Source organism: Urocitellus parryii, chromosome 1 (genome assembly GCF_045843805.1).
Source record: "Urocitellus parryii isolate mUroPar1 chromosome 1, mUroPar1.hap1, whole genome shotgun sequence".
In the NCBI taxonomy this organism is placed as follows: domain Eukaryota; kingdom Metazoa; phylum Chordata; class Mammalia; order Rodentia; family Sciuridae; genus Urocitellus; species Urocitellus parryii.
Genome location: NC_135531.1, coordinates 5,690,196 through 5,833,609, shown reverse-complemented (window position 1 = coordinate 5,833,609; position 143,414 = coordinate 5,690,196). Strand labels below are relative to the sequence as shown.

Genomic DNA, 143,414 nt, shown 5'->3' with positions numbered 1-143,414 from the left:
GATTCCACTCAGTAAGATTTTATTTAAGAGTTTTGCATCTACCTTCATAAGGAAGGTTTTATTTTCTTGTCCTTGAAGTCTATTTTCACCTCAAAACCTTACTACCCTTTAAAAATGAGCTTGGTGGTGATTCTTCTTTTTCTAGTATGAAAATATCTGAGTAAATTTGAAGTTATTTGTTCTTTATTTTTTTTTTTAAACCTGTGTAAGAAACTACCAGGTACCAGATTTTATGCTTTTTCTTTATTTTCCACTGACAAGTTTATGGAAAGGTTGGGATCTATTCTAATTTTCTAAGTTTATTTTCTTTCAGTAAACTTGGGACTTTCTTAGAAAATAGTCCACATCCTGTAATCTTCCAAAGTTAGGAACTATCAGGTTTCACCGTAACTACATTATGTCCTTCACTCATGGATACAGTTTTTCTTTTCTCTCTCCTTTCTCCAGGAGGCTTGCCAAAAGCATGTCTCTTTGTTTCGTCTTTTGGACAGTCACTTTGCTTTACTGTTCATCTTTCTAGCTTCTAACGCAACTAGAAAGAGAACTAATGGAATGGTTTTCATTTCCATTAGTATCTATCTTTTCCTTTTCAGAGCTTTCCATAGATATCTGGTATGTATGACTTCTCTTTCTTTAAAATCAGTCTTTGACGTGAAGCCTACGTTAGTATTTTCAGGTACCCTCCAGCTTTGCAAACCCGAGCGCTCAGCGGCACTCAGGACCCATACAGAGCAGTGCAGCTCACTTGGCAGCTTTGCAGTCTAGAGTCACCGCCCAGTTGAGGCCCCGCCCCCAGGCCCCGCCCCCTCTCCCTTCCTCCAGCCCCAGAGGAAACGGAAGTGGTGGCTGCCCGGGCGGAAGCAGGAAGTGGGGGAGCCGCGCCGCGCACACCGCGGAGCGGGCGGCGGCTGCGGCGGCGCGGTCCGGCCGGGCCGATGGCGGAGAAGTTCGACCACCTGGAGGAGCACCTGGAGAAGTTCGTGGAGAACATTCGGCAGCTCGGCATCATCGTCAGCGACTTCCAGCCCAGCAGCCAGGCCGGGCTCCACCAGAAGCTGTGAGTGGCGGGCGGCGAGGCCGCGGGCCGGCGGGGGCGGGTCCGGCTCTACCCCCGGGCGCCCCCGACCGCGCTGCGCTGGCTCTGCCCCGCGGGGGGCTGCTGGCCTCGGGGCGCGGGGCGGGCGGCGCCGCCGTCGGGCAGGGGCGGGCCCCTGTCCCTCCGGCGGGGCCGTCCGCACGGTTGGTGGACGGTGGTTTCTCGGGCGAGGCTGGTTTTCTCCCCGACCCCCGCGTCGGCGGGTTCTTGTGCAGTGGGAAGCCCCGGAGTGTCCGAGGGTGTTTGACTCCTGAGGGGTCTCAGGGGGCCTGCTCCACGTGGGAGCCTGCAGATGCGGGAAGCGGCCCGCGGCGGGGTGGGTGGTGCCTAGGCCCTCACCTGCGTTAAACTAACGCCCCGTTTTTACCTACCCCCAGGAATTTCATTGTTACCGGCCTACAGGACATAGATAAGTGCAGGCAGCAGCTTCACGACATTACTGTACCTTTAGAAGTTTTTGAGTAAGTATCATTCCTCGTGTTAATGTTGGGTAGGAATCTTGTTGAGTTGTGACACTGAGGACTTCAGCTTGCAGCAGTTGAGTGCATGGGCATTTGCTGGTGAAAGAGCCGACAAAATTACCTGTCCTAGAGCTTGATAGACTAATGGGATTTAGAAATTAAAAAAAAAAAAAGTTGTTGAGAAAAATGCTACACAAAAATAAAAGGTTACTGAATATGTGAAAGGCATTGTAGACTTCCAAGCCCTCTGCTAAAAAGTTTAGGCTAAAGAACAACCACATAACTTAATGTCTTATGTGGGCTACATCATGAATCAGGAGGAAAAAAATTACAGCTAGAAATTGAGTGAAAAATATTGTGATCTGGTTTTCCTAAATGGCCTGTGCTGTGCTGGTTCTGGGAGATGATGATACCTCCTATGTTGGGAAGAAGGTAAAGGTCTCAGTCCAGGTGCTGTGGGAAAGGTATTCACTGGTTGCTGCTGGAGATGAGCACCTGTCACAGGGGTGGCTTGGAGGATGCCTTCAGTACATAAATTGCTTAGGATTTTAATTCAGGTTTTATCACATTGGCTTGTCACAGCTCTAATTTTATCCTCACAAGAACTGATAAGTAACTGTAATAGGTTGTGTAGCTAGTAAAGGTCTCAGTTAAGACTAAATCCCAGGCCTGCGCCTCCACACTAGTATCATTTTCTCTATGCAGTGTAACTTTTCCCTCCCTGTGCTGCTTTGGAATAAGAATTCTTGTACTTTTTGTAGCAAAACTTACATTTGATAACCTTGAACAATAAAGGGAACATTATGGTTGTTTTATATCCAGAAAGGTCGGAGTTAAAAGTTTTAGTTAGAATGTCACTCAGTAGCTGCCTACACAGTCAGGACATAGAGGCTGAGTGTTGTGGCCTCCCTTCCATCCTTTAGCTGCCAACCAGGTGCCACGTGCAGTCTACCTGTCCTCAGCACCACTGAGGCCTATGTCTTCAGGTGGATTGAAGGGCTGGTGCATGGTGCTGCTCTGGACTCCTGGGCAGCGGCTTCCTGCTTGTGAACTCTGCTAACTGAAGCATCCTTCTCAGTGTTGCTCTGGCCCTGAGTGCTTGGGACGGGTATAGTGACAGATGCCAGTGATGACTGGTCTTCTGATGAAAGGAGGGTAGAGGAGACAAGATTACTTAAGGGCAGAGGGCCTGAAGAGATTGATCTGGGGTCTCAGGAAGAGGATGGACAGCCTGTGGCTCTCAGTAGCAGATGGTGGAAGTTGAGGTGCTCACAGTGTAGGAGGAGTTCAGGCCCAAGGAGTGTTCTTTAGGACACACGGGGACGGATCGTAGCAAAAGGTAGAATAACCTTTCCTACACGGAAAGTTGAGATTGTGTGTTGGCAGATGTTTTAGTCAGCTTTTCACTGCTGTGGCCAAGGACTTGACAAGAACAATTTTAGAGGAGGAAAAGTGTATTTGGGGTTCACAATTTTAGAGATCTTAGTTCACAGATGGCAGATTCCATAGCTGTGGGCCCAGGGGGAGGCAAAACATCGGGGTAGAAGGACATGGAGGAAGAAAGTAGCTCAGGACATGATACCAGGAAGCAGAGAGAGACTAAGCTTGGCTCCCTGTAACAAAATATATACCCCAGAGGAATGTCAGGTGACCCACTTCCCCAGCCACACCCTGCCTCCCTAGTCACTGCAGTTAATCCACTCAAGTGGATTGATGCATGGGTTAGGTTAAGGCTCATAATCCAGTTAGTTAATTAATTTGTAAACTCCTTGTGTTGTCTCACATGTGAGCTTTTGGGGGACACCTCATGTTTAACCCAAAATAGCAGAAGTGGGATTCATCTCTTGGGTCTTAGAACAGCCCAGCCTGAGTAGGGCCTTGCTGTTGATGTGATGGCTGTTTATTTAGGACATGTGGAATGATCAGCCTTGTTCTGTGGAATCCTGTCAAGGTTTCCTGTTTTTTTTTTTTTTTTTCCTTGAGAAATGGATGGATATTAACTGTAATTCTAAATGAATTATCCTTCTTTCATTACATCTTTTCAAAAACATCACAGTAAAATGAGGTTTCCAGAACTTGTCATTTCTGTTTTGCCATTTGAGATAAAATTTTTAAAAAGGGCTGTGAGTGGAGCGAAACAGAATCCCTTGGATTCAATCCCAAAGAAAGAAGAAAGAGCCTTTCTTACCTCAGGCTGTTGTGGAATCAAAAAGCTAATAGCATGAAAGTATTTTGAATAATACAAATGCTAAACAGATGTGAAGTGGGAATGGCTTATGCAGCTTTCCTGTGTTTATAAAGAGCATTGCTTGATTTCATAAGCTGTTACAAGAAATAATATGAGATGCTATGGAAATGAGAAAATCTTAATTCACCTGCTTCCTGGACTCAGTTTTGTCTAAGTAGAGCCATAGGAAGACATGCGTAAAATATGTAGTGAACTTTTTTTTTGCCATAGTCCCCAGAAAACTGAGAGTAGGTGTCACCATCTGAATGCTAACTGAGATATTCCATGTTTCCAGATACATAGATCAAGGTCGAAACCCCCAACTCTACACCAAAGAGTGCCTGGAGAGGGCTTTGGCCAAAAATGAGCAAGTTAAAGGCAAGATTGACACAATGAAGGTAAGACTGGCATGAAGAGCAGAAGATGCCAAGGCATACTTTGGAAAGAGATGTGTAGCAAGTCTGGCTGGTAGGCTTGTCCTTTTCCGTACTCGGTAGAACAGCAACTGTTCGTGGCATTACCGTTAAGATGCTGTGATAGGTAGTTAAGTTAAATATCAGTAAGCTGTGTGGCAGCAACAAAATTTAAAAAACCAAATTGTAGTCTGCATTTAAGAAAGAACAGGTTAGTTTGTTCAGTGTGCCAGGTTTGCACTTGGGTGGTAAGGATGCTTTCTGTTGTTTTTCCGTTTGGATCCTAGCTGTTGATACATTTCTTGAGTTTATGATTCTGTGTTTCAGAGGGCTCTTGAATATTTTCTTACCTTTCTCGTGTGATTGTCTCCAGCTCCCAACCTCCAAACCCTTCTTACTGTTCCTTATGTTTCTGTGGAGAACTTAGATTTTATTTGCCTTGATGGCATCTGGAGACCACTGCATCTTGAGCATGAAATATAGCTCAGTTGGTGTTGAAGTCTGCGTTGGGATTGCAGTGGCCTCCTGACCTTAGCCCCCAGTGCCCTGCCTGGTCTGCATGCTGGCCCCCACGCTGCTTTCCCCTGTCCTCTTTCCTCCAGCTGCTTCCTTGGCTGAAACTCTCTGGAGCTCTTTTTGCACAAGGGACTCTCCTGGCCTCGGCTCATTTCATCTTCTGTGAGAGGCTTTTCTCTAAAATTTCTTACCTGATAGTGCTGTCGAGTTTGCATTTTATTTCTCCTGTTTTCCTTCTGCCTGCTGGTTAAACTCCAGGACTGTAGGACATGTATGTTCTCTTTCTGGTGTTGCCCAGTGCCCTCCTGGTGCCAGCCTGGCTCACCTGGTGTCACCTGGTTGTGTCTGATGTGTGTAGGCTGGTGGATCAGAGGGGCTTCTTGTGCCCATGTGGCTCTGGCTGGGTGGAAGGAGTGAGGGGAAGGGCTCTGTCAGGAGACTTGTGTCAGCACCTCTGCCTGGTTGTCAAGCTTCCCAGGGCCTGGTCCAGGCATCCCACAGGTGGGAAATGGCCCTGGAGGCAGATGTTAGTTTGGAGCCCACAGCTTCCTCCTCCTTGTCCTTTTGGGATTGGGGAGCTATTGAACTTTGTGCTTCCTTCCAGATATGGTTCAGCTTTCTATCAGTAGCAAGTTGTGATGGCTCGATGGTGCTATTCCCCTGATCAAGGGTGAATGAGTTTTACCAACTATCAGAAGTCACCTTTGTGAGCACAGTGGCTGGTCCACAGGCTCCGTGCTCCCAGCCCCATTGGGCACTTGTTAAACTCTGCCTCTGGGCCCTGAAGGACATGCTGATGTCAGTGACACACGAGGCCGAATAGTTTACCCCTCCCTTGCAACTCTGCTCATTGTCAGTTCTCAGATCTGTGACAGTCTCAGGTCACAGTTCTGTGGCTTTTACTTCTCCAGTGGAATATGTATTTAAACTTAAAATAAGTTGTATTTTAAAATAGTTTAGCTCTTCATTTCAACACTACGATAAGTATTGTACTTGGATGGTACGGATGCTTTCTGTTGTTTTTCTGTTTGGATCCCAGCTGTTGATATACTTCCTGAGTTTATGATTCTGTGCTTCAGAGGATTCTTAATAAGTATTCTATGTTGAAATGGCAAATGTGTTCATGCCCCTTTTTGGTATAGCTCCTAAGAATAAAGGTCTTGAGATGCTGGCAGATTTAATTGCTTTTAGTTTGGGGTTTAAAAGCAAATGTTACGCTGATAACATAGGCTTAGAAAGCCGTGGGGCTTGCATAGATAATGTATTTTCTGGTGCTCTGAAAGCTTCTCTTGGAGCTGTTTGCACACAGTGAGTTTGATGTGATTCTAGTAAGTAATTGCTTAATTAAATATTATTTTAAATCCCTGTTACCTGTGCTGTCTGCAGAGGTCATTTCCGCCTGTGTGTCTGGCTCCTGCCGAGAGGTGCTTTTTCCTTTCTTTGGGCATGAAATGAGGAGTTGTTTTAAAAGGGACGTTACCTTTTCAGGGAGGTGTAAGTGTGCCTTCAGCATGGCTGCAGACACTCTTGTGGTGGGCTCTCCAGGTATTGTGTTCGTGGAAGGTGAGCAGACGTGCAGGGACCACCCACTTGAATGGAGGAAGCCCTGTTCCCACTCTCCTGGGGACCCAGTTGAATTTGAGGGATCATGGGGGATCGTGTGACCTTTAACTTGGATGATAGGGCAGATTTTTTGACAGTATTTTTCTTCATAGAAATTTAAAAGCCTGCTGATTCAAGAACTTTCTAAAGTGTTTCCAGAAGATATGGCTAAGTACCGAAGCATCCGGGGTGAGGATCACCCGCCTTCCTAAGCCTGCGAAGACCCCAAGTCCTTGACGGACCAGGACCAAGCCAGCAGGAGGCCATGATTGTCCGCACTGACGGTGCCTTCCTGCCAGTGTGGACTGGCCCTGGACCTGTCCCTACCCCTGATGTCCCTGTCGGTAGACCTCGTGGGATTCTGGGGCTGGACGAGAAGTGGAGCGGAGCCCCTCTGTCTCTGTAGCCCTTGACTGGTGGTCCCACATCCTCAGAGTGATTCCTTTCATTCTCTCAGTGGGCAAAGGGCCCAGGGTGAATCCTGGAAATGTTAAGTGTGATCAGTAAATTAAAAGTTCAAAAAATTCTACTTGCGATTTTCCTTTTTATGGACTCTTTTCTGTTTCATTTTATTACGGTATCAAAAAGCTAAAAAAATGATTTTATATTTTACACCTTCAAATGTAAATAGTGTGTAACTGTTTTCATGGATTTCAGTTAGACAAATGCATAGAATAAAGTTGAGTAGTTAGCTCATTTCATGTAGTTATTTTATAGCTTTGTGCAAGGTAGAATGGCATATCTTATAAATCGTCAATTATTACTCCTCTAAACTATTAGTAATATTCATAAAACAATCTGTTATTTAGGCAGAAAAAGCTAATGTGAAATACAAAATTCTGTTTTTTTTATTTTCTACAATCATATCTTGACACTAAAGAGTACAGATTTATTGACACTGTGGGGAATGCCCTGCAGGGCCCTGCAGTGCGGCTTCCAGTGTGCTCAGGGATCACAGGGTTTTGCTGGACTGCAGCTTCTGATTTTGTTGGACTGGGCCTTGAGAACTTCGGCCTTACTGTGGTGCATCTCCAGCTGACCAGACTGGCTTGTTACAAGGGCAGAATTCCATTTCAGACCTGTCAAGTGACAGGCTCTAGGATGGAGCTGAGAATCTGCATGATTGATTTGCCTCCTAGTGATTCTGGGTCTGCTTAGATTGAAGGGTGTTGTAACAGCACAAGCTAGGTAGTTTAAACATGAGAAACTAATTTTCTCAGTTCTGGAGTCTGAAAATCCAAAGTAACCTCAAAGAGGAATAGGCAGATTCTTTTAGTCAGCTTTGTGTTGCTGTGACCAAAAGACCTACCAAGATCAACTTAGAGGAAAAGTTTATTTTGGCTCATGGTTTCAGAGGTTTAGCCAGCTCTAGCTCTGGGCCTGGGGTGACAGTAGAACATCATTTTGGAAGGATGTGGCAGAGGGAAGTTGCAGCCAGGAAGCAGACATCTCCAGGGATAAAATATAAACCCCAAAGGCACACTCCTAGTGACACACTTCCTCCAACAACACCCTGCCTACCTGTGGTTACCGCCCAGTTAATCCATATTGGTGGGTCATTCCACTGATTAGGTCACAGCTCTGATCATTTTGCCCCTGAACGTTCCTGCGTTGTCTTGTAAGTGATGAGCTTTGGGGACACCTCTTATCTAAACCACAACAGGTTATTCTTTTTCTTTTTTTTTTTACATTGTTTGTAATAGGAAGAAAAATCAATGTTAACAGTGACTTAGATAAATGTGGCTCATCATTTGATGGAGTGCTCTGCTTTGATTAGAAGGAATGAGGAAAGTATGCAGATACAGAGAGATCTCCAAGAAACAGCTCAAAACCGTTTGTAAAAACATTGAGTAGGGGTCTGCTCTGCTTGATCTGCACTCTGATGAGAGGTTCTCCAAGGCCTCCTGCCTGCTGGAGGCAGGACCACTGAGGAGCCTCCTCCCCTTGCCACCTAGAGCACTCCATGCACCTTCAGGGTGGTCCTCCCTATTCCTAGGTGCTCATCCATCTCTTTACTCCAGTTAAGTCTTGGACCAAGGTACTGGGTTCACTGCAGGCCACACAAGCCTCCCAAGAGAGCCCTACTCACCCACCACCCAACTCCTGTTTCTCCACAGGACTTCTGCAGGTGCCTCAGACTCCCCCAAAATGGACTGAAGCCACCTCACCTCCTCACGTGCCCAGGAAATGGCAGCACCTTCCGTCCCCTTTCATTGTCTTCGCCTCCCTCTGTCCCCCCCACCTGCCCTTGAAGCAAAGCCAGTCTCCTGGATTAGGTCTACTGACTGTCCTGTGTTGCACCCACTAGTCTTCATCCTCCAGGTGCACCTATGTGTGCCTTCGCCCACCTGGCCTCCTGCCCTACTCATCTGCTCTCCTTCAGCTCACCCCATGTCTAGGCTTTCACTGTCCGGGTCAAGTTAGAGCAGCACACAGCCAAGTGGGAGGAGCAACAGTGGTTTCATCTTCCCTCACTCCTCACTGAAGGTTCACCTCTCCCTACTTCCCGACTTCCTTCACGATACTCATGTTGGTCATGCCCTGGACTCATCTGATTGTGGTTGGCAGAATAGGGGCCCCTGGGGCGTCCACATTCTCACCCCAGGACCTGTGGACAGGTTGCCTTACATGGCCAAAGGCCAGGTGTTGCACATGGGGTTTAGATACGGCTCTTGAGAGGGAGATTTTGTGGGCCATGCAGGTGGGCCTAGAGCAGCCACCAGAGCCATTGCTACCAGAGGGAAGCAAGAGCAGGAAGAGGAGTTTGTGTTGAAGGAGGCAGAGGTGGGAGAGGACGTGGGTGGAAGAAGATGCTGGACTTCAGGGTTTGAAGGAGATCAAGGGGCTGTAAGCTGAGGAAGGTGTACAGGTGGCCTCTAGGAGGTAGAAGGGCAAGGAGAACTCTCCCTGGGGCTGCAGCCACCGGCACCTTGGTTTTAGGACTTGTGACCTCCAGAGCTCCAAGGTGATAACATTCTGGTGCTTGGTGTGTTGCCGTCTGTACAGCAGCACTAAGAAATGAGCACCTGTCCTACGTGAGCAGATGAGGTCAGGAGATGGAGGAGCCAACGTGCTGTGCTCGTTGAACTCTGATGTGATGACATTTACTAGTTACACTTGTCCTTCATCACTGCCCTGCTTAACCTAAGATCATCAAAACACTTAATAGGAACAAAGTCACCTTCCTGCAAAACACTTTGCAGAGAGGAAATATTGACAAATACATTAACAGACTATCCAAAAACCTGATTTTTGTCCTGACTTGTGATAATTTTCATGGCGCTCCCCTCTGGTCACAAAGAAGAGATTGTTCTGAAGAGGAGCCCTGTAAGGGGAGCAGCCAGGAGTTCATGCAGTCCCCAGGATCCTCGCGGCTGCCTGTGTGTTTCCCGGGCTGCTGTGGCAAACCATGAACCTGGGGCCTGACGACAGCACATTTCTGGAGGCCGTACTTGTGACAGGTGTGGCTGGGGCTGTGCTTCCTCTGTGGTCTCCAGGGGAGGTTGCTTCCTTGCTCCTGTGGTCCCGTGGCTCTGGGTGTTCCTGGGCCGTGGCTGTATTGCTCCACTCATCCCTTATAAGCACAATTGTCATTAGACTCGGTATAATCCAGGATGACCTCATCTCTAGATTTCAGCTCCATCACATCTACCAAGACCCTCCTAAATATGGTCACTTTCACAGATTCCAGGTGAACGCCTTCTGAGGGGGCCACCCCAACCCCTGCACTGCCCTCTCAGGCACACCTGACCATGGAGCACCTGGCTCTGCTAGCTGAGGGGTGAGTCCAGTCTTTTGGGGCTGCCCGTCTCTTCTCCTGGACTCACTGGGCTCTGCACTGCCCACTGCAGTGTCTGTGCTGGTCTTCTCAGTAGAGGTGGCTCACGGGTGGGGGACCAAGGACTGGCAAAACCGCTGAGGTACCGTGTGTCCACGCAGGCACAGAAGCAGTGCTGGTCTTCTGGCTTGCGGAAGGAGTACTGTGGGAGACAGACAATCACAGGGCTGAGAGAGCAGGATCCTTGCAGACGGCCCTGACACACACACGCGTCAGTGAGAAGCCTCATCATGGCAGATTTGCTGAGGGTGCGACAGGCTGGGTTGCGCGGGGTAATGAGGAACAGCCGGCTTGGGCAGCTGGCACCCCTGGTCCAGCATGGGAGCCTCTGGTCAGGCACACAGCATTAGCAGTCTCCCTGGCAGAGCTGAGAGATGCTCATTCCTGTCCTGCCAGGGAGATGCTGCCTGTGAAGATTCGAACCTCCTCCTTGAGTACTGAGCCGACCGTGTGGATGCTGGGGCTTTTCTCTGGAGCTGTATGCACAGGCTCTCTGCAAAAGATGCTTGTCATTTATTCAAGAATGGCTTAAAGCACACACAGTGGGTTATTTCCTTTCAGTAAGCGTGTGGCAAACACACAGAGATGGGGTGCATACGTGGCAATTAACTGGAACCTGTGTGAACAGGATGGCGGTCCCAGTCCCAGGGCCATCTTCCGATGCAGTGATTGAGGTGGCTCGGCCCCTGTGCTTCTGAAGCTGCTGCCCGTGTACTGGCAGATGGTCATTCCTCAGGAGAGGTGGCACCTTCCAAGGTCTCTACACACCAGCTCACAGGCAGACTAAATGGCGTGACAATTCAGTCACCAGGTCAGCTCCTAACGCAGGTGTTTGGCAGACTGGACACTATTATTTTGAATGAACATGATAGCAATGCTTCGGTTTCAACAGGCAGAGACGTGGGCTTCCAGGGTGCTGTGTGGCTGGCTGGCTGGTGAGGGCCGGCTTCCAGCAGCCTCTGTGCTCCAGGGCCCTGCTCTGTCCCTTCCCCCCCGGCTTTCCTGTCTGCTGTCCAGACGAGTTGGTTACCTGCTCTGCCACACACCTGGCTACAGCACACACACTCAAGAGCAGGAACTGGGACCTGCAAACACAGTTGCCATGAAGTCAGTTTGGTTTGGGGTCCTCGAGCTGACCCATCTGGGAGACTTCTACTGCCTGGGCTGGGGGTGGGTGCAGCTTGGGACCCAGCTCCTCCACCCTACTCGGGAGCTTTCGAAGGCCAGGCTGCCTGGGCTGCATCTCTGTGGTTGCCCTGAGGATCCAGTGTTTGGCCCCATTGCTTGGCCTGTGAGGCAGATGCTTCCAGAGCACCACCACGGAAGGTAGTGCTGGCCGTGTCCCGAGGAGAGACCTCCTGGTGTCCCCCAGAGCCTCTGTGCAGGGCAGCAGGGCAGGCAGGACTACGTGGGTGTTGCCAGACAGGGAAGGGGCGTTCCCAGGGTCACCTCCCAGCAGGCAAGCGGAGGGCCAGAGTTCGCAGGTCTTTGTCCGGGTGCCTCACATGAGGGGACCTACCACCCACCCTACAGGGAGGGAGGTGTGGGGGCAGGACACAGCAATGGTGAGACCAGAGCAGGTGGCCCGGTGTGGGGGCACTGGGGGTGGCCATGTGTGTGCCTGCTCCAGTGAGCTGGCACTGCCGTCCATTCCAAGTGCTCCGAGCTCTGCTTACCCTGAAGTTGCCTGATCAGCTGTGGCTGTGCTCAGCACTGGTTTGAAGGGACACTGGGCAGGAGTGGACGCATTAGGGTACCTGTTCAGGGGAAGCAGGGACTAGAGTGCAGGAGCCAGAGCTGTCCAGGGCTCCCTGCGGGGCTGGGTTCATCCTGCTGCAGGAGCCATGTGCCCACAGGGCCCCCAGAAGCCCTCAGTCCCCGGCTCCCAGCCCAGGTGCCCATTTCCATCTTGAGGGTAGTCCCTAAGAGAGCCAAGTAACATTGATGTGATGATTAATTTCAACATAGCAGGGCAGCTGAGGAAGGTTTGTGGGTGGGAGCCTGTGTTGTGAACTAGCCTGCCCCCCAGATTCACGTCCTCGAAACCCCAGAATGTGGCTTTATTTGGAAACAGAGCTTTGCAGATATTAGTAGTTAAAGCAGGTCCTGCTGGATTGGGGAAACCCCGAATCCACGTGAGATGGTGCAGAGACCGCAGAGTGTGGCCACAGCAAGGCCCACAGAGGGGCCCCAGGCCCCTGCGGAGCTGGAGACTCAGAGACCCTGCTGCAGCTGTTAGTGTGCCATCTCACTCACACTCAGGCCCAAACCTGGGGCCTCCAGAACCACCAGGGGATAGATTTCTGCTGTTAGAAACCACACACTTTGTGGCGATTTGAAGAAGGTGGCAGGAGATGGCACAGCGGGGCAACCGTAGGAACTACAGTGCCAAGAAGCCTGAGGGTCGCTGCCCGATGTGCCAGCCAGGTCATGAGCTGCCGGGCAGCCCGCTGAGCTTGCTGGGGAGGCCAGCCCTGGCCAGGAGCCGCACACACGGCCACGCAGGTGCTGGGTGTCCTGGGGATTCCCGCTGCTGCTCCCCGTGCACTCAATCCTGGTGTGGGAGCCGCCAGGCCCGCTGGCCTCAGGATGCCTGGTGACATGGGTCTTGTGCCCTCTGTGGAGGGAGCAGCCTGGGACCAGGCAGGGCATGGGGAGGGGCCGGCTTTAGGGAAGGTCCACCTGGCCCAGCAGGGCTCCTCTCAGCTGGGCCCTCTGGATCCAGGGGATGACCACGCAGGGCTGATGAGCAGGCGCAGCGTCGGGAGCTGACTGCAGTGCTGAGATGTGGCAGGTTGTCAGGGTCAATCGATCGTGATTAACCAGCGGTCACTTGGTTCCTGCTCTTCATTTCCCTGGTTCTGGTGGCTAGTCTGTTCCCAGAGCAACCGTCTGACTCTTCTTGCCCGTCACTCTTGCTTCCTGGCCCAGGGTCCAGCTGCCCCCAGGGGAGGACGAGGATGAGGATGTTGAGAAGTCCTGTGGCACCAAACTTCGCTGGTGTGTAAGTCATTTTGTTATTTTCTTCTAAAATTTTCCTGCCCAAACAAATTCTGAGACAGAAAAGAGCCTGCCCACTACTGCAAGGTAAGTAGAGGCCAAGTGCCGTCCACCAGCCCTGGTTGGCTGCCATTTTGATAGCATCAGGATGATGGGACAGGGAGGGAGGCCAGCCTCGCTCGGCTGAGCGCCAGGGAGATGCACTGGTGAGATACTCACTTCCAGCCTTATTCATAGCAGGTCTCCTTCAGAATGAGAAACCAGCGCAGCCGCCTGGGTGGGGCCACCCCGTCCCTGCATCCCCGGGGTTTCTGTGGAGCTCCCGTCCCTTTGTTTTCCTCCCTGTCCCTGCCCTGTCTGCTCTGCATGCTGTCCCTTTGCCGTCTGCTCCGTGACCAGCTCCTTGGTTTTTGTGACCAAGCTACACTCTGCAAAGCCTTTGACTGCCCTGTAATGACGATGGTGCAGGAGCCAAGCAGGGCTGTGGGGACCCTTGGGGACCTGTGCTGCCCGTGCGCTCTGTCGGGAAGTCACCCCACTGGGTGGGTACCAGGAGTTCCCACAAGGGATTCAGAAGCAGTTTTTCCTATTTGACGTTTTGAAGGTTGTCGGGGTGAATCATTCACATCAGGTAACAGCATTAATGCTTTGACATTTAAAAACTCTTTTGTAAAACTTCTCTCTCTTGATAAATATACATTGAAAATAATCACGTGTGTGTGTGAGTGCTTGTGTGTTATCTGTGTGATTTTATTACAATTGTTATTATCTTTTACTGTTCATATGTAGGCTGGATGCAAATTAGGGATTCAGCCAATAGTGAGCTAAAAAATGAGGGTTAAATTTCCTTCTGCACAGCTTTTCCAAGATGTCTTCGCGTAATAACCGTCATTCATCACAGGCATCAACTGTGATGCAATCTTATTCTCCTCTCTGCCATTCTTAGCAGGAGGCTTTGTCTTCGTATCATAGGATAGCTGCTATACATCCATGCATCATATCTGCATTCCAGACAAGAAGAACGTAGATGAGGAGGGGGAAAGGGTGATGGGCAAAACTGTTTCTCCTGTGGAGGCTTTTTGCTGTTTTATTCCAGAAGGGGTGACGCCCTCAAGGACTTTTGCTGGCATCTAATTGATCAGAATACTGTCTCACAGCCACCCCTAATGATGAGGGAGTCAAAACCTCCCAGGTTTGGATTTCACAGCCTTTGGAACAGGGACAGGAAAAAGCACAGACCTGGAAAGAGAGTGCTCAGGCAGCCTGCAGGGCCTGCTCTGGGACATTAGCACAGGGGACAACCTGAGTCCTTCTGTCGGATGATGTCGGTCCTTCCCTGTGGACACTCACTTTGTAGGGACACCGCGAGGCTGACCTTCGATTTCAGGCAAGCCAATTTCAACCTAGATACACCTTGTGAGTTTCCAAGTTGGCTTTATGGGAAGAGAGCTTGGGGCTAGGCACAGAGGTGCGTTGTGACTAGCCCGGCCCCACCACGGCTGGCTCTGTGTGCCAGGTGACAACATCCACACCTGGGAAGGGCAGAGGAGCCTCAGCCACTTCTCCCCCTGCAGCTGCAGCAGGCCCTGCCCGGGGGCATGGTGACCCTTGCCCTTCCTGGCCATCTCCCTTGGCTCCTGCCTGCAGCAGTCTTGCGGGGACACAGATGCCTGCCTGCCCAGCCCAGACGCAGGATCGACCAGCAAGTGAGCAGGGTGTGGCCCTGGTCCAGGCCGGGGACTCCCAGCATGAAGCCAAGTGCCCAGGAGGCAGTGTCCCGGGGGCTCCCTGTGTGGGGGTGGGGTGGGGCGGGGGGAGCTGGCTCCTTGCCTGTGCTGGCTGCAGCAGCAGAGCTGTGTGGCCCTGGAGCTCTTCCCTTCACCCGCTGTCCTCTGGTCCCTTCCTGTCCCCTGGGCTTCCCTGTTTCAAGGCAAGGGGAGGGGGTGGACCGGAGGCCTCAGGTCTGCAGCCTCCCTCCTCAGCCTCCCTCCCACCTTCCCCTTGAGAACACCTCCTTGCCTGTGCCTTCCTCAGTGGCCCCAGGGTTGAGGGACAGGATGGGGACTGGTCCTCCTGCTCTGCCCACCTCATCGACCCTCCAGGGCCCCTTCCTCTTTCCTGGTGGTGAATCAGGTGAAGAGGCTTCCCTCTGGGCAGCCTGTTTGTGCCCTGCAGTTGATTAACTGTGGGGCATGCGCAGGCTGGCACTCCAGCTTCCCACAGGGACGTTTACACAGTTGTCCACTGATTTCATCAAGAGAAGCAGCTGGGGCCCAGTGGCGCAGAGTTACCACCTTGAGGCACGAAGAGAAGAAGCACAGGACAGGCCTCCTGTGTGGAGTGTTGGTCTGACTGCCTGGGCTGGGACCTGAGTAACATCAGTGTTGTCCTCCAGCGTGCACAGGCCCCACTGTGAAGCTAATTGCATTGCAGGAACAAATGGAGGCCCTTATTGTCACTATTATTAACAACCCCTGGTTGGCAGTCCATGGTGTGCAGCAGGGACCTTACTCAGCACAGGGCCCTGCAGCGGCCCACGTATGCAGCAGGGTTGGCAGGGTATTGATTGGGCCTATTTTTTATTGCTACTTTTGTTGAGCTTAAGTAGTCTTTTGTTTGTACAAATGCTGTTGTATATAGCAAGCAAGCAAAGCTCGTGGGCTGAACACCGTGACTTGGTGGTGTTCCCCACGGCGCAAACTCACACGGTGCAGAGGATTCCAGACCCAGGCCCAGACCCCGTCCAAGGTATGTCCTCCAGGAAGACCAGAGGGCCCTCAGCACATGGTTGGGTTCCCGCTTGTAAAGATACGCACCCCAGTCAGCATTTCACTTTTCCTACTTAAAATGTGTTTACATGTCTTTCCTCATCAGCACATAGGGCACAGACAGGCTTGTCACCTGTGCCCTGTCACCAGGCTGGGCTGCAAGGTACTTAGTATCCCTTTGGGGGCCATCTGGGTCTATCCGTTTTGCTGCTGCAAAAACTGCCATGGGAACTCTAGTCATTGTTTGATGTCACCAGCTGAAAAACAAGAGTATCCCTTGGGATTAATTTCTTAAAGTGGAATTACATTATTTTAACTTTGACGATTTTCTTAGTCTGATTTGTGTTGCTATTACAAAACGCCTGAGCCTGGGGCCTTTAAAAAAAAAAACGATTTTCACCTGGCTCATGAAAGTCCCCCAAATCATGATGCCCCTGACTGTGGCACAACATGGCACCTGGAATCACGTGGCAGGAGCGGGGGAGGGGGAGGCTGGAGGGAAGGGCCTGGTTTACTCTGATGGCAACCCACTCTTGCAGAAGCTGCCCACCCCTGTGAGGAAGGCATCAACCCCTCCCTTTGAGGCCTGCGGGGACTTGAGTCCTGGTAGGTCTAGAAGCACAGAGGAGTGTCAGGAGGGTTCTGAGGGGAACCCACAGGGTCCTGGGGACAGCTACCCACGGAGGCCGTGGTGTCATGTCACATGGGGCGGGGGTCCCAGGGGCGAAGGAGGAGATGTGGCGGGGCCAGCTGTTTCCTCCTTTGCTGACAACATCGCCCTGCAGGTGTGTCTGCCTCTTGCTCCTGCCGTGGCACCCCTTCTGCCCTGGCACCCCTTCTGCCCTGGCACCCCTTCTGCCCTGGCACCCCTTCTGCCCAGGGACCCCTTCTGCCCTGGCACCCCTTCTGCCCTGGCACCCCTTCTGCCCTGGCACCCCTCCTTCCCTGGGACCCCTTCTGCCCTGGGACCCCTTCTGCCCTGGGACCCCTTCTGCCCTGGCACCCCTCCTTCCCTGGGACCCCTCCTTCCCTGGCACCCCTCCTTCCCTGGGACCCCTTCTTCCCTGGCACCCCTTCTGCCCTGACACCCCTTCTGCCCTGGGACCCCTTCTGCCCTGGGACCCCTTCTGCCCTGACACCCCTTCTGCCCTGGGACCCCTTCTGCCCTGACACCCCTTCTGCCCTGGGACCCCTTCTGCCCTGGGACCCCTTCTGCCCTGGGACCCCTTCTGCCCTGGCACCCCTTCTGCCCTGGCACCCCTTCTGCCCTGGCACCCCTCCTTCCCTGGGACCCCTTCTGCCCTGACACCCCTTCTGCCCTGGCACCCCTCCTTCCCTGGGACCCCTTCTGCCCTGGGACCCCTTCTGCCCTGACACCCCTTCTGCCCTGACACCCCTTCTGCCCTGGGACCCCTTCTGCCCTGACACCCCTTCTGCCCTGGCACCCCTCCTGCCCTGGCACCCCTTCTGCCCTGGGACCCCTTCTGCCCTGACACCCCTTCTGCCCTGACACCCCTTCTGCCCTGGGACCCCGTCTGCCCTGGGACCCCTTCTGCCCTGGGACCCCTTCTGCCCTGGGACCCCTTCTTCCCTGGGACCCCTTCTGCCCTGGGACCCCTTCTGCCCTGACACCCCTTCTGCCCTGACACCCCTTCTGCCCTGACACCCCTTCTGCCCTGACACCCCTTCTGCCCTGGGACCCCTTCTGCCCTGACACCCCTTCTGCCCTGGGACCCCTTCTGCCCTGACACCCCTTCTGCCCTGGCACCCCTTCTGCCCTGGGACCCCTTCTGCCCTGGGACCCCTCCTTCCCTGGGACCCCTCCTTCCCTGGGACCCCTTCTGCCCTGGGACCCCTTCTGCCCTGGGACCCCTTCTGCCCTGGCACCCCTCCTGCCCTGGGACCCCTTCTGCCCTGACACCCCTTCTGCCCTGGGACCCCGTCTGCCCTGGGACCCCTTCTGCCCTGGGACCCCTTCTGCCCTGGCACCCCTCCTTCCCTGGGACCCCTTCTGCCCTGACACCCCTTCTGCCCTGACACCCCTTCTGCCCTGGGACCCCGTCTGCCCTGGGACCCCTTCTGCCCTGGCACCCCTTCTGCCCTGACACCCCTTCTGCCCTGACACCCCTTCTGCCCTGGGACCCCTTCTGCCCTGGGACCCCTTCTGCCCTGACACCCCTTCTGCCCTGACACCCCTTCTGCCCTGGCACCCCTTCTGCCCTGGGACCCCTTCTGCCCTGGGACCCCTCCTTCCCTGGGACCCCTTCTGCCCTGGGACCCCTTCTGCCCTGGGACCCCTTCTGCCCTGGCACCCCTCCTTCCCTGGGACCCCTCCTTCCCTGGCACCCCTTCTGCCCTGACACCCCTTCTGCCCTGGGACCCCTTCTGCCCTGGGACCCCTTCTGCCCTGGGACCCCTTCTGCCCTGGGACCCCTTCTGCCCTGGGACCCCTTCTGCCCTGGGACCCCTTCTGCCCTGACACCCCTCCTTCCCTGGGACCCCTTCTTCCCTGGCACCCCTTCTGCCCTGACACCCCTTCTGCCCTGGGACCCCTTCTGCCCTGGGACCCCTTCTGCCCTGGGACCCCTTCTGCCCTGGGACCCCTTCTGCCCTGACACCCCTTCTGCCCTGACACCCCTCCTTCCCTGGGACCCCTCCTTCCCTGACACCCCTTCTGCCCTGACACCCCTTCTGCCCTGGGACCCCTTCTGCCCTGACACCCCTTCTGCCCTGGGACCCCTTCTGCCCTGGCACCCCTTCTGCCCTGGCACCCCTTCTGCCCTGGGACCCCTTCTGCCCTGACACCCCTTCTGCCCTGGCACCCCTCCTTCCCTGGGACCCCTTCTGCCCTGGGACCCCTTCTGCCCTGACACCCCTTCTGCCCTGACACCCCTTCTGCCCTGGGACCCCGTCTGCCCTGGGACCCCTTCTGCCCTGGGACCCCTTCTGCCCTGGGACCCCTTCTGCCCTGGGACCCCTTCTGCCCTGACACCCCTTCTGCCCTGACACCCCTTCTGCCCTGGGACCCCTTCTGCCCTGGGACCCCTTCTGCCCTGGGACCCCTTCTGCCCTGGGACCCCTTCTGCCCTGACACCCCTCCTTCCCTGGGACCCCTTCTGCCCTGGGACCCCTTCTGCCCTGGGACCCCTCCTTCCCTGGCACCCCTCCTTCCCTGGGACCCCTTCTTCCCTGGCACCCCTTCTGCCCTGACACCCCTTCTGCCCTGGGACCCCTTCTTCCCTGGGACCCCTTCTGCCCTGACACCCCTTCTGCCCTGGGACCCCTTCTGCCCTGACACCCCTTCTGCCCTGGGACCCCTTCTGCCCTGACACCCCTTCTGCCCTGGCACCCCTTCTGCCCTGGCACCCCTTCTGCCCTGGGACCCCTTCTGCCCTGGGACCCCTTCTGCCCTGGGACCCCTTCTGCCCTGGCACCCCTCCTTCCCTGGGACCCCTTCTGCCCTGGGACCCCTTCTGCCCTGACACCCCTTCTGCCCTGGGACCCCTTCTGCCCTGGGACCCCTTCTGCCCTGGGACCCCTTCTGCCCTGACACCCCTTCTGCCCTGGGACCCCTTCTGCCCTGGGACCCCTTCTGCCCTGGGACCCCTTCTGCCCTGACACCCCTTCTGCCCTGGGACCCCTTCTGCCCTGGGACCCCTTCTGCCCTGGGACCCCTTCTGCCCTGACACCCCTTCTGCCCTGACACCCCTTCTGCCCTGGGACCCCTTCTGCCCTGACACCCCTTCTGCCCTGGGACCCCTTCTGCCCTGACACCCCTTCTGCCCTGACACCCCTTCTGCCCTGGGACCCCTTCTGCCCTGGGACCCCTTCTGCCCTGGGACCCCTTCTGCCCTGACACCCCTTCTGCCCTGGGACCCCTTCTGCCCTGGGACCCCTTCTGCCCTGACACCCCTTCTGCCCTGGGACCCCTCCTTCCCTGGGACCCCTTCTGCCCTGGGACCCCTTCTGCCCTGGGACCCCTTCTGCCCTGGCACCCCTTCTGCCCTGGGACCCCTTCTGCCCTGACACCCCTTCTGCCCTGGCACCCCTTCTGCCCTGGGACCCCTTCTGCCCTGGGACCCCTTCTGCCCTGACACCCCTTCTGCCCTGGGACCCCTTCTGCCCTGGTACCCCTCCTTCCCTGGCACCCCTTCTGCCCTGGGACCCCTTCTGCCCTGACACCCCTTCTGCCCTGGGACCCCTTCTGCCCTGGGACCCCTTCTGCCCTGGCACCCCTTCTGCCCTGGGACCCCTTCTGCCCTGACACCCCTTCTGCCCTGACACCCCTTCTGCCCTGGGACCCCTTCTGCCCTGGGACCCCTTCTGCCCTGGTACCCCTCCTTCCCTGACACCCCTTCTTCCTTGGGACCCCTTCTGCCCTGGGACCCCTTCTTCCCTGACACCCCTCCTTCCCTGGGACCCCTTCTGCCCTGGGACCCCTTCTGCCCTGGGACCCCTTCTGCCCTGGGACCCCTTCTGCCCTGACACCCCTTCTGCCCTGGGACCCCTTCTGCCCTGGGACCCCTTCTGCCCTGGGACCCCTTCTGCCCTGACACCCCTTCTGCCCTGGGACCCCTTCTGCCCTGGCCTCCCGGCCTCCTCCTTGGAGCACTGCCGTGCCCATCAGCGGGTCTGCTGTGCTGGTGGTAGATGGGCAGACTGCATGGACCTGCCTCTCTCTTGAGGAGGTCTGGACTCCAGGCTCCTGGGCCACTGTCCTGCTGGGCTCTCACTCCTGCCCCTGCCTGCTTCTGCGGAAAGCCCTACAGGGAGGGGCTGTCAATGGCCAAGATCCTGCTTCAGCTGACTGAGGCTGGGGAACCCTCCCTTCCCTGCCCTGTCGGGGACTGAAGGCCATCACGTGAAGTCTGGAAAAGACGGCATCTTGCATCTAACAGTGGTAGGCAGATGGTGGCGCTCCAAGGGGGTCTGTGTCCTGGCTCCCAGGACCTGTGACTCTGTCAGGTTAGGTGCAGAGGGGAGTCCAGGGAGCATGTGAAGTTAGTGCTGCTGACCATCCGACCTCAACATAGGGAGATCTTACCTCCCTGGGGTCAATGAAGTCACAGGGTGCTTAGAAGTGGCTGAGGTGGCAGGCTCGAGGCCGAGGGGGCCATGAGCATGGAGCATGTTGGGAGAGGCAGTGCTGCTGGCTCTGAAGAGGGGGAGGGGCTGCGGAACCCACGAGCCTGGAGGAGCTGGGAAAGGCAGGGACGTACCTCTCCCCCGGACCCCCTGGAAGGAACCAGCCCTGTGGCCACTCAGTGAAGCCCAGCTGAGCCTGTGCAGGGCTCCTGGCCTCAGAGCCTGAGATGCGGGACCTGTCTGTTTTAGGCTGTGGAGACTTCGACCACCTGCTACGCAGCACGAGGTTGCCTGGAGGAGGCACCGGACTCGGAGGTCACTGGCCTTCCCCCAGCCAGGGGCACAGGGGCTGTGTGAAGGGAGGAATCTCATTCAGAGGCAGCCCAGAGCTGCACAGAGCTGCAGCTCCATGAGGTCCATCATAGGCCCTTTCCAACTGGGTTCCCATTGCAGTGCCCTCCAGGAGGGTCATGGGGACAAGAAGGCAGGAGGGCAGGGCTGTGGCACTGGGCAACTGTCTCCATGGGCTGGCGCTGGGCTGAGGCAGGACTTCCAGGCAGCAAGGGCAGCCACACAAGATGAGGCCCCAGAGTGGGCACGTGGCCCAGGCCGTGTGGACCGCCTGGCCACGGAGCCCCAGAATGAGAACTGCCCCAGGGTGCAGGTGGGGTGTCACAGAGGAGTGCTGCACTGTGTTAGCCTCCCAGTGGCTGCCACACAACAGGTACCCAGGGGACACATTCTAGCCAAGTCACCCAGGTCCTGCCTGGAGAAGGTACGGTAAGAGCCCCTGCTTTGCAGGACATAGGACACAGTGTGCACCTGTTGGGTGAGCTCCAGGGCCAGGAGCTTAGGGCCCCTGCCTTTGGGTGGCTGTTGTAGTTTAGATGTGAGGTGTCCCCCAGAAGCTCGTGTGTGAGCTGAGTCTGGGGACTTTGTAAGATAAAGCTGTTCTCCTGGCCCATGAAAGTCAAGAGGTGAAATCATTGAGTTATGAGAGCCTTAACCTAGTTACTGCGTTAATCCCCTGAAAGGGAATAACTGGGCAGTTACTGTGGGCAGGTGGGTGTGGCTGGAGAGGTGGGTCGATGGGGCTGTGCCTTTGGGGCACATATTAAGTCCCTTGTGATACCTGGTCTATCATCCTCGTGGATGATTCTGGATGGGAGCCTCTCTGGAGATCCTTAGCGTGATCACTTCCTTTGCCTTTCACAGGATTATTCCTGGAACTAGGGGGTGGACCCACATTCAGCATGTTGTGACAGGAGGGAGGGGAACGGACACACCCTGCCACCCAGATGTAAGGGAATGGACGTGTCCTAACCACCCTCTCAGTGACTTGTCACAAACCACATGCCCAGGCACACAGGCCTTGGGGGAGGGACAGGCCCTCACAATGATCCTCAGTCACCCTGTGACTCTTTCAGTCCCTACTCCCACCCCAAGAGGACCAGAGGTCCCCTCTGGGACCACCTCACTCACTGACTGAGACCTGGGGGAGGTGGCAGGTCCTGGCTCATCTGACACCTGTGCTGGTGGAGCCGGCTCCTGTCTCCTGGGGTCCCACCCCACCTGTCACTCTTGGTGCTGCAGAACGCTTTAGGGCTGTGGCCCCGTGTCTCCACAGGGCAAGTGAAAGGTGCTGTGCTGAGGGCAGGGGCTCAGCCTGAAGAAGAGGCCAGGATGTCCACAGCACCCTCTGTGGCCATCGGCTCTGGCCTCAGGCAGCAGAGGCCTGAAGGCGCCCCTCCCCCCAGGAGCCAAGGTGATTGATGGCCTTTAATGACTCTGCACCACCGGGTGTTTGTGGAGCCTGCCCGTCCCTGCAAAGAACCTCCGTGTTGGCCAGGGGCGACCTCCGTCAGTCTCGTGGAGTGAAGCTCAGGGGGAGCAGCAGCACCAAGAAGGCGGCTCTGGGTCTCTCCCAGGACCTGGCCCTTGCTCCTTTCCTCCTCCCTCCCTCTCTCCACCAGTTGCTGGCATCACTTAGAGTTCCCGTAGATGCTGTGATCAGTACCCAGATTCCAAGGCAAGTCAAAGAATGGTCCCTAACAGTACGACGAGCCATGGAAAATACGGTCAGAATTATTTTGAGAGAAAAAATGAAAGTCAATGAAAATGACACATTATTAACCAGTTCACACTTGTCTTTTTTTAAACCAAAAAAGCAATATTCCTCTTCCCTAGCAGATCAGTTTGACACATGTAATGAGTTTGAGGCTACATAAGCAGCCAATCTACATATAGAACTGTGTAATGTAAAATGTCAATCACTTTTCTACACTTCAACTATCAGGCAAGAATATGCAGGTCGTGGATCACTGGTGACGTCTGTCCAGGTCTGCTTCCCACGTTTTCCCAGTGCTTAAACATACATATTTTCTTCTTCCCATTTCTTCTAATCTTTATACATTAAAAACCAATCAGAATAATATGGTAGCTCAGAACACACACAAGGTGGATCAAGCTGTGAGAAGAGCCGCAGGCCCGCCTGGCCACCTGGGTCTTGGTCTGGCTTTGCACCCGTTACTGTGCAGTGGCACTGCAGCAGCAACACGAGGCCCTGTGGGTCATGTCCTGCTAGGACTCCTTTCAGCCCAGAGTGGGAAGAGGTAGTGTCTGAGCTTCTGAGGCTACTGAGGTGAGACCCGCCCTCCTTGTGTGGGCCCTTGTGACCATGGCCACAGTGTCCTTCCCTGGGGGACAATGCCATGTGGTTGTTCTCAAGACAAGCACTTCTGAAGGTGAAAGCCAGGTGGTGACCACGACCTTGGCCCCTCCTCCCCGCGGCCATGCACCTGGGAGCTCTAGAGCTCACCAGAACCCGTGGGAAACCTCAGGTAGTTTTACGTCCTCAGTGTTCAGGGTAAGCAGTGGCCGCCTCCCTGGGGGATCTTCTGTAGGGACCTCATGTGGGATGGCTCCCACAGCTCGAGGGTGTTTATTAACCACTTGATAAAAAGGTCAGAGAGACTTAGTCACAAAAGAAGCCTCTGCTGCCGCGGAGCTCGCTCAGAGGGGAAGACCAGGCCTCTGTGGAATTATCATGTCAGTCTGCGGGAAAATGGGATTCAGGCTGGCTTACAGCTGAAAAGCACCTTAGAGGTTCTGCAACAAAAGCCCTCAATTTATAGATAAGACCACTGGAGGCAGAGAGATTAAATGAGCTCAGGAGCCGCAGAGCTGGGGCTGGGGTCTCAGACTCCTGGGCCCACCCCGGTCTCCTCCTGGGTCTCTTTTCTGGAAGAGAGAGAGAGAGACTGGCGAGGTCTTGTTTGTTCTTATTATTGTACCTTTGGGGGCTTGTCGTGGAAAGGAGCAAACAGAGTCCCTCGGAGAGGCCCTGGAATCCAGCCCTGGAGCTCAGAGGGGACCACCCAGGGTCCAGTGGGGACAGCAGCTGACACCAGCAGCCCTGGCACCTGGCTGTCCCTGGCTCCCACTGCAGCTGGAGCCCCACGGCCAACGAAGCAGTTCCGCCTGCTCTGGGGCTCTCTGGGAAACTAACACCCTGCTCCTGCCAGCCCAGCCTCCGGCCAGCGTCCACATCCTGTCAGGCACCAAGTCTGTTATGGGGTGAACAGTGTACCCGCAAAAACATACTGGAGGCCCTAATCCTGGCACACAAACGTGGTTTCATTTGGGAAAAGGGTTCATTATGATGTCATCACATTAAGATGAGGTGGTACTGATTTAGGGTCAGGCCTGACCCAGTGTTAGGTGTCCTCAAAAGAAGAGGGGAGACCCAGAGATGGACACAGGGAGGGAGGATGGCGCGAAGCCCCGCAGCGGGACCGCCATGTGCTGGCGGAGGCAGAGGCTGGAGCGAGGCTCCAAGCCAGGGATGCTGGGCTCGCCAGCAGCAGCAGACGCAGAAGGAGGGCCCTGGCACGATCTTCCTGAAGCTGCAGACTTCGCATGTCTGCCCACACCTTGGTTTTGGACTTGAGCCCTCCAGAACTGTGAAAGCAGGGATTTCTGATGTTTCTGCCCATTTCTGGTGGTTTATAATGACAGTACTAGATTCTCACAGTGTCCTTAGAGAATGCTCCCAGGTACACCCCAGCACTTCTGTCCCCACTGTGCAGGTCACAATTCAGTAGCCACCTGCCTGGCCCCGTACCCTGCTCCCAAGCCCATTCCCCACTCCCCACTCTATCTCAGTCTATCCTCCACACTCTTGCGGGGGAGGCCTTGCCAAGGCCCACCTCCAGGCATGTCTTCTCTGCTCCGTACCTTGGGATGGTCGGCCTGGCAGTACTGTCCTGGGCCCCAGCACAGCTGTGTGCATCTGCAAACCTGCCCAGCTCCCAGCCTCCTTGGTCATTTCCCAGGGCTCCATGTCTCTGCTTCTACCCCTTCTTCTGTGCTGCTTCTTTGGGAAGCTGCTTCCCTGTCTTGCTGGCAAGTCTGCCCCAGTTACTGCAGTTTTGCCCTGTGAAGTTTCCCTGCCTCCATCCTGGCCAAGGGACAATCCCCTTGTCCCCACCTAGAATCCCAGGGCCTGGACCTTTGGGACCTCTGCAGGCTTGTTGCCATGCAGTGGTTCACGGGATGCTATGGTTCTCGTGTGTGTTCCCTGAGTGCCAGGTGAGCCACCCTGGGCCGGCTTAAGCCAGGGCCCTGGCGACAGCTCAGATGGCAGGAGCATCGGCTACATTGTGGAGTGCTCTATTTTTGAAGGGTTTCATAAAAATAAATCATCAACCTTTATGTTTAGTTTTTAAAAATAATTAGTTCATACTGGTTATAATTCAATGGAAAAATGTACTGGTGCTCTGGACTTTACACCTGTGCTTTCTTGAGAAGCCATTGCCCGGCAGGATGAAGACCCCAGAAGTGTCCCATCCACTGGCTGGAGAGCACGCATACAAGGTGTTAAGACTAATGCTGAGGAGTTTAGGAATGAAAAGAAATGACTTTAATTTAAATAATAATTTTATTAGAACCAGATCAGTTATGATGAATACTACTAAAGTAGGTTCTGATATTAATACACATTTTAACACTATTATGTTGATAGTGATATAGTTGACGTTCTGGGCAGAATAACCCACCAGGATGTATTTTGAGATGGTTTCTGTAACTTGCAAGGGTATTTGTGCTAGATTTAGCAAAACGAGCAGAATGTATTTTCCCAGACATTGGAGGGTGTTATTTTCAATCTCTTTTCCATATTTTCTGCTATTTATTTTTCCAGAGTACGAACAGAGTTTGCATTGCAAGCTGAGAGCTTAGTTCTGATGGTGTTGGAGCAGCTCACGGGTGCTTCCTTCCTTCCTTCATCTTGTAGGTAGTAACAATCAAGGCAGGTGTGATGGGTGTGCGGCCAGGGTCAAGCAGCGGCATGGTCCTCCCTCTGGGGAATTACTCAGCATGTTTGGGAGGCAAGAGATGCATCTGGGGAAAAGGATGCAACTGCTCATGGGCCACTGTGCATGGATCTCAACCCCACCCTGAGTCGGGCCACTCCAGGCAGTGGTCCCCATGGGGAAAACGAGTCTCTTGCTGGGTGCTGGGAATGTGGGGGACAGCAGTCAGAGCAGGGGATGGCGATAGCATTAGCTGCCGTGGCAAGAGAGAAAGCAGCGGGGAGCAGGCCTGGACAGGGCATCTCACTGGGTGCAGTTTTGGTGTCAGGCTTAGGAAGTTGAACTTGAAATTCATCCTCAGAATACCACGTGCACCCAGGTACCCCAGAAACTTCACCCTGGCCTTGAAGGATGATGAACGAAGGAAGGGGACCTGGACGAGGGGTTTTGTAGTGAACTTCAGTCAACTTGGTCATACAAAATCTGGTGGAAATGGAGGAGGAGGGGACTTTCCTTACTGCACTTTATTTTTATTTAAAAAGTCTTTTTTATCCTTTATATATTTTTAAAGATGTACAAGCCCAAAATATCTTGGTGGCTTTTGGATATGGAGTTGGTGAGGATGAAAAAGAAGGAAGTAGGAAATAATTTTGAGATGATGAGCCTGGGGACAGTGGTGCTGTCCCTGACAGGGGAGTGGACATTGGACGGGAAAGACAGATAGGGTAGCTCTGGATGCTGGTCATGCACTCATCTGCTCTTTGTGAGTTTAGCTGGGGGATAAAGCAGGGGACAAGGTGGTGTGTCAAAGGAGGCTTGGAAAGGCTTTGTGCAGGCATATTGTGGCACAAAATCAGAACGGTCACCTAATTTACCCAACCAAGATTCTGTAAGGCAAAGATATAGGCTATAAAAAGAGACATTTCCCTTTCACAGAGGGAAATTGTAGTTATTGGAAGTCTTAAGTTCAATTTGATTAAAAGTTTCTTATCTAAAGTATCTCTTTCTACTCACCTACCAACTAGTCCATTAATCTACCATTCACTCATCCAACTATCCAGCCATTGACTAATCTATCCATCTATCCACTAACCATCCATCCATAAAATCACCTATCCACCAATCATTTATCCACCACTCATCCATCCAATCATCCATCCAATAATCCATCCACTAATTCATCCATCCACTAATCTATGAATTTGTCACCCATCCATCCACTCACCATCCATTCATTCCCTTTTGTACCTACTGAAAAATGAATAGATACTTTTTGAGGGTTCATACGCATCACCTGTGGTTTCTATGGTCCCTCTACAGAACTGGCAGTATAGTTCCCAAGGTAAAAAGGCAAAAGTTCAGCTTCTGGTGGAGTATTATGTTTGCACATTCAGCCTTTCTCTTTTTATTCATCTCCTGGGGCTGTACATAGATGGTCACTTTAATCCTTCACAAGTATCATTTTGGCTGTACTTGACACATTTTAACATGTGCACAGCACAGAGCAGCTAATAGATCTAAAAGTTGTGATCCCCTTTTGGATTTTCAGATTGCATAGCTAATTTCAAAGAAGCATTAAAATATACGAAGATGCTGGCAGGGATGGGTGGCATCAGGTGACCCCTCTGCCCCTGTGTACCCACTGATTTGCCCTTCTAATGCTGCACTTTCCAAGCATGGAGTTTGGATTTCTCCCAAGGACTGGTCATTCTTGAATTCTGCCCTTGTTTCTGTATTTCACGTAGGATAGACATGCAGGAGATATGGGATACCCTGACCAGAGTCCTCTGTGACTTGGCAAAACTGCTCTGGGTTTTAACATAGACCTATCCTCTTCCTACGTTCTCTCCCTTGTAGCACCCATCTCCCCACAGCTCCATCCTCTAGACTCCAGAGGCCACATCTGGTCCCCTTTGGCAGGCTACTGGCTTTTACTGGAGGCTCCATGAGAGCTGGCACTGGGCAGAGCCTCTGTGTCCCGTTCCTCTGTCCCAGCTGCAGATCTCCTCCCTTCCCTGTGTCCTGAAGGTTACCCTGTATCATGCTTCTAATTGTGTCCTCCAAAGAAAGTTCACTTTTTAAAGATTATCTGTATAATTGCCTTGATTTTCCGGTCGATTCTGCATAGGTAACGATAACCTCATTTCCTCCTTTTGCAAAGTCAGCAGGAAGCAAATGCTTCCTTATACTCCACGTGTGTGGAGCTAGATGGCACGGTGGGGAACTTGAAGGCAAGCACACCTGAAATTCCCCGGACAGTGTCCGGTTCCAGTTGGCTTCGAGTGGGCAAAGAACCCCATCAGTAGCTCTCCGTTCTGGATGTGGCTTGAAGGCCAACTCACTGCTGGATTCTGGGAACCAAGCAGCTTATCTGTGCTCTAGTTTCTCTCTCTGTAACTGAGCTGTGCAGAGCTGGTGCATGTTGCATAATCAGCCTCCTGTTATTTGTCTTATTCTCTAATTCTCTGATCTCCATGTTTTAGCATTCACTTTTTTTTTGAGAATTATAATTATACATACGATTTGCGTTCATTTTGACAGAATTATACATGCAAGGAATTTGATTTCAATCTCCATCCCCTCCCCCTTTCCCATCCCTCCCTCCCCGGCTTTTCTCCCTCCTCTACTCTACTCATCTCCCTTTCCTCTTTTATTTATTGATTTTTGATGGGTACTTTATACATAAGGTAATTTCCTTTGGTACATTTATAAATGTATTTAACATGAGTTTGTTAAATTCATCCCCAAATTTCCCCCTTTCCCGTCCTTCTTTCTTCTCATTCTCCTTCTGCTCCACTGACCTCCCCTATGTCTTTAAGATATACCACCCACCACCTCTTCCTTTATTTTGTTTTAGGTCCACATAAGAGACAAAACATTCGGCCTTTGACTTCTAAGTCTGGTTTATTTCATTTAGCATGATATTCTCTACTTCCATCCATTTACTAGCCAATGGCATAAAATTTCCTTCTTCTTTATGGCTGAGTCAAACCCCATTGTGTACATATACCACATTTTCTTGGTCCATTCATCTATTGATGGACACCTGGACTGATTTTATAACTTGGTACTGTGAATTGTGATGAAGTGGCTATATCGCTTGGCATTCACATTTATTTTACATCATTTTTCCCCTTCCCTTCCTTCTTAGTTCCTAGTTCCTAGCAACTTTGTGTCCTGGAGGAGGATTTAAACTGTGAAAATCCATGGTGTGCTTTTTGGACTCATCTTCCCACCTGCTGGATCCAGAGTGGGGCCTGCAGGGCCCCAGATAAACAAGGAATCCATGGAAACTCCGTGGCCGACGGGCTGTGCTGTGAAGTCCTCCCCGACTCTGTTCCCAAAGCAGTGCTGTCATCAGGCCGTTCCTTCCTGTCCCCTACAGAGCTCCTGCTGTAAGGGTTGTGGGTTTAGCCTCAGCACCACTATATCATGAACAGGGTCTCAGATGATGCTGGTGGTGGCTACCAACACCCACTATGAGCTCTGAGCACCCGGGTCCTCCGTTCCCTAAGATGATAGAAGCCAGGAGGGCCTCACTGTGTCACCCTCCTCCTCCTCGTATGATGGCAGTATGGTGGCAAGCCATTTCTGGCACCTTAGGTAGTATACCTCTTTTGGTTGGCCCATGTCATAGAGAAAGAGTGATGGGAAAGCTGCCTAGACTTTAGTGTTAAGGCCCAAGAGGAAGATTGATTACTGAGTCAATCTTAAGGGGGATTCCTTTCTTAAGCAGCACTCCATGAGATAACCAGTTTGTGAGAGGAACCACGGAGCCTTGCCTGTGAGCTATTTTGAGTGTGACTTGGGTCTTGGGGGTGCTACCAAAAATAGCAATGACTGCTTGTCCCCACCTCAGCCAATATCTCAGTCATTCAGCAGACACTCCAGGATACTCCAAAGCTTGAAATGGGGCAGAAACTTGCAAGATTCAAGGTTCTGTTCAAACTTCTGAGCCCGCCAGTCTCATTGGAGGACTGAGCAGCAGAGCTTGTGAATCAGGCTTTGGAGAGGAAGCAGGGCCAAATTGGGATATTTTGACTCTATAGCAAAATTCAGTGGTTCCTCCTGAAGCTTCTGGTCACCTTTTGGTTCCATTTAAGCCATCACCATTAAGGTCAAACACTAAAGGTGAAGGACAGGAGAGAGCAACAGGGATCTGAGATGGACTTACCTACTGCAGAGGCAGGACGGAGCTGGTCCTGGCTGCCTGGCATTTCCTTTCTGCTGAAGGAGAAATGAGCTGGTGCGGGGAGAGGAGGAATGGGCAGGGAAGCGCTTCCCTTCCAGCTCCTGGCCCAGACACAGGGGGCAGCATCCAGGCCCGCCCAGCACTCCCTGCAGTCAGAGGGGCCCAGGTCAGCATGCCCTGGACACACCCTGGTGTGTTTCCATTGAGACGTATTTCTGAATAACACTCAGCGCATCCTTTCAAGGTGAAAATGGGTTAGATCCCAATGTCAAAGTGTACCTCCATCTGCAGCCATCATTTTGAATGCATCTGTGACTCCCAACATTAAGGGAAAATGTGAATTGAGCTGGGTGCTTCTATGTTTCTGGCTCTGACTTGTTTATTTATGCCAGAGATCCTCAGAAACAGAGAGAAACAAAAGAAAGGCATAAAATATTAACAAAATGTCCATATTAAAATATACCAAGCCACAGTGAGCATGTCTTACATAGTCAAGAGCTTGCCTGGCTTATAAAACCTGAGAGGGGCTGGGACCTCCATCATTCCATGGATTCAAAGCCTAGCTAATGACGTGGTTCTCTTCAAGTCCGATTTCAGAGCATTTTAGTTATGTGGAGACATCTTCAGTGTTTTCTGGGGCGATTTCTTCTACTTCTTCTTGGTAAATGCCTTTGTTGTTTTTTAATTACAGAAAAACTACAAGCTCATCATAAAGAATTTAAGTGGTGTAGAAATGAGTAACAAAACAAAAAAAACACATCTGTAGTCTTACTGTTTATAATTTAACGTTTGTCTATCCAGAAAGAATATAAATATATTCACGCAATAGTATTTATTATATTTAATTTTAATAATATTATACAAAGTATATTATTTTATATCCCTTGCTTTTCCCACTTAACAATGTATATTTAACAACTTTTCATGAATGACAAATTTGGGGGTAGAAGAAATTAAGTTAAAAAAAAGGACTAATTAAACATACATTGTGGTATATCAATTCATTCCACAGTCATTAAAATGCTGATTATAAAGATTATGCAATTACATGGAAAATATGAGTCAGTGAATAAAACATAAAATCATTCATGGATCAGTTAAGGTTTGCAGACACACCCGTCTCTCACCTGGGTGAGGGGGCTTCATCTTGGTAGTCAGCTTCTGCTGTTGGAGAAGTTCCCTGGGTCGCCTGCACCGTGGGCCACCTGTGCAAGTCTCCTTTTGCGGATGATGCAGGTGTGGCCCTAAGGGAGTCCGTCTCACCTTGAGCTCCAAGGGGGTAGCTAGGATAAATGATCGAAGGAAAGCGTTTAACTGTTTTATAATCCCATTTCTATTTTTAAGGTCCTGAAAACCTTTGGGGATACTAGTTTTGTCTCTGAATATGCGTTTTTTTTTTTGAGTAAGTGTGAATTAGACAATTACAGGGAATAAAATGTTTGATAATTACAGATTGAATGTAAAGCTATTAAAATTTACTGGGGATGTTGAATTCCAAATGCAAAGAATTTGGTCCTTCTCCAAATATAGGGAATGTAAAAGTTATATGTTATCCTCCATTAAATAGCTGGGACTCCCGTTTGTTAAATGTGTTCTAAAATGACTCTTTTTTCTCACCTTCCCTTGCCACACTCTAAATCTGTAAAACGCACCACTCTCTGTGTGGTTGCTTAGCTGGGCCTGCAGTCTGCAAGGTGATCTTGGAGCAGCTAGCTTCTGACACGGTGGCCAGTAGTCTGAAATCTCTGTAGCTGGTAGTGACAAGTCTTTATTTCTTGCTCATGGGTCTGAAGGTTGCCTGTAGCCTGCTGGGCTCTGCTGATCTTGGCTGGATGCATCTGGGCCCAGGCTGATAGAGAAGCTATTCCCTGGGCATGCTGTACCCAGGCACGGGCACATGCTCAGGAAGGACAGCAGGCATGACCATGACTTGCACAGCCCCTGCTTGTGTCTGGCCCACTGTCCACACTCTCTGTTTATGTTCATCCTGGTGGAGCAAGTCACATGGCCAGGCCAAAGCCAGGGGGTCAGGATGTGCACTCCTCCCTCAAAGCCACACTCGGGGTGGGACCAAATACGGGGTAAATGATCCAGCTCATCGACTCTGGAGAGCACACCCACACCTGCCTCCCGCTCTCCACCAGCCCTCCCAGAACACGCTGCATTCGCTCTCTCAAGGAAACCTGTTCTTCCACTCTGCTTTCATCTGCTCCCACTGTCCATCCTGCAGGCCGCGGCCAGGGCGACTCACAGATGGCACAACGGGAGGCTAGATGTCATGTAACTCCTTGGGGGCAGCACAGCGGGTCCTCCCTGCCCTCAGGAAAAGACTCAGCTGTGGCTACAGAGGTTGTTGGGATCTGGATTCTGCTTACACTCTGATGTCACCTGGGTCGTCATCCCCCTGCTGTTGTTTCTCATGTCACATGGGTCATCTCTCTGTTGTCTCTGATGCCATCATGGCCATCTCCCTGCTGTCTCTCATGTCACCCCTGCTGTCTCTGAAGTTATTTTCCTGCTATCTTTTGAGGTCATCTGGGTCATCCCCCAGCTGTCTCTGAGGTCATCTGGGGCAGCTCCCTTCCCACACTGTCCATCCACATGAATTCCTTGTGGTTCCTCCTGCACCTCAGCTGGCTCTGGCCATAGGGCCTTTATACCCGATGTTCCCTCTGCTGAGAGACTCCTCCAGGTCTCCCGGGGCTGTGTCCTTATTAACCCTCACCTCCTCAGAGATGTTTTCTTGAGACATTTGTCTCCATGACAGTTTGGCCTGACATTTCCTCTTTTAATTTGTGGATAGCACATCGTCTATTTCCAGTTTTCCCCTAATCTCAGCTGGAGAGTGCTGAGCCCTGGGTGTCCCCAGTTCCTAGAAGATGCCTACGCAGCACAGAGACTGGGAACTGCTGGACAAAGTGGGGCTTCCTCAGGCAGTGCACGGTGCAATGCTTTCTCCTACTGTTAAAGCGCCTCTTGAGAAACACATTATTTTAGGTGAATGTGTAGATGTGGAGTAGGATCTTGGCTTAGTGTTGAAATGCTAGGGAGTTAGAAGCTGGGTCAAGTGATGAAATGAATAGATTCAGAAGGAGGAGAGACGAACACCTCCTATAATGAAGGAGAATAAGCAGAGAGCACGGTGTGAGAGCAGTGGGTGGCCTGGCTGGTATTTTATTTCATGTAAACTCTGACAGTCCTAGGAAGAAGGCAGTATAGGTGTTTCACAAGAGTAGAGTGGAGATCATATCTGATTGATGTTTGGTCCAAGGTAGATACTCAATAAATGCTGACTTTCTATGAAAATGATCCCAAGTTCTGCTGTGTGGTGCCATTAGAAAAATGTGGTGTGTTAAAATCCTAAAACTCTGGAACCAGAAATGATGGATTAAAATACTACCTCTTGTGGAAAAGCCTGAAAACCTCACTTCCTGTCACAGCTCGGCGGCCTGAGCTGTGGGAGCAGCTTCCCACGTCTCCTGCACATCCCATGGCCTTTCCTCTGGGACGTCCCAATGGGGTAGTTCCTCTCCTTTGCCTGTTTGCCCACCTGAAGATCTCTTCTTCATGGTGACCACTTGGAAGATCAACTCTGAATGAGTTTCCACAGCTTCTGTGACTAATGACCTTAAATTGAGCCTCTTGACAACACCATTCCTACCTTACACTTTTGGAGGTGAAGTCCAACACGGGTTTCATTGGCCAAAATCAAGGTGAGGGCAGGGCAGCTGCCCTCTAGGGACAGTCTGTTTCTGGGTCTTCTCCAGATCCGTGAGGCCTCCTGCACTCTGGCTCACAGCTCCTCCCGCCATCGTGAAAGCCAGCAGGCTGTATCTCTCTGTGGTTTTCCTCTGATTTCAAGACCTCTTTTCTGCTTCCCCCTTGCAATTTACGGACCCTCTGATTACCCTGAGGTCCCCAGATAACCCAGAATCCTCTGCCTGTTTCAGGGCACCTGATTAGAGACATGGATTCCACGTTGGACGGCGACCTCACGTGTTCAGAGGCTGTGGAGATTGGGATGAGAGTGATTCTGCTCCCACTCATCTCTGGTTGATGCTGAATCGCAGAAGAAAGACGCTGCGGCCACCCGCACGCGGCTGCCCATCCAGATGCTCTCGCCAAGTAAGGTTGGGTTGAGTTCCTGAGGCAACTGAGCAAAACAACTGTTGGGAAGGGAGCAGAGGGCCTCTGTCGGGCTTGGACACAAGCTCTGGGCCCAGCTATCTGGGCCCTTTCACAGGCTCCATGTCCTCTCTTGGCTGGGACATGCAGAGCAGTCCCTGTGCCCTGTGAGTGTGCATGGGGATGTCTGCAGAGCCTTTGGCTCAGCGCCTCATGGGTGGCCAGTGCCAGGTGGGAGTTTGTTACATAAATGCACATCCAGGTCCCTCGGCAGTGTCCCCAAGTACCTGCCGGGGCTTTAAGGGTTGTTCCACCTGTCTGCCCCCTGGTCTCATGGTCTTGGACACTGATCCTTTGATGGGGCCTCAAGACTTGTTCTGAAAGGTGAGAGAGCACGCAGAGCTGGCCATCTCAGTTCAAGCATTAACTGGTTTGGAAGGCGATGTATGATCCCCAAAGAGTCCCACCCTACTGGGCTCTGTCTGGAAACAGAGAGGGGTACAGCTGGCCGTCAGGTTAGAGGTTACACTCACGTCCTCAGCCTTCAAACACCTGTGGCTTTGGCTGGGAATGCAGGATAGGAGTGTTCGAAGGGAGCGGGAGCCGCAGAGCCTGGAGCAGAGGTGGGCTGTCCTGGGGGTGGTGAGCTGGGTTTGGGTTGGGTGGGCCTTGGGGGTTCCAGACTACCAACCTTAGGGAGGAGGGTGAGGGGAGTTCCTTGTCAGTCTTAAACAATCTGGAGAAAGGACGAGTGGGTGTGACCCTTCTCTACCACTGTCAGAGGAAAGGAGACCACGCCCTGGATCTGTTTACCCAGTGCTGCTGACCTGCTGGCCGCCTGGCGTGATTGCAGTGCAGGACTCTGCCTCCCTGTGGGAGACACGTGTGTCCACGTGCTCTTGGTTATAAATGAGACAATGGTCCTTTGACTGTTTTCAGCCAAAGTGGATATTTGGTGACCAGCTGGACTCTGAGGTGGGCCGGCAGGCCACCACAGGGACCCCATCAGAGGCCCCCTGAAGACCTGGACCGGGGATCCCCTGAGCTTGGGCTCCTCGCTGGAGGCAAGGCTGGTTCTGGACCCAAAGACCTCATGAGGCTCTGGGGCCTCTGACGGGGCCTGCTTCTCTGTGACTCCTGCCCCCGTGTGCACCGCCACATCTGGCCCGCTGCTGAGACCGCCCATCCAGGCTGCCATCCAACCTGGGCTGCCTCGGCCTCCATTCTCACTCCTATACTGGGGCTTCCTGCCGATGGAGTGAGGGTGCTCACAGACGCCAGGGACCCAACACACACGTGTGGTGCGTTGACCTGTTGTCCTGTGGACAGGACCCAGCCAGGGTCCTCCCTAACAGACCCGGCCTCCTGTTGTGCTGGAGAGGGTGTGGGGAAGGTGGAGCTTGCTGAGCAGGGCACAGGAAGAGCTCGGGGCCTGTTGCTCATACCCTGTTTAAATTTCAGAAAAACAGGAAAAGTAAAAGCGTGAGACATTTCTTATTCAATTTCAAAGCCCTTTCTTAAAAGTGACTTTTGATAACTGTCATTAAAAGAAAATAGGCACAGTATGAAAAACCCTGAAATTTCATAATATAAAAGATGGTTTAATTCCCTCTGCTTTGCCACTGGTTAAAAACCCAAGAGGCTCATTTTCTGCTCAGAGTGGGTGTGATCAGAGAACTGGAATCCTTGACGTCTCCACGGTCCTCATGCTGAACAGATACAGTGTCTCCAGGTAGTGGCGTCAACGACAGACACAAAGAATTGCTTTGCAAGTCCAAAAATCGTAGTTGAAAAACATCCCTGCAGTGGGAAGGATTTTTACAGTCTTAGTTCATGGGTGCTATTTCCTGTGCTTGGCCTTTGGCTGTACCCCTCTCCCCGTCCTGCTCTGCAGACCACACATCACCATGCAGCTCTGTTGGTGCGAACAGCAGCTGCGGCCCCTTGGCAGCCCCGGGAGCTGAGCTGTCTTTGGTCTCTGGTTCCCTCGTCCTACTTGCATGCCCTCTCCTCCCACTCCCGCAGCAGCCCCTCGAAGGGAGATCAACCCGATGGTGTGGAGGGAGCAGGCTGTGGGAAGCCCGTGGGCACCTAGCACTGGAGTGGCATCCCCAAGTCCACTCAGATACCTGGGTTTCCTGTCATCAGGGTCCTTTGTCATGTTTATATTCATCTGTGCATTTTAAAGCAGGCTGCTGCAGAGCTCTAGGCAGCGACAGAGCTGGAAAGTCCTGGAAGAGCAGAGAGACGGTGAGAAGGCAGCCTCCCTGTCCCAGGACATCAGGGAGCTGCTGGCTCTGAGCCTGTGAGCAGCTCCAACTGGGTTCCAGGCAGCCTCTACCCATTTCAGAGCCCCTATTAAGGCGCACTCTGAAGGTCGTGAGTGAGCCACGGCAAGGCTCGGAGGAACGGCACTGCGGTTCCCAGGGGCACACAGCAGGTGAGGAGGGCACGTCCACACAGAGCAGCTCCAGAGGATAGTGACAACCATTCTGATGGAACTTCAGCAGAAGGGAAAATCCAGCCTCCACCTGGGAAGCGTGCCGTCCCGGGGAAGTGGCGGGTCATTGCTCTGCAGGTTGGGTTGACTTCTAGCCTTGCTAGGGAGGCAGGTCAGTTCATCGACAGGGACATAGGTTCAAAGCACAGAGGTCAGAGTGTGTGTGTGAGTATTTGCATGTGCATGTGTGTACCTCTGTGTGTATGCATACATGTGTGCCCTGGCGAGGGTGCACGTGTGTGGGAGTGGCTACCTGGGAGACAAAAGCAAAAGTCAGCAGGGGAGCTGGAGTGGACGGTAAAGGCTGAGGGTGGATGGGCTCAAGCCAGGGCAACTGGGGGCCTGTGGGGAAGAGGTTGGTGGCCAGAAGAGGAGCTCTGCGATGAGTGAAAGGTGGGCAGGAGAACAGAATGACTGGGGCCAAGAGCGGAGCTAACACTCAGGTGGAAGGATACGAGACCTGAGAGCAGGGCTGATATGATGCGGTGCAGGGTGAGGTCTGCGACCTGGGGCCTCTCTTTAGGGAATGGCTTGGTGGCCACCCATCCATCAGTTAATACACATGCGTTGGCTTGTGACTATGTGCCCTGCATCAAGATGTTGGAGGTAGGGAACATTTCAGTCACCTCTGTGGTGACCAGGCATTGTACATACAAATATCTTGGACAACAGGGCTTCCAAAGGGGCTCACAAAGGCATGCATGTGGGTGCCAAGCTAAGCTGTGCACTAGTGCAGGCTGGGGAGCCAGGCCTGGGGCCAGGAAGCAGGAAGGAGCAAACTCCCAGATGCTCTCTTGTCTCTGGGTGAGGGGGACACTGCAGCTGCCTCACCCCTTGTAGCCGCAGAGTCCCAGCATGGCTTAGAGACTGTCTTTGCTTCTCCCACTCCAGGCTCCCCGGGGCCCTATGGTTGCTGTATCTGAAGGCTTCAAGGAGACAAGATCCATGTGTGTGCATGTTCATATGAGTGCACAGACACATACCTAAGCTTCAGAAACACTTCACATATTGATTGGATGATTGAGTAAATAAAATGCCTGTGTTTGGAGTTAGTAAGCAGGTTCCTGGGAGGATGGGAGCCGGGGGGATGAGGACGCCTCCCTTCTAGGGGAATGCTATATGAACAGCTGATGCACACAGCCAAAGCTCAGCTGGTGGAAGTGTCCTTGGGCTCTCTCCAGCACAGATCGCATGGCCATTCTGTGGCCCTGTGACAGCCACATCTATTTGTCTCTAGATGATAACATTGCAAGGTGACAGGTTCATGAAAGTTGCATAATTCTGATAAACAGCCATTGCAGGTTTACTTCAGTGCCTTGGAGCTCGGGAGGTCTGGGACTTGCAGTCACTCTCAGAGTGAGGTCTTCCGGCCCCGTCACAGCTTACCTAATTCCAGCTCATTTTAAAAAGTGTTAAGAAGGCTGAGCTATGTGTAAGAGTGCTGAGAAAACAGAGAGAAACTGTTAATAAAACATCAGAGTAGAGATCAAGATCAAATAGACCAGAAGGCTGAAAGGAAACTCTCTAGTGCCAGGGGAGGACAGAGTTGAGGAGAGGAAGGAGGGAGGGCCAAGTGCCCGGGGAGCTAAGGTGCCGCAGGCTGCTCATGATCCATCATCTGCAGAAGCTGGGAAGAGCACATCACAGGAGGGCCAACCACAAGTCTTTTTCTGCCTTATTTTTCAAAAGAAAAAAATTTATTTTCTGTAGATTTGGTGTTCTCTCAGTGACCACCAACAAGCTACCTGGACAGACTTTTGAGAGAATTTGTATCTGCTTCTGCAGCATAGCCCTGGGTTGCTGTTGTGAAGATTGAGCCTGTTCTGATCAAGTGTTGTATTTACAGTGTTGTAACTGCAATGGGTGGGTTTAACTATGCTCAAGATGACTTCTAAAGAACAAAGCAATTTGAAAACAAACAATGTACAGATAAATAACTAGTATTAACAGCTGTGCAGAGTTTGAAAACATGCTTCCAAAATTCTTTGACCATCTTTCCAAAGAGACGTCATCTATGGGGCTGGGGCTATAGCTCAGTGGTAAAGCACGTGCCTTGTATGTGTGAGGCACTGGGCTCGATCCTCAGCACCACATAAAAATAAATAAAGATATTATGTGTCCATCTACAATATCTATCTATCTATCTATCTATCGATCAATCTATCTATCAATCATCTAAGTCCTTTCCCTTTGAATTGGAGCTCTGTACTGTTTGGCCCATGGAACACAGTGGAGAGGACTGTCCACTTCCTCAGCCTAGCCTTCAAGAGACTGGTGGCCTTCAAGACTCCTGTTCTTGGGACTCTTAGTCTGGGAGCCCAGGACTCACTCTGGGAAGAATTTCAAGGCACCCTTTGGAGAGGCCACAAAGAGAGGACCCAATTGTCAGTACCAAATTACTACTAGTTCTGCAACTGTGTTGTCTTGGACGTAGACCCAGTTAAGCCCTCCCAACTGGCATCCTGTGGAGCCAGGCCCAGCCTCCCTGCTGAGCCCTGCCCAAGCTGCAAAATAGTGAACCAAACAAACAAGTGTTGCTCTTTTAAGTTCCTTGGCTTTGGAGTGATGTGTTATGCAGCAGCAGATAAATGGACCAGAGGTCTGAATAAGTATTGTGATACAGAACTACACAGGCCATGGTCACTTTCAGATGTTGTGTATCAAAGGAGACATGGCCTAAGTGGTCAGAGATAGGTTAAGGCTACAGCTCAGGTTCCTTATCTATAAAAGAACAATTTCTACCTGATTCCTAGGTGCCAGGTGGTCATGGGGGGCTTGGTACAGAGGCTCCTCCCTTAACCCCATCTTTCAAGAGATCAGTAGATCCCTTGTTGCTTTCAGAAGTGACTAAAATACACAAGAACTTGGTGAGACTCTTTGTTTTGGGTGGCAGAAACCTGGGGTGGGAGAGAAACAACCTTTCATAGGGTTTTGATCTAAAACAGTAGTTTGCACAGATCACCTTTCAACAAAAGGAACAAAAATGAGAGACATTTAACTAAAGTGACCTGGAGGCAGAATTTTAAAAAGTGCTTTTCAAAGCCGGGTGAGTCCATGAGCAGGTGGGTCCCGCGGGGAGGACTGGCCTCCCGCACTTGTCGTCTGGAGAGGGCTTGAGAGGAGATCCACTGCCTGACAATGCCGTGGGGAGCCCTCATCCCTGTGCCGCTTGCCAAGGGCTCCTGTGTGGTGACACTGAGTGTCTGAACCCAGGTGGCCTGGGCCTGTCGGGTCATGACACAAACCCAACACCTGTGACCTCAGTGTCAACAACAGCCTGGCGCCTGCAGCTTTGCAAGTGGAATGGGTCTGGCCAGGTGTCGGCTGCCTGATGGTGACAAATCCCCTGTCCCTCTCTGGGCAAGCTGGGCACTCTACTCCCCGTCAGCAGACAGGAGAGGAGGACAAGCTGAGCTGTCCATCCTCGCTCTTTGTCTTCCTCAGCTCGTGGCAAGGCCACCAGTATGGTCCTGGCTTTGCATTACGGCAGAATTACATCCTGGAGGCAGGTGGCTTCCTGCCATGCGCTGTCACAACTCAGATGCTTAGATATTTGCTAAACAGTCTGTTCACCATGTTGGAGCTTTTGGAGCACAGAGCACTGCTGCAAGCTTCTCTTTTGTGGGAGGGACTCGGGTGTCAGTGCTGGTTTTACTTCCCTTGTCCTGCTGACAGGCACCTGCTCTCCGTGAATTGCTGTATGGGGTGGGCAGGGACGCTGAGGAACAAGGCGTGAGGGGTTTGTTGGATTCGTAAAGCCAGTAGGTTGAGCTGAATTCAACATCCCCAAGGAGCAACCTCAAGAATCCAGTGCTAGATTGCAAATGGCAGTCACCAGGTGGAAAGGTCCACCTTCTGGTGGACAAAATTGCTTGGAAACCCCGAGCAGAATGGATTTCTCGCTGCCCAGCTTCCCAGAGCCTTTACAGTCCAGCATGAACCTCCAGAAAGCATGACATGTTCACATGGTCCTAAACTTCCACGTTGGGTTTCTGGGAGTGACTGGGAAGGATGGGCCTGGAACAGTAACAGGTGGAATGCTCTCTCTCTGGGATCAGAGATGTTATGGAAATTTAAGATAAGGTCAAGTTTATTCCCAGCTTCTCTGACTTCTCTGTGACTCCCCTAGCTGCTCTCAGGGGGCTCCTGCTCTCTCCCTTCCCTCTCATCCAGGTGTGGGTGTGGCTTCCCCCTTCTTAGGAGTTTCCACCATGGGAGACCCCAACCCAATGATCTGGTCCTTTCTTCTGCCCCTCCGGTCTTGTGTCTCACTGCCTTAGGGTGTGGCCACACCAAGAGTTACTCTCTCAGACCGTGTGGACACCCATTGCGACTGTCAATTGTGGCTTTGTTTTTTATGTTGATTCCTATCTTTCTCATGTCCCCACTCATGTACCTACTGAATATCTGTAGCCCGTAGACTCACTCTTTTCTCATTTGTGAATCTGAGGGTTTAGGAATTTATAAATCTGATATTTAGAATAAATGCTGGTAAATATTTTCTGCAAGGGTTGATAGAGCAAACATTTGGGAGTTTGCCAGTCACATGGCCTCTTCTGCTATTGCATCCTAAAGCAGACAAAGGCCACTGGCAAGTGGGTGGGGTGTGGTCATTTGTCCACTGGTCTAGAGTTGGCCAACCCTGACCTAGCTGGTCTAGCATGTGTTCTGGGTTCCCTCTGGCCACTTGAATATTTACCAAATTATTGTCTTCCCCAGCCAATTCTACATACAGAATTTGATTTATACTTTATTTCACCCAAAGAATGGGATCTGCCCATGAACCTGAACTCCAGTGCAGTGGGCTCTGATTCCTGGCTGGCCATGAAGGACCAGGGAGTGGACACGGGTGGGATGAGGGTCTTGACACCGTTACTCTAACATTTAGGGTAGTCCACTTGGTAGCCAGGGAGTGAGGGGTGAGTACCCTGACCTTGGGGATCACCAAGCAATAGCTTTAGGTTACTTTATTCTGGAGTTTACGGTGGGATTTGGTGGGCTCTAAAGCATGTTCCAGGGTCTAACTTTTAAGTTCCTTCTGATGCAGATTCAGGGACGTGTCAGTCTCTTTCCTTCTCTAGCTGCACCATCCCTCCCAGGCTGCTGTTGGTGTCCAGCGCTGGCCTGCCTTATCTAATTCCCTCTGCACAGCTCAAGCAGGAACAGATGCCAGTTGGGAACATGCACTGAGTCTGGGAATATGACACTGAGCCATTGAACGCTGTGATGGGTTCCAGAGCCTCATACAGTCACACACAGCGGCTAAAGCTTTTGTTCTGTCTGGCTGTTTATTGGCTTTGGACTGAGTTGCTACAGAATTCCTTCCTGCACTGGGGAATGGTCCTAGTCCCATGCTCCCTGCCGCCTTCCAGGTCCCCAGTGAATGTTTCATGTGAGGACGGGCAGGGCTGCGCCGGGCACAGAGTTCTCTCTTGGCCTCTCCTGCTGACCCTGAAGATTGGCTTGTCACTCTGCAACTGCTCTTTTGGCACATCTGCCTCCCAACCTGTGAGCATCAACAGATCAGATCCCAAGGACAGTGGTGTCCAGAGTGGTGTCAAGAGCTACGGAGGTCTGCGTTTTCAGCCCATTTACAAGCTCACAGCTATCCTTCACACTTCCAGGATCTGGTAGAAGGCCAATACTCACGGCTCGGAGACAAAGGCATGGGTTAAGCACCACACGGCCACTCTCCTTGTCCCTGAGTCCAGTGAGCATGGAGAGAGGGCCCTGGGGGTGTTACAGCTGAGGGAACTTGTGCTTGGAGACCTGCTCTTTTAATAATGGCTCTGCAGGGAGACATCTGTAGGAGGGTTTCTCAATCTAGGCACCATGGACTTTTGGTTCAGATAATTCTCTGTTCTACGAGCCTTTTCTGTGCATGGTAAAATGTGTGACAGCATCCCTCACCTCTACCCATCAGATGCTCTTTCACCCAAATATGAACTTCTGCTCTATGGTAGGTACAAACATGCATTCACTACTTAAATATTCTCAGGAAGAAAGGCATTCCAAGGGCAGATGAGTTTCATGGCCCACGGATGGAACTAGACATAGAGATCCTTAGCATCTGGTTTTATGGCCACAGAGGTGGATTGTAAGACACCTTTGTGGGCTAGACGCCAATCCCCAAACTTAAGGCATTTCTTTACCACTATAGATAAAGGGAAGTAGTTCAGAAAACTTGTAAAGTTTTCCACGTGATCAAGGCCTTCTTACTAGTACTCTACTAAGCTATTAGGGGCCAATAAAGCTTGCATTTACACAGAGATGCTCTCAATGATGGCGTGCCAAATGTTGAGACTCTGCAGCACCTGGATGTTGCCACCACAAGATGTTTCTAGAGTATAAGAATGAATCTGAGCTCTGTTAAAAATGTGATCGTTATTGTAGGTTTCAGTGATAGGTTTAAAGCTCTGTGATTGCTTCTGTGATCACACTCCTGTGCATATCATTAATGCAGGGCACTTGCCCTCTGCTGTGGATAATAAGGCACATTCATGAACAGTGTGAACCATGGCTGACTGTGGTCAAGGATGAAGGTAGTTTGGTGGCCCTAACGCTAAAGATGATGCTGTCAGTATTGCATTTTGTTTTTTTTAAGAGAGAGCGAAAGAAATAGAGCAGTAGAGAAAGAAATTTTTTTTTTAATATTTATTATTTAGTTTTTGGCGGACACAACATCTTTGTTGGTATGTGGTGCTGAGGATCGAACCCGGGCCGCACGCATGCCAGGCGAGCGCGCTACCGCTTGAGCCACATCCCCAGCCCAGTATTGCATTTTTTGATAATAAATGTAAATTTCCACTGTGACTGATTGAAAGAATTTTAACATATACAAAGATGAGATTTTTACTCCAAGCCATACCTGTAATACATGGTTTTGAAAGTCTGTGTCAGATATTAACAATAAATCCAAGTGACATGCTTTGTCCACATTCCTGGCATTTTATGCTGACAGGGCATGATGGCACCCACGCATCACGTGACTGTGAAACCTTCACGTGCCAAGGGTCCAGAATAACCCTGAGAAAGGCTTTTGGCTAAATTCCTTCTACATGCCAATAGGAGTCAACCAGCAGATTTGGAAACACTGAGGCTTCTTCTGAGTTTACTGAGGGCTAATTCAGGTTCTCCTGGAAGTCTCCTCTCTACATCGTGGGCATGTGGGCATTATGGTCCAGCTCCCACTGCAGATGGAGCATCAGGGCACACGCTGCATCCTTCCATCTTGAGTGGCTCAATGGCTCTTCCAGACTCCCATTGATTAATTCAGCTTCATCTGTAGTATTATAAGTTTTTACTATTATTATTAATCCTTCAGTGTATACTGTTGCTATTTGAATAATTAATTTTCCCTTAAAATCTGATACCTAAAATTAAGCATGTATAGACTCTGGCTTAACTCACCCACACCCATTAAACAAACTGCACCACTAATGTTCATTTACACGAACATCCATCTCCCTAAATCTATTCTTACAGTGCCAACTCATTTGTGTCATGCTTACTGTGAAATTAAAAATTTGGTTCTGATCTCCCCAAAGCAGACCCTGGAGCAAGGTTTAAGTAGTGTAGGAGGAAGATGGTCCCAGGCAAACAGTGAGTAGCTGGGATGTGGTTCAGGGAGGGAGAAACATCACTAAGAGTGAGCTTGCCCCTGAGAGGGACTGGGCGTCAGCCTGCTAGACATGAGCAGCCGTGATTCAGGATGGTCTCTGAGGAAGACGGGGTGCTGGGGTATGTACACATGGACCACCGCCTCCTCCAGGCTGACCTGGGGGCACTGATAGCCTCTTTTCGGGTTGAGTTTGCATGTAGCTCAGCAGCTTTCTGCAACTTCCAGAGGCCAGCAGCCTTGACAGGAGCACACGGAGCTGTCCACCGCTGCAGTGCTGAAGCTGCGTGGGCCTCCAGGGCGAGTGGTTATCTAGCTCAAGGCTCTGCTTCTCGAGTGCAGTGAGACTCCGGGCTATTTTTAAGGTCATAGGCATAGTTTTTAATGGAATGGAAAGCCTTGTGAGGACTTTTGTCTGTTCTGTCTATGGATGTACCTCTAGTGTCTGATGGGAGAAAAGATAACAGAATTTGTTAAGTGACTTTACATAAAACCAGGTGTATGAACTCATTCTCTTACAAGGTAAATAACAAGGGTTTTAAATAGGTTTTCAACAAGAAGCTTCCTTTAATAGTCTCCTCCAAGACTTTGTCACCTGGCTTCCTTTCTCCCACAAAGGAGAATGGATAGGAACAGTGGGTAGGAACAGATTCTTCTGCCCACCTGAAGACAGTCACTCTAAGCCATCCCCACTAGCAGCACCAGTGCCAAGTTCTGCAAGGACAGTCTTTGACCACAGTTGGCAATCTTGGGCCCTGAGGCAGTGAGGTGCAGGGTGTCCCCAGAAAGACATAACAAAGGCGAAGGAAAGTCACTGCCTTCGTGCATTTTAATGACAGAGGCTTGGATGCTCGCCTTGCCATTTAATTTTTACAACATGGTCTTGTGATGAACTGCATCTGTAAAGTTTAATCAGAATATGAACCAGAGTGGCTCTGCCTTGTTTTTAATCTTCACTGCTCCTTCTCCCTGGGGTTGTAGATGGAAATTACTCAGTGCTCTGGCCAGTGGCACAGAAACACATCCTTCTCCAAGCAAAGACTGTGGGAGCTGAGAGGAGTTTATTAAATTAGTATGTGGGATGTGATTTCATCCAAGCAATAAAAGCTGCAGCTGCTTTTAAAGAAATGAAGTTGTATCGTAAACGATTTCTCTGTCATCTGTGAGAATAATGTCAGGCAGAGGTTCAATCTTCCATTCTGCCAGTGCAGGGTTCTGTTCCAAGATGCACGGCTCCTGGAGGACCCCCCTCCTGAAGGAGACTCAGCCGTGAGACAAATGAGCATCCCTGGCTTTCAGGCTGCCCGTGCTGGCTCCTCACTAGCAGAGGTTGGGAGTCATGGATTTCATTACTGCAGTGCATTAAGGGCCAGGGGAAAAAAATCCAATTTGCTAGTGCCTTCGTGACTCTGTGTTTTAATCAAATGGATAAAAAAGAATCATTAACGGATGCTCAGACGGATTAAAATTCCAGAAAGGAGAAGAAGAAATGAGGTTGTGATGTGCAAGGGAGGGTCACTTGCTTGCTGGCTGTCCTGAGCCTGCAGGACACAATGTTGACGGTTACCCAGCTGTTTACTGAGAAGCACGTGCAGATGCAGGTGAGGAGGAGCGGGTGGCCACATCACCATCCCAGTATGAGGAGGTGCCCTTCCTGGCATGGCCCATCAAGGGAATTATGTAAATATCTTGTTTCCTTTTCCCCGAAACCTTGAACCTTGGAATAAAAATTCTAGGAACTTTAACGTGTGGCCTCAGTGGGGGTTGTCTGTCTGTACAGCGTTACTGAGGCGGGGAAGGGAGGAGGAAATGCATTCGGGGCTCTCTGATGTTATGAACTGCTCTTCAGAGTTAGAGTCCTGCTGCTCTTCTGGTTATTCCCATCCCCATCGCTACTCTGACCACTGCCACCGCTGCCTGGAGTTTCCGATTCCACGGACATTGTCACATGGCTGTGTGCCTGACAGGCAGAGACAAGGGGGCACTGGTCAGTGGAAACACTCTTCAGGGCATAGCTCCCTGCTTGATGTACAGGTAGTGGGTCCTGGATGCAGTCTAGGGACCCCGTGGCCTATGGTCTTACCCCACAGGAATAAGAGATCCTGGTCATTGAACATCCATGTAGAGGGGACATGAAGCTGGTGGAAGCCGCCATCAATTCTGTTTCCCCCACCCTATGAGCAGTGGGTGCTCCTCTGTACACACTTCCTGATGCCCCCATTCCCCATCCTCCAAGAGGTGCTGCAGGGTGAACACACTCTGGGCTCTGCAGCAGTGTTGACAGGGTGGTCTGACCAGGAGGGCAGTGCCCCAGGCACCTGTGCAGATTGGAATCTAAGGACTGATCCATGAAGACTGAGGAAGCACAGTCCTTAGGGGTTCAGCAGGAAGTTCAGGACACAAAGACTTGGAGCAGGTTGTGGAAGGAGTGGGCAATTAACATGTAAAATAGAACCAAAGATACACAAGAGCTGCAGAAAAACAGACCCTGTGGCCAACGTGAGTGGGGAAACTAGAACCAAGACCTGACAGCTGCGGTGGCCCACACACTTTCTGCAGTCCAACAGAGAAATGGGGTTTGGAGCTCTCGGAGCCTCAGGTGGCTGTGGAAAGTGGTATACAGATGGTGATTACATTTCCAGTTCCTGGGGGCAGGAAAATGATCCATTCCGCTCTGGGGTGTGCCTTAGGTAAAAAGCAGAAAGACCTTTTTTTTTTTTTTTTTTTTTTTTTTTGCTGATTTGCTGGCTTGCCATATCAATGTTCTTACTCCTAAACCTTCCTTTCTTTCTACAAATTTTCTTTCTTCTTGGCTAGGAATTCTTAGTTTATACCTGATCCAGGGACTCCCTGATTGTAGGGCATGGCTGCCCACTTCCTGGTCTTGGACGGCTCCTGGAGATCAGCCAGGAGGCGGTGCTGTGGGTGGTGTCGGAGGAGGCGGACCACCTCCAGGATAGGTCCAGGACTCTTCCACCCTAGTGGACAGCTCGTGCCTTCCCTTACAGACTATGGGATGGGTGTACACGTGAACTCACTCCACCCTTCTGACCTTTATTCTGATTGGCTCCTGTGCAGTATATAAGCTGTGTGTACTTCCTCAATAAAGGAGATCCTGCTTTGACTGTTCTCCCTGGCACGTCTGATTGTCCTCCCGGCGAGGGAGGGCTGGGTGTGGATGGCCAGTCGAGCTTTACCTTTCTTGGCTCATCCTGGTAGGGGCGTGCTTTCCCTGCTTCTCCCACCGGTCAGGAGGAGATGGTGGGGGGGGGGCTAAAAACCCCGACACCTGATGGTCACTACTCTCAGGTAAAGGGACACTTCTTTTTAGAGCCCCCAAGTTCTCTCTTGTCTTTAAGACAGTCCTTGTATTTTGGGATTCAATTCAAACAACCTAAAACCATTATTTTGGTAATTCAAAAAATTCTATTAGTATTTAAACTCTTATTTCTAAATGTGCATAGAATCACCAAGGGGATAATGACTGTAAAATCCTCCTCTACGGCAGTGACCAAGATGAGAGAGGAATGGGCAGAGTGCTGAGCCCAGTGCTGCTCCTCTGTGAATCAGGAGCCACCGGGACAAGGGCGCATGTGGACCACAGCTGAGTTAGATTGTGACAAGGAGGAAGGAGAGGGACAAGATCAAGCTGGGAGGAGAAGTCCTTCCAGCCAGGAGGTAGTGTCTGTTTTCCTGAGCTCCATGCACACTGCCTCCAAGAAGGAATGGCCTCCACTCCCATGCTCAGCACAGACCCTGAACAGAGAAGCCCCCCACAACATTTCACGCTCTGCCAGCCTAGGTGAACTACCCACCATGTGTGCATCTTGTATTTACCCCCTCAAGAACACCCTGGAGCTTTCCATGCCAGCACACAGGACATCTTCCCATCCTTTAGGAAGCTGTATAATATTCCATTGGGCTGAGGTACCAAAACTCATTTCATATTTATGTGTTTTTGTTGTTTCCAGCTTGTGGTTTACTATAAATAATAGTAAAATTGTCTGTTCTTTTCTGAACCTCAAAAAATGTCTCCAAGAATTCTTGTAGGTAGAATACTTAGGTCAAAGGTGCATTTCTAATATCTGAAGGTCTTGCTAAGTCATACAAGGGTCTTCAAAGTCTGGCATGTCAGGGGTCATGCAAGCTTACCCTTCCACCTGTTTGCCCACTTCCCCATACTGAATGATGCAGGTGTGTTCTACCAAAAGGGACAGCATAGCTCTTCCCCTCACTGGTTTACTTTCTGGTTTCTACACCAAGATCAAATATGAGGCTGTCCGAGTCACCCTGATGCAGCGAAGTCTTGTCCTGTGACTTCTAAGAATGCAAGAATCTATTGTGTGATTGTTTCCACCTCTCTTATTAGACACCATGGATTTGGCCCTTTGATGAACCCCATTCCCACAGAGACAAACACGGGTTTTGTTCCACCGTTTGGAAGTCTCCTATTTCTTTGAACACTTTGTCCAGAATGGTGTCTCAAGAGTCTTGGGCCTTCTGGGGCTGCTGTGGTGAGTGCATGCTTTTCTGGGCCAAAGGAGTTGAGTGAAGGTCTAGCACCTTCCATTCTATGTTATCTTCTTTTCCAAAGCCTGAGAGAGGAGCATTGGTTGACATCTCAAGGAGAAATCACCTGCTTTCATCCCTGCAGCCACACAGAGGCATAGCTACCTGGCCTGGCCTTTCCCTTGGCCAGGTTTAAATCTGCCAAGAGGCCTCTGAGGATGAGAGAGGGGACTTGTTAGCTCTCCAAGTGGCCCTCCAAGAGCAGAGGTGGCTCACATTAGTCAAGTAGCAGTGCTGATGGATACACCAGAAGGCATTGACTCTAGGACCTTTCCCGAATCTGGTCTGGTTTTCAGTGAAAGCTCAGGTACAGCAGGCACAGGGCCTGGGGTTCTGAGGTTGGTGTCTTCAGCTCACATCTGCCCACTGGTCATTCTGGGTGGGAGACTGTATATTTGTACTTCCCTTAGAGAGCCTGGAACCAGAAGGTGGCTAATCAGGATGGTTAATGGCACCAGATTTGGCATCTGTTTTACAACAGGGATCCCCTGGACACCAGGGTGGGCCCCACAACCCACGAAGGTCCTTCCACCTGTGGGTGTGGCAGCTCCTCCCGGCTGCTCCTCCCTCCGTCTCGTCCCACCTCCCTCTGACTGGCCCACCAGCACTGGCTGTGCTCCTTCTCCAGATAATCCAACATCTGCAGAGCCAGGCTCCAGCTGGCCCTGGACCTTCTGTTCTTCAAGTTGATTCCAAACTCTCTGTTCTATTCTGATGTCACAGACCTCATGTGTCACCTTCAAGGGGCCTCTGTGTCTACATTCCTGGCGGAACCTTTGAGCTGAAGTGGTGTCCAGTCAGTGTGCACAACCCTGGGGGGTCAGAGTGGGGCCTCGGTGTGCACACCATGCCACGAGTCCTGGAAGATGTGGTGTCTGTGCTTGCGCACACTGACGGATTTCCTTTCCCATGATGGCACCACTGTCCCTGGTCTTCCCTCGTAAAGCTGTTTGAACATTATTGTGAGTGTGGACTTCCTGTAGGTGCCCAGGGGCTGGCGAGCTGGGGCCCTGCAGCTGGAGAGCCAGGTGGTTCCGCCTGGAGACAGCCATGGGCCTGGGGGCGCAGCTCAGGTGTCTCTCACTGGTCCTGCTGTGACGGGCAAGTGAGATTCGGGGAAGGTCCTAGAGTTGGGTCAGGATCAGCTTGGAGAGAGCCACCTGAACGTCGAGCCTTCTCAGGGAAGCTCAGGCACTTCCCTCCATGGTTAAAGAGCCATTTTAACTTTCTTGTGATATTCTGCCACTCAGTAGATTAGGGGACTTGATTTTCAAGGGATCCATTTCTACCCCCACTGGACACCTCCATCAAGCTACTTTCACTTTCAATTAAAGCAAGAAGTGGTTCACACCTACTTCTTCTTCCAAGTGTCCCCTTGCAAAACCACCGCCCCATGCAGAAGTGAGATCAACACCACCAGGGGCGTGTCCAGGGCGTGGCCCCAGCTGACATCATCCATCCTCATTATTGACCTACAGAGGTGCCCGAGGGGTTTCAGACTCACTGTGTTTGCCATATGTGAAAGAGGTCAGGCACTTCACTTCCCCAGGAGTGTGTGAGCAAGGCCAGGCTCGGTATTGCCTCTGGTGAGCTTTAGATTTTAGTGTTTCTCTCTGAATAAATTTGCAGTAGCCCTATAAATGCTTTAATAAGCTCTTCTTGTAAAATAGTGTTTTTCTCCCAACTGAGCAAAAATCAAATTCCCCTTTACCCCTTTCCCTCTTACCCCATGCACCTCACTCCCAGAATCTACATGTGGAGGAGGAGAGCGGGTGAGGGAGCAGCTGGGTTTGGGGGCTCACATTCTTAGCCCGCCGTCTTGCTTCTGAAGTCTCAATAGAAACTGTGTCTTAATAATAATTGTTTTTGACATATATCTGAAGTTATGAGAAGACATATTTGGTTTTATTTTCATTTCTATAGTGGTGATTCATGAAATATTTAAGAAGATCTATAAGATGACTTATTTGAACATGGTAATCATAGGAATAACCCCCTTTTTATTCTTTTACTTTTGCTGCCTACACATTAGTAGATCACTGTAACTACCCGTAGTTTTCAAAGCTTCCTGTGTATCCAGTCATTTTCATTAGACAGCAAATGATATTTAGTTTGTTGCAATTAACTTATTTGGCCCAAGAATCCATATCGTGGCTCAGTGGTACCTAAATATTTAATCACTCGGATGCTCCCTGCAAGGGAAGCCTTCAGATGCCTCTGTGACGGATCTGTTTGCTGTTGTGTCCCTACACTGATGGTTCTAGAAGGATTTTGGAGTTATCAGCAATGTTCATGATGAAAGGCACGTTTTTTCCTCCCTGAATCAGACACCCTGGAATGAATGTACAAGTTGCATATTTAAACATAAAAACAGAACATAGAATGCTTCCCTGTGCCACCTGCCTGTGCCCTGCCCCTTGCTTCCTAATCTGGGTGCCGAGCAGTTCAGAGACTCCTCTCAGGCCAGTGGTCTTGAAGTGCTCTTCTGATGGGGGTCACGCCCAGGGCTGCCATACCTGCCAATTCGCAGTGTCCCTTTCCAATGCTTGGCCTTGCCCCTGGGCTCCCAGGCTGCTGGCTTCTCTCATGCTGTGGGGAGGTACTTACACCCGGGGGCCACCCCACACTCACAGGGGTCCCTCCAGGCCTTCTACATACTTGTGAATTCTACAGGGAGCCTCCATCAAATGGCTGCTTTGTGATACCCTCTTCCTTTCCTGATACACATGTGTGTGTAAAGTAATACTGGGTGTTGGAAGTTATTCACCTGGGACCTTGTGCAGAGTGGCTCTATGCTGTGGACTGAATCCATGTTTTGAAGGCCTAACTCCCCATGTAAGTATATTCAAAGACAGAGCTTTGAAGGTAATTAAGGTTAAATGAGGTCAAGAAGGTTGGGTCCTGATCTGCTGGGCTTGGTGGCTTTATAAGAAGAGGAAGAGAGAAAAATCTTTCTCTCTTCCTCTTCTTGCACATACCAAAGAAAAGCTGCCTGGACGCCCAGAAGAGACCCTCACCAGCTCCCAACCATGCTGCACCCTTGTATTGGACTTCTAGTCTCCAGGCCTGGGAGAAAACTAACTTCTGAAGTTCAAGCCACACAATCCATGATGTTTGTTATGGTGGCCAGAGCTGTCTAATGCACCATTCAAATTAAAATCACATATCACTCATTCAATAGGAAGCACTGTATGCACTGGGGAGAAGTCATTTATTCACATAATTAGATTTAGGAAGCAACAAAAAATGTGGCAATACAGTTTCTGAATTCTCTATTCTTCTTTGCTACAGATTAGTTTGACCTTTAGACATCAAGGCTCACAGACTGCTCAAAATCACATGGTCCATGATGAAACTGCGAAAATAATTCAAAAGATTTGTTTTTCTAACCTTGGCTCTTTTCATCTGATTACATTGTAACTAATATTTGCTGCAATCCCTGTGGACAAAAATTGTTCATAAACTACAAAGAAATTGCATGGAAGAAATCATCTTGTTAAATGGGCCATGTTTTCCCCTAAGCAAAAGGACCTGCAAAACACTTTGTTGTGTGTGTGTGTGTGTGTGTGTGTGTGTGTGTGTGAGAGAGAGAGAGAGAGAGAGAGAGAGAGAGAGAGAGAGAGAGAGAGAAGGGTTCAGGGGAGGCTGCGAATAGTGAAGAGACATGGTCATCAGTGTGAAATCCACTTCAGCAGAGGGTTTATTTTAATAAGGTGCATGATGGTGTGACACTCTTCCTTCCACTTGAGACCTTTTCTCAGGATGTATCAATTTTTTAAAAAAGTACTATCAACAAAGACCTGCACACATGAGTCTTGGAATCAACCCACCTAAGGCAGAAAGCTTTGGAATTGTTGGAGGTTCATAATTGGCATGTGTCACTCTCTGAAAAATTCGCTATCCTGGGGTGCGCACCCCATTCTCTCCATGAGCTAGAAATGGGTGCTTAAGTCATCTTTTTGGGTGATGGTGAGTAAGGCAGATGCAACGTACTCTGGAATTTTTGAGGAAAGACAGCGATCCTGCAACTGTAACACCAGCCAGGAGCAGGCAGCCTGTGGGGGCTCCCCCCAGAAGGCATCCAGCAGCAGGGGTGCCACAGACACACACTGTGCTCCTCCCTGGGGCTGACGACTGTGGGCTCTAGGAGGAGTGGTGGTTCGTGGGAATCACCCCAACCTCCTCCCTTCAATACTCCCCACTCCTCTAATGCTCTCATCGGCCTTGATCAATGCCACCATCTGTCATAGGTGCCCTGTGGGCACTGAGTAACTGAAAGAAGACAGATCCTTTTTAGAATATTTTATTTTTGCCTATTGGGACTCCATAGGAGCTGGGAAAATTGTCATCTCTGTTTCGCTCAAAAAAGAAACTTTTGAATCAAGAAAGAGACGACCCCTTCCACGGCTGGAAGCCCAAGTCATGCTTGAATAGCAACAGGAGACTCGGCTTGCTCTGGAGCCTCGCTCTTGACCATGAGATGTTTGCTCTGGGCATCTCGGCATTGCAGTTCTCTAATGCACTGACCACTCAGGGTGCAGCCAGGCATTTCTGCATGGACACAGTCGCCCAGGTTCCATCTCATGTTTGGCACCAAGTGATCAGAAAAAATATCACTGCCTAGATACCACATAACATTGGGGGTTTATTGGTCTGTTTGGGCTGCTACAGTAAAATATCTATAGTGGTTTATAAAGGGCAGAGATGTATTTTCACAGTTCTTGAGGCTGGAAGTCCAAGATCAGAGCTTCGGAAGATTTATTGTCGGGTGAAGGCCCACTTCCTAGTGGACGATCATCTTCTTGCTCCAACCTCATGTGGCAGAGGGGTGAGGGGTTTCCCTGGGGCCCCATTTATAAAGGCATTAATGCTACTGATGAAGGCTCTGTCCTCATGGCCCTCCCAAAGTCCTACTCTCTAATATCATGGTCTGGAGGGTTAGAGGCGTCCAGCTTGTGAATTTGGTGGGAGTGGGAGATGCAGACATTCAGACCCATACCACAGTAAGGGGTGAAGTGGAGTTAAAATATCCTTAGACAAAAGAGAATGTGGATTGTCCATTTGATAGAAAAGGAAATAGAGGAGTCTTGGAGGAAAATAGGTAATAGAACCAGCTTTAATAGATACACACACATGGCCTCAGTGGAGTCCAGGAAAGAGGAACAATTCCATCTGGGGCTCGGGCTCCAAAGTCTGACTCCCTCCCTCAGGTCCAAGTCCTGGGTGCTGTGTGCCGGGGTGTTTGAAGGTACTCTGGGGCAGAAGGTACTCTGGGGCTGAATGGCTGCTTGCCTGTGGGTGAAGGGCTCTGGGAGAGATGTGCTTTCCTGTGTGTGTGTGTTCCGTACCTGGTTCTCCTGTGAGCCAGCTTTCCTGCAGCCCGACCACCCCCAGTACTTCCCCCGGGGCATGGTGATTCCTTCTGGCCCTTTTGATCTCATCAGGAGGGGGTGGATTCTGGCACAGTCTGCGCTTGTGAGCTTGCCAGGGGATGGGGAGGCCCCGGGTCCTTGGGAGCATCTGCTCCCCTCCTCCAGGACCATGGAGTTGAGAACTGCTCGCAAATCCTGAAACCAACTGTACACAGCTCTGTGAACTTTCTGGCAAATACAGAGTAACCAAAATGGGTTTTGAATTTATGTAGGACTTTCCTTTCTTCCAAAATTATTTCTTGCAGGAAGAAAATGATTTCGTAACCATCTTGGGAGAAAGAACAGATGGAAGTGGCTTGATTAAGCCTTTCCACGGGAGTGGAGGATTTACAGCGATATGGAAATGGCTTTATTCTTTCTATGAATACGGGAATTTAGAACAATCATCTTACAGCGATGCTGTCACCACGGCAGACGCCGATGGAGATGTGTGGCCTGGCTGGTGACCCCAGGGGAAGCCAGGGAAGAGCAGTGCTTGGGGCGTTTCCCAGGAGGACAGCTCCTGGGTCACAGGGTGGAGTCTCCATGCTCCCAACAAAACACCCATCTAGAAACTCACAAGTGCCGTCCCGGCCTTTCCCCTAAGTGCCCCTCGTGTTTCTACATGTGGCTCACAACCGTCGGGGAAAGAAGGCCAGAGAATTCCAGAGGGTCGAACCTGAGTGTTTCCCATCTGTCCAAGGTGGGTGCTCCATTTAAGAAAGAAGCAGCCCGGGTTGATAAAGACCTGGCAAATCCGTAATGACCACTCCATCACAAGGATGGCACTAAGCCATTTTTATGCCATTTATCAATATAATCCCTGAATGGACATTGAGATGGCTTCAGTTTTGACCAGCCAAATGCCCTCTCTGGTTTCAATATTTTACAATGAACTATCTACACGCCTCCCTATTCCTCCTCCTCCTCCTCCTCCTCCTCCTCCTGTCTTTAACTATAAAGCAGGTCAATTAAACAAAAATTGCATGTGGAGGGACTGGGCAGCAGGAGGGAGAGGGTGGTAATGAACTGACTACCAGAGGAGACGCACACCTGCTGGAATCCGGATGTGAGACCTAACCCTGAGAACATGGTTCACCCCCCCTCGCTACAGCGCTAGGTGGCAAATCCTCCCAGAAGAAACCACGAGGAGGCAGCCAGCCGAGGGGAACCCAGCACCCACCTTGGTCAGGGTTGAGGGTGCCGTGGCAGCTGGACTTCCTGAGAAGGGATCTGCCCTGACCACCCTGAGCCTGTGGAGGAGCAGGCTCCACCTGCGGTGTGTACCCTGCTTTGTCACTCACGGCAGCCCGCAGACTTCCAGGCAAACCTTCAAATCCAAAATGCCCTTCCCCGGAGGCGGCAAAGCAGGTGTCCTGGGGGCGGAGGGTCTGCCTCTACTCCACGGTCAGCACAGCTCGGCGGCTTGTTGTGTCTTGACCGAAATGAACACTGGCCCTTTTACTTAGGGGGATATACCTGGGCTCCAGCTGCCACCAACATAGAAGGGCCCTCGACTCAGGAGGGAGGGACACTGGGTCCTGGAGCTCCTTTCAGAGCTAGTGCAGCGGGGTCAGCAGTTTCTCCGGGGACTTCTAGAGCCTCCTTGAATGGAAGGAAGAGCGGGGACCAACCTGTCGTATTCTCAGGGGTCCTGGGCTGGGAACAGGACCCTTTGCCCATGTGCCCTGGAGGACAGGGACTCAGGTCCACCTGCGAGGTGCACAGTGGAGGAGTGTCACTGCCTCAGAAGCCTCCCGCCCAGCCTATCCCCTTCTGCAGCTCAACACCTGGTTTCTGTGCATTTATTCACACGTTTCTTAGTCATGGGTACTTAGTTGTAAGCCCGGTGCTGAAAGTGACATTGACAAGGATCCATTCACCCTGGCTCAGCCTTGTCCAGTCTCTGAGGCCAAGGTGGCCCCATGTGCAGCAGAGAGAAGGGAACTCTGTGCTCCCGAGGCCACCTTGCCTCGGCCTTGCTGCTGGCCGGTCTCTGCCATTCCTGCATTCAGTGGCTGGGATGGTCCAGGCTGTGAACAGGCCCCTGCTCATCTGGCTGTTTCCATCCCAGGTCCTTGTGTCCCTTGTCCCAAGCTTTGGTCTCGCCTCCATGGCTTGTGTTCTGGCACAGAGGATGCCACATAATGCCAGGACTTTTTCAGTCACCAAAGTGTCATCAAAGCTGTGGTGGCTATGCAAGACCAGGAGTGGAGCTGATTGTGGGGATGCCAAGTTCAAGGTCAACGAGGAGCAGGAGGAAGAGGGCTGTGAGGCCAGGGGTGGGTTCACTCCCAGAGGGAGGAGACTGGATACTGGGGAGGGCCTGGGTGCAGAGGGGCCAGTTCTTGGTCACATCTGTTCCCGTGGGAGGGGTGGCGAGGATGAGCTGAGGGTGAAGGAAGGGGTGGGTGTGGCTTCCGGCCATTATAAGCAGGACTTTTCTTTGTCTTCAGCGCTCACCCAGTTAGTCTGTGCTCACCATTTTGCCTCCTTTTGAAAGCTCACCCTGCCCTGGCTGAGTGTGGCCGGGAGTTGGCTCGCCTCTGCAGGAGCCTCCGCCTCAGGGCTGCTGCGACTTCTCTACATCAGGCTCCTCCGGGCCGTAACTCCTTGTCTGATGGTGTCTGACTCAGGCTCCTCTTTTTCTCTACCGGGGGCGGGCACTTCCTGGAGGACATTTCTAAAAGCTCTTTGACTTCCTGGGGGACACTTTATCCCTGTGCACATCATAGATTTGCTGAGCTCTCCTCTGCTGATCTGATCCAGGTGTAAACAGAAATGATCTCTGTTCAAATCCAGCCAAAGGGAGGAACAGCAGTACAGGTGCGCGTGCTCCACCCACTGCCTCCTTCAGCCTTTCCTCGTCTTGCTCAGACAGCCGCAGGGGCTGGAGCCCCACTGCCCCACCAGGCCCCAGACACCTTTGCACCAGGACTTGTGTGCCATGGTCCTGGGCACATGGACTTGCTGGAGACCTGCAGGGCCTGGGTTCCCTCCGCCAGGCCAGTCTGCTCCGCCTGAGCTGCCGTCGTCAGCCACATAGTTGGGGTCACTCTACTCACGACCCCTTTTCCACTCTTATTCATCTTATCTTTCATGGCTTTAAGAGAGAAGAGGAAGGCTGAGATTTCTGAAAGTCAGAAGTCAGCTGAGGAGAATGGGAAGATGACCCCTGATTATGTGAGTGTGCCAGGACTATTGTGACCAAGGGCCACAAACTGGGCGCCTTAAGCACCAGTAATATTCTCCCACAATTCTGTAGACCAGAAGCCGGAAAACAGGGTGTCAGGAGGGTGGTGCCCGTGTGTTATGGCTTAGATCAGGTGTCTCCCTGAAGCTCAGGGGTGAGACAGTGCGAGAAGGTGTGGAGGCGAGATCACTGGGTTACGAGAGGTTTAACCTGATCAGTGGATTAACCCCCTGATAGGGATTTGCTGAGAGCCACAGCCGAGTCTGTATGGCCCCTGGCATTTTGCCAATAGTATTGATTGACAGGCAAGGCGTTAATATCCGCCTCTGCCGCTACTTTTGAGTTCTAGCGCTAATTTTGAGTTCTCGCGCTATTTTTAGTTCTCACGGGGATTCCCCGGGAGTTCCCATTGGTTGGCGAAGTGCAGGAGGAGTTTTTTCCCGGGGAGATATTTCCGGCTGGGGGTTGCTGGAGGAGCCTCGTGGCTTTTCGGGAGGATTCCCCAGGAGCGTGTGTGAGGTTTTTTCTTGCAGTAGAAAAAATAAAATTTGTTCCTGCTTTAGTGGCTCGTGATTTGTGCCCAGCCAGACTACGGCATTTGGCGGCCCGTACGGGGAACGTCTGAAGCTTCAGGGTAAGTGAAATTGCTTACCCCTAAGGGAAGGCAAGAGAATGGGTGACCATTTTAAAAAACAATATGTTCTTGCTTTGATTTGTTTTGGTTTTGTTTCAAGCTGCCTATCCCTAGAATTTTCTCAGGCAGACTGGGAAAAATGGTTGGCTCAAGGTTTGAAGTTGTTTGCCCCTGAGGAAGAGATAGAAATAGACCACAAATGCACATGTCCAGAAAATAGGAAAATTGATACAACGATTTTTTGTTCCATTTTTGTTTCATTCTGTTTCGGTCTTGTTTTGTGTTATCTTTTTGGGTTGCGTTATCTTTGTAACAGATTAGAAATTAGTAAAAAACAAACTGAAAGAGTGTTAAATAAATTGTTAGAGGTTCAAACCATGGAGAAAGACAATTTAGATCAAGCAAAAGAGAAGGTCTCTCAAGCTAGTCAGACAGAGGAAGAAAATTTAAAGGAAGAAAGCTTAGAGGAGAAACAGCTATCAGGGGGGAAGCAACAACAGGAGGCTGCTACTAACACCGATCTATCGCCAGAGGGCGTAATTCAGCCAACAGCTCCACCTATGGAGATAGCTGAGTGGCCCTCAACCCCCTCAACCCCCGTAGTTGATAGATGGGATCCTGAGACAGGACCTCAAAGATTAGCATGCCCTGTACTTGAGCAGGCAGGAGGGCAGCGAATTCACCGTGAGTTAGAGTTCAAAACAGTGAAGCAATTAAAGGAGGCTGTAACAACCTATGGTCCTCATGCACCCTTCACTGTAAGCATGGTCGAATCCATTACTAACTTGGACATGACTCCAGCAGATTGGGCTAGCATGTGTAGATCTGTGCTAAATGGAGGACAATATTTGTTATGGAAGGTTGCCAATGAGGAATTTTGCAGGGAGACAGCTAGACGAAATGCAGCAGCCGGTTACCCTCAAAGAAGTCTAGAGATGTTGCTAGGAAAAGGACCTTATGAGGGTCAGCGGCAACAAATTCAATATGATCCTGCTGTATATGCACAGATTGCTGCAGACGCAGTTAGGGCATGGAAGACTTTACAAGGACATGGAGATTTACAAGGTCAGCTATCTAAGGTAATACAGAGACCTAATGAACCTTACGCTGACTTTGTAGATAGGCTTATTCAAACAGCCTCCAAAATTTTTGGTGACACAGAACAAGCAATGCCATTTATAAAACAACTGGCTTATGACCAAGCAAATCGTTGCTGCAGAGAGGTCATTAGACCATGGAGACATGAAGATTTAAACACATATATTAAATTATGTAGAGACATTAATGAACAAGGACAAGTCTTGGCAGCAGTACAACAGGCTTTAGATGCCAGGCCAAAAACATGCTACAATTGTGAACAAACAGGACATTTTAAAAGGAGTTGCCCCATAGGAGGAAGGTTTAACAAAGTTAGGTATCAAAGGAATAGAACACCAGATATTTGCCCACGATGCCGTAGAGGGAGACACTGGGCTAATGAATGCCGTTCTCAAACCACCATAGAGGGTACTCCATTATCAAAAAATGGACAAGGACCAGGTGGTTACCCACGATATCGTGGAGAAAGGCATCAGGCTCCATTGCCAAAAAACGGACAGGGGGGCCCAATGCTCCGGGGCCCACGACCACAAATGTACGGGGCACTGGAGGAACCCAGAAAAACCACGGAGGAACCCAGCAACCCCATCAGGGTAGTACCCAGGACACATTATCCATCAGATCTCTCATCAGACGAACCAGAGGGAGCGCAGGGTTGGACATCTGCGCCTCCGCCAGAGCAGTACTAACTCCAGAGATGGGAGTTCAAATCATTCCCACAGGAGTAAAAGGACCTCTTCCCCAAGGAACAGTAGGCTTATTGTTAGGACGCAGTTCTTCTACGCTAAAAGGACTTATGATAAGTCCCGGGGTAATTGATCCCGATTATGAAGGTGAAATAAAAATTATAGCTAGTTCTCCAAAGGGTATATCAGTAATTTCACCAGGAGATAGAATAGCACAGTTATTAATAATATCCAGCCTACATGATAAATTTTCCAGTACTACTATGGAAAGAGGTTCCAGGGGTTTAGGCTCCACAGGTGTAGATTGGGCTATGCTGTCTTTGAATTTAGATTCTCGCCCAATGCTAAAACTAAATATTCAAGGACATGAATTTAATGGGCTACTGGATACAGGTGCAGACCTTAGCATCATATCTCGTCAAGAATGGCCAAAACATTGGCCATTACAACAAGCCACTCAAACGCTTCGAGGCCTAGGAGTGGCAACTAATCCCCATAGAAGTGCAATGGTCTTAGATTGGAAGGATCCTGAAGGATGTGAAGGAACTATACAGCCATATGTATTGGATCATCTTCCCGTAAATTTATGGGGACGAGATGTCTTAGATCAATTAGGTTTGACATTAACAAATAATATCAATCAAAATGCACCCACTATTATGGCTAGACAAGGTTTTAGGAAAGGAAAAAGATTAGAAAAACAAGAACAAGGTATAGCAGCACCAATACAAATAGATCAAAGAATAAATAGACATGGACTGGGTTTTCAGAAGGGGTCACTGAGGCAATAAAAATCACTTGGAAATCAGATAGACCAGTATGGGTTTCTCAGTGGCCCCTGACTAAAGAAAAGATACAAGCAGCCCATGACCTGGTCAAACAACAATTAGCGGAGGGACATATACAACCTTCTGTATCTCCCTATAATACTCCCATTTTTGTCATTAAAAAGAAATCTGGTAAATGGAGATTATTACAAGATTTAAGAGCCATTAATAATGAGATGGTTATTATGGGACCTGCTCAATCAGGGATTCCTCAATTGTCTGCTTTACCAAAAACCTGGTATGTTTTAGCTATAGATATTAAAGATTGTTTCTTTTCAATTCCAATTCATCCTGAGGATAGTCCACATTTTGCATTTACTATCCCTGCACTGAATCATGAAGGTCCTGATCAGAGATATGAATGGAAAGTGCTCCCTCAAGGGATGGCTAACAGCCCAACTATGTGTCAAATTTATGTTAATAAAGCAATCCAGCCACTTAGAAATCAAAATCCTGAACTACAAATATTTCACTATATGGATGATGTATTGTTAGCACACAAAGATAAAAACACATTGTTGGAATGTTATGCCACACTTACAAATTTGTTAAAAAATTATAATCTAGAGATAGCAATAGATAAAGTACAATTAAATTTTCCAATTAATTATTTAGGAGTTCTATTATCCTCAACCATGGTCCATCCACCTAAAATTCAAATACGAGTAGATCAACTCAAATCGCTTAATGACTTTCAAAAGTTGTTGGGAGATATAAATTGGATAAGGCCTTATCTAGGCATACCAACAGGAGAGTTGGGACCTTTATTTGATATCCTAAAAGGTCCATCAGATCCAAATTCACCCCGCATATTAACTCCTGAAGCAAGAAAGGCATTAAAAATTATTGAAACATATATGGAAAATATGCATTTGGACAGAATTGATATAAGTTTGCCTTTATTATTCATTGTAATACCAACAAAAAATATTCCTACAGGAGTATTTTGGCAAGAAGGTCCATTATTGTGGATACATTTATCTTACTCTCCTAACACTATTCTTACTAGGTATCCTGAGGCTGTAGGACAATTAATACTGAAAGGAATAAAAGCAGCAAAGGGAGTGTTTGGAATTTCTCCCAATAAAATTATTACTCCATATACTATGGAGCAAATTGATGAGTTAGCTAATGAGTTAAATACATGGGCAATAATCATGTGTAAATCAAATGTTTCATTTGATAATCATTTACCATCTAATCCTTTGTTGTCTTTTTGGTCTAAGCATCCTGTAGTTTTTCCTAAAATGACAAGAAAAACACCTATCGTGAATGCTCCAAATATATTCACTGATGGGTCTAATAATGGTACAGCAGCAGTAGTTACCCCTGATCAAACTTTTACATTTTTAGTTCCCAAACAATCAGCTCAAAAGGTAGAGCTCAATGCAGTTTTACAAGCTTTTGTGATGTTTAAAGATTCTGTATTTAATTTATTTTCTGATAGTCAGTATATAGTTAATGCTATAATATCCCTTGAAGATGCTGGTAGGATTTCCCCTTCCTCTACTGTTTTCTCTTTGTTTTCCACTATACAAAGTCTAATCTGGGATAGAAAAGATCCATTCTTTATAGGACATATCAGGGCACATACAGGATTGCCTGGAGCCCTTAGTTTGGGCAATGATTTAGCAGATAAAACTACACATGATATACATATTTTTTCTACTGTAGAAGAAGCTACAAATTTTCATAAAAGGTTTCATGTTAATGCTAATACTTTACAAAAGCGTTTTAAAATAACTAAGGAACAAGCCAGGCATATAATAAAACAATGCCAAAATTGTGTGACCTTTTTACCACAAGTTAATCTTGGAGTCAATCCTAGAGGACTGATACCTAACCATATTTGGCAGATGGACGTCACACACTTGCCAGAATTTGGAAAATTAAAATATTTACATGTTACAGTTGATACTTCTTCCGGATTTTTGATGGGCTCCCTTCATGCCGGAGAAAAAACTAAAGATGTTATAGCTCATTGCTTACAAAATTTTGCCACTGTGGGTGTTCCTAAACAGTTAAAAACTGATAATGGTCCTGGTTACACTTCTAACTCTTTTAAACAATTTTGCTCATCTTTTGGTATTACTCATATAACAGGAATCCCATACAATCCACAGGGACAAGGCATAGTTGAAAGAGCTCATCAAACTATTAAAACGTACTTATTAAAGCAAAAAGAGGGAATTGGAAAGGGGTATATATCCCCCAAAGATAAACTTAAAATAACCCTTTTTACTCTAAACTTTCTAAATTTGGATTCATCAGGACTTAGTGCTGCGGAAAGACATATGTATCCGAAAAATGTACATAAGCCTAAGGTACTTTGGAAAGATATTCTAACAGGACAATGGAAAGGTCCCGACCCAGTTATTGTCTGGAGTCGGGGTTCCATTTGTGTGTTCCCACAGGGAGAACAGCAGCCGATTTGGATTCCAGAGAGGTTAACCAAAACAATTTCTACAGAAAAAGAAGATGATTTGACTGAAATCCATAACAGCTGATATCCAGAGCTCCAGCTTGGCTATTCTTACATCTGCGACAGTGATTAACCACGGTGCCTTTTTTCAATATCTATTTTATTATTGCATTTTTCCCACATCATAAAGTTCTATTTTATTTTTTGAGCTCATACAAACCTAGGTTAATGTTTTTCTGATCAGTTTTGTTTTTTGACTGTGTTTTATTTTTTGACTGTGGAGTTTTTAAACATTGCAATGGAGATTTCACCTAGGTAAAGCTACAAGGCCTTTATTATTGTCTTATATGTTGTATGTTATGTGCGCACACTTCTGTTTTGTGTTGTATGTCTGTATGTGTGTATGTCCATATATCTTATATGAGGAGCGCTCATGAATAAATGGATCCGAATTTTTTTTTTATTCACGTGATTTTAATGGTTTAATTTAGATTGGGTAAACAGCTGTTGAAAATTGTTTTAATATGTGAACAAATAAGGGGGTTAACAGATCTGTTTGTTTGCTTTCACCTTTCCTTCTCATTATATTTAATAATTCTGTTCAGGATAATGTAAATTGTTCAAAAAATTGTTTTCTTAATGCCTGTTGGAATGTTACATAATTTTTTTCCTAGCATCATTGCCAGAATTCCTATCTTCATCCCAGTGCCGGTGAAGACAAAGATAAAACCAAACTACAGCTTCTTCGGTAGCTATCAACAAACTGTATAAACTGATGCATCAGTGAATAATAACTCAACAAGTAATGCTCAATCAAGGAGTAGATTTACTTTGGGAGGAAATGGACATATTGACAGATTCCTCTACTTTGAACTGCTTGCACAACTTGCCTGGACTATGTATCACTTGTATGCATTGTGAACTATCTGTTGGTGCAGCGAATTGTGGTAATGCTGGCATCTTTGCTGATGGTGTCACCGGTGGTACAATTTTTCAAAGGAGCCATCAATTGGCTTAGTGTCGTGGCATTTATTATATCCTCCTCCCTTCAGCTAGTGATGGTCTAAAATTTGGGGGCCAACAGAGGTGAGGCAAAGAACCTCACCCCCCCATTGGCACCAAGGACAAGTTTGGGGGCCAACAGAGGTGAGGCAAAGAACCTCACCCCCCCCACTGGTGCAAAGGCCTATCCACAAGTATGGCTGTATGCTGGACCGGTAGTCAGTGACGGGTATGATCCGATTGCAGTGGTACCAACCTAAGACAGGAGGCTGACGCCTAGAGGTCAGTTCATCCGATGACGGGTAAGGACCATATGTTGAATTGGACTACCTAACAGGCACGGTCCCTAAGCCACATTACTTGTTGTTTATTTAAACAGAAGGGGGGAGATGCTGAGAGCCACAGCCGAGTCTGTATGGCCCCTGGCATTTTGCCAATAGTATTGATTGACAGGCAAGGTGTTAATATCCGCCTCTGCCGCTACTTTTGAGTTCTAGCGCTAATTTTGAGTTCTCGCGCTATTTTTAGTTCTCACGGGGATTCCCCGGGAGTTCCCATTGGTTGGCGAAGTGCAGGAGGAGTTTTTTCCCGGGGAGATATTTCCGGCTGGGGGTTGCTGGAGGAGCCTCGTGGCTTTTCGGGAGGATTCCCCAGGAGCGTGTGTGAGGTTTTTTCTTGCAGTAGAAAAAATAAAATTTGTTCCTGCTTTAGTGGCTCGTGATTTGTGCCCAGCCAGACTACGGCAGGGATTAACTGGGGAGTTCCTGAGCGCAGGCAGGTGTGGCTGGAAGGGGGGGGCACTGGGGACGTTTGTATTAGGGGGTTTGTATTTTGTCCTGGTTCAGCAGAGCTCTGCTTCCTGGTGCCATAATCCCCACTGCTGCTTTCCTCTGCTACACACTCCACCATGATGCTCCACCTCACTTGGGCCCAGAGCCATGGAGCTGGCCATCTGTGGACTGGGACCTGAAGCTGTGAGCACCTAATAAACTTTTCCTCCTCTACAGTTGGTCTTGTAGAACTTCTGGTCACCACAGTGGAAAAGCTGACTACAACACCCTCCACAGGGAGAAGGCTTTTCCTCCAGCTTCCCAGGGTGGGGGGCGACCCTTGGAGCCTCTCAGCCTGCAGCTGTACCATTGCACCTCCTGAAGCAGGTGTCTTGGGGTACACACCAAGAGGCCTTCAGAGAGGCCTTCAGGTACAGAGCGCACATGTGGTCAGGTGCTCCTCCATGGACACCAGGCAGGGTACAAGATGTCTCCTCCAGAGCTCCTCTCTTCTACGGCACCATGATGTTGCTATGTAATTCCCCTGAGCCAGGTGTCACTCTTGTGGGAATGGGTGGGGTGGAGAGAGGTGGCTGGAGCCAGCTAACGGAGGAACTCTGAAGGGACTATAAATCCAACTGAATCCCTGGTGGAGGTTGAACCATCCACATTTGAGTTTCAGGTTTGAGATCACAAATGTCACACTTGCTATGCTACAGATGGACACCACCACCTTTTGGGCAGAGCTCCAGGGAGTCAGAAAGCCTCCCAGCGGGACCCGTAGGAGGAGAGTGCTCCATTTAAGGTGTGTTTGCATCCAGTGAATCCATGGCAGCCTCGTGGGCAGATGGAGAGGACTAGCTTCTCCTGCCTTCACCAGCTCTCAGGGTGGCCCGGAGCCGAGTGACTTTAAGGAACTTCCCTGCACAAGCTGTTGGAGCCTGGGTCCGGGTCAGGGTGGGAGGGAGGATGGCTTTGGCAGCAGGGAGTGGTGTCTGGGAGCAGGCCAGGGAGCAGCATCACGGGCCTGGTCAGAGGCCCAGCTTCCTGGCCTAGCTAACCATGGGCCAGATCCTGTTTCTTTTTCTCATCTTTATTAGGTTTAATTGATAAGTAGGAATTTCATATATTTAAAGTTACAACTTGGTGCTTTGATGTGCATATAAGTTGTAAAATGGCTGCTGTCGTCAAGCTTTCTTGGTGATGTGTGTGTGTGTCTGTCTGTAAGACCTGCCTGCTCACCCTTTCCAAGCAACTGTTACATCGTGACAACGTGGAGAACCTGAGGACTTGTGCTGAGAGGAGAGAGCCCGCAGGACCTGCCCCAGGACTGCAGTGAGTTGTGACTCTGAAGCAGCCCTGCCCTTCCTGAGAGCAGGCGTTGGCCTGCCATCCATCAGGCATTGCCTTTCCCAGGGCTGTCCACCTGCTTGCCCCCAACGCTGTGGATGATGGTCCCAGGACTGGGACATTCCAGTGTATCCACAGAGGGCTGTCTGCTGGATAAGCTGGGCTTCTGTTTTGGGGGTGCTCTGGACCCCCTGCTCTTCCCAGTTGACCTTGTTCTGCCCAGCCCCTCAGGGCCTGGGTCCTGGCGTGCAGGGTCCACCTGGTGTGGGCACACTGGCCTTTCCCCATCCTCCCTGGCCCTTTGCAGCCGAATGCTGCTCCTGTGAATAGTCCTGGCATAGAGCCTAGAGAAAAAGTCACCTAGTTAGAACACAAGTCACAACTCAGAAGGTTGCTTAGTGAGCAGAAAATCAGCAAAGAGAGTGGGGTAGTCTTGAGGGACGCTTCCAATGTGCTGTGGTAGCAGGAATCGCTGTCCTTTTCGACTCTGGGGCTATTTCCAGAAAAAGACCTGGGAGGGAGGGGACATCTAAAATTGGGGCATCCATCCTCCCAGACAGCGCTGGAGGAGCAGGAGCATGCACATCCCTCTTGCTCTTAAAAAATCTTCCCGTCACCCGCCCGAGGCCTGGGCTCCCCCAGCACTGCGTGCTCCTGCCTTCCGTCTGCTTCTCGACATTCATCAGCCGCATTTCCATCGCTTGCTTCCTGATGAGGTGTGAGGCGGTGCCTTAATCTCATCAGATTGTATTTACACATCTTATCCTCAAAAGGGTTGCTTTGGGAAGACTTTTGCTGATGAGTGATTCTAACCCCAATGGCAAGTCCCAATTTGCTGGATGGACCCAGCTTATCTGCTCCCCTGGGGCTCAGAGGCCCTCCCTCTTCCCTGCCTCTTGGCCTGTGGGTCCACCAGCTTCTTTGGGCTCCCAAGGCAAGTCTGACTTCCTGGGATCTGGTCTCTGCATCTCCTGGACAGGAGAGACCTGCTGACCTTGACCCCCAATAGCTCCTAACTCACGCCCTTCCTATTGCTCGGGATCATCACTTTACCCACCATTAGGGTTTCATGTCATCAATGTGCATATTAGTTTTCTAGAGCTAGCCCATAAACTAGATGAATTACAACAGCACAGGTTTACAGCCTCACAGTTCTGGAGGCGGGAAGTCAAGGTCAGGGTGTGCATGGGGCCACACTCCCTCACCAGGTCCTAGAGACGGGTCTGTTCCGTGCCTCTCTCCCAGTTTCTGGTGGCCTCAGTTCCTCGGTTTGTGGACGCTGACTCTGTTCCCCCCAGCTCGGATGGCTGTCTTCTTCCTGCATTTCCAAACTGTCTTTCTTCTGTGTGTGTCTGTGCCCCAACCCTTCTTTTAATTAGTGCATATTAATTATACAGAAGAGTGGATTTTACTGTGGCATATTCATATCTGAATGTAAAATAATTGGATCAATTTCGCTCCCCAACGCCCCCTCCCCTCCCCTCCCCTCCCCTCCCCTCCCTCTCCCTTGGTCCTCCTCCAATGGCCCCCTCTGCTTTCATATCATGCCTTCCCTTCCCCTCTAGCATCCACCTATGAAAGAAAATAGATGATGCTTGACTTTTTGAGTCTGGTTTACTTTGCTTAGTGTGATGTTCTCCAGTTCCATCCATTTTCCTGCACATGACATAATTTCATTCATTTGTATGAATGAATAACTCCACATTTTCTTTATCCATTCATCTGCTGATGGCCACCTGGGCTAATCCCATACTTGGATATTTTGAATTGGGCTGCTATAAACATGGGGATGCCTGGATCTCTATCCAGCTGTGCCACTCCTCGATGTTCGTCCCAAAGAATTAAACTTAGCAAACTTTAGAGATAAAAATACCTTCCTTTTAAGGACACTGGCCACTAGATTGGGGTCTAAACCCCAAGGCCATTGGCCTTATTTTAGCCTATGATCCCTATTAGGACCCTATTTCTAAATAAGCTTACATTGTGGGGACTAGAACTCTGAAGTGTCTTTTGGGGTGACACCATTCAATCCATAGCCATGTGCCACCCAGTGGCAGGTCCAAAGCACCTTGTAAGGCTTTGAGTTTGTTTTCAGTGCATCTTCGGGGCCTGGCATGTGCTTCTGCCCAAAGGGATACCCTCATACGTTTCTGAGACCTGCACTGTTAGGTGATGGCTTCACTGCAGCATCGTCAAGTGTACCCTCGTAGCCTAGGTGGGAGAGGTCGGTCCTCCCCGGTGCCTGGTGACGCAATCAGAGGTGCAGCATCCACGAGTGGACCAGGCTGCTGCTGGTGTGGTACAGCGCGCTCACTTAACCATTGATGTTTCACGAGTGCACTCCCTGATAACAATAAAAGGCACGGCAACAGATCTGGCTGCACAGTCACTTATCATTACCAAGTAGCAGGGACTGTCCTCTTATCTGACCAGCACTGCAGTAGTTTATTCACACCAACATTGCCACGAGCACAGAAGCAGTGTTGCATGGAAACATCTCCGTGGCCACAGCATAGCTAGGCAATAGGACTAGTGCTATAAGGATCAGTGCTACGTGATCATATGGGTCCACCATTGTACATGCCGCCCATCATTGACTGAGATGTTATTACACGGGGCAGGACTGTACTTGGCTATCTGCTTAATGATTGAGGGAAAGATGATTATCTGAGACCCCAGAGGCTCTCACAGGCAGCACAGGGAGCCTTTACCCAAGAATCAGGCGAGCGTCTAGTCTGTAGTGTCTTTCCAGGTCCCATGCTTCAGAATCTGCCTGTGCAAACACCCAGTGAATTTGCTCTTCTCTTGCCTCCTCAGATTAATAAGCAGTAGAAAGAGGAGGCACAATGGGAAGACTGTGGTCTTGCTAATCAAAGGGCAGCATTGCCAGACACAGAAAATAAAAATGTAGGATGCCTGGATGGATTTGAATTTACGTGAGACATAATTATACTAGAAAACATTCCTTGTTTATCTGAAATTCAAATGTGACTGGCATCCCGCCTGCTGTGCTGTTGTCTGGCTGGCGCACTGCTGGGGTTGGAGCCTAGTAGGTCGGATAGATGATGGAAGGTTCCAGGCAAATCTCCCTAGAGCCTAAGGTGTGAGAGGTAGGGACAGAGAAGCAGGGCATATGCTGTGGCCATTTTGGCTTCCTTCTGCTCTTTCTTCTTGGATACAAGTAGCTCCAGGGTTCCTCTCTATTGGCCAACTCTCCTGTTCCTCCACAGGGTTTCCTCCTTTTCTGCCTCTTCTTTGCTTTCTCTAAAGCATTAGTCTGCCTCACACAGTAAGGTCCTGAAACAGCACTTACTGACTTGACAGTTGTAGTGTTTTGGATTCATTGCAATGACTTTCTGCAGGCAACTGGCCTCACAGCAGGGGCCCAGGATTTACCCTGTGACTTCCAAGGTCACTGTCTCCTATGAAATGACTTCTCATTTTAGTGTGAATAACTGCAGACTGCAGACTTGGGGCTGATCCGGGTTTGAGTCTCCTCTCTGTCTCACGTTTCCTAGGCGACTAGACTGCTGTTCTTATCTACAACATGGTGATAGTTACAAGCCAGTTGCTACAATGTGAGAATTAAATTCAATAACTCAAATAAGGTGTCATGGATCTAGATCTCAGAGATGTTAGCCTCTTCTGCATCCTGATCGCAATCATCTATGAAGATCATCACCATCAGCATCTCCATTATCAAAGTTTCCAAGATTGCACCACCATTGTCTCCATCCTGTGTCCATTATGTTTCACTAACATCGTCACCACCGTCCCTGTCATCTCCATGATCTCCACCACCAACACCACCCTTATCATCATGATTTTCATATTCATCATCACCACCACATCTCTGTTACCACCATCATCTCCATGAGCCGCATCACCACCATTACCATCAGGAGCATCCCCATCCCTATGATGATCAGCAACACAGTCAAAATCATGACCACTATCACCACGATCATGATTTTACTTGCATACTTGCTAGGATAATTTTGCCTGCTTAAAACCCAGATTGAGTTTAAACCCATGATTTAACCTGGATTGATTTGACCCATGTGAGACTGCAGTGCTTTTTCCAAATTGATGATAGATTCTCTAATAGTGCTCACCTCCAGGGCTGCCTTGGGGCCAGGAGGATCCTACTTCCACGACTTAGTCCCTTGTGGATGAAGTGTGGTTTTCTTACTGGTCAGCATGTGCGACGCTCCAGCTGCCTGGCACTCCCTAAGTATTTCAGTATGCAGGAGACCTCAGGGAAACTTGAAGAACTTGGGAGAGTTAGATTGCAGCGATGCCAACTAATTTTAGAGGGTTCTTCTCGGTAGCCTCTCTCAACTTTTTTTGTGGTCTCCAGTTTCTAGTCTCCTTTGTTCCTCTCCCTTTCTTGTCCTCAGCCTGGATTCCTGCGCAGTCCTCCTGCCTCTTTTGATGATTTGTGTCCTTAAAGTTTTGCTTTTCCTCCAAGGGTTCTGCTTTCCCTCAAAGCATTTTCCTAAACACTTTCCTTCCTAAAACGGTCTGGGGCAAGCTGTTCAAATGAAGCCACGTTCTCTCAAGTTCGCTTGGTTGGAAAGCTGTGGGAGCGAGCAGCCTGCCTTCTTGTCAAGAACACTTTCCCTTTTGGCCTGAAATAATTCTATTTAACTTTTGCTTTCAACATGTGGCACTGAACCCTCTTTCATCTCAGAAAGGCAGCCGCCTGTTTCAAAAAAAGAGACTCTGCTAGCATCCTTTCTTAAATGTTTTGTTTGATTACCAACACTGCATCATCACTAATTTCTAATTATTGTCATGCATTTTTCTTGGCACTTAATGAATAAAAAGAAATGGCAGAAAAAAAAACATCACTTTTTAAAAGCCTTCTCAAGTTGCAGTTGGGAAAATCAAAAGATTCGAATGTGTGCTGACTGAAGCCAGACCCAAGTCAGCCTGGAGGGTGGACTTCCCTGCTCGGCAGCTGGAAGGGCTGCCTAGAGCTTCCTAGACCTCATCCTGGGGCTCATGTGTCTGCGTTATTGAGGGAGCAGTGAGGATTAAGGAGGTGGCACTTTGCCCTGTCAATCTGTGTGGGTGATCGCTGCTCCCCTGTGCATGCACTCGTCCTGCCAGGGGATGCGCTCGAGGCTCAAGCATTAGAGTCAGCTCATTACAGCTCACAACCATCCGCCCCTGGCAGAAATGGGTGTAGGAAAAAACCCCCACAATTATGACTATGAAGGAATGTATTTGGGTGCGTGGAGGTTTTCAGACGTCATTATTACCCTAACACTTTGACATTGATGTATTGGATTCTAACACGTCTTTTGGGTTAAAGCCAGAGGACTCCAGAAAAGTCATGAATAAATTTGTTTAATTAGGGAAGTGGGTAACTCCCAACTCTGCACCACGGACACAGTCGAAGTGGAGCTCCGCTCGGTGATGTGCATCGTGGTTGTGCCCTTTAGTCAGTGTGGAGCACAGCTGGCGTGAGCTCAAGCCCAGCGCTGCTCAGGGGTGATGCTGGACAGCAGAGGCCAGGCAAAGGCGTGGTGAGTGCACTGCCTGCCGAGCCAGGTTCCTCCTCTAAACTCTGTCCCCGCAATCCCCCACGGGCTTCAGACCTCCTGCTCTGATTCATGGAATGTGGGATGCAGTGAGCTCTTGGAAGCTGCCTTTGGGGAGTGGTGTGCCAGGGGGTGTCCTTGATGCTGTGTTTAAATGGTAGGGGTCGGCTGGGGGGAGCCCGGGAGAGGAGGGCTGGGTCTTTGGAGCCCTCTCTTCTCCGCCTGTCCTTGAAATGTCAGGTGTGGTTGGTTGTGTGGCAGTTGCCCCAGGATTCATGGCCAACCAGGACTTCCTAGTGTAATTTTATTTGGAATAAAGGTGTTTGTTAAGGTGACCATCCACAGGTTCATAGGCACACATGAGTGTCTGGCAGGACTCATCCTGGTTCCCTCCACAGCTCATGTCCTGTACATCAGGGGACATGGGGCTAGGACCCTGGAGCCAGGTCTTCCGTGTCCCTCTGAGGACCTGGTGGTGGCATGCCCTCAGGGTGCAGTTCTCTACTCTCCCTGGCCTCCCCCAGCAGTGTTCTCGCACTTCCCATCCAGCCAGCCTCCCACTGCAGGAGGAAAGCGTCAGGACTGGGGGAAAGGAGGGCTATAGCTTGAGAACCTTTCTCCTTCCTATTTTTTTACAACCACTGAGCATCATGGAGAAGGAGTTGGGTCCTCACCCTATATCCTTGATGATGTGGAGTCCCACCCCTGATGGGAAGCATGGAGTGAACTCTGCTGGTGGTGGGAACAAGTGCACACTTAGAGGGACAATTCTTGCACACTGTGCTCCATGGATCCAGGGGAGAAGCTGTCTCTGAAGGGTGAGAAATCCCTCTGGCTCCTGGCTTCTCTCCTCCCTCTTCATCACTCATCCTTCCTCTTGGGTTTTGTACCAGCACACGGCTGTCCACTCAGTGGCCAGTGTCTGCCTCTCCAGCCCCCAGTGGAGAGCACACGCCTGCCTCTCCCCAAAGCAGTATTGGCAGAACAACAGGCCTAACTGCTTGCTCATTTACACCTGGGACAGATAAAATGACTGCAAGCTGACTGAATTCCAGAATACTCTGTGTATCTGCTAATTAGATCCAGTGCTCTGTGATCTTCTAAGCAGACTGCAATAGCGATATATCCATGTCCACATGTCAGAAGACCTGCAGCAAGTGGGAGCTTCTCAAGGTGAGAAGCCCAGGGTCCTGGCATCAGATGATGAGGCATGGTAGGTAGGGTGGGGTGGATGGTGCTTTCCTTCTCTACAGCTTTCTGACCTAGGACCTTCACCAAGGAAGTGCATGGAGCACAGGGGTGGAGTGCCCAGAACAGCAGGTCCCACACAGGATGCCCTAGGCACCAAGTGTAGCTCTGGAAGGGCTCGGAGCCCCACGTGGGTCTGGCTCAAGGAAAACTGGAGTCTGAGCTGGTCCCTCTCCATGCCTCTTTCCCAGGATATCCCCCCTTCCTTCCCATTCCCATGAAGTGCCTGTGTCCTTAAAGCTCTCCCATCTGAGCTGCCCCCGCTCCTCTTGGTGTCTTCAGGATAACTTGGTGGTGGTAAGCACATTCTGCAAGACAGGTATGTGGTGAGGGTTGTTGGTTTGAGTTCATTATCAAGGTCTTGCTTGAACAGTGACTTATGTATTTCAGCTAAAATAACCTGCTCATCTTCAGGGAGAGTTGGGTGCCCTCTTCCATGTGCCTGGCTTTCTATCTTCCTCAGTACCCCATGAAATGGAGCGATTGTCTTCCCTACTTCTCTTTGTTGGCAGCCAGTGTGGGGGGGGGGAGGATGTGGCCAGACACAGCCTGGTTTTGAACCAGCTCTGCAGAGCTGGTCCAGGGTAGTCATCTCCACCTCGCATGAAGCATTTCCTTAATCCACAGAGCCTTTCAAACATTACATTCTCTTGTTGATGAAATTACAAATGCCTATTGCTAAAAACCTGGAAAACATGTCAGGGTTCACATAAGAATAAAACCCAACTATTTTCCCTTACAAAGGTAAAATCCTCATCATATCTAGATATACCTGATTTCCTCCTAAATGTTCGTACCACTCCAAAGCACATGTGAGGTTGTTTCATATTAACTTCACTCTTTATCCAGTTTTGCACCGAATTCATTAGGAGCACTTTGTTATACTCCTCAGTACTACTTGTCAGTACTATGGCTGAGTGATCTTCTGTTGTGAAGGACACATTGTCACGCTTCCTGCTGGGGCTTTTCATTTAAGTCTTTCCACTTTCTCTCTTGGAAGCAACCCCATTGCAAGCATCTATCTTTATACATGGAGAAATGATTGGCCTGTGGGTTTTCCCCCACTGTGTTCTCAGATCCTAGCATTTCCAGAAGACAGCGCTGCCCCTGGTCATTGTGCCACTGTGCTTCTAAGGGGACCCTTTTGTCAAAACAAAAAGTCAAGAGACATTAGATCTAAGTTAAGGAAAGAAACTCTACTCAGCAGAAGGCTTGGTGGATGGAGGGCCTTTGTTTCTCTAAGACTTCTTCTCTGTCATATCTGGGGATCCCAGTGCCTTGTTTCCTATCCCTCTGGAATTGTCCAGAGAACTGGGCCAGTAAGACCAGCTGGTTCAATGGACAGATACCCTGAATGCTCCAGAGGCTCATCCTTCCTGACAAGTTGATTCTAGTGTTAGAAAGGCCCAGATGTCCTCCAGCCTCTGTTTGCAAATACATACACAATTACACGGAAATGTCTCTGTCTATAGGAAGGTAAGTGTACACCTGTCCACAGGTAATGAAAGCTTAGAGGATCACCCCCCACATTATGCTATAGCCTTCTTGTAGGTTTTCTAAGTAACCCTCATTTTTAGGGAGCCAACTAGAGCCAGTGTTCTGGGATACACCTCCTTTGCCTGACCAGAGTGATAACGTGAGGAAGTTTTTGGAATTATACTGTAAGGAGTAAGCTGATTGGGTGTTTCTGTAGTGGGTGTCCTTTGTTATCTTGTTCCCCAAGATCAGTTTTGTAACTTACTGTGGTTGTTACAACAGCTACATGTTAGTTTGGATGCGAGGTGTCTTCCAAAATATCATGTGTGAGACAATGTGAGAAGGGTTAAAGGAGAAATGGTTGGATAATGAAAGCCTTCACACAATCATTGAGTGAATGCCCTGAGGGGGATTAACTGAGTTATAACTGAAGGCAGGTAGGGTGTGCCTGGAAAAGGTGAGCACCGAGGGTGTCTGGGGGTATCTACTTTGTATCTGGTAAGTGGAGTGTCTCTCTTTGCTTCCTGTGAGCTGTATCCTTTCACAGCACTTTTCCACCATGATGTTTAGCCTGTCCTTGAGGCCTGAGGGATGGAGCTGGCTGTCTATGAACTTGAGACTCCTGAACCATGAGCCCCAAATAAACTTTCCTCCTTAAAATTGTTCTTGTCTGGCCTTTGAGTCACAGCAGTGGAGAAGCTGAATAAAACACTACACAATGCTGTGAAACTAACCGGACAGCATGAGGATACTATCTCCACCTGCCTTGGTACCAAAAAAAGAACCAGCAATTGATCAATATAATTGAACACTTTCTACCCAAAGAATTGCATCAGGGACTTTGCATAAGTACACTTTTGCATTGGGTTTCCAGTAGCAATAACTATAAAAATAGTCATAATAATGATAATTTAAAAATATAAAGATTTAGAGAATAGCAAAACTCTTCTCACAAGTGACATGTTTTTTTTTCCAAAGAAAACTATTGGGATTAATAATAAGTATATCTAAGAATAAATAACACAACATGTGTAATACTTTATAGAGAACACTGTTAATGAGAGAAATGTAAAACTTGATAAATGGATGGGCATACCATATTCATGGATACAAAGACTTTGATTTTGTAGGGGATGTCAGCTCTTCCAAATGAATCAGTAGTTGAATACAATCTCTACCATCCTTATCAAAATCTGACAGTGTATGTAATTGTGTATTTAACTCGGCAAGCTGATTCTAAATTTTATATGGAAGTGCAATGTCAAGACAATTCTGAAAACAAGGAAGATGATGTAAACATCTTTCATTTTAAAATGCCCAGCTTAATATAAGCTGTGAGGGGGGGTCCTGAGGTGCTGGAAATCTCTTGATTGAGTTTATGGGTACACTGGTGTTTAATATGCAATATTTTAATAAATTTTGTGTTTTTGTTTTGTGTACTCTTTGGGTATGGTGTATCACCAAAAGGATTTTTAAAGAGATGATATAAGATACAAAGAATGGCCATGTTCTTTGAAAGCCCCAAGTCATGCTGGTTCTAAACATTCGATCTGTTTTGTAATTTAAGTGAGTCATGACTTGAAGAAACTAAAAGCACTAATATGAACAATTTCTCCATTTTTGTTGAGACAAGGCATGTGTCTATTAAGATACTGTTTTCTTGGACTTTTGGGTCTTCACTAGAAATGGGTAAGATGGACCCACCACTTCTACCCTCTACTTCTTCTTGCTTCTTCCGCTGGGCATTTTCTTTCTCCTTCTCCTCGACCTCCTTCCTCCTTCTCTTCCTTTGCTATGGTCTTAATGTTAATGTACCCCTCACCCCCACCTGAGCCATTTATATGTTTAAACTGTAGCCCAAGGTGATGTTACTAGGAGGTGGTGCCTTCAGGAGGTGAGTAGGTCAAAGAGTGGGGCCTCCCTGATTAGGACTGGTGCCCTAGTAACAAAGACACCAGAGAGTTACCTTCTACTTGTTACCTTGTTGCTTCTACTGTGTGAGAGCACAGCAAGAAGATGGTGTCGATGAGGACACCAGATACTGAGTGTCCTGGAACCTGGCTTGCCCTCACCCTGGACACTAGTGAGTATGACAGCTGCATGTGGATCTGGGAGGTGATGAGCAAGCTCCTGGGAGACCCCTGGCCAGAGCATCACCTTCCCTAAGGTTTGAATGTCACCATCAAGGTCACACTTGTGTAGATGCAAGTATGTAACCAGGGAGCACTAACACACGTGTGTGCCAGTGCCTCCCTGAGGCCACCTCTTCACCTGAGCTTCTCTTGCGGGGTGCATGTCCATTCTTGTCAACAAAGCATCATGCCTACTTCATTTTTGATCCAATGAGATCATGGAGATTGTTTTTTGTTGCGACCCCTTGCCCGCAAGGAAGATGCAACTCAGGAATCTTCTTTCAGCAGTTTATTCAGGCCTTTGTTTTGACATGTCTTTTAGCTTGTTTCTCTCTACTACTACTACTACTACTACTACTGCCACTACTACTACTATTACTACTACTACTACTACTGCCACTACTACTACTACTACGTGCCCCAGCCTTAATAAAGCAGATAAAGCCCCAATGCACAACTGCCACGTGGATCTTTCTCATAGGGTGTTTTACAGCTACGTGCCAACTCTCCCAAAATAAGGAGTTGTTTATCACAGGCCACGGCGCTTATCAGCGCCATCTTGTAATGGCGACCACGGTCCGCTGACACGGCTCACCACAGTTTTTAATTAAACTTATTTACATTGAGTTCCTCAGAGGCAAACAACAACCCTCCGACTCCAGTGGTGAATCAGCATGGATAGTACTTCAGCTCACAAAATTTCAAGTTAGCAGAAAACTTAATATAAATAACTGAATTTATTTTCTCTCTTTCCCTGACAGAAGGCATCCTGGCCACTTCTTCTAGGATGCTGGTGTGCAAATTTTAAATTTTCAAATTTCGGAAGTGTTCTTAACAATACAAAACAGAAAGAACAGCTTCTTTAGGATAATATTAATGAGCAGTAGTGTAAGAAACCCAAGATTACATGAATATCTACTTAGTTAAAAGGGGTGTTCTATAAATATAGTGGGGTATTTTATTAAAATTAGAGCTTTCTTTTAATTTTATTGTACTTTTAGTCTTTGAACTGCATTTACAGTATTTTATTGATGGTGACATGCTATAACAATGACTTTCTCTTCTAAAATAACCCATTGTATGTGCTGACCTTTAAACAGGGGGAACATTATTCAGATAATAAGCCCTTTCTTCATATATTTTGAGCCTGTACCTTTGTAATGAAATGTAAAGTACTTAATCTCCTAAGCTGCACAGTCTTTCTGTAATATCCATGGGAAATTCATCAGTATAAAGTGAATTCCAAGGAGACTTTGAAAATGTTCTCCAAGTGCAGTAAAAAAAAAAAAGATATTAAGAAATCAAGAAAGATATTGAGAATTACAAGAAAAATTAATAACACATAGTCTATAAAGTTTCAAGTGCAGTTATTTATATTAAGTTTTCTGCTAACTTGAAATTTTGTGAGCTGAAGTACTGTACAGGCTGATTCACCATGGAATCGGAGGGTGGTTGTTTACCTCTGAGCTTGCTCAGCAGAAATGCAGGGCATCCAGCTTGTGACATTCCACAGGATCTGGATTCATTTCTTCTCTTTCCTGACAGAGGGCATCCTGGCCACCTCTTCTAGGATGCTGGTCTGCAAATTTCAACTTCACCCATCTCACATATTGAGTTAGATGCTAAACAATCTTTCTGAGTTTCCTGAGTATAGTAGGACAGTGGGAATTATTAGCTCATTAATTTGAATGTGGGTCATGGTATGCATTTGGAATCATCAAAAAGTTTGGTCTATTAGAGAACAGACTGTTCATAATAGTTTGGTTTAGATCAATCATTTTCTTGATGTGGGGTGTTTTGCTCCACTGGGAATATGAGAAAGAATTTGTGTTTTAAGTTCACCATGATCACATGATAATACAAGAAATTCAAAATTTAGATGGTTGAGCCCAACAAACAAAACAAAACAAAACAAGTTTTGAGAACAGGGAGATTTGGAAGATGCAGTGAACCCGAAGCCACTGAGGCTTCCTGTGGGTATTTCAGCACCAAGGCCAGTTCCATGACCCTGCCACTGGGCTTCCCGCCCAGAGCAGTGGAAAGGGGAGCCTGAAGGGTGCTAAGAGTGAATGTGGGTTTTTGTTCAGGGCTCTCAGAGGGAAAGACTGATTCTGATGGGCTCTCAGGAAGGGCAGAGTTCACCATGTTGCAAGGAACACACACACACACACACACACACACACACCTGTTATTCTTTGCAGGATTTCTGTCACAGGTGGAGGGGAAGTACAAGGTACCTGCATGAGAAAAAGAGGACCTCGGCTTCTAAGTTTGCTTCTGAACATTTCCCAGAGAGCCTGATACACAGTGTGGACAATGTCTGCTTGATGAGGATTAAATACGCTGTCTGGAGTTTACCTTTCTCCTTCTCCTAGCATCTTCTTCTTGGAGTGTCACACACATACGGAAAAGTAACCAAGCATAACCCTGACATTTAACAGGTGACACCACAAACCAGATCAGTAAACATCCATGCAACAGTCACTGAATTCAGTGAGAGACCCTCTCAGGTCTCCAGACCCCACCTCGTGCCCCCTCCTGGCTCTGCCCCTCCCCCCCCCCTTAAAGGCCACCAGCAGTGACTCTCGTGGAGTCCTCCTCCTGGCTTCCCTTGAGAGCTGTACCTGGTAGGTCCCACTCCTAAACTCAGGAGCTGGTTTTGTAAATGGAGCCAGTCAATGCTCCTCTTCAGTCTGGCTGCTCTCATGTCCGTATGTGCATGAGTTCTCTTCTGCTGCTGCAGGACGTCACTGTTCTCCCCTGGTCATGGCTGTCGGTATTCTGCATGAATGTGTGACACTTTTTCTGTCTGTCCTATTGTGAGTGGACAGGGCTTTGGGTCTGGTGGTGATGCCTCCCTGAGCATCACCATTACATGGTGTGTGGGGCCCCTTGCTGCGTGGGACCAGGGTTGTGTAGGGTATATGTGGGCAGTACAGGCACTTGCACTAGACCAGGCACAAGGGCCCTGTGCTGGGCCCCACTCTGGAGGTCTATGCACAGAACATCACTGACACACACCTGGGTGCTTTTCCACTCAGCACCCGAGCCTTTGGTACCAGGGCAGCCAGGCCCTTAACCCTGAACCTCTTTACCCATGGCTGACTCACTAAGCCTCAAGATCACGTTTCCCACACCTCTTCCTCACATTCTCCAGGCCAAGGGGACAGCCTTGAAAGCTGGAGAAGTCGAGAGTAGTACCTGGGCTGCTGTCAGAGGCGGCAACAGCCAAGTGTGGAGACTGTGATGGGGAGGGCCCGGGGGGGTCTGCAGACCACCAGGCCTTGACGGGGCATGGCAACAGCTCTTCTCTTGAGCCAGAGGATTTCAACCAGAAGAGTGAAAGTGGATTGAATTGCAGTAAAAAAATTTACATGATTATAACTCTATTTGCATAACTTTGATTTAATTTTTCTTTTCTTTTTTGGCACTGGGGATGGAACCCAGGGTTTGCACATGCTAGGCAAGTGCTCTGTCATGGGCAGGGTCTTGCAGCGTTGCCCAAGCTGGCCTTGAATATGTGATCCTTCTGTCTCAGTCTCCTGTGTAGCTGGGATCACAGTCATGTGCCACCACTCCCATAGTGTTTTTTAGATTATTAATTACAATTTACATTTGATCTCTAATTTTAAAAAAGTAGATTAGATATCTTAGAATGATTTTTTGATAAAATACATAAGAAATACTTTAAATCTTCAACTATTCATATTATTTTAATTTGTATATTATGTACTTATATATTTAATATATTTAATTTATATTTTTGGTATATATGTATTGAATTTTTTTCATTTCAAAAAGCACTTGACTTTATATTTTAGTCTGACATATTATGTAACATGAACTAGAGGTAACTTTAACCATAGAGAATAAGTATGCCAAAACTTATTTTTTGTAGAAACAGAAAATATGGAAGCAGAGTTCACAAATGGAAAGGTAAGGAGCACAGAGGAAAATCCTCAAAGAGATTTCTGATTAAATTTAAAAATATTTGGAAACCAAAAAACTGAGCAGACTTCTGCTGAGGGTGACTCACATGAAATGTGCAAATGTAATATTATAATTTTTGATTATTCAGCCTCACGTATTGAAAAATATAATGAAAATAAAAAGGAGGATTATTCAGAAAATATGACATTTGAATAATCAGATAAAATCTCTTCAGGCTTATTATTAAAGGAAGGTAGAGTTTTTGTCAGGCAGAGAGAATGGACAAGGGTGATTCTTGTCCATGACTAGAAGCCACAAAATATCTCCAGTGCACTGTTTCACCAGGAGGAAAATGGTACTCATGAAATTGGCAAATTGGGCAAGAAAGAGGGAGCCTCATCCCATCAGCTGATGGAGTGTGTTTCTTGCAATATGATTGGATTCAAACCAGTGGTCCTGATTTCCCTTTGAAACTGTGGCAGAAAATTTACTGTTTTACATCAAGAAATTTCAAGTGGAGAAAGAAAATGTAGAAGCCAAATTTTATGTTTTGAATTCAAAGAAAAAGTATTTTGTAACTCATTTTTTCATATTTTGTAACAGCTTTAGCTAAGATGGTATGTCTTGTAACTACTAGGACGTAACACATCACTAGGACATAAAAATCCCATATGTGTAATTTCTACCCTGGGAAAACGTCTGAATAACTCACCCAATGGAGAGCAGTCAAGGAAGGCAAATGGGCGCAGAAGCTAGTCGATGTGACTTACGTGACGTTTCATCAGCTTTACGGGGATGTGAAGCAGGATGAGATAACCCTGGTAGAGTGCACACAGCAGGGATTATTTCACAATCAGATGTTGGGATGGCAGAAACTGGGATGTGGTTGGAAACCTGCAAGTGAACATTGCCAAGGGTAGAAAATGAAAACGAGATTCATGCCTGGATCACAACAATCAGGTGGGAGGAGAAAGCTTACGTCAACACTGAACAAAGTAAACACTGTTCATTTCAACCAGACTGTACCAAGGACGTTGTGTTGATTAATTAGCATTTATTATGTGTATTCCTAAGTGCCAGAAAAAAAAATTAAAAAAAGAAAACCAGGATATCAAAGTTGGTGACAATGTCACTGGTTTTGTGTCTGTTGAGAAATGAATATGTTTTGACCTCAGGAAAATATGGTTGAACAACTTTCAGTTTTAAGTATCCATCTTAAGTGTTCTCAGAGCAACAGCAACAACAAAAACAGTAGCTACGTGATAGATGCGTTCATTAACTTGGTAATAACTATGGTAATAACTTCACAAAGTGTATGCATATGTAAACATCAAGTTGCATACCTTCATATACACGAGTTTTTTTTGTCAGCTCTATTACAATGTAACTGGGGAAAGCAGTTGAGGGCATGTGATAGTAGAGAGGGAGGGTAGTACCCAGCAGGAACTCTGGCTGAAATGCCCTTGCTCTGGGAGCACAGCTCGCGCCGCAGCGATGACTCTTCTGAGGCAATGCACTGTTAATACGTGCTATTGTCTGCATCTTCCCAAACATGGAACCTCTGATCAAATTCGAGTTTACTAATTCTTGAGCACATAAGTGGGAGTGTCAAATGCATGCTCTTAGAGAAATTCGATTTATTTAGACAAGATACAATGCTTACTAGAAGGGCTCAGTAAATCAACGGTTGACCCCCAGTAAATAGTCCATTTGGTCTTCAGCAGACAAACGAGACTAAGGCTGAGTCCGTGGCATCCACAGCTCCTGGGTATGAACTGCTGCTTGCCAATGATGATGTCGGACAGCTCACAAGAAGCCAAATCTAAATCTAGATATTTTTTGTTAAGGGATTAGCATAGTCTGGAAGAATTTTTGGAGAACAGCAGGTTTTTCTCATGTGAAGTGTGGTGAAAATGACATTCCAGTAAAATGTAAGAACCAGGAAATGAGTGTGCTCGCAAGATTGTGACGAAGATGGCGCTGAGAGCCGTCTTTGAATCGAGATACGGACTCCACGGAGAGCGGTTTGAACAGAACAGTGTCCTGCTAGTTTGGATTTTCTTTACAATGTTCCAGAGTTGATCAGTTTAAAAGAAGAATCTGTAGTTAAGAATTGAGTAAATAAAGCAAATGAAAAATTAAGACATTCATCAACTGTATGCCATTTATTGTATAGCTTATTTTTCTAAATATAGTTTTAATTGTGAAATAGATCTATAGGAAAGCTGGCAGGTAGCAGAGAGTTCCTGTATTCCTCACACTCAGGCATGAGAAGAGCAGTTATTCCTCTTTGAAGCTCTTGCTTTAAAAATGTTCACTCCAGTTTCTCATCTCCCTCGCGTTCCTTCTTCCTGGAGAGGGAAATCAAACCTTCTCCCAAGGCCAAGCTGCTGGCAGTCAGGTCCCCACTTTGTCTGAGACTTTATTTGTCCTTGCTTCTTGATGGATGGTTGCAATGCACATGAAATCCTAGGTTTTCCCAGGGCTCAAATCATATTGTTACATTGTATATATGGATGGATATGTAACCATAAATAAAATTACTACGTATAATTATCATGCACCAATAAAAGTCTAAAATATATAATATTTGTATTTTCTCCATTTTCTAAAATAGTCCTGACACTATAAATTTTTTATTTCTTCAAAATAATGTTTGTAACTATTTAAAAAACATTCTAGTTTTTTTCCCCTTTCAGCATTTGAAATACTTCACTCTTCACTCACTTATTTGCTTGTTTTCTGATGAAAAACACTGTGATTTCCCCCCTTGTTTTCTATAGATTAGATTCACCCTGATCTCTTTCATGGAGTTTTCTCTTTGTCATACCCTACCTCCTTCATTTTGATTACAATATGCCTCTGTGTGTGTGTGTGTGTGTGTGTATGTGTGTCTCAGTGTCTGTGTGTATGTGTCTCTGTGTGTATGTCTGTGTGCTGCGTGTATTTCTGTCTGTGTATGTATGTGTGTGTGTCTGTGTGTGTATGTATGTTTCTGTGTGTGTGTATGTATGTGTGTGTGTCTGTGTCTGCATGTATTTATGTGTGTCTATGTGCATGTGTGTATCTGTGTGTATGTGTATGTTTGTGCCTGTGTGTGTGTCTGTGTGTCTGTGTGTGTATGTATGTTTCTGTGTGTGTGTATGTATGTGTGTGTGTCTGTGTGTCTGCATGTATTTATGTGTGTCTATGTGCATGTGTGTGTCTGTGTGTATGTGTATGTGTGTGCCTGTGTGTGTCTGTGTGTCTGTGTGTGTATGTATGTTTCTGTGTGTGTGTGTGTGTCAATCTGTGTGTCTGTGTGTATGTCTGTCTCTGTGTGTGTGCGAGTGTGCATGTGAGTGTGTGCCTGGTCTTCCTTGGACTTCCTGGGTGTGTGGTTGTGCTGACATTGATTCTAGAAAGATCCCCGTCATTGCTTCTTCCAGTATCTCTTCTACTGATTTTCTTTCTCCCCGTCTCTGGTTCCAATTGCACCTGTTCTAGGCCCCGTGGTTCTTGGGGTCTGGGAGGTTGCTGTGGACGCACCGTCCGGCTCTCAGTCCTTCCCCGGCTGCGTCTGTCTACCCCTGAGCCCACCAGGGCTCTTGGCACCCTGCTGGGCCTTCCAGCTTTCCCTGCACTTCTTCCTTAGAACCCCGCCCTCTGCTTCGTCACCCCATCTGCTCCAGCCTGCTGCCTACTTTCCCCACTGGATCCCTTAACATACAAATCAGAGTTATTTTAAATTCAATAGCTGCTAATTTCAACATCTGTGTCATGTCAGTCTGGTTTTGATGCTTATTTTGCTCTCAGACTGTGTTTTTTCTTGCCTCTTTGTGGGCATTTTTTTTCAGCTGGGTGATGGAAACGGAGGCCTTGTTGTCATTGGAGACCCTTCGTGTGAGGATCTACGTTGATCCCAGGGTTGGGCTGGTTTTAACACTCGCTGAGGTTCTAGTTGCAGAGGCGGAGACTGCAAAGTGCTCTCGTGGGCTTTGGTTTTTAATCTCCCAAGTTGTCTCTGAGTTTCCCTGAGAGCTCTCCTTAGGTAGAGTCTGTGTCTTGTGGCAACTTTCCTGAGTCTACTGAGTTCTGGAACCATCTGGTGTGAATAGGGAGAGCGAGGGGAGTGGTCAGTAAGGTCTGGCTGTGGGCTGGCCTCGCTCAGGTTTCTCCCCTCCTGTTCTCTCCTTGCTCCCTCCCTGCTCCCTGGCCAGGTTTCCTGGAAGCCTGGACCCTGTCCACAGTTCCCCTTAGTGATCAGGGGTGGCCAGGGGCTGGCGTGGGGTCCACCTGGGATGCACTCTGTCCAGCTGCTGGTGTTTTTCACTGGAGGCTGGGCATTTGGAGATCTGTGCTTCTTCTCCATGATACCTCTTCCCTCGGCCCTTCCCCAGCCACAGGGATCTGCTCCAGATCCTCCCCAGGAGAACCTGCTGTAGGTCCTAGACGTGAAGCCCAGGAATGGCTGGGCTCCCTACCCCTCCACCCCTCCAGCGGCTTCCAGAAGTTTCTCCGTCTCTTGCTAGGCCACACTTGGCCTCCAGCACCTCAAGCCCTGTGCTTGTCAGAGCTGAAGCAGGAAGACTGCCGGTTCGCAGCGGATCTAAGGTACCCAGGTTCCCTCTTCCTTTTTCGTTTCTTTCTCACTTCTCCCTCCCCCCTCTTTCTCCACTTGAAGTTAACTGAGATTCTAATTGATTCATTTTTACTGATTTACTTGATTTGACAAAATTAAGGCCCATTAAAATGATTTTTTTTCAAACATTTTCTGCCACCTCATGTGTTCCTTTTCTTCAGGGGACATAATTGGTGTAGCCTGTAAATCCATCTTGCTTCTTCTGAAGCCTGGACCACCTCTGTGTCTGTCAACTTCTTCCCCCTTGTTGGCCACTCCCCATTTTCCCTTCTCCCCCACCTCCAGTGATTGCTCATTTTGTGCTGGTGTGTGGCCTGATACAGGCTCTGCATTTTGACACTTCCCCTGAGGGATGCTGTATCTGTTCTGGAAGGCTGGCTGGCTGGGCCTGTTGAGGCTTGGTGTAGGTTTCACCAGGGATGGTGGCTTATTTAGATTTTTGCTTCATCTGAGGGTGAATCTGTTAGGGCTGGGATGTAGGACATGGTCCCACTGTGTGGCTCTGCGGAGACTCGATGGACAGGTGTGTGGCCAGCTTGGGTCAGACTTGCCCTGTGTCCCCCGGCACTAGGCAGCCAGCCTGGAAAGGTTTCTGCTGGGCTTCTCAGAGTCAGACAGACTCGACTCATCTAGCAGGGAAGCCCCGAGGCGATCCAGCATTCGCCTCTCAGTTTCTGGTGCTTCCAGACTCATGTGTCTTGCTCCAGTATGATGGCCACTGTCCATTAGCACTGTCCACTTGTGTCTGCCACGGCCAGAACTATCTTCAGAAAAAGCCTGGCTATGTGTTTAGTGTGCAGTCACTCACCGGCTTCCCTTCTTTCAAGGGCTGTGTCCCTCCAGTCTCTTTCTTTTTCATGTTCTTCTCCAAACAAGTGGTTTTGTTGTTGTTGTTTGTTTGTTTGTTCGTACCTCTTGTCAGCTGGAGGGCTGATCCAGTACAAACTTCCCTAACCTTTGAGTCAAGATGTATCTTCCTGGGTGGGGTTTGGCTCAGCAGTAGAGCGCTCACCTAGCACGTGCAAGGCCCTGGGTTCAATCCTCAGCAGCACATAAAAATAAATAAATAAAAACAAAGATACACACACACACACATATCTTCTTTTTTTTAATTATAACTATAAACTCATCTTAATTGCACACATTCATGGGTCTCACTCACATCCCTGCATGTATGGTTTGACAATATCCACACTTTCTACTACCCTGTTTTTCTCGGCTCCCTGCCCAGCCCCCAGTTCCATCCACTACCCTGTCCCTAGTAGTCATTAAGGTAAACTTTCCCTTCTTTCTTTTTTTTTTTTAAGTTTCCACATATGAAAGAAAACATATCATGTTTATGTTTCTATTTCTGGTATCTTAACATAATGACCTCTAATTCCATCAGTTTTCCTACAAATGATATGATTTTATTCTTCTTTATAGTCGATTAATTATCTAGTAGGCACAGATACTGCATTTTCTGTATCTACTCGTCTGCTGATGGACATCTGGGCTGATTCCATAGCTTGGCTATTGTGAAAGATGCCACAGTGATGCAGGTCCTCGTTTGTATGCTGACTTCACTTGCTTTGTGTGCCCACCTAGGAATGATATGAGTGAATCCAAGAATTCATCTGACTTTGGATTTGGGGGACTTGTGAATCTGTAGAAAATGTTCTTCATCAATGTAATGAAATTCTCAGCCATTATCTTTTCAAATGTTGTTGTTATCCTCTATTTTCCTACTTTTTCCCCAAACGCATCTGTGACAGTCATGCGGACTGTGTTCTAGTTTCCTATATTTTTATGTTATTTTTTCCATTCCTTGGTCCCTCCATCTTCCTTGAAGATATATACTTTATATTTTTTTAAGCTATTTTGCAATATCTCGATTTTCTCTTTAGTTGTGCCTAATCTGTTGATAAAACAACCCTTTGCATTTACTAAGTTGTTATATTTTTCAGTACTAGATAATCTTATTTTTAATAAAAAAATTATACACACACACACACACACACACACACACACACACACCCCTTTTGTAGCCTTTTGGAGTTCAGTTCAAGAAATACACTTTACCAGGAAACTTCCTGTATAGCCTCTTGCAAGCTCTGGATGCTCATTTCTATCTCCTCAGCTTTGAGAATTCATCAAATTTTCCAATAGCCCACAGCTTACACTCCAGACTTGGCACATGATCCTAGAGGAAAAGTAACCCCAAATGTGGTTCGTTCCACATTCCCCACATTGGAGCTGGGCCAGTCTTCTTCACTATTCTGTTAGCTCTTTTTTCACTTTTATGTTTGTACACTTGTTCAGAGAACGTGGTTTTCCATGACCTACTCCGTCACTGTTGGAGACAGGAATCTCTTGCTGTTCTTATTTTGGTGATCTGGTCCTGGGTCTTCTCCGTTGTCTTGCATCCTGTTTTGTCGCCAAAGTGCTGGTCCTGCTCAGTCCACTGCTGGCTCATCGTGGGGATTTCCTCTTTGTGTGTGTTTTCATGTTTGATCATGAGCTCATTTCTTCCTCAAAGTTGATAAAATAATGGTCAACTGCATTCAAGTCAACAAAAGTACATAACACAAATTAAGGTGAAATATGACAGTTTGATTTTTCAACTTATTTCAGTTTTATGGTTGTATAAAAGCAATAAACATAAAAATTTCACATTTATTTTTACTAATGTTTGCACACTTTTAAGAATCATTATATGACAAATTATATCAACACTAGGAGGCCATGAAAATGTTTAAATTTAAAGCAGTTCATGTAGCAACAAGCTCGTCCAAAAGGCCTGTGCCCTAAGAGCCTAGACCATAGCTCAGGGTGTTTTCCATGGCACAGAATGTTTTCTGCTGTGTTTTAAGCTGTGAGCTGTATTTCTGTGTCTCTGAGCAAACCCAAGTTGAACAGCACTTAGAAAAGAATCCAGCTCCTAGCAAATGAGACAAAGGTGCTAAAACAATGGTTGAACCTAAGTCTTAATCCTAAGAAATCCCTAATCCTAAAACGAACTCACTTACAGTTGTCATGGGAGAGCTATGTTTCTGGCAGTTGCCTCATTCAAAATGTTATATAGAAGCTCAACGTTGTGCTTAACCTCTGGGCGAGTTTAGGAGGGCCAAGATGACTGCTGGTATCCACCACTTCCGAGCACCTCTTTGGCATTGGTCTATCTCCTGCTGGGGACCTTGGCATCTGACTGGAGGAGGTAGTGGCAGAGAGCCTACTGCTGGGGACATGTAGGACACTAAAGTGGTGACAGTATGTGGCGAATCTCATGGCAGAGGCCAGACTCTGCAAGACCGAGAACAGGATAGCCTCAGTTCTCTTCCTTTCTCTTCTGAGGTCACCTCACATGTAAGGTTTTCTGCTGAGAAAGGTGTGGCTGCAAAGTTGTCCTCCGGGAGCCTCTGACTCTTCTCCTCCCCTCCATTCTCTCTGGCCCTGTTCCAACACATGCAGCACAAACCTTTGGTATGTTCTGAGGCCAGTTACTTTTCAATATGAAGAGGCAGAAAGGATGACCGGTGGCCAGCAATGGAGGAAGGGCACGTTGACCCCATTTGGCTGCTCTTTGCTGGCGGGAGGCGGGATGGAACGAGGTGTGACGTGGCTCATCTTCCTTGCTACCGTTTGTTTACCCCCCTATGAGTCCTCTAGGTCCCTCTGCCCCTGGGACTGCAGCCCCTCTGTGTCCTCTCCCGACACTGTCTACCTTTCACTGTTCTGCAAAGGAACACAGGAGCCTTTCTTCACCACATTTCCAGGGTAGAAAAGTCACAGCTGACTCTTCACCAGTACAATGCAGATGAAAAACGGGGTTCTGCGGAAGAGGTGCTTCTGAGGGGGAGCTGCAGGACTCAGCCTCTAGGGGGTGCAGTGGGATGGGAGGGCTAAGGACCAAAGAAAGGACTTCAGCTTTTAGTTAGATGACTGATGGGTTAACCATTGGCTGAATGTGCCCTGAACATGTCTGAAGACCTGATAGGTATTTCCACAAAGGTAGGGAGTTCAAGGAAGCATCACTGCAAGCTCATCTCTGTTTCTGAGGTTGGGGGTTCAGGACAGCAGGGACAGGAGCCCCAAGACAGGTCCCTGAACACCTTCTGGGGGCAGGTGGATGTCACGTGTTCTTCATCCTCTCCTGGGTGGAGATCCAGAGGGATGGGCAGCACAGGTGTCCTGGCCTCCTGGTACTCCTGAGCAGGGAGATGCCAGCTGAGTCAGTGAGGGCTGCTTTCAGCTCTCCTGCCAGAACCTTGTGAACACGAGCTCAGCAAGACCCTCGCTTTCAAAAACAGTTGGCTCCTCTCCTGAGAAGTGAGTGCCACTCTTTTTTTTTCTTTCTCTTTTTATTTTATTTTTCATTAACAGGAAAACAGTTAGCATCTGAATCTAGCTCCAGAAATTCCATTATTCTTTTGGTATCTCCCCCCATTTATGGTCAGTATTGAACATGGATGTGGGAAAATCAATCCTGAGGCGGAGGAGCCATTACGTAAGAGCCACACGAATAGAACATTAATTGCTGCGAGTCAAGAGCAGGCTTTGAAATCCCAGCCCTGTTGCTGCCCATGCCTGGACTCTCTTTTGGAATTGTCAGAAATCAATATGAAAAAAGCGTATGCCGGGAGCAACTTAAAAAAAAGAAAGAAAAAACCTGTGATCACTGACCTAGAAGCAGCACTCACAGTCTTTCCTCCTGGTGGTCTGGGAGAGCTGCTGATGTCCAGGGGGAGGAAAGAGCCCGGTGAGGTGGGCAGCAGCGGCCTCCGGGCTGCAGTCATTTGGGTTCATGAGAGCATCGAGGAGCAGGTCGACAAAACTTTGACAAATGAAGTTTACCCTTTGATAAAAGGATGCAGTTTTATTACTTTTTATTTCCTAAGCCAGGATTGACCCAGGGTTGTTCTACCACTGAGCCACATCTCAGGTCCTTTTTAAGAGTGCCTTTAAATGAGTGCCACTCTTTTTTCTTTCTCTTTTTATTTTATTTTTCATTAACAGGAAAACAGTTAACATTTGAATCTAGCTCCAGAAATCCCATTATTCTTTCATTTTTCCTCCCAACTCGGTCGCACAGAGTTGCTGAAGCAGACCTGGAATTTGTGATCCTCCTGCCTCAACCTCTGGAATAGTTGGGATCACAGGTGTGTGCCACTGTGCTGGCTAGGTTTACTACTTTCAAATACATGTCCTCACTCAAGCTGGCTATGGAAAGAGCGACTCTGAGGGGGCTTTGATTTAATGAGGAAACTCTAGGCTCTATTCCCAGCCCAGCCACCTTGTTCATGCTCATGCTTCCACATGTATGTGAGCCAATTCTGCTTCTTGAGGGGGTCTTTTGGTGCTGACTGTACAGCTCAGATGCTGGCTTTCCACTGAGCCTAAGGAAGTGACCTTCTGTAACATGGTCTATAGATGGGTCTCACAAATTCAAAGAATAAAATCCACAGACAAAAGGGTGGGAGCCAAGTAACAGTATTTATTAGAGTAATTGAAAGAATGCTGAGCTCCCTAAGGAGAGGGGTTCCAAGAGAGGGTTGCTGATGGGTGTCTGTTGGCTACGAGTTTTTATGGGCTTGATGTGTCCTTATAGTTAATTGGGGGATTGACATAAAAATATAGGATTTAGAAAGGGGTCAATCAACTCTCTCTATTTTGTCTTCTTCAGCAAATCTAGAGAAAGTGACTCATAAATTCATAAATCATTAAGCCTGAATCAGCACAAGGACTGGTTCTCACAAGAAAAAGTGCTTTTTTAGGGAGTATTTTGTGGCTGGTCATCGCTAGGGGATGTTAAGGAACTGTCCTTGTGGCTGGGACTTGGGTCAGAAGCTTGACCCTTCTTGTTTTCTCCTTTTCTTCTCCAAGACCCTCTTCCTGGCTGCCTTGCAGGGTCCACCTTTCTGCCTCACTTGCTGGCTGGCCCTTTGCAGGTGACTGCGGGCAGGTCCCAGGCTGGGAGTGGCTGTGAGAACAGTGGGGCCACCTCCCAGGCTGCCCTGGCTGGTCTGCCTGAAGGCTCCTACTTAACCAGATCCTGACTAAGGGGACAGTTACCCTGCTCCAGGAGGGCCCTCCTTCCCAACTGACCCATGCAGTCAGTGCTGATAGAGGACCGGAAGACAGACTCCATTCTTGCCTCAAGGCCCCTGGAGTCTAGGGGGGGGGGTGTGACTTCTACAAAAGCAGGTCGGTGCACTAGGGGCCAGGGAGGGGCCAGCACAGCTTTCTCAGGCCTGGGGAGCATGGGGCGGGTGAGGTCGATTCTGCTGTGGTGGAGGTGGGGTTCAGGAAATCTGTGCAGCAGCCACTGTGACAGAAGAACAGAGAAGCCAGGTGGCCGGCTCATGATAGTTAAACCCACCATAGGCATTCACATTTGATCCCAGTACCATGGCGAGTTCCCTTTTGATTTATTTATTTACTTTTTATTTTGAAATGATTTTTGATGTCCACAACTCTTGTGAAGGTAGCACAGGGAGTCCCACCATGTCCTTCATCCAATCTCAACCTCTCATATCACCAAGGTATAGTCCTCAAAATTCATAAATCAAGCTGGTGTGATGCTGGTGACTAACCTGTAGTCTTTGTGATGACTTTACCAGCTTTTCCAACATGGTTCTTTTGGGGGCCAGGATTCAGTTCAGGGTCTCAAAGGCTTTTCACCCTCTCGTCTCCTCCAGCCTCAGACAGCTCCTCCGTGTTCCCTAAATCTTCTGTGACCCTGGCATGTTTGAAGACGACCGGCCATTGGGTAAAACCTACTCAGCTCAGGTTGGGTGATGGTTCCTTGTGATCGGAGAGAGGTCGTGGGCTTTCAGGAAGGGAACCACAGGGGGTGTGCCCTTCCTAGCACCACAGTGGGGTTCCTGACACCCACCAGCCTCCACGGATGATTTTAATCTGGATCATATGGCAATGTTTCCTGTGGGGCATCTAGTGAAGCTGGGTTCTCTGTTTGAATTTCAGAGAGAGATGCTTCGCTCCTCCTTAATTCTTGGCACGTTGATTTGAGCGTTCGCTGGTGGACACTGGCCCCAGGTTTTACTAGGGTGTTCCAATGGTGACTTTCTGACTCCCTCATTCCTTCTATATTTGATGATTGGAATTTTTCCATGAGGAGGACTTAACACTTGTTTATTAATTCGGTCGTTTATGTTAGTATTCTATTCATTCATGGGTATTTATCTGATTTGGGGGTTCCATGTCCTTTCAACAGGCCATCTATCCACCCACCTACCCACCCGTCCACCCATCCATCCATCTTTATTTATTTCCTTATTTTATGGACCACAGAATGCCCCAGGATCGTTTTTATTTAGTCCCTAACTAAAGTTATGATCTGTTTTTAGCCGAGGAGGGTGTGATAAAAGCTGTTTGGAAAGACCACCTTGTGGAGGACGTGGGCGTGTGGAGGGCAAGTGCTGACATGGCCACTCCGGAACCAGCTGTGGCCGAGTGATGGGGACAAGGGCACAGCAGATGGTGTACAGGAGGTAGGAGGCTGGCTTCTCTGCTGCTCGGGAGAAAGGTGGGGTAGGACGCCACCCCCGGCTTTCCTGAGGACAGCCAGCAGCTGCACCGATCCTGGGACTGGGAAAGAGGCTGCTCTGCGAGGATTCCAGCGGGAATCTATCCACGGGGCCTCAGGCTCCTCTTCTCCTTCCTTCCCAGGGTTTCTTTCTGCCTCGGGTGCTGGGTTCTCTGGCTCCTCCTTCCTTATCAGCACTTCACTGAATTGCTTTGCTTTTGAAAGCAGGGCCCCATCGCTTGAGAGGTGTGGGGTGACCTTCCTTCTTGCTGGGCCAGGCACTGTTATCAGAGCTGAGAGACAGAGATCAGGTTAAGGTGACTGCTCCCAGGAAGTGAGTGTCATAGACAAGTGAACAAATAAATAATCCAGCTCATTCTAAAGAGTGGGATAAGACAGGGTCATGGGATAAAAAGGAGCTGAGTGTGGACCAGGGGTTAAGAGGTAATTCTTGGGGTTTCCATTAAAAAGGACCTTGGATCAAGATCTGCATGAAAGAATTAGCCATGTGCAGATCCAAAAAGCCATGTATCTTAGCTTGTTTTGTGCTGCTATAACAAAATACCTGAGACTAACTACTTCATAAGGAAAAGAGACTTAACTGGCCTACAGGTCTGGTGGCTGAAAGGTCCTAAAAGCACAGCCTGGTGTGCATCACCACGAGGCTGAAGAACAAATAGTGAATTTGAGCAGACAGCGAATCACCTTCCCCTTGGCCTTAACTCCTAGAGTCTGTCCTGCCTTAACACCACAGCAAGGACCAAGCTGCCTGCTTGTGAACCTTTAGGGACAGACCATACCCAAACTGCAGCAGCAGGCAAAGATACCAGATTGATCTAGATGGTTTCACGTGATCCTGCCCCACCCAAATGCAAATGCAGCTTCCTCTCTGCATGTCCCCAGATGCAGCTTCTGCGGTGAGGTGTCCCTCCCCAGATGCAGGTTCCGAACGACATCACTTCTGTCCTATGATGCACTCATGGAGATGCTGCTTCCTTGGCAGCCTCTGCACCTCTTCCCTGTGGAGAGGAACCAGGCTGAGCTGAGGCACGGCTGTGTGAGAGACGGGAGTGTCTTCAGCTCTGTATTCGCCTGATATTTGTGTGGCTGGGCCTGGGTCTCCACTCTGACCTGGCCCAGCGTCATACAAGGTCAAAGAGAAGGAACAGATGACGGCATTGCTGACTTATGAACTTGCCGCAGCTTCCCTGCCCAGTTCAGGGCCATCTTCAGTATCAACATCTCTGCTGTGCGGAGGGTTTTCCTTTGCTTTTCTGTCTCCTCCCACGCCCTCCTCCACCCCCAGGGACCAGCTCTCTTGGTTCTGCTGCCTTCTGCCTGGCTCCTGGGTTTGGCCAGGGGCACAGGAAGAGAGCCTCTGGGTTTCTACTGTGAGGCCCCCACATCTTGGCTGATTTCTGTCCCGAGAGCTACAGTTGCAGTCTATCCAGCAACTCTCCCTGGGTTCTGGAAATTATGCCTTCTTTTCCTTTGGGTCTGGGTTCCTGGTCCCCTGGTGCTGCTGCTGTCTCTGTAGTGCCACGTGCTCCTTTGACGGTTTCTCTTAACTCTGACCACACCTCCATAAACAGTGCTTCCCAAGGTGGACTTATTGCTCATGCCGTTCCTCCCTGGAACCCCAGCTGTGATATATGAGAAGCCAAATAATTATGTAGCAATAACAGCAACAGAAATAAAAAAAATCCAGCCAAAGGACGTCAGTGGTCTTGAGGAGAATCTCACATGAACTTTGTTTTGGTTTTCTACTTCTGCACAGCAGAACCCATCCACCTAGAGTTTAAAACTGCAGGACTGGTTAGCTCGCAGTGCTGGAGACCCAAGGCCAGGCACGTGCTGTTGGGCTCCCTGGGGACCCCAGGGGACTGGAACGGAGATGTTTCCTGGAGGCTTTTCCCAGGTCATCAGGCTGATGACGGACCTCTGTCCTTTGCAGTAGCTCTTTCCATTCTCTGTGGCCACCAGACGTAGCTGGTTCCAGCACCAGAAGAGCCCTCCTTGTGCCCTGTGGCTCCCTGCATCCTCACAGCCAGAGTGGGGGACTTCTTTCCAGCAGACCCCTCTGACCTTCTTCCAGAAACATCCATATCCTGTTGAAGCTCATCTGATCAGCTGCGGCCCCTGAGGATGATCTCCTTTCTCAAGTCAGCGGTGTGCCGTGATGTGGCTCATCACTTGAGCCTGTCCCCACCAAGCAGGCCATGCGAGCCCTCACTGGGTCATCTTGGAGTTCCACCCACTGCAGCCCTGAGTCCTGCTAGAAGGTCATTTGTGCTCTTAGCTCCTGACTGTCTCCCTCGGGCAGCTATGGACAAACCACACAACTTTGTTCTCACTTATGTGTGCTGCTGGGATCTTTCCCAGAAACTTACTGCTCTCCCAGGAGGTATCCGGAACCAAGTGGAAAGTATTTATTTTCCTTGCTACTGGGGGAGATACCACATGGCAGGGTCTTGGGCCAGGGTACTGAGCATCTCCACTGATAGGGAGGGTCCTGAGCAGGGATCTCTTCTGCCCACAGGTTCTCAGAATACAGCACTAAACCACAGCCCTGCTTCTGTTGTTCAGCACACCACAGCTGCATCCAGGAGACTTCTCCAGCCTGTTTGGGGCAATAACTTTTGCCCAGCTTTGGATGAGGTGTCCATTTTTAGAGTATGAGTGGGCTTTGGGAACCTTGAAGGTAAAAACAGAAACAAAAGCAAAACACATAATAAATGCCCCTAAATGACACCAGCCACAGAGCCTGGGGACTGAGGCTATTAAAGACTAATGATTCCAGAACAGTTTCTCCATAGCTACCTGAGGGAGACTGACGCTCATCCTGGAGGATGGACACTGTGCCTGGACAGTGTCACTGGACACCCTTGAGCTGCAGTAGCTGCTCCAAGTCCAAGGCCCTGATGAGTCTAATAGATTCTCTGTCTCAAGTCTGCCCCCCTCTCCACTGCCACTTCCCAACTCAGTGACAACAGCTGTTTCTTGACCCCACTCTGTGAGTGGCACAACCTAAGGACCATGGGTTTATGGCTTGTCTTTATGGTCGGGTTTCCCCCAGCCTCCGCTCACTGCTGCCATTCTCCATTCTGACCATCTCGAGCAGTCACGCCATGTAGTGATCAAAACCCCTCAGTACTTCTCTGGTGCCTGGCTCACTTCAAAGCCCTCAGAGGCGGGACCCACCCTCTCTGATGTGGTTCCAAACCACCTGTCAGGTCCTGTCTCAGCCTTCAGACCCCTGCTGGAAAAATCAGCTTCTCTTTTTTTCTTACTCTGCTTAATCCAGGTCTTTCTCTTAGAATTCATGCCTCGTCTCTGCCTGTGGATCGAGAACTCATCCTGTAGACACTTTGCTAAATGCTTGGTCATCCGCTAAGCTAAGAATTGGAAGCAGGGTTCTGAAGAGATGCTTGCCCCTCGCCGTTCACAGCAGCATCAGTCACAAGAGCTAAAATGTGGAGGCAACTCAAGGGACCTTCGGGGGATGAGCAGACAGAAAAACTTGGCCATGTACCTGCAACGAGGTGCTGTTCAGACTTAAAAAGGGAGGGGATTCTGACACACGCTTCAACTTGGATGGATCTTGAGGACATGAAACCAAGTGATATAAGCTTTTTGTTACAGAGAGACAAAACCCTGCCTGATTCCACTTACATGAGGCACTTGTGACAGAAAGAATCATAGTCAGAAAGATGATGGTGGCCAGGGCCTGGGAGAGGAGGATGGAGTCACTGATGAGCACCGAGTGTTCGCTCCACAAGATGAAAAGAGTTGTGGAGATGGAGGTGGTGGCAGCTGTGTACTGCTAGGGATGTATTTGATGCCATTGAACTTCTGTAGCTAAGATGGTAAATTTTATGTATATTTTACAACAATTTTAAAAATCTCAGAGAAAGAAAAACTGTTTCCTAGAAGATGCACTTTCCCCCGTGGTGAAAGGGCTCCTTCCTCTGCTCTGTCCCTGTGGGCAGCTTCCTCCGGAAGGGCTCAGGGGCCGGAGGTGTGCCTGACTGAAAGAGCCCTGGGTGAGCTGGTTTTGTGGATTGCCATGGCCTCTGTGGGTTGAGAGCTGAGAGCATCTGAAAGGTTCTTTCCTTTTCTGGGGACTTTGAAAATAGCGCATGAGGTACGTGTAGACCCAACAGGTCGATGTATTCAGAGGCCAGTGCTGCCTGGCTTTGTGGGTCACAGCCACGCTCTGCGTTCCCAGGAGCACAGGGCTTCCCCGCCCTCCTGAGCGCCTCTGATATTTGCCAATTCCTGGTTCCTGAGGTGATTGAGCATGAGGCCCTTGATAACTAGCCGAAGGAAGTTGTGTGGTACACAGTGTGTAGGGTTAGGGTCGGTGCGCTGTGCCCCATTTCTCCATCCTCAAAGCTGACTGGTGCAGAAGACCTTTCTCAGATGCATCTTTAATGACATAAAGTTCATTGAATATCATGGGTGTTTTTCGCCTGTTTCTTCCAAGGGTGGCTCCGGCTTTACCAGTAGATAGTGATACAAACCCTCTCTGGGTCACAGGCCCTGCATATACCTGCTCCACATGTTCTCCTAGAATGCATGATTCTCTAACCTTGGCTCTTTGCGATAGAGATGGGAGAAACCATTTGCTGGTGTCATTCTCAACTGAGCAGCACAGCTGTGGATTCCAGGGCCTCTTTATGTTGGGATATTTAACATGTGAGAGATTGGCTTTTCTCTTATGTGGTTGGCTAATATCATGGGAATTAAAGATTTAATTTTTTCCATATCTCTATTTTATGAAGATTAAAAAAGAAATCCATCCCAACAACCTGCCTGAACCGTCCCCTTAGGACATCTGTTAGGGGGTGTGTTGGAAGCCCAGGAGAGCCTGTTCCAGTCTCGGTGGCCCTTGTCCATTTTCAGGCTATAAGTGCGGAGAAGGGACTCTCACCTGGCACTGTTCTTGGGATCCTGGAGCTGTGTGCAAACTGGGTTTCTTCCAGAAAGTCTCTGTACTGTGCTCTGTGCCAGGCAGAAAGCAGCCTCTGAGCCCTTTACAGAGGTTGAGCGGCAACAAGTTGGGGGCTGCAAGGGATTTGCCTGGCTTTTATTCAGGGTGACCCCAGTGTTCTGAGGTCCCAGTCAGAGCATGTGCCCCACATCTGCCGCTCCCTGGAGGGCTGAGTTCTCAGAAGCAGGCCTGGAGGTAATGCTCAGTGGGGGGGCTTTGGGACCAACAGCTGTGAAGGGAGGGGGCAACGGGATGGGGCAGAGGGAGAATCAGGCTCCATGCAGGCCTGGTGAGAGCTCTGTTCAGCTCCAAGAGGGCTCTGGAACTGAATGACCCAGCAGAGTTGTCTGGGATTAGCTGGTCCTTCACATCCCATCCTTGACCAAAACTGGGGGAGAGCTTCCCTGGGCAGGGTACAGGTCTGCTTGCTGAGCTCCTGTAGCTGGAGCTATCCCTGAGAGGGTGGTGGAAGGCTATCTGAAGAAGCCATGGTATCTAAGCCACTAGGTTCACCATGGTTCTGTCCAAAGACCCACCACACCATTCACTGGGTTTTTCCACCAGTCTCAGAAAGAAAGCGCAGTAGTCAGCTTAGACAACACTACACTGCTGTAACAAAGAATCCCTCATCTCTGTGGCTTATTTGAGGGTTATTTCTTACCCACACTCAATATCAAAGGAAGGCCACCTATAGTTCTGGCCTATGGACTCTTTACTCTGGATCACAGATGACATCAGTCCTTGGACTTTACTGGGCTCTAGGCAGAGAGAAAGAGGTCACAGGGCCGCAGAATGTCTTTGAAAGCTTCTGTTTGAAGGTCCCATGTCCCTTCCACCATGTGCCCCACATCTGCCGCTCCCTGGAGGTCAAGGCAAGTCATACATAGGATCAGGTCTGCCTTTGTGGGGTAAGGAGGACTGTCCTCTCACAGACTGGCACAGATTGGGCACAGAAGTGACTACTTCTAGGATACCTGTGACCTATAGCACATGGAGAGCGGGGGCCGTGCTCCAGAGCTCCCGGTGCAGGAGTGTGTGGGTGCTGGGCCCTTGCAGCTGAACAGGACTTCACAGAAAGTGCACACTCCCAAAGGGGCTATGAAAACTGACGGTGGCGCCAGGACACTGTTTGCTTTAAATTCTCTGGTTTTTTTTTTTTTTGGTGGTGCCAGGGATTGAACTCAGGGCCTTGCTCATGCAAGGCCATCACTTTACCAACTGAGCTATATCCCCAGCCCTTCAGTTCTCTTTTTCCCCAGAACGTGGGAGGGCTGATCACAGCTGATCACAGCTGCCCAGGAAGCAGAGCCAAGTTCCACCCAGGGCCGGCTCCCTGGCGGTGCCTGGCCAAGGCGGTCTCTGATTCTCCTCCCCGCTCTCCCCTCGCAGGAGGCCTTTGTTCCTTTCTTCCTTCTTTTTCAAACCTGCCTTCAGAGAGAGCACTTGGCAGGCGGTGGTTCTCGGCCACGTGGGCTAGCAAGAAGCCCTGTTCTCCTGTGATCCGCTGTTCACAGAAACCCAAGCCCGGGCTCCGCGGGAGGTGCTTGTCCTTGCTGCAGGGCCACGCTGGCCTCTCACCCTTCCCTGTCTCCCCAGAATTGCTGGTTGGACCAGGTGCATTGACTGATCCCACAACCTCTAACAGGTGTGCGGAGCTGCTGTAAAACCACAGAAGTTCTCCCACAGTCATGGAGCCTTGGAAGTCCAGAACCGAGGTGCCCCAGGGAGAACACTCCCTGGCCTCTCGGCTTCAGGAGGGTGCTGGCAACCCTTGGCTTCTAGACCCAGCACCCAGTCTCTGCCTCTGGGTGTCTTGTCCCTCCTCATAAGGACCTAGGCACACTGGATTGGGGTCACCCACTGACCTTACCTTAACGGGGTAGCCTCACAGAGATCCTATTTCTGAGTAATGTCACATTCCCAGGTCTGGGCATATTCGTGGGACACAGTCTAACCCAGCAGAGGGTCACAGCTGCCAGTTTGATAATCAAAGCCCGTTAAGGTAAAAATGCCGATTCCTCAAAGTTCTGCCGCCACTCCTGTAGACCACTGTGCTTTAAAACAGGCTCGGCAGCCAGACTGAAGGCTCGGAACCCCAGTTCAGCCTCAGCAGGCTCCGTGTTCCCACTCGTGCCCTGATGAGGGGTGCAGAGGATGCTCCTCAGGAGCCTGGACTTGCTGCCCAGTTGGCCCCACCTGCCCAAGATGATGACCTTGGCGGGCTGCCCCTTCTCGAGTCTCTGGTTTCGGGTTTCCAGAAGGTGACTACAGATATTTAGGGGTAGAGTGGTCTTGGAGTCCTTTTGTTTATTATCATTTTTTTAATTTGTACTTTGGGCACCAGGGATGGAACCCAGGGCACTTAACCACTGAGCCACATCCCCCACCTTTTTCTGTATTTTGAGACAGAGCCTCACTAAGTTGCGAAAGCTGGCTTTGAACTTGCCGTTCTCTGGCCTCAGCCTCCTGAGCGGCTGGGATTATAGGCGTGTGCCACTGCACCCAGCTTGGAGTCCTTTTAAATCCTAGACATCACCAGTCAGAAGCCCCAAAGCTCACATTTAGTCTTGGAAGCTGTGTCCTTGAGACTCCTCTCTGGGAGCAGAAGCCTCCAGTCTCCCAGGGATCCACATGGGCAATTTACTTTATTCAGTACATTTATTCAGACTTTATTCCTTCTGCTTCGTGCGTCAATCACACTCAAAGAGACTAAGGTAAAACCAGAAAGTTGTTCATATTCCAAATGAAACTTATCGGTAAGATTCCAAGGAGGTCACAGGACTCCGGGGTGTTGGCACACGGCACTGACACTGTATATAAACACAGTTTGAGACAACCATTACCTCCGCCAGTTCTCCAGGATCTGGAGCTGTCAACTCCCTGTTGCTTCCCTCAGAATGAGTGACATTTACAACCTCTGAGTGCCGGGAGGAAGGAGGAGCTGTGCCTGCGTCCCAGGGCGATGCCAGTCAGAAGCCTTATGCTCCCCTCCCCGGAACTGTCTTATTCCGACTTAACCTTCCATTTTGACTGAAACATCTCTAAAATTAACTCCAGATTGACAACTTTCTTGTAGTTTCCATGCAGAGGTGAAAATTTTAGCTGCTTGTTAGAATTCCCCCATGTGTTATAATGACGTTAGACTCATCCTTGTTCCCATCAGATTGACACCTTCACCTCTTTTTGACAGATTTGGAAAACAAAACACACATGTCCGTGGCCATTTAAATGCATCCACAGGGCACAGTGTGAATGGCTAGAGTGGCAACGTCCCTCCGAAGTCATTTCATTTGAGATTATTTTAACAAATGCAAAAAGGAAGAACCCAAGAGTTTCAACAGTCGTCTGTGTGTATATTCTGTCAATTTCACAAAGCATCTTATACGGGACAGGTTGCCTCCCAGGGCTGAAGAGGACTTCTGTGTTCTGCATGATGGAGATGGTAGAGATAATAAATAGGATGTGAGCGAGTGCAGGTGTCAAGCTCCCCTGGCATCAGAGTGGCCTAACAATAGCTTGGCTTCCTCATTCTACCAGGGGTTGGCTTCTTTCTATTCAGGAAACAGAATCTCCTGATTGTGGAGTTGAGAAATGGGCTAGCCTGCCACACCATGGCTGATGGGTCCCTATACTGTTTTGTAGCTGCTTGGGTGGTGAGAACACCAGTCTCCGAAATAGCCTGAAGCTGGAGAGGCTACAGCCAGAAGTGACATTTCATGGGATGGAGATCAAGCTTGAATTCTACCTTTTTGGATGAAAACTGGCCATTGTCTTTTGTATGTTATTGCATGACAATTTTCAGAAATAATACAATAATGACTCTCAGAAATAGGCAATAATCATGCTTCAAAGACCTTATTTAACTCTTTAATGAGGGGGCTGGAATGATGTTGTTTGAAGCAACAATGTTGTTGGTTGGTTCAAAGGAAAATTAAAGGAAGAAAACACACACACACACAAGTTCATCAAGAATATAGACACATATCTACAAATACACACAAAATTGGTCACTGTCACTGAGTGTAATCAAGTGTGTCTCCACAGGGCATGATTTGCTCTTCTTTGGAGTGTTAGTTGGCTTTGTGATTCTGTAACCAAAATACCCGACAAGAACAACTTAGAGGAGGAAAACTTTGTTTTGGCTCATGGTTTCCAAGGTTCGGTCCATGGTGGGCTGAGTCCATCGAGCTGGGCCCAAGGTGAGCAGGACATCATGGCTGAAGGGGCTGGGGGAAGAGTGCTTCTCTGTTGATGGCAGTCAGAAGGAAGAGAGAGAGAAGGAAGGGGCTGCAGGGGAGAGACACCCCTTAGGACACACCCCCAGGGACCCACCTCCTCCCCCACACCCCACTGTCTACAGTCACCACCCTGTAGTCCTTTCCCACGAGGAGGGACTGATTAGGTCAGAGCTCTCACAGTCCAATCATTTCACCTCTGAACCCTCCTGCACCAACACAGGACACCTCATATCCAAACCGTAAGGTGGACAATACCCATTCGCATTACCGTTTGCATCCACCACTCACACAGTGGAACAGCAGCTCACAGACGGCAGAGATCTCCTAGAAGGATCCCCTGGAATAGAATTAATTTTGCTTATTTCAAAGTCTTTCACACTTTTTCCTGACTCTGTATTTTGAATGCTACCCTTGGAATCAGCTTTGATATCTCATATGAAGTTTGTCAATAAAGTGAAAATGTTGACATATTTCTACATTTAATTCATATGTTGTTGAGTGAGATCAGCAGCAAAATAAGTCTGTCTTACATAATTATTTTCATTGGCTAAAATCATGGTTTTGTTACTTCTTCAAACTGATGTGTTCAGAATTAATTAAAATGCACACCTGGGCTGTGAGATCGGGTTTAGGCCTTCCTTCTCCACCCTCCCCGAGAGCCTCTGGTGGGAGGCCTTGGGTGGGGCTGGGAGCTCAGCGCTTCCTCTTGTGGCTCCAACAACCTTTTTCTTTTTCTGGGTTTTGGCCTTTTCATCGGTAGAAGAGTCGTCTTTCGTAACTCATGATATTTTTCAGCACACAGTTCAGGGACTCTCTTGAACATCTGCATGGGCAATCGAGAAGTCGAAGCAGAGTCTGTCCAGGGCCGTCAGAAACCCCCCAGGCTGGTGCAGGGACTAGTCCCTTCAATGGCTCTGTCGGCTGGATCCCCTTTTATTCCACAAGTTCTCCCCTTTGCTTTTACATATAATTTTGAGAAGTCATAAACTTGTTTATCTGGAAACCCCTCCTTGAAAATTCTGGGAATAAAAGAATTCCCTGTGAACACTGGGGAGATGTGAAACGCCCAGGAGCTCAGAATTGGGACAAGAAGCACCTCCACTGTGTCACCCACACCTGCCTGGTCATTCTTCAGGTGAGCTTCCTAATTGGCAGAGCCCCGTCTTCTCAGCACATGCTGTTTCCCAGGGCCTCTGCAAGGTGCTTCAAAGAGCTGCTATTCCAGCCCCCACAGAAATCAGGTGTTCCTCCTTATGGCAGAGGAGATGCACGTGCTGAGCTTTAGCAGACTTGCAGGACTGGGGGCAAGAGCCCAGCTGAGCACTGGTGGTTCTCGCAGACGTCATGCCATCTCTGTCCACCTGCTGCATGTTGGCACCCTTCTCAAACCCTGGGGGGTAAAACTGAGGAAAATGTTGAAGTCCAAGGTTAATTGAGACTCGAGCACTTGGGGAGAGGCACGCCCCTCCCCCCTCCCGTCTCTGCCTGCACCCTGCTCTCCAGCCTGCGTAGGGAAGAACAGCCGAGGCGCTCAAGGGCCCTTGGCTCAGTGAGCAGATGGGCCCTGGCTGATAGCCGGAGGTCAAATAATCTAACTTACGAAAGCTCAAATCTCTAACAATTTTAACCCCTCTGTTAGGGTTTGGATCTAGAATTTCCCCCAGGGGCTCACTGTTGAAGGCTTGGTCTCCAATGCATCAGTGTTCAGAGGTGGGGCTTTGGGGACAGATTGGTCAGGAGGACTGTGACCTCTTCAGTGGACTGACCACTGGTTCCCAGCTGCTGGCACTGGGGAGGGGGTGGAAGCTGTGGGGGGCTGTTAGAGGAGGTGGGCGGGGGGCAGGCCCTGGAAGGTTTCTCATCTCTCCAGCCCCTCCCGCCCCCTCTGCTTCCCGACTGCCATGAACTGACAGGTGTCCTCCGCCATGATGCTCTCTCCCACCCCAGGTTCAGAGCAATGGAGTCTGCTGACCATGGACTGCAGTTGTGAGCCAAAATGAATCTTCCCCCTCTAAGTTTATTCCCCCCCCTTTGGTATTTCATTGTCCCAGCAATAAAAATCTGACTAGCACACCTTCTAATGAAAACCTGTACACAGGAGGTTGAGGTCTGTCCTAGTATATCTTCCATGTCTTTGTCAGGTTTCTCAGAGTCACCGCGGCTCTGAGAAGCTCTGTCTTTCCCTCCTCCCTGACCTTCAGGCTGGCCGCGATATGGCCATCACCCACATTCTCATGTCCACAGTGGAGGGGATTGGAACAGGATCCCAAACATGTTTTCCACCAAGGTTGAGCAGCAGGCTTCTTAGAGAGGAGGACCTTATCACCAAGGTCCCCACCTGCTGGCCACTCTCATTTCCCAAGATGACATCTCCCTAAATCTTCTATTATCATTTATGAAATGATGAAATTAAATTTTAAAAATGTTTTAGACTATTGGCTTTTAAAAAAAACAAATCAAAATGCAAACAGGTTGTTAAAGGCAGACACATAATATATGACTGCTTGGTTTTAAATTTGACACCCTTTTTGCTGTGTGACCTTGGGCAAGACCTTTAACATCTCTGAGTCTCCATTTTTCTCATCTGGAAATGGCAATAATGAAAGCTTTGAGCTCGTGGGCTTGTGATGAAAAATAAAAAAGGAAACATCAGCATGCAGCAAATGCTCAGTGAATGTTTTTGGTGGTCGCTGTCCTTAAGGTAGATAAGGAGAGCAAGCTCTGTTCTCGCATAGTGCTAGGCGAAGGGTGGGGTACTGCGGCCTGCAGTTCGGACATTCTCAGGGCTGTGGCTCCTTTGCACAGTGTGCAACTGGGAAGCTGCCTAATGCAAAGTCAGAGCCGCCCCAGTGGGCTTGGCCAGGGGCCGTCTGTGGGCACTGGCCAAGCCCACTGGGGATCTCCCGGGGAGCCGTGGAGTTCCTGCTCTCCATCCACAGGACACCACGGGGAGGACTCTGAGCCGATGCAGCACTCCTGCTCCTTCCTCCATTCCCCAGCCACTGGAAACCTCATGCAGAGGACTCTCAGGGCCGACAGCGGAGAGTAGTGTGACTGTGTCACCAAGGCCAGTGATGGCAGCTCTGAACAAGTTTAATGTCCCTGGAGCACAAGCTGATAAAGACTCGGGCCGTCTCTCCTGGTGCCCACACTTCCCACTGCTGACTGGGGGAATTGGGAGCAGCCGGCATGACCGCATCAGTGAGGCCGAGATTCTGCTCAATGACGTGTAGAATTCGGTATTTCCACCTGGCATGATCTGTTTTTTTTTTTCTTTTGGTACTGGGATTGAACCCAGGGTGCTGACCCCTGAGCCCCAGCCCCAGCACTTTTCATTTCTTATTTGAAACAGGGTCTCACTGAGTTGCTTAGGGCCCCACTACGTTGCTGCGGCTGGCCTTGAACTTGGCATCCTCCTGAGTTGCTGGGATCACAAGCATCTGCCACCAGGCCAGGCTGATGTTTTTTCACTGACTGCTAATCACTCATGAATAAAGATGTTGCTGTAAAGAAAGAGTACCTTACAGACAGTAAACTGATCATATAAAATACTTTGCCCTAAAGCAGGGTTCAGCCGTATCAGGGAATAATTCATATATTCCTTGTAGAACACTGCTTAATTTTCATTAAAATTTGTTTTTTCCAAGAAGCCATCTAGTCATTGAAAAATTACTGTCTGGCTCCTACTCTGCCTTGGTCTCCTGCTGGGGCTGGGCACACGACTGTGCTTCCTTGGGTCTTCTGGGAAGCAGGTTGGGGGGAGGATGTGACGTGAGCACTGTCAGGGCAGTGCTGTGGGGGAGGAGGGGAGCATGAGGAGGCAGGCATGCCTGGGCCTGATGCCATGAACCAGGTGGGAGGAAGGACCCCATGGGGACCCCACCTCATAGTGAGGAAGGTCTTGCCGGCCTGGCACAGTGTATTCAAGGGAGAGCTGCTCTCTGCAGGAGTCCTGGCCTGGCAGGACTGTGCGGGCGCCAGCACCCACCTTGTTCTCAGGCCTGGATGCTTGGCATGGCCAGGTGGGAGAGCACAGGGCTGGATCCAGAGGGCCAGCAGCTGCTCTTGTTGGTCAGGGCCATTCCCTGCAGTAGGAGGTAGAGTGGGTTTCTGTGGCCACAGAGATCTATGCCAAGGCTCAGTGCTGGCTTTCAGGAAACCCACAGCCAGGTGGGGGCGCTGGGCCAGGGCTGCTCTGTGGGTGGGGGAAACTTGTGCAGGCACGGCTCTGGGAACTGACACTAGGTGTGTACTGAGACTTGCTTGTACAAGGGCACACAACTCTCATTGCCAGGATCAAGTTCATTCAGCATGTAATAGTGGAGGGCAAGTGGTGTCCCCATCCTGAAGGCGTACAGTGGAGAGATGAGTGGTGAGCAAGCCAGACCTGGGCCACCTCACCGTTCCTCTCCACTCCAGGTCCTCACATCTGTCCACTTGTGCCTCATCCACTGGCCAGGAACCCCAGGAAGACAAAGTCCCTGATTTGGTTTCTCTGTGTCCCTTATGTGCAGAGCCCTGTGAGCACCAACAGGCACTTGGCTGCACTGCGCTTGCTGCAGGTGAGCAGGGCTCAGAGTCATGATCCTGTTATCATTATTGCCAATACCCTCGGTTGCCAGTTCTCTTTCCATGCTATCTGTCCTGGCACATCCTTTGGAGAAGAGAACTGCTCCCTCACAGCCCAGTGTGGGTGTTGAATGATGGCTGGTGCTCGCCCTCCTGTCCAGCCTTAGGGGGCCAAGGGGGGAAGGGAGCCGCACCTGAGATACATCCTCGGAACCTTCGAGGTGCCTCCTTGTGTTTTCAGTTTGTGTCCTTTGGATGTTTTTCATTATGAAATTATTTAAAACCCAGGACAAAGTAGAGAACAAGATGAGAACACTGTGAACTGTAAAGCTGCCAAGTCTGCCGCATTCCTTCAAGGGCATCTCTGATGCAAGCTCACGTGCCACTCCGGGGCGTGTGGATATTTTCACATCATACATGTGTCTCCATAAACAATGAATAATCTTGTTTTGCATGTTCTTAAACTCAAAACACTTCCTGTCATTCCATTTGCATCTGTACTGGGGTCCCCAACCCACGTCAGGTCCAGTGGTTCCCGAGGAGGACGCAGGAGACAGAGCAGGTAGTACCCCTTGTGCGCATGATTTATTGCCGGGAAGGGAGACAGCAGAATCAGCAAGGGGGACACAAGGGACACCAGGCATGAGCTCCGGGGGCTCTCGCGGTGGAGTCACACAGGACATGCTTAATTTCTCCCAGCAGTGTGTTGTGTCAACACGTGTGAAGTGCTGCTGGCCAAGGAGGCTCATTAGGGACTCAGTGCCGAGGGTTTATGTTGGAGACTGGCCATTGGCTGATGTGTACCAAAATGTCAGCCTCCTGGAAGGAAAGCAGGAGCTGAGGTGGGCCATATTGTCTGCACAGGTTGGACACGTGACTGGCATCTGCCTGGGCATGTGGGACCCTCCCAGAATCTACATCCCAGATGCTGGCCAAGGGCCCCTTGCAAGCAGCCTTCCTGAGTAGTGCTTCTGGCCCTGCCATGACTCTTGCCTGCACAGTATCCATATTGCAAGCTGCTTTAGAGAAAGCTCAACAGTGTGACTTCAAGATTTGTGTATCTGGTGCATTTAGATCTGGCTCATATTTATTTTGTATGTATCCTGACAATAAACATTAAGTTGTTTCCATTTTTTTCTATTACAAGTGATAGTGCACTGAGCATGCTTCTTGATACCTTTAAGGACAAGTACTGGTCTGTGATGTGGGCACATCTTCCTCACTGCTAGGCACAACCAGCATGCTTTCTGAGTTGCACCTACTGTATAACCCACCAGAAGTGGGTGTTCACTTCTTCACCTCCTCAACATTGCCTGACCCTGTCAGATTTTCATTTTAATTGATCTGAATAGAATGAGGTCTTTCTCTTAATTTCCCCCTTGTTTGGATATGCATGCCCCTGGGAAAACAGCTCCCTGAAGGCAGGCTGTGGGGCTCCCTGACGCATCTGTGCAGCTCAGGGCAGACAGGACAGGGAGGACAGGCTGCTGCTCAGCAGTACCCCCTTTGGCAAGGGTGGTCCGTGGGTAACTCTGAAATAACACCACAGGAAGCGGATTTCATGAGATATTGCATTTATCCACCATCAAATACTGCCAGATCCTGGGTACAAAATAATCAGGGTTCTTTCCTGTGATTCATAGACTACTCAGAAATCCTTGGCTTTTTATAACTCCAGTAAAAATTCCGAATCTCTAAGCAATAATTCTTAGCATTACTTTTTCTTGGCTGCAGAACCTCAGGAGTGGGGCCAGGCATAAACACAGGTGCTTTGCAGATCTAAGTCAGCCTTCCTAATGGAGCGAGGGCCTCCTCTGAATGTCCTGCAGAGGGTGGATGGTGCTGACCTTTCACATGTCATGTGGCTGTGACTGAGCTGAATGTCCCTTGGGGAGACTCAGTCCAGGAGACCATGGCCTGTGACCTAAGGCAGTCCCCTATCCAGTGGGGCCAAAGCAAACTGAGTCAGCAATCCCCAAACTTTCCTGTGGGGACCTGCCCATCAGTGTGGAAGACGTGGGGTTTGCAGTAGCTCTGCCAACTCAGAGGAGCTTCATCCAAAAGGAGGAATTTGTTATGAAGATATGGGGGTGTGCTGTGAGCTGAATTGCATGTCCCCCAAATTCAAAAGGCGAAGTCTTAACCTCCAGAATGAGACTATATTTGGAGACAAGGTTTTAAAAGAGATCTTGCTGGACACCTTGGCAGTTACAGAAACTCAGGAGGCTGAGGCAGAAGGATCACAGATTTGAGGTCAGTCTCAGAAACTTAACAGGGGACTAAGAAACTTAGGGAGACCCAGTCTCAAGAGAAAAGAGCTGAAAATGTAGCTCAGTGGTTAAGTGATCCTGTATTCAATCCCCAGTGCCAAGAAAATAAAATATAAAATAAAATAAATAAATAAAAAGAGGTCTTAAGGTAAAAGGACGAGGCTTCCCTTGGATTTATGAGTGTCGTCACGCATGCGCAGGGAGATCAGGTGAGAAGCGCCCTCTCCCAGCAAGGAGAGGCCTCAGGAGGTAGTGCTGTCACTGACCTCTTGGTCCTGGACCCTCAGCTCTAGCAGGGTGTTAAGTCCCCAGGCATAACACTGTCGCGGCAGCTGGAGCTGCGAATACCACGTCCCCGAGAGAGGAGAGGGGAGCACACTGGCCTCAGGAAGGACTCGACGGCACCCACCTGCGGAGAGGCCCAGGTCTCCAGGGCCTCAGCGTCTCTCGCATCCCCTCTCAGTCCACGGGTAGACAGCACGTCTGCTGGAAGCGCCATCTCTCCTGGGGGGGACTTCGGCCACCCGGAGGGTGAGCGGAGACTCAGTCTTCAAACTCTGTGGCGGGCTTCCGTGGGCTTGGTGGGGCTGGGGGCTGCTCTGGGAAGCCCGTGGTGGGGGACGAGAAGGCCATGCGGGGGTGACCAGCTGTGGTCTGCCCCCTCTGAAATCCAGCCACCAATGAGGAGAGGGGACTTGGGGAGCGATCAGGTCCCCAGGAGGGGCGGGCCCAGGGCCCAGGGCACCTGGGAAAGCGGTCAGGGAGACAAGGGTGGCCGGGATGGACAGGGAAGGCTGGAGCACTCAAAGGCTGTCCCAGGTGCCATCCTAGTCCTCTGAGGATACAGGAAGGTGCTGAGCATGACAGGGACAGCTAAGCTCCAGGTCCTGGTTTGGTCCTTGGACCCACGCTTCTCAATCAAGTGGAGAGCTGGTTAAAAATCCACCTTATGGTCACACGCAAGACCTTGTGGGGGCGGGGAGCAAGGAAGCTGCATGTTAAGAAGCTCTCTAGGTGGTTCTGGGACGCACCGTTGTCTTTGATTCAGGTCTGTGTGAGGCCTCGGGTGCTGCTGCCAAAGACTTCCCCAGGTGGGCTCTGGTGGGCTTTTCACCTCTCTGCAGGTGGGGTGCACCCCACTTGCTCCATGAGGCAGGATTAGGTTAGGACTGTGTGCTATAACAAGCAGCTTCAGAAAGTAGCCTCCAGAGAGGGGGGCAGAAGCACAGGGAGGAACAGGACAGCTCCAGAGGCTAGTGGAGGCACTCAAGGCTAAGTCGGCCTGCAAGCCACCATCAGAGATGAGGAGACCACATGCAGGTGGATGGCATGCCACCCTGCTGTGCCTGCTGGGTCTTCCTGCAGAGACAGGTCTCTGTGCAACAGCTGTTTAGGGCACAGAGAGGGTGTTTATGCAGCACAGTGCATTACCTGAGGGCAGAGGAGATGCAAGGGCCACAGCGGGCTGTGACTGTGCAGCTGGGGCGGGGGGTGGGCAACACAGGCACTGAGTAGGGGTACATTTGGAGACTATTTGTGATTGGAGGGAAGTGTGCAGGGATGAGGAGGCCAGCATGTGACATGTGGAGCCTGAGATTGTGCTGAGACGTCTGGGTGAGGCCATCAGGGTTGGGAGCTCCGTGGGAAGTTCTGCATCTGAAACACAGGGCGGTGGGGTGCCGGTGGCAGATGTGAGTGGCCCACATCGAGCCTTCTTAGCTTGATTGTCACCATATTAACATCTACAGGCTCCATAGGCCCCGGGATTTCTGTAAACGAGGGCCTAAGGGGGACAGTGACAGGGCCTGTTGGTTTCTTAAGGATCTCCCTGACAGCTGCACAGTGAACGGATCAGAGTTGGAGCCAGTGCCTGTGCCAGTGGGGAGACTGGGCACGGCATCAAGTTGATGGTCCAGTGGGAGATGTTTGTTCAGACTATTGGCTTTGCACTGTTTTGCAGGTGGAGTTAACAGCAGTTGTTGAATGGCTAGGTAAGAGAAACGCAGGACTCAAGAATAATTCTCAGATGTTTGAACAACAGGGCTACAGTGGTGTGATGTTCAGAGCTGGATCCTGGATACAGGGCAGGTTCCTTAGGAAAGGCTGTCGCAGTTGAGATGCGCATCAGACATCCGAGCAGATGTGCCAAGGAGAGGGTCAGCTCTGGGTGCCATAGCTGAGGACCAGGGTAGAGTCCTTGGACAGCCCAGGACCAGGGGAGGGACATGGGAGGAAATGGCATTCGCTGTCTGTATCCACCTTCCATTTTGAACCATCTCCAGGCAGGAGAGGAGGAGGTGGGTCTCAAAATGCGTCTCCCTCTGTCTCTTCTGTCCTGGCTCCATGCACACAGGATTATCCAGATAAATTAAGGTTGAAATGGACACCAATGGGCACTCTAGTGCTTCTCCTGCTCCTGCCAGCCCTCCCTCCTTCCCACTCCCACTCCATCCTGCTTCCCAGGCTGTGCTGGGAGGGGACTGAGCTGCCTCATCCTCAGCATCAGCACAGTGAGGACTGATCACCTGCTGCAGGAGCTCCGGCCTCAGCATTCCATTTTAGTGACCACTGCATAAGGGGCTGTTTGATCCTTGGAAGAGTCTAGGCCTGGTGGACACTCTGCCCAAGCACCCTTCTTTCCGTGCCTTTACTAGTCTGCCCAGAAGCTGCCACAGCTAACTGCTTATGCAAAGTGCCCTTTGCCGTTATGTCAACCCATGTTCTCTCCTCTGGATCCCAGCTTGCTGGCTCTGCTGTTCACAGTGGCCCATTGGATTTGCCCAGTGATCCCTGGATTTTACCCACAGGACTAATGTGCAGGAGGGAGGCTCTTGGGAAGATTCACAGAGGCAGTGAGTGTTTCCTGTTTTGTCTCCTCTGTTTTCCCGTCTTGATACACAGGCTCTGCTCTGATCTTTCTGGATCAAGGGGTTTTCTGTGCTGTGCTTGTGAGACTGTGCCACAGTGATGGCAGGAACAGGCAGCATTTCCTATGACCCCCTTCCCTCAGAGGGGAGCCAGGATTAACGGGTCGGGTTTCTGGATGCCCCACGAACCCACAGGGTGGCGGGCTATGCTGACCCCTACCTGGGGGAGCCAAACTGGGCTTGTGCTATGTGATACAATCACATACTAGGTGGCTAATGTTTACTCCCAGCACACAGTAGACAAGGTCCAGTTTAGTAACCCTGCCAGGTGGGGTGCTCCCAGATCCAATGCCACCCTTTGAAAAGACAGAATAGCAGGACTGGAGATGGAGACGGTCAGCCTGCGAGAGCTTCCTTGTGTGGTCCTACCTGTGCCCCTGTGCTCAGGTGGGTGGAGATGCCTGGACAGACCTGGAGCTTGGGGGCTATCAACTGGGCACCTGATGCTGAGGCTGGGGGTCTCTGACCACTCTCTCCATTGGTGGGTTTTCTGTGCAGGCTTCTGGGGGCTTAAGGTCACTGCAAAAGAGGAGAGTAGGCCACTTCCTCCTCTGCGGTCCACGTGCAGGGGCCAGTGCAGCTCCCAGGCTAACTCTGTGAAGTCTAAGATGGAATCTTCCCAGTTCTGAACTCAATAGTTCTTGGGACGATTTCTTACCACTTATTGGGAGAATCCATGTAGAATTTCAGCCCATTTCATGTGGCTATCTCCTCTTCCTTCTCCCTCTGCTCTTTATCCTTCTCTGGCTCCTCCTTCTCCTCCTCCTTGTGTAGAATCATTTGTCCCTTGTCTCGGATCCTCAATCTGTGCCCAGAATCTTTGGAATAAGATCTCGTGGTAGCATTCTTTCTAAAGGCTGGGTGAGGTCAATCAGGTCAAATTGGGTTTGATTTTTTGCTTTATTTTGGGGGACTTTGTTCCTATTGATCTGAGACAAACGGTGCTATCTTTAATTTGCAAATTCCCAACTTCAACCTTGTTCTCCTGGATAATACTTCTCTCTAGAAGAATTTCACTAAAGGTCTTAAGGTAATGTTAGCAGAAGTCATTTTGGAAATCAGTTTTATTTTCATTGCTATAAATCTTGGTTTCAATCCACACAAGAGCTTCCTGAAAATCTTTTATGTCTGTTTTAAATTTGATTTGATAAGATTTGGCCTGTTTTTCAAAGACCTCAGAATGACAAGGCAAGAACTTGGTGGATGGCTTTGGCATTGAGTCCCTTCGAGCCCCAACGGGGTTATTCTTACTTTATGTTCATTTACTTTCAGATGAATTTTATGGCAGAGGAAACTGAGTGCTGATTTCTCTGGGAAGCACACGGGAGTCCAGGTCTTAATATCTTCTTTCACTTTGCCAAGAAAACTTCAGGAAGTTGCAGCTTCGTGAATATATATAGCCAGGATCTCGGAATTCATTTGTGGAGCAGTCTAAATTCAATCCATTAGACCAGATCCTAAAGTTCCTGTGTAAGCAAAAGCCTCCCTTAGGTCTAAATTAATTGATAAACAGTTGCATCTTTATGCTTCAAGTTGTTTTAGAAGGTGCAAGGTTCGGTTCTCATTTCCAAGGCGGTCAGTAATGAATGGCTAATTTTAACAGAGATTTATGTTAATTTTGAAATGCTTGCCCATTCATCTCTTAGTTATGAGTAAAAGTAGTTGCTAATAAAGCAGCCAGATATGAGCCAAGTCCTACGGCCACTCAAAAAATGGAAACTGAGCTGCTAGAGGCCACAGGGAGCAATCAGTCCAGTGGCTGGAAGATGGACTGCTCTGATAGAGGGCCCTGCGGTCCAGAGCAGCCAGGGCCTGCTCGCCCAGGATGCCCCTGGCCATGTGTGTTGGGAGCATCCTGGAGCCTCTGCTAGGGAGGTCCCTTTGCTTGCTGTGCTAAGGGACGGGATCCTGCCAGCTCGGGGGCACTCAGTGCACGCGGAATGCCCGGCAGCATGTCAGAAGGCTGCTCTCCTGCATTGTGGTGAGGTGCCTTGAGGAGCTGAGAGCCAGGAGGGTCAGGAGGAAGGGCCTGGCTGCCCACAGGGGCCTGGAGCATCTGAAGGGGAAGGGCCGCGAGGAGACAGGGCTCTGGTCTGTGGGGAGTTGGCTACTCCACGGGCAGTGAAGCTGGACCCAGGGCATGGCCAGGGGTCTGCACTGTCCCCCACACTGGACTACACAGGGGGAGATCAGAACCAGGGCAAGCCAAGGGCATGGCCAGCAGACACAGCAAGGCCAGGGAAGTGTGGGCACCTAGCACCAGGCAGTCTGACAGGAGACCCCTGGGGAGGGTGGAGCCCTTCTCTCCACCCAGGGCCATCATGCCCCTCCAGGTCAGTGAGAGGAAACTTCTTTTCAGAGCTACTGTGTGCCGAAGGCTCTGAGGTCAGGTTTGCAACCATGAGCCCCAGTGGACACACCAAGGCGTCCTGAGGACTAGTGTGCTCGGGCGTCCTTCTCAGCACTGTCTTGATGACCGTGTTCAGTTTCCTCAGTGACTTCATTGCCGCGGTTTAGAGGCAGTGAAGCAGAGGCAGAGATCAGGTAGCTTTCCCAAGGTCTCAAGGCTAGAGCAGAGCTGGGGTGAGGGTCGTGGCCCCAGAACCATGGCGTTGAGTCACGTGAATCTTTCAGAAAGAACTTCAGGCATTGGAAGAGGAACAGATGGGTGAGATTGTCCTTGTAGATCTAAATCCCACCAGATTCTACCGGTGGTTCTGGTGACTTTGGGTATGGGCTACAGGGAGAGTCCAGCGTCCCAGGCTGAGCTGGTCAGGAGCTCGCTGCCTTGGGCCTTTGGGACCCCAGATGGTGACAGGGAAGGTTTGTTTCCCTGAAGATATCAGCTTCCTTTCTAAGAGTGGAGTCCTGGGTCACATTCTGATCGCTCCTTGGTAGCATTCTTTCTTCTGGGGACTTCACTTTCTCTTAGCTTTCAGAGATTTCTAAAGGGCCAGAGCTCTGCTTCTGGTGGGAATCCAAGCCCTCCTGGGTTTTCATGAGTCTGTCTACTTGGAGCTGGATATATATAGGGGGCTCAGCTGGAGGCCCCACTGGAGCTGCCCGCGGAGCACCACAATACCACTGGGCACAAGGGCTCTTGGAGCTGCATTCTGACGGCAGGTTCTTGAAGCTATTTGGCTGCTAGGGATGCGCAGAGCCAGTCGGCCTCCAGGGCCCCCAGTTAGGAAGAAAACCATTAAAGCTCAAGGAAGTGCTAACTCCTTCTTAGCAGTGGGGAGCTTCCAGCCCTGTTGAGACCCCGTGGTGCCTGCCACACTCTGAGACACTGAGAACTGGCCTTAAAGACCCTGCATAAGCTTTTGAAAGCAATTTCAATTATAAATGACATCAGATCTAGCTCAAGACCTGAGGAAAGTAGGCGACTTTTAATCAATTTCTCTGGTTCACTGGCAGAAAGTAGATTGGGTCCATTTAATAAGATGGCCCAGCCAAGGAGCCAGGATGGCCCCACGGGCACGGCGCCCTGGAAATGCAGCGCAGACTCTGGGAACATCCAGCACCTGCCTGGGTGGCTGGGTGTTCCGGGGGCATCTGGGTGGAGTAGTTTGTGCTTCTGATGGACGTTTCTTGTTTTTGTGGTGACCCCAAGCACAGAACCTTTCAATTAGCCCCACATCTAGCCTGCTTTGTGTGGGTGACTGTTGGTTTCTTTGCCTTCCGCTGCCTCCATTGCCATAGCAACGCTCTCCTAACAATGGATAGATGGGGCAGCTGGGAGAGAGGCGCAGAGGAGCCAACCCCGTGCAGCTCCCAGCTGGAGAGTAAACACTGGTGTCCAGACAGCGAGGTTACAGCGGCGCTGCGGACGGGTTTCTTACTCGCAGTTCTCATGGCACAGAGCTGGGGGTGGCAAAGGGAGGCTTGTTTACCTGAGGCTTGGAACACAGAAGCAGAAGTGCCAAACTGTCTTAGAGAGCACCCGGGGTCTCTCCGCAGCCATCACACTGGGACCACATGCAACCCACCCTTTCCATGGAGGTGGAGGAGCAGAGCAGGCTTCTCTAACAGGTTCCCTGGGCCCCGCCCAGCCTCTGCTCAGCAATGCTCAGACCAGGGGCGGAGAGCTAACTGGAGATCCAGACAGTACACCATTAACTGCTGAGTGACAGCAACACCTCTGGTCCCCTGGACTCATTTATACCCCTCATGGGAACGTTTCAAGATGAACAGGTCCGAGGGCAGATGCTGTGTTTCTGAGAAGGGCTCTTTCCTTGAAAGCACTGTTGACATCCCAACATCTGTCCATCAGACAGATCTGGAAGGAAGAAATGGGCACTGGCCACAGCAAAGACAAGTAAAACCTTGAATGTGACTTTGAATGCTTTGTCCTTGGCACCTGACCACAGATGCCTGAGCCCAGAGGGTAGGGTTTAGAAGCCTGAGAGACACTTGCTAAGGACTAGCTGTTTGTGGCACTCCTCTGCCTCTGTTTCTTTCTTTGTCAGCAGCCTGGTTGAGCCTGAGAATGCCCCTCATCAGGGTGCCACAGTCCAGCTGCTGGTCTGCATGGAGCTGACTCTCCTGTTGTGGTCTCCCAGGTTGTGGATTCCCATTGGCCCCTCAGGTGCTGGATGACCCTACTGCTGATGTGAGTTTTCAGTGCTAGCCTGGGGTGTGCACAGCGGTGATGAAAGAGGCTCCTTTCCACTGTGTGATTTAGTCCCCAAGGGAACCCTGAGTTGCCCATTGCATCATGGATGTTCACAGGAAAGTGGGGGATGCTTGGGGAGAGCTGGAAGACTCACCAAGTTAGGACTCACAAGAGCATTTCATTAAGTGTTAAATAACCATTGTAATTGCATTGCCTGCAGCTTACTTGATTATTTAATCAGCACCATCATTCAGCGGTCAGGAGGAATCGCAGAGGTTCGTGCTGGCAATGATGGGCTTCCATTCTTCTTCCTCTCTGCTGGAGGCCCTGTTCCCATGGGTGCTTCAGATCCTCTAAATCCAGATGAATGTGCAGGGTGTTTGCAGGGAACCTACGGGGATAACAGGCACATGGACGGTCTTGGTGACACAATCCCAGTGTCGCCTGACAACATGTGGACAGGAGTACCTACAACTACGGGGGCTGCAGTTGAAGCCCAGTGGTCAAGACTACGTGAGGTCAAAACCCAAAGCTGTTACTTTAAAATTCCCAAAGGGCCAATAGTGATGGAATGGAAAACTGTTCTTCCAGAGACACTGTCAAGAGAGTGAGGAAAAAAAGCTCCAGATGGGGAGAACATACCTGAAAAATACACATTTGCTAAAGAACTGTTATCCAAATACATGGAGAATTCTAGAATCTCAACAATAAGAAAGGAAAGAATTGGGCAAAACATGAGCAAAAGACCTGAACAGATCCCTTATCAAGAAAGGTGCACAGAAAGCAAATAGTCGAAAAGATGTTCAGCAGCATATGCCACTAGGGAATTGCAAACTAAAGCAACAATGTGGTACCACTGCATACTGGATAAAATGGCCAAAACCTGAAATGCAGACACCACCACGTGCTGGTGACAATGTGGCACAACAGGAACTCCCGTTCACTGCTGCTGGGAGTGCAAATGGCACAGCCACCTGGGAAGACAGTCTGGCAGTTTCTTGCAAAACTAAACATACTCTTACCATACAATCAGGCAATGTCGTGCTTTGGTCTTTACCCAAATGAGCTGAAAACTCGAGTCCACACAAAAGTCTGCCCAGGGTCGACAACAGCAGCTTTATTCATTCACAATGCTGCTTGGTGGCAAGTGAGTGGTCCTGAGTAGCTGAGTGGATCCAGAGGCTGCGGTCCATATGACAATGGGATATTGTTCAGTGCTAAAAACAAAGGAACTATCAAGATGGGAAGAGACAGAAAGGAAACTTAAATGCATCTTACTGGGTGAAAGAAGCCAATCTGAAAAGGTCATATGATATATGATTCCAGCTCCTTGCATTCTAGAAGGGACAAAATCATAGAGACCATAAAAGATTCATGGTTGCTAGGGGTTGCAGAGGAGGATGAATAGAGGATCTTCAGGGCAATGAAATGCAATATGATAGTCTCTTGGCAGATAGGTGGCAGTTTACATTTGCCCAGACCCACACACAGTGCACCACCCAGAGCAAACCCTAATGTGGTCTTGGACTTTGGACAGTGATGATGTGTGGTGGGGTTGATCGATGCTCTGGCACAAGGTGTTGATAGTGGGTGAGGCTGTGCATGTGTAGACCTGGTGGGGGGCAGGTGGAAGCTTTCTGGAATGTATGCACATTTTTTCTGAGAACCTAAAGCTGCTCTAAAAATAAAGTTTATTAACTAAAAAAATACTAAGGACAAATGACACATCACTGAGTAAAATTACGTTGGGCATCTCAAGCTTCCTGGGGAATCGTCACCTTCAGACACCTGGAGCTGCACCTGGGTGGCTTCTTGCAGAGCCAACCAAGGTTTGAATGATTGCCTCAGATGGGCTTGTGTGTGGGTGAGCCCTGAGCTGGGCGGTCTGCATTGTTCATTTTGTTTTGTGAGGCTGCTGGAGAAATTAGGATGCAGGGAGATCTGGGGCTGGATCACCACAGGTTCTTGTTGGTCAGCAGAATTTTGGAAAAAAGATTTAAAAACTCCAAGCTTCAGGGAGGGAGTACACCCAACATGTCATCTCTGTGGATTGCTCTCTGGGGGGTAGTGGATGGCTCTTCCTGTGATTGACATGAGCGGCTGAAGTTAAATCAAGACACTTAGAAAAATGCTTAGGAAGGCTTTTCTGTGCGAGATGGCAATCACATTCAATCTATAGCATTCTCAATTAACCTAATAACAGCTATAATTTATTGAGTGCCTCCTAACCACCAGGGACATTTAAAATTTATAACAACCCTGTGATAAAGTATTGTTCTCTTTCTCTTACAAATGAGCAAGGTAAGGCTCAGAGAGGTTGAGTGACCTCCCAAGGTCCCTCGTATGGCCAGTGTAAACAGGGGGGCCTTGAGCTCACTCACCCTGGGCTGGAATGCTTCCCACTGGCTTTCTGTGGTGTCCTCACCCTGTGCTGACTCAGCACTGGGAAATTCCTGCTTGTCACTCTGAGTCCTTTAAGCCAACTGGCAGACTTCAGTGACTGTTGTCAAAAATAAAATCAGATCAAGTAAAAAAAAAAAATTGAACGTTTGTCATGCTCACAAGTAATAGTTGAGGACGCTTCAGGGTTCCCAACAGTTTCCATGGGGCTGGTCTGCATGAAGAAAATCCCAACCCAGGGACCCTCCTGCCAAAGCTCTGCTTCTAACTCCTGGATGCAGAGAACCCAGTTCCTCCACAGCACCTCTGACTGCCAGGAAGCTCTTCCTTTACGGCCAGGAGACTCGTCTGCCGCTGGCTTCCTCTGGATAATGGTTCAGAGTAATCACCTAGATTCCTGACCAGGGGGTTCAAGAGCAGCCCTTGGCAGCTTCTGTTCATTTCCCTGTGCTGCCGTGAGAAGACTCCATCCCAATTTAGGCTTGAATTAAGAATTCAATTCTGGTGAACATGACAGGAGTAGGCACTTAGTTCACCTAGAGTCCTGACAACGTGGAGAAGAGGGCAGGGTGGTGTCTATATCTACAGTGGGGAACACCCCAGTCTGGCAAAGCCAAGCTCAAGGTCACTGTTAAACCAGGGACAGGAGGTACCTTGACCTGGTCTCCCCGGCCCTCTATCCACTTGGTCCAGCTCTAAGTTGCATACCAGTTTCACTTCTTATTGTGTCCTTTGTCCTCCCATCAGGGAATCTCATGAATTTCACATCCACAGGAGTGAGCATACTACCCCTTTAACTCACAAGGGCCTCAGTGGGAAAGATACAAACACTCTGTGCTCAATCTCACATTTTAAAACAGCTAAGTCAAGTGATATTACCATTATAATAGCAAAGTACAGAAATGTGAAGTGTTTATTAACTGGGGAATCCAAAAGACTATTATACCCCCATTTTATCTCTCTCTATCCACTTCATCTCAACTCTGAGAAGCATGAAATGACGTCTCTAAAGGGCATCCGTTTTTGTATACACCAGATTTTGTTTCTCAAAATACGGTCTGGAAGATAGGGAAGAAAATTCCTTCTGTTTTAGAGCAATGGTTAACAGAGTTTGACTTGGTCTGGGAATTTCTTTGTAGGCACAAAGATACACTTAAAGGTTCAATTCACTCATTTTTTTGGACTGGTGGCCATCTGGCATTTGAATACCACTTCTTACTCGAATATAGGGAAAAAACAAAAGCAAAAATGAACCTTTCTTTGACCAGAAAAATACACAGCTGACTCACTTTTCACCCCTAATTCTAGTTCAATGAGCTCCTGATATTTCTATCACCCGACTTCTTGCTGTTTTTGCTGGCACTATAAGATGAATAATGCTGCTGTCTTTGTGCTATTGATGCTTCATGTCTTATTAGGTCTGAATTCCAGAATAGATGGCAGATTGGTGCCGATTTTCATAAATGCAAGTCATGAGAGTGCTGGAAGGATCTAAGCAGGTGCAGAATTTGTGGTATTGCTTAAATGCAATTTAATTTCAAGATTCAAAGACTGTTATTTTCTGAAAAGTTCGGGAGAAGATAAGATGTTTGCTGCAGTGGGAACTGCAGAATGCATAAATCATCAGGGGAAGGACACAGGCAGGGTCATTGGGAACACACAGGAATCTGTGTTTCAGCATTGATAGTTGCCTCATGGAAATGAGGGGCAATTCTGATTCTGCCATCCCTGTAAGAAAGGCTGACATGTTTTTGGCATCTTCATTTCAACGGTGTGTGCTTTGTTCCACAGGACATTTTTTTTACACTGTGTTTGTTAATCTATCATAATAAGAATCTATAATGCAAAGGGAGCCTTGGGTTTTGTAGCTGGGTCCCGGGCACGGTGCAATTGAGAACACATTTTCCTGGCACCAGCACAAGTTATGATTTCCATAATGGGTGGCATTTCCCTGTAAAGCCTTCCTATTTATTGAAAGTAAATGTTAAGTTGTTAGCAGTGTGTTTTTCTGCATTTATAAATTATTATTTTATGGCAAGAAATGAAATATGGATTGTGGTTATAAAACCTTTATACTAAATATCAATTCCCAACGGCTTGCTGCAGCAAAGTGTGGATGGATGAGTGGTAACGGTCTGGACCAGCCTTCCCCAAGCCCAGAAATCCCATCGGCGGCTGTGGCCCTGGGAGGCTGCAAGCCCAGGACGTGGACTCCAAACCAGACAGTGGTGGTGTCCTATGAACATGCAGATGAGCCTGCGTGACAGTTGGCAGAGGGTGAGTGCTGGGGGGCATTTCTGTGTATACAAACCTGCCATCCATGTTTCGTTGGACTCTGCAGTCTCTGTGGTGCCCTCGTGATGACCCTGGCCTCTCTGTACATGTGTTGCATCTGTTGCTCTGAACCCTGAATCTAAATCCAAGCCACCTACGTGTGCACTGGTGAATGTGGCGGGGAGTTCTGGTGAGCCACATGTTGAGCCAGGAAGAAGGAGGGTAGCAAGATAGCTAGCCTGGGCCACAAGCCCCCCCAAAAGTGATGCTGGAGATGGTCTGGTTAAGCTCTTCCACGCATGTGACTTATACAGGACCCCAGAGTTGCAGGCAGCTGTAGGTTGGTTTCCTGTGGCTGTCACGACAGGGTAGCACACACTTGGAGGCTTTGTGTAACAGAAACTTCCTGTCTCTTAGTGCTGGGGGCCAGACCAGAAATCAAGGCATGGACAGAGGGCACTGAGGGTCTTGTGCTCCAACCACCACTGGAGCTAGAAGAGGTGAGGAAAGAGCCTTCACCAGAGGCTTTAGAAGGAGTGGCTGATAAATTATTTTTCCTGGATTTGATTTTTTTCCTTTCTCTATTTCTATAGAGCTTCATAGAGACTTCCTATAGAAGTTGAACTGCTGGTTTGGACTGAACACAATATTTGATTTTGGTTATAAACTTCTTATTTTGGAAATAAGCTAGGTGGACAGTTTCATAAGTTGAGGAAAGAAAAACAATTCTTTGTGCTCAAGGGCATTTATCTACACATTCTTTTCCCAGTGCTCGCTGCGGGTTCTGCAGATTGCCTGATTTTTTTTTTTTTAACATTTAAGCTGCTGACACCTTTAGATGGTGCTCTGAGCTGTTACTCAGCTATTCATTTATGGGTTTAGTTTTCAAATGTCTGCTTTGCGCCACGTGTTGTGCCTGGAGGGAGGAGAGTGTTGCTGTAGCCCATGGACACGTGTGTGTGTGTGTGTGTGTGTGTGTGTGTGTGTGTGTACATGAGCCTTCTTTAAGCAAGACATTTTTTAAATTTCTATCAGCTTGGTTGCATATGATTTGGAGTATGCTCGAGAGTCCTAATGGGCAAATGATTGCATAGAATTTTCAAAGACATTTAGAGATTGATTTACTGAAGCCAGAACTGAGCTCCACGAGGGCTTTTATTATTGACGTGTGAAATGGCCAGAGCAAGAGCCCGGGCTTCTCAGAGGCCTCTTTATGTGGGTGCCCCAGAGTAGGATAGGGTTTTCTGCTTCACAGATGAGAAGGAGGTGGAGACAAGATGGGTATTTGATCTCTAAGCAATGCTGTTTCACGTATTTCTTACACAGCACTCCAATTTAAAAAAAAATCATAATGATATTTAGTGAAAACTTGTAAACTAAAAAACAAAAGGAACAGCATTGTCAACAGACCTTTAATCAACAGAAGAGACATAAGATTAAAAGTGCCTTTATAAAAACAATCCTTCATGAATGCAAGTTGTCCGTGGCCTAGGACCTACCCACAACACAACTGTCACTCAGGGGGACCTACAATATCATAGTTGTGTGGCCCGACAAAACACTTCAGGCCATCTCCATGTGGCCATATAATTGCTCTGTCACTACTTTTTTTTTGCATTACAATGATGAAATCCTAATGTTTCTCTCATCTTTGAGAAGTCTGAAAAGCAAAATTGTTCTTGCTGGTGCTCTCTCTGGTGGGAACATTTGGCTCTGATTTAATAGTGCCTACACCAGAGGGAAGGTTGGGGGACCGCGGCAGAGCTGGGGGTGGCTAGTGGGAGGGGCTAGGCACTGGTGAATGGAGGAGGACAGTGTGCCTCAGAGGTGCTGCTCCCCTGGGCCTGCTCCCCAGCGGTAGCCACTCCATTGTTGGACACAGGAAACAGACACGGGGCTTTCCTGGATCTCTAATGGTTCCATGCTGATGTGACATGGAAGCTCCTGAGAGCCACAGTCACAGGATACACCTCAGACAGAGGAAGGGGATGTCCTCCTGGCCACTAGTGGGCACTAGTGATCATTTACAGGTGAGGTCAAGTGAAGCCTTGGTCTGATTTGGGATTCCTGGAGTCTGAGTGGCCTAGAGGTGGGGAAACTCAATGATGACTGTGAGGAAAAGCTTTGAGTCAGAGGTAGACAGACTTAGAAGATGTTTTAAAATCATTCTTAATCTCTAGTTTGTGGACTGAGATGATACCTGTTGCATTGAACCATGATCTCTTCTAGCCTAACAGTGAAGACTGTGAAAGCTTCAAACCCACAAAGAAATTGAAGGACAACATCTAAGTCAGGAGAATCTGTAGGCCCCATTACTACCTGAATGGTATATGCTAAATAAAATTTGTGGGAAGCTCTTGTTTTGGGCTGTTCTCCTGCATTAGGCCCCAATAGATCTAATCAAAATGGAGCTACTTGTGCTAACTAGTCAAACTGAGACTTAAAAACATAAAACAACAACAACAAAAAGAATCAGGAGACTCATAAAAACAAATTGGAAAGGCTCAGTTATCCTGAGCGAGGACTTTAAGAACATCCCCTCTGCTTTGACAATTATAAGGAAAGTCACCTGAAATTACCTGATGTTAACCAATCTGCATTTTTTGTGCTACATTTCTTTGTTTCTGCTCAAGCTCCTTTTCAGAAGCCAACTGTTCTGTCTGTCATGTCCAACAGAGCATCTCCCTGTTGTTACATGGGAAGCTGCCCAATTCATGAATTGCTAATGAAAGCCAGTTACATGTTTAAAACTCAATTTGTAGAAATTGTGTTTTTTGACATATGGAAGCACACATACATTGGGAACCCTATTACAGGCAAGTCGAGAATTCTCTACTTTGAGCAGATGATCTAATTTACTATGAAATGAGCTGTGTGTGTGTGTGTGTCTGTGTGTTCTTATTTACACATATATTTCCTCCATGGATTTGGATACCTGGCATGTTAAGAAGAGCCACTTGCTGATGTGATTTTACAGTTACTCTTGTAGGTTCTGGAGCATGAGCACATGTGGCCACTATTAAAAATACACATGAGGATATCCTCATGGGAAGATCCTGTTTTGTTTATGTTGGCCCTTTATCAGTGGGGCCTCTCTGGGTCTAAGAGTCCTCATTTGGAAACTGTAGTTAAAATGGACCAAACTCTTTGGATTACTGGGGGTTCCAGATTAGTAGACCACAGTGCTCAGAAGGTCGTCTTCGCACGACGCGTTTCTAATACGATGATGACAGCGACCAGGATGTTGAATGTGAGGAGACAGTTCTCCCTCCACACTAGCCAGGACTCAGGTCCTTCCCTTCCAAGACGGACAGACTACGTTTCCTAGCTCTTGAATCTCAGGCTGGTTCTCACCAGTGGGTGTGAGTCAAAGTGATATGTGCAGCGTGCAGCTCAGTGCCACTGAGTGTGAGTGTGCCCTCTCCCCTCCCTTCCCCACTCACCAGGCGGAGCCAGGGGAGGAGGAGGCCCTAGACCTTGGTGGACGTCTCAGTGTCTTCAGTGGTTGTATGACATTTCAGAGCCTCTCTTTCATCTTGGTCGAGTAGTGGTCTGGATCCTAGGAATTCCTCCTTGTCCTAAGTTTATTTCATATAGCCTCAGCGTGCGTTTTTAGGCTGGACAGAAGTTGTTTGAAACCCCTTGGTAACCGGCCACCTTTGGCCCAGTTAAAACTCCCCTCCCTGTGAGGTTGGTTTTGATGTAGCCTGCCTGTTCCACTCCCGCTGATCCAAACCCAACACCCCTGGCCCACAGGGCCACTAAAACCCAGTGGTCAGTGCTAAAGCCATAATCCCCCTTTCATGTGTGTTTTCTTTAAGATAACCATCTCCCAGCCATGAGGGCTTAACAGAGCCGGCACCAGAGCCTGACAAAGGCGCCATTTCCCAGGCCTCTCCTCCGTCTCTCTCTCTTCTGTGAATGTACACATTCTCCCCACACAGGTTGAGCTCCCTGCTGCCTCTGGACTTCTTATTAATTCACTGTCCCCATCTCTAATCTCCCGGGGACCTGTGAGTAATAAACGTCTTGTTTCGTGCACTGTGGTCTCATTTCCTCACCGTGCATCAAGGACAGGCCCACCTGAGCCTCATGTGCCCATCAGGGTTCTCCAGACAGTGGCTATCTTGACTTCTGGCTACCCTGGACAGAGCAAACCAAACTAGAAAGAAACCTTAACAATGCAAACCACAGTGGTTTTTTTTTTCCTTCTAAAATGCTAAATGTATAAGCATAAAGTTATTCACAATACTCCTTTGTTATCTTCTGAATGGCTGCCATCTCTGTCATTCCTAAGGCTATTGGTTCTTTTTGTAAAGATAAAAGTGAAGTCACAATCCTGCTTAAAATAATGTGCAAGGTTTCCCCTGCCTACAGGATCAAACTCCAACCCCGTGACAGGCCATCTGGGGTGCTCCCCAGTTCTACCCCACTTTTCTTGCTAACCTCATTTTCTACCTCGCTGCCCCCAATTTTGCGAGCATTCTGGAAATGCTTGGACTTCAGAGGCTCCTGCGTGTTATCCCCTCTGGCTTTCACACACTGCTTTCTCTGTGGGTCGCTTACCACTCCCCTTCGCCCTTCTTTGATTTAGTTCCTTAAGAATTCATCTTGATGTTCCTTGAAGAAATGCCGAAGCAGAGAGGAAGTTGAGACATGATTGGGAGTATCTTAGTTCTTTCCCCAAACACGTCTTGTGAGACACAAATGACCCTGTCTTCCTCCTCCAGGGAGGTAGAGGGGCGCAGCATCAACCTCTAAGGCTGCAGCTGCTTGTGCTGAGATCTGTTAAATGCTTTTCTATAGTTGAATGGATCTCTCTGGCCCAGGCCATATTGCCAGATAAGGAGCTGGGGATGGCATGCTCCTCACAGAGCATGTCTTGGCAGCCTCAACCTGCCCTGCTTCCTCACTCTCTGCCCTAAAAGGTCTTCCCAGTCAGGACATAAGGTGAGGACCTTAGTCATTTTTACCTGTGGTTTTCTTACTGTGGTTTCAGTTATCTGCTATCAGCTGCAGTCTAACAATCTTAAAGGAGAAATTCCAGAAGTAAGCAGTTTTAAATTGTGTGCGGAGTGATGAAATTGCATGCTATCCTGCTCCTCCCCACCTTGCCCTTTTGTCTAGTGTCTCCACACTGTATATGCTACCCACCTGTTAGTCACCCAGCAGTCCTCTCAGCTACCAGATGGGCTATAATATCATCACTACGCTGTGTTCAAGTAACCCTTACAGAGTAGTCTAACAACATGTCACAATGCCTAAGTCAGTCACCGCTCATCAGGTAGGAGTTGTATCATTCCTCATCATCACAAGAAGAAGAAGGTGACTGGAGTACAGTAAGATATTTTGAGAAGGGGGGGCAATATTCCCATAACTTTTATTGAAGTATATTATTACAAATCTTCTATTTTATTATCATCTCTTTCTGCTACTCTGTTACTGTACCAAATTTAGACATTAAACTTTATCACTAGTTGAACGTACAGGAAAAGTAATACATAGGGTTCAGTACTATTTATGATTTCGGGCATCAGTTGGGAGTCCTGGAATGTAACCCCCAGATAAGGGGGATACTGTATTCCCCTGGTTTCCTGTCCAGGGGTTCTTTGGGCTGGCCTCCCCAAGGTGACCAGTTCATAAGAGTCTCCTTGTGCTGCGCAGTACTTCTCCTGTGGTTCTCCTCTCAGGGAACCTGACAGCCTGTAGCAGCTCTCCCCCTGCCAGCCCAGGGTCATTGAGCCTGCCTTCTAGGGGGTCCTCTGTGCCTTGGTACATGGTCTTCAGCAACAAATTTCCCTGCAAATGCCCCATTTCTAATGCACGATCTCATGTGGTACGTGACGGAGCAAGTCAGTGGTACACTGGGAACTCAGTTCCATGCCTGGGGTGTCTGGGACATGGGTTCTTGGCTGCTCTCAGCTGCTCCATGTGCTTCCTGGTGTCTACTCACAGACCTGTCCCTTGCTCACTACCTATGTGGGCTGCCAAGTCCTTCCATGGTCTGGAATTCCTTCTGGCTGTAGAGGTCAAATTCAGGAAAGCAAACTAGACTGTCCAAAATTCATATTTTTCCATGATGTGACTTTAAGGCTGAAATCATAAATGCTTAGCTGAAACCTAAATCAGAGAGTCAGTTTTGCTGGTGATTTCTGGGGAACTAGTACAAAACTTACTGTGTCACTCAGATGCAGAATTTTCAGCTGCAAAATGTCTAATGGGGAAGGAGGCTTGGCACTGTGATGTCTCTGAAAATACAAGACACATACAAGAAAGAATAGCCATTGCATGGATGGTTATGGGAAATGATTCCGGATGCCTGGTAAGAACCATGGGGTCGGGCCCGACCACCTCAGCCTCGGCAGCTCTTTGAAGCCACTAATGTTCCTTACTCAGTCACCCTCTGGTCTTGTTCTTGTTTCCCACCCCATCAGGTGTGTCCACAGCTCGGCCTCACCTCCTCTGAACGACAGCTGTGGGAGTCAGGAGAAAAACCCAGAGCTGAGAGAGGTGAACTGACTGATTTGGGGGCCCAGAACGAGTGAGTGGCCGAGCCATTTCCACATCTAGCTTTTCTACTGAGGATATTTTTCAGCCAGAAACAGATTATTAGCTCTAGGAGAAATCCAAGGAAACCCATTTAAGGCAGATTGTAATGACATTGTTCTGTCAAGGGACAAATGATACCTTCCTGAAACGTGGAGACAGTGAACAACGGACGGACCCGTAGCTCATGTGAATCCATCAGCAGCCCTCTTCTGGGAGCAGGCCTCGAGGGTCTCAGAGGCCCCTGTACCATGAGGAAGGGAGGCGGTCGGGTGATGGAGCACGCCCGTCTCCTGGCTGTGTGACGCGGGGGGGCATGAGTCACGCCTCCAGAAACTCATGATGCGTGTGCCTGGCGTGTGAGTGTGCGCTGCTCATCCAAGGAAGCGGGAGGCTTGTTTTGCTTTGTACTTTAAGAGCAATTATGTAGGACAAACACTTTCCAGAGAAACACTCAGTTGTTCCCGAGGAAAATTATAGATACTTATAGGCAGTGCATTTCCATAGTTTTAGCGGTCTATTGCTCTCCTCTGTCAGCAGTGTGTTCCTCTCATCCATTAGTCCTTTTAGCAGATCTCTCTATCTGAGCGCCCCCTGTCAGCCCCTGGACTTAAGCACCTATTTCATCTTTGCTGTAATGTGGCTTGTTCTAAGCTGTAACTGCTCATGTTGGTTCTTGCAATTATCCCTTCTCTCTTTTGCATTAATATCTCCCTCTGTCCTGGCTCATTCCCAGCAACTAAAACTGCTCTGCTGTAGCTCATCTCAAAGTGAGGGAAAAGAGAGAGAAAACAGGAACCTTGCCAGGTTCCGCATGTCTTGTAACTGGACTTTCCTTGGCTTCCCATCATGCAGAAGCCCCCGCTGTCCTGCATCAGCCCTCTCGGCCGGCCCTTGCGTCTCTCTTTCTCCCAGCCCGTGGCTCTCTCCATCTGGTCCCACTCCTCTCACCACCTCCTTCCCTCACAGAGGCCATAGTAGGCTGCTGTCTTCCCCACCGGCTCCCACCCCCTCTGCTCCCTGAACTCTGCCCATGTGCCTGGTCGCTTTCCACCTCCATTTATGTATCTGACTGGTGCTTCGGTCCAGTATTCCTGGAAGGTCACCCATGACCTCCACTCCAAACAGCACCTCCTTCCACCCTCCCTATTCAGTAGACGGCTTGTCCATGGATGGCCAAAGCCTGTGACCACAAATCCTGGGTGCCCTTGGTTTTACTCTCACACCTTGCCTCCAATCCCTTGGCCAGGTTGTCCAGTTATGGCTCACAAGTATGTAGAGTGTGGGCCACTTTGCTCTGTCCAGGTGCCTGCTCCAACGTGGCTCTCAGCATCTCCCAGGAGGCTACAACAAAACTCCCAACTTGCTTGTTGGAGTCCGTCGTACTTCTCCATGCTCCTCTTATAGGAGTCATGGTGGCCCTTTTCAGTGTGACCATATGGTTACTCCCCTGCAGGGAACTCCAGGGGCTCCGCATCCCCTGAAGGATGAAGTCAAATTCATTGTCATGACCTACCACCCCAAACAAGCTGAGCCTGCCACCAAGCCACCCTGCCCCCCTGCCCACTGCCTCCACGCATGCCCGCCTGCCTGCTGGTCGTCCATTCCTTCATCTGACAGATATTTGCTGTTTTCCTCTCCTGTGCCAGGCCCCGTTCTGGGTCCTAGAGACAGGGCTTTAGGGTTGAGTGAGGCAACAAGTCACATATTTCATGTGAGGGCAGGCAGTGATGTCCACTGTGAAGGAAATGGGGGCCCAGGATCCAGAGGGTCAGGAAGGAATGTTCTAGATGGAGTGAAGACATTAGGGCAGAGACCTGCTGGGAGGGTGCTGAGGAAATGCCCTGGGGTCCCCCTAGGCTGGCATTGCTCCTCCAAACTGCTGGGTGGCAGGCGGGATGCCCCATTGGGATGAGTCCACTAGGCTTCTCAGACAAGCTGGACCTGAGGGAAGGACTCAGGAGGAGGAAGTGCCAGACGCCCGATGACCTGGCACTGCAGACACCTGGAGAACTGATGTGGAGAGGGACAGGGCCACATTTTATCCCAAGCTTGTTCTATAGTGAGAACAGCTCCTTAGGAAATATTCTGAAAATAAAATTATTCTAATTTACAGCAAATGTTTTAAAGAATTAGAGAAGTGGGTAGTCACTGGGTCACAGTGTGTGAGGTGATGGACAGGTGCATGACCGCTGTCCCTTCACTGGGTGACGATGCCACTCCATGAGGAAGGACCTGGTGTCTCCAAATCGACAAACTCACGGTGAGCAGAAGAGTCAGCTCCTGGAGGAGAGGGGTCTAGCTTAGAATAAGCCAGCTCTGACCTTGTCATCCTCACGTTTCCTGGTACCCTGGGGGTTAGAAGAGGGAGCATTTTTTTTAAAGAATATATTATTTATTTGCATTCTGACTCATATTTGGAATATTAAGGCAAGCTAATGATAAAAGAAAATAAATTGGTAATAATCATTGTTTAAGCAAATAGACACATGTATACAACTTATAAGCATGCATTTATGTATTTAAATTATTTATGGCTTTTTGAAAATTTTCTATTAAGTATCTTAACAACTTGATTGAATATTATGCCACAGATATCTAAATTTCCCGGGTTGAAAACAGAATTTCAGACAAATTGGGAATGGGCTAATGTGCTCAGTGGGCCTGGGTCACTGACCAGAGAGGAGGAGGTGCTGATGGGGAGCAGGTAAGGGGCTCAGCCCCAGAAAGGCAGCATGAGGCACATGGAAGGGTGACACTGAAATTCAGGCGTCTTCTCCCGGGGGACACTGGGTGTGCAGTTGGCTGGTGTCACCCTCTCCCTAGCCAGCAGTGATGACTCACCCACCCCTGACATCAGCAAGGCACTTGGGACTTTTGCTCCATGAACTCCGTTTCCATTGCTTACCAGCCAGCGATGCTCCAGGATGGATTTACGCATTCCCACCAGTGTGGGAAAGGATGCATCCCAGGGCTCTTGAGCCTACCCCTGGGACACCTCCATTTCTGCGGGTCAGGACACTTGCTCTCACACCTCTGCTCCTGGTGTAGAGGAAGCCGGGCTTTGGCTCAGCCTCCTGAGGGATGCTGATGGAGGAGAGCAAGTGTGCCTCTTCTTTTTTCTCATCATATTAAACAGACACTTCCCCAGAACACAGTTACCCAGGAATATCACCTTGCACGTAGGTCCTGAAGCCTTGACTACATTCAGGTAGGTGAAGAGGATTCAGCAAACGAGTGGGTGGGCTCATGAATGGATGGCCACCAGCGTGAGGAGGGGTAGAGGGGACCCTCACACTGTGGGTGGATGGGGTTGACCTGAACGTCCCTGCACTTCCCAGGGTTCAGGTCCGCCCGTGATCACGCCCAAACTAAAGGCTGCCAGCACAGGGGTCAGCAAGGCGCAGACCCACTTGCACAGAGACCCAAGTACAAACCCCTGCAGGATCACCTGCCTGAGTGGGTCCCTGAACAAAGCCAGGTTCTGCCAGGAACGGGGAGGCGCGGGAACTGGGTGCTGAACGAAGAGGCCCAGGTGAGCGTCTGCCCAGTGAGCGTCGTTGTGCGTTCCACCTGTGGGGTCTTAGACTATGGAAGTTTAGTTATTTATAGACACAGCTCTCTGTTGTGCTTCATATTTCTACTCCTGGTGCCAGGGCCTGTGAGTCTTTCTGATGTCTTAGATCTCCAAGGAGTTGCCTGCATTTTACTTTGGTGCTTCTAAGGTCTCAATTGTTATATTGAAATCCTGAGCTCATTAGGTAGATAAGGGGAGGGCTGGGAATCGATCCCCAGGATCCTGCAGCAGTTAGTTCCTAGAGGGGCCATCGGGGTTGAGGGTAGCAAGAGCTGCAAGGTCCTCATGGGGAGCCATCGGAGCTGCTGGCAGCCACCACTCCATCCCCACTGAGTGCAGCTGTGGAGGGGGCCACAGTGGTGGATGGGTAGGAGCCGTTGACCTTGTAGGTCATGAACCGGGGCCAGAGCAGGTAGATAGTGAACAAAAGCTTGGACCTTCCTCTCTTCCTGTCCCCGAATCTGTCAGTAACTCCTCTGGATGAAGCAGGAGGGCAAGGTGGTCCTGGTCGTCACCCCAGGAAGATCACCCTTCAGGGCACAGTGGGTGGAGCTGGGCAGAGAAGGGGTCTGCAGCTGTGGGAGGGTGTCCAGTGACCTTCTCCCCCAACCCTTGTGCTGTGGTCCCAGCACTACTGACTTAACCGTGTCAGGGCACCTGTTTTCTCCTACTCAGTCCTGGTGTCTGCTTGCTGTCTGTCTTGCATGTTCCACTAAAATGGCCAGAGTTGGAATCGCTGGTTGAAATGTGGGGAGAGTGGGATTGTGGAGAGGGAGAGAAGGGGCCGTGGAGGACACCATTGTCCTCCAGACTGCCTGCTGTCAGTCACTAGTTTATCCATATGCATCGACTCCTTGTTCCACGAGACTGGCCGGGGCACAGCTGCGTGGGCACAGCTCCTGCTGAGTCCATGGATGACACTCATCCAGTGAGGACTCGGGCAGCTCCTGGTGAGTGCAGAGGCCACCGCAGGCTCATGGTGAGTTTAGAGGTCATGGTCCTTATGGTGGTGTCTGGGAGAACTACTAACAGGGACCCTGCAAGGCCAATGCTGTTGGTTTTGGGGGCCAACAGAGGTGAGGCAAGAACCTCACCCCCCCACTGGCACCAAGGTTAAATTTGGGGGCCAACAGAGGTGAGGCAAGAACCTCACCCCCCCACTGGTGCATAGGCCTATTACACAGGTATGGCTATATACTGGACCGGTAGTCAGTGACGGGTATGATTCGGTTACAGTGGTATCAACCTAAGCCAGGAGACTGACGCAATAAGGTCAGTTTTCCCATGACGGGTAAGAACCATATGTGAATTGGACATACCTAACAGGCACGGTCCCTAGCCACATTTGCCTGTTGTTTATTTAAACAGAAGGGGGCAGATGTTAGGAGCCACAGCAAAAATATTGATATAGGCACCTTTGGATTTAATGACTGCCAGCCAGCAATTCACATTCATATGGTAATTGGACTCATGCTGTTTAGCTGGGCCCATTTCAGGACTCAGGTTACTCATGTCACTCTTGTAATGGGAGAGTTCCCATTGGTTGGAAAAGGATGGTAGGAGGGTGTTCCGGGGGAAGGGGAAGCCCCCCTCCCTCAGGTAGAACACACGTGTGGTGGACCCACTTGTTAGGGGACGCACACGGCCTCTCTCTAAATAAAACTTTGTCTCAGTTTGACTGGCTTGTGTTTTTGTGCCCAATCGGGTTGTAAGATTGCAAGCCCGCGTGCACTGACAGCTCAGCAGGGAATCGCTCAGCAGGGGTGCCGCAGGCAGTGCTCAACGGCGATAGCAGCGGCAGGAACGGGGCTCAGCCAGCTCGCTCGGCCTGGGCCAAGAAAAGCCTGCGGCAGTTGGTCTCTGGGAATTGTCCAAGTCACTGCTCTCTGAGGTCAGACTCAGACGTTGCCAACGAAGCCTCTGAATTACAGGTGTTTCTGAAATGAACCAGCACAGGGTTTTGGAGGAGGCTTTAGAGACCAGGGCCATGATGTTAGGGTTTACATGTGAGGTGTCCTCCATAAACTCAGGTGGGAGACCATGCAAGAAAGTCTAGAGGGGACACGATTGGGTTATGAGAACCTTAACCTGATCCGTGCATCTGTTCATTGATGAGTAGATCAGCTGGTTGGTGTCTGTTGGCAGGGAGTGGCTGGAGGAGGGGCTCAGTTGGGAAGAGCCTTGGAGGTATATATTGGGTCCCTGGTGAGCAGAGGAGTCTCCCTGCTTCCTGGTGCCGTGTTCTGAGCTGCTTTCCTCTTCCCCATGGTGTTCTGCCTCACCCGGGGCCCAGAGGGATGGACTGACTGTTCAGGGACTGAAGCCTCTGAAGCTGTGCCTACCAAATAAACTGTTCCTCTACTAAAATTGTTCTTGTTATGTCTTTAGGTCATAGCAGTGAAGAAGACATGCCTAGTAAGAATACGTGGGACCCTCATGGAAACGCATCCCAGGAAAACTCTTAGAAACTTGGTCTGACATAGCAAACCATTGTCTCCCTTGATGGGTGATTCTGTGTGTGACATCTCAGGCCAGGGCAACAGTACTTCATCAAACAGCAGTCTAGATGTCGTTGCCATGGTATAGTTTATATGCTATTTAGACTTGATTCAGTAAACACTGAGGAAAGCATTGAATCTGTATAGTGCTTTTGGAAGTGTGGTCATTTTGACAATATTAATTCTGCCTATCCAGGAACAAGGCAGATCTTTCCATCTTCTGAGGTCTTCTTTAATTTCTTTCTTTAGCATGTTGTAGTTTTCATTGTGGGGGTCTTTCACCTCTTTTGCTAAATTTATTCCCAAGTATTTTTTTAAGGCTATTGTAAATGGGGTGATTTTCCTAGTTTCTCTTTCAGTGGATTTGTCACTCATAAAAATCCCAATAATATTCCTTATAGAAATAGAAAAAAACAATCATGAAATTCATGTGGAAAAATAAGAGACCCAGGATAGCCAAAGTGATTCTTAGCAAGAAGAGTAAAGCTGGTGGCATTACTATACCAGACCTTAAACTATAATCCAGAGCAATAGTAACAAAAACAGCATGGTATTGGCACCAAAATAGACTGGTAGACCAATGGTACAGAATAGAGGACAGAATGGAGGTTAACCCACACAACTACAGTTGTCTTATACTAGACAAAGTTGCCAAAAATGAACATTGGAAAAAAATATCCTCTTCAACAAATGGTCCTGGGAAAACTGGAAATCCACATATAACAAAAATGAAATTCTCTATCTCTCACCATGCACAAAACTCAACTCAAAGTGCATCAAGGACCTGGGAAATTAACCCAGAGACCTTGCGCCTAATAGAAGAAAAAGTAGGCCCTAATCTCCATCATGTCGGATTAGGTTCCAACTTTCCTAATAAGATTCCTGTAGTGCAAGAATTAAAACCAAGAATCAATAAATGGGATGGATTCAAACTAAAAAGCTTCTTCTCAGCAAAAGAAACAATCAGTGAGGTGAATAGAGAGCCCACAGAATGGGAGCAAGTCTTTACCACAAGCACATCAGATAGAGCACTAATCTCTAGGATATATAAAGCACTCAAAATCCTTAGCACCAAAAAACCAAATAACCCAATCAATAAATGGGCCAAGGAACTGAACAGACGAGAATATACAACAAATATATGAAAAAATGTTCAACATCTCTAGCAATTAGAGAAATGCGAATCAAAACTTCTCCAAGATTTCATCTCACTTCAGTCAGAATGGAAGCTACAAGAAATCAAACAACAACAAGTGTTGGTGAGAATGTGGGGAAAAAGGCACACTCGTACACTGCTGATGGGATTGCAAATTGGCGCAGCCAATCTGGAAAGCAGTTGGAGATTCCTTGGAAAACTTAGAATGGAACCACCATTTGACCCAGCTATTCCACTCCTCAGTGTATACCCAAAGGACTTAAAAACAGCACACTAAACAGCCATATCCATGTTCATAGCAGCACAATTCACAATAGCTGAATTATAGAACCAACCCAGATGCCCCTCAGTAGATGAATGGATAGGGAAGCTTTGGTGTATATACATAATGGAACATTACTCAGCATTAAAAGAGAGTAACATCATGGCATTTGCAGGTAAATGGATGGAGTTGGAGAGTATAATGCTCAGTGAAGCAACCAATGCCCTCCCCCCAAACAAAGGCCGAATGTTTTCTTTGACATGAAGATACTGACTCAAAATGGGAATGGTGGTGGGAACAAGGGAGGAATGGAGGAACTTTAGATAGGGCAAAGGGAAGGGAGGGGAAGGGAGGGGGCCAGGGGGCAGGAATGATGGTGGAATGGGTTAGACATCATTACCCTAAGTGCGTGTATAAGACACGAATGGTGTGAAAATACTTTGTGTCAGTGACTTGAAAAATTGTGCTCTGTATGTGTAATATGAAATGAGTTGCATGGCATTCTGCCTCGTGTATAACAAACTAGAATAAATAAATAATTAAAAAAAAACATCGAGGGAAGCAGATGACCATCCATAATATGGGTGGGCCTCATCTCACCAGTTGAGATTTTATTAGAGGAAGAGGGGATTGTGCAAGCCCACAGTCATGGGGCTGTACCGCGACTCTTACGTGGGTCTCCAGTCTGCTGGGATGCCCTGAAGATCTGGGACTTCTCAGTCCTCAAAGTTCTGTGGTATAGCTATAGATAGACTGACAGACAGACAGACATAAATCTATGCATTGTTATGGTTGGGTCTGGAATGTCCCCAAAGGCTCGAGTCAGCAGTGTTCAGAGTGGGGATCTGGGGAAGTGGTTGGGCCGTGGGGTGCTGACCTCATCAGAGATTGGCCTCTGAAGGATCCAGTTGCAGGATAGTTGTGAGATGGGGAAGCAGCAGGAGGTGTGGCATGGTTGAAGCAAGTAGGTGACTGGGGCGTCCTCTGGAAGGGTGCACCTTGTTCCTGCCCTGAGGTGAGCAGCTTTTCTCTGCCATGCTTTTCTGCTATGTTTCTGCCTTTCCACAGGCCTAAAAGCAACAGAGCCAGCTGACCCTGGACTTAAACCTTTGATCCTGTGAGCCAAAATGCTTCCCTCTTTTAAGTTGATTTTCTAAGGTATTTTGTCACAGTATCAGGAAGCTGACAATCACACACCTCCACATCCATATCACCCTTTAGCTTCTCTGGGAAACTTTTGACTAATTCAATTGGCCATTAAAACATGACATCTGCTAACTAGAGATTATGTGGCTGAGAACTGATAGCAAAGTAATTCATTTCCTTAAACATAATTTAGTGTCCACTTATTTTGCTTGATAAAAAAAATCTTTAAAAGCAAAATGAGCACATGGAAGCATCTAGTTTACAAATACTCGTTTGTTCACAAGTGTGGGTGGCTTTGAGCAAAAGAGCCAGGGAACTAATGAAGGAGGATGAATGAGGTCTGTCCTCTGCTGAAGCACAGGCAAAGTTAGCAGCATGATTTTTTCAAAACCATCAGTCAGTTATTATTTATTCAAAATTGGATTTTCAGTCTCTACCTTCATTGCATTAGTCTAAAAAATTATGCTTTAGTTAGAAATTCTTTTTAGAATTTTTTTGAAAATTTAATCCCTGGGAAGGCAAGTTTGGAAAAAAAGATTCAAAAGTGGAGACTCCAGTTCCATTTAGGGTCATTATTCAACTAATTTGTAGCTAGTGGCTTAAAATGACTAAAAAGTGCATAGTTCCTACGCCCCTCCACCCCTTCCCTGATGATGCCAACAGTGGAGAAGGATGCCGTGCCAGGCTCAGCTGTGGTCAGGGATTGCTGGTGCTGGGTTCAAAGCCTCCACATTTCCCCAATGAAATTCTGCAGTGAGACTTTGGCTGTCTCTCTTCCTGGAGGAGAGCCACTGGAGAAGATGCACCACCACAAGCTGCTCTCAGATGAGCAAACCAGTGAAAGAAACCACAAGGGCCCCTGGAGCTAGAGAGGGAGAGCGTTCTCCATGTGCACAACCCAAGTCGGAGGTCAGGAGAGTGCTTGGTGAGCAGAGGGAATGAAGTGTTGGGTTACCTTGCTGATTTCCGGACACAAACAAATGAGTTTTTAATAAACAGAAAAAATATCATGGGGCAAATGGTACACTGTGGTTTGACTCAGACAAGACCAACCCATTACTTAATATGGGCTGTGACTGCAGTTAAAGGAACCCATAAATACTCAGCAAAATCCCCAACCTGATTGCCTTAAATATGACAGTCGTGGTTTCCATGTAAAAGGCCCACACAGATTTGATTAATGTCATCAAAGTCTTAAGGGTAAGAAATGATAATCACCCACCTCCCAGCACCGTCATTGGGAACCAGGGGGTGCGATGGGAGAGTAAGGGGAGGCCAGTCAAAGCAGGGAGGGGCTGGGCGGGACTGGGCTGGAGCCTGTGCAGGATGCTGAGGAAACAAGCCAGGCAGAGATGCTGAGCCCCACCCACAGAAGACATCCAGAGCAGACAGCCCAGCCGCTCCTGGCCTGAGCCGGAATCCCAGGAGGCTCTCTGCAGTGACTTTATTACAGTCAACATGGAGCAATGTGCCTTTCTCTTTCTGAAAATAGGAAAGAGGTGAAACCAAACAGATGTGCTTGGTCCAGGTCTGGGGCAGAGAGCAGCGAGGGCTGGAAGAGCTGCATGAGGATGAGACACATTCTCTGGCAGATGCTTAATGCTTTTGTCAAAAGCAATTTATTTAGCAAGGAAAAACTCCCCACGGACCGCCAAGGTCTTGGTATGTTTGTTCTGCATTTTCTGGAAGGATTGATTTGTGTCCCAGGATAGGTCCTGATGTTTACAACCAAGTCTTGGCTCCAGGCGTAGAGCTGAGATTTCTCTTCTCTCTGGGGAGGTTGAGATCAGCCCACCCCCCGGGCTCTGCTGGCTGTGGAGCTGGACAGTGGGACAGGGGAGTGCATGGGAACCCCAGGGTGCACATGGGAACAAGGCCATGTGCCAGAAACACGGTGCTTACCTTTTCATAATTGTGCTCTAGAATCTTTCATCTATTTCAGAGCTCAGAGTCCCAGCCAAACCTGTGTATTCTACATGAAAGCTTATCTTCTCTTTTAAATATCGCAGAAAAACAATTTTGCAAGATTTTAGGAAGAATATTTGAATATAATTCATGATCTTAAGTTACTTCCAAGGAAACTGATCAGAATAGAAATATTTCAGTGGAATCTGGTCTTTTATCATCACGGGGCACGTACTTCTTTTTCTATGTATATAATCTAAACTCAGCACCCTTTCCTTGGCCGCCCCTTCTTTAAAAGGATGTTATAGACTATGCCAACTCACCCTGAAATTCACAGGTTGAGTCTTTGCTGGGGTTTGGATTGTCAACATCTCCCAGGAACTCGCGTGTTGAAGGCTTGGTCCCCAGGGCAGCAGTGTTCAGGAGTGGGGGCTTTGGATCATGAGGCTCTGACCCAGTGGACAAGTCCTCATGGAGTCATAGGGAATGGGCTCTTGGGAAGCAACACATAGTAGGAGGCGGGCCTGTTAGAGGAGTAGGTCACGCGCAGTGCCCTTGCCAAGTGCCTTTGTCTCGGGCCTCTTTCTGTCTCCCTCTTGGCTTCTTGGCTGCCATAAGGTGAACAGCTCAGCTCTGCCATGACATTCTGCCTCCCCACAGGCCCACACACAGAACCAACTGACTTTGGAGTGAAGCCTCTGAATTTGGAGCCAAAATAAACCTCCCTCCTTTGAGATGATTTTCTCAGGTATTTTGTCAGTGACAGAGTTAACACCGTCTTTCCCCTTCCGTGGGATCGCATTTGAAGATGGGGACTTTAGAGGGTGATTTAAGGTTTAGTGAGTCCGTAAGGATAGGAATGGGCCCCTAGTCAGTCAGGAGTGGTGCTTTATATGTAAAGAAGAGCTCTCCCCGTCTCTCTGAGCTGGAATGAGGGAAGACCACATATGAGCCCTCAGTGTGAAGGCGATCCACAGATCAGGAGGAGTCCCGCACCAGAAACCCACCAGGCCAGCTCCTGGTCTTGACTTCCACCTCCAGAACTGTGAGAACTCACATTTCTGGCATTGAGCCGCCGAGTTTCTGGGATTTTGTTCTGGATGCTCAGGTAGAGTAATGCCAGCTCACTGTGTTCTGGACGCACTCCTCCATGATGATTCTGGAGGCCCCAGAGGCACACGTATCAGCTCCTATTGTGAGGACGGACCTATGGCTGCCGTCTCCGTGTGGTCTGCAGGCCGTGGCTCCGTGGCTCCTGAGCTTCCTCCCCTCAGCCTGCCCTTGGGCTCCGCCCTGACCCAGCCCGCAGCTCTGCAATCCATTTTTTCCAGCCTGTCTCCAAAAGGCGATCACCCAACCTCTGCTGCTTGTTTCTTTTTCCCGATCTAGTTCTTTTCTATGCCATATAATTTACATTTCTAAGCATGCCTCACAAAGACCCTTCTCCACGGGTACCAGGGAGCATATGGTTGGCAGCAAGGTAGACGCAGGCACAAGGTAGATTAAAAAAGCCGCTGTCTTCAAAATGCTTTGAACAAAGGGCTCATCAGTTTTCCCCACGAGAATGGTAAAATGGGAAATGGAATCAAGAGTTATAACTCTATCTCTATACCCAGATTGAATTGGACTGGTGAGGATTGGATTGAAAGAAATGAAAAGAAAAGCAGTGCCCAAAGAGTTCTTGAACCTCATGAAAGAAAATGGATGCAAAATTCGGAACAAAGCAACAGAGCCGCGAGGGGTTCTCATGGGACTTCAGCACCAGGGACCTGCATTAAGGAAAAACAACCCAGGGTCACGGAGAGAGGGAAGATGAAGATCTGAACCTGGGGGAAGGGCCACTTCCTCCAGGGTCCCTTCAGAGGAGCAGGGTCAGCCAATATAGCATCAAAGTGCTGTGACCTTCTGAGGGTCAGAGTGGACACAGTGACCCCCAGTCTGGCCTGGCCTCCCGGGATCCTCCCACCATGTCACTGCAGGTGGCCCCGCAGCACGTGTGGATGCTGCTTTCTAAAGATTTGGGTGTGGACTGTGCACTATCTGATATTATGAAGTGAAAAAAAATCTCATTTTAAATTAGTCAAGGTCTAAAGCGAGATGGGGGAAGCACTTGACAGGTCCAGGCAGGGAGTCCTGGTTACAGGTGGGTTGAGCAGTACCAGGTTGGCTCAGTCTCTGGTTAGAGGTTCCAGAGCAGGTCCTCCCTGGGCAAGTTTGATTTCCTTTCTGGGGTTGGCCACACATTCTGAGATGGGTCTGGGTTTGCTGATATAGGAACAAGGACACTGGAGCTGTTGTCACTTAAAGGCCTCCCAGTTCAGCTTTCAACAGCAGTGGTCACTGCTCAGACCTACCGAGTGTGTCTACGGGCTCAGTGCTGCTCCAAGTCACACATATATGTCACGTGTTTGAACTTCACCATGAACCAGCGAGTTAGGAGCTGTTGTATCAGATGAGGAGGTGAGAGGCATCTCATGAGCTCTGACTTAGAGCTGGGGCTTCCGGGGGCCTGTGCACCCGGAGCCTGCCGTCCACCACCCCAGGCAGTGGTGATGCCTATTTGTGCCCAGGTGGCTGAAATCAGTGTCCTAAGAGGCCTAAGAAGAAAGCTCCTGATGACCTGTTTGCATATATGCTGCGAGTTCTCCGCTCAGTCCCTCTGTGTTTTCTCTAGGAAAAGACTCCCAGGCCCTCCGTCCTCAGTTTTCTTTCTTCTCTTTGCCTCATAGACTTTGCAGCATCACCATGAAGATGTTTCTGGTTTCCTGGGAGGATGACTTGGTCTCTTCCCAACAGCAAGATGACTGGCGTGCTCAAGGCACACGGTATGGGCAGGCAACTTCCATGGCATGGAGAGCCCTGTCCTGGTGCACCTTGAGAGTGGACCTCGTGCCCTGGGCACTTCACCCAACTCTCCCTGACCCCTGCTGTCATGGGTTGAATTGTGCCACCTCTTAGTCCTAACACCTAAACCTCAGGGTGTGACCGTATTTGGAGAGTCTTCACAGAGGTAGTCAACATGAAGTTGTTAGTGTGGCCCAATATGATTGGGGCTCTTGTCGCAGTGGGAAATTTATACAGAGACAGACACACCCAGCAGAAGATGGCGTGAAGGTGAAGGCAGGGTTGGGGACATGTCCACAAGCCAAGGAAGGCTCAGTGTTGCCAGTGACCTCCAAAGCAAGGGAGGGGGTGAGATCTCTCAGAGCCCTCAGCAGGAGCCAGCCCTGGCCACACCCTGGTCTCACACCCAGCCTCCAGAGTTGTGAGAATGTGACTTTCGTGGCCGAGGACCCTGTCTCTGGAGCTCTGTCAGGCAGCCACAGCAGGCAGATTCCGGGTCCCATAGCCAGGGCTGCCTCAGTCAGGTACCACTCTGCAAGCTTATGTGCCCGAGGAAGCTTGGTGCTGCCCTTCCTGACTCCAGAGGCTCCAGTGCCATCCCCTGGGAGCAGGCAGCAGGGTGTGGCCAGGCCTGGGCCCAGCTGAGATGGGAAGAGGCAGCAGCTCAGAGTTTGTCTAGCTTGGCCCCAGCCAAGTACCTGGACACAGTGTCTGAGACACGCAGACCTTGCAGAGGAGAGAGTGGGGAAGGGTAGGGTGGGACGGCATTGTCCTTCCAGTGCCTCCCCCAAAAGTACCTATGGTGCCCACAGGTGCCCCAAACCTAGCGGCAGCTGGCAATAAAGGACAGCTTTCACAGGGCTAGACATTTTCCAAAGCCGGGAGTACACACCCTGCAGTCACTTGCAAAGGTTTCATTCTGCACAGCTCCCGTATGTGGAGCATCGTCCACTGATAAGAGTGGCCACTGTCACCAATTAATGGACTCTGTTAAGTGCTGGGCACCATCTCACTCACAGGGAGAGTTTTCAGTGAGAGCTTGTGAGGCTGTTAAAGTGGGGACAAGGGCCAGTTATGGAAAGCGCAGTGGCTTGAAAGCCCAGAGACCTGGACTCTGGCCCCTGGACTTCCCGTAACTTCAGATGTGGCCCACCGGCCTTCTCTCACTCCACTGTGTAATGAGGCCACTTCCTACTTAAAATTTCTCAGTTTACAATATCCTTGTTCTTCTCTGAGGTTGAGGTCTAAGCACAGCACAGAAACACCCCTTTGTGTTCTCAAATGCAAATCAGAAATGGAGAAAAGACCAAGAATTGCCACCTAGGGAGGAAGTATGAGCAGACATGGTGGGCGCGGGCTTCGCATCATCCAGCCAGCAGGGAGAGAGGCTGGGACAGCCTGTGTGGCCACCCAGATGAGGATAACCCCATCCAGTGCATAGCTGTCCCAAAACACTAAGTCCAATAGTCCAAATGCATAATTGCTAAGGACTGTTTACAGATCCCACGTGGGGAGGGTTGGATCACCTGGCATGAGGAAAGGTGTCTGCCATCCCCACAGTTTTAGGGTCTCCCCTTGATTCCATGGGTAGTGCCAACAGAGACATGGTGGAGTCGGGTACCACACTGCAAGCTTATGTGAATTCAGCTTCTGAGGGAGCCGGGTTGTGCCGTGCTCAGTGACACGTCCATGGGAACCAGGAAACGTGATGAACGGTTACATGGCACCACAAGTGCATAGCAATGCCACTTGGATCAAGCTAAGCCACCTCAATCACATCCAAAGTGTGGGTTACTAAATTAAAACCTCACATTGGATTTTTATCTAAACCCTTGGTAAATGTTTCAATTTCACTTCCGCCCAACCGAAAACCTCCGAGATCTTTCTCTGTACGCTGTGCTGGAGATGTGATAAATGACCCCTGCTACCTGATTTTGCGCTGGCACCAGAAATTCATCATTTCAATTTATCATCTGTCTCCTTGGTGTCAGAGCTGAC

At 49.2% G+C, this 143,414-nt stretch overlaps 1 protein-coding gene across 1 annotated transcript; it reads left to right on the top strand.

The window, feature by feature from the left end:
- Window positions 1–857: 857 nt before the first annotated feature.
- On the top strand, window positions 858–6,844 carry Med10 (mediator complex subunit 10). Its single transcript, XM_026397072.2, has 4 exons — window positions 858–1,057; window positions 1,474–1,557; window positions 4,080–4,182; window positions 6,429–6,844. Exons 1-4 carry the CDS (start codon window positions 936–938, stop codon window positions 6,525–6,527), a joined length of 408 nt encoding a protein of 135 aa, XP_026252857.1. The 5' UTR covers window positions 858–935; the 3' UTR covers window positions 6,528–6,844.
- The last annotated feature ends 136,570 nt before the right edge of the window (window positions 6,845–143,414 follow it).

Excerpts from the sequence above, each read along its gene's own strand:
- Med10 (XM_026397072.2), top strand. The coding sequence starts at position 936 with ATGGCGGAGAAGTTCGACCACCTGGAGGAGCACCTGGAGAAGTTCGTG. Across the intron at positions 1,058-1,473 it reads GCCGGGCTCCACCAGAAGCT|GAATTTCATTGTTACCGGCC; the intron begins GTGAGTGGCGGG and ends ACCTACCCCCAG. Across the intron at positions 4,183-6,428 it reads GCAAGATTGACACAATGAAG|AAATTTAAAAGCCTGCTGAT; the intron begins GTAAGACTGGCA and ends TTTTCTTCATAG.